This window comes from Odocoileus virginianus, chromosome 9, assembly GCF_023699985.2.
Source record: "Odocoileus virginianus isolate 20LAN1187 ecotype Illinois chromosome 9, Ovbor_1.2, whole genome shotgun sequence".
In the NCBI taxonomy this organism is placed as follows: Eukaryota; Metazoa; Chordata; class Mammalia; order Artiodactyla; family Cervidae; genus Odocoileus; species Odocoileus virginianus.
In genome coordinates this window covers 61,965,009-62,067,111 of record NC_069682.1, presented here as the reverse complement: position 1 = coordinate 62,067,111, position 102,103 = coordinate 61,965,009, and the positions used below count along the sequence as shown (strand labels likewise).

Genomic DNA, 102,103 nt, shown 5'->3' with positions numbered 1-102,103 from the left:
CATAACCACCAGCGTTAAGGGAACTGGATTTGGCAAGTAGAGATCAGATGAGTCTAGTCATAGAGTAAGTTTGGGGTGAGTGTAGAGGCTTCCACGGAGGCAAAAAAAAAAATTAAATGATGACCATAGCAACAACCAGAACTGGTATGAAATAGTGAGTACTTATTATACACCCTGCACGGTCCAAAGCAGCCCTTTCTGTGTATTACTTTATTTTATTGTCAAAGTCCTATGGTATGAGTTTTCTCCTCCCCAGGAACCGAATCTCACAGGCATTAACTGAGACATTAATGTCACAACTTGTCCAAGGTCACAGAGTGAGGAAGCATTTAGCTGGGACTTGCCTTGGCTCTGTCTGACTGCAAAGCCTGCACCTTAATCCCTCCCAGGCCCGAGCAGTGAAGACAACCACTTGCCTTGGCAACCTTTTATCCTCTTGTATCAGTCAGAGTGCTTTGGGCTGCAAAAATGGAACCACCAATTTAGTTGATTAACAATGAGAAAAATGTATCAACTCAAAGATTAAGTTTTAAGGTTTAATGGCTGCAGGAGTCATTAATTCAGCAGCTCAGTGATGTCCCTTCCAACTTCCCATGATGTCATCATTAATGTGTTGGTTCACCTTCCTGGTCACAAGATGGCTGCTACATCTCCAGATATCATGCACAAAACACGACCACACCCTGCAAAAGAAGAGGGATTTCTTTTGAGCAAGAAAACCTTTTCCAGAAGTACTTGAGAAAATATTCCTTTTACTTTATTGGCTGTAATTGTTCTCATTCCTGTTCCCTAACCAATCAGCCACAGGGAAAATGGAAAGTTCGTGAATAGTTGAACTTTAGATCGTGCCCATTTGTAGGAGGATGGATTACCCCCCAAATCAAGTTTCTATTAGAAAGGAGAAAGAGGGCAATGACTGCTTTTGAGTAAACAAACAAAAATGTACACTACGCCTCTCTTTTCTCTTCCCAACCCCCAATATCCTCTTTCTCTATCAGTTAACATTTTATTCACCCTTCAAGAATCAACTCAAATATTTTTTCTGGGCAGTCTTCCCTGATTTTTTCCCCATCAGATTAACTACTCTCTTTACTGTGCTTCTAAGGAGCTTGGCACATGCTACTTACATGATCTTCACCACATCCTTATGGAGAGAGCTCAGGTTTTAGAGTAACTAGAACCAACTTCGAATCCCAGGTCTGCCACTTCTTTCACAGAGGACTTTAGGTATACCACTTTCTTCCTTTAAGCCTCAGCTCTCTCGTCTGTATAGTCTTCATTCCTTTTTAGGCAGTTTTGAGGACTAAGGCAGCTAATATGTCTGGGATTATTCAATAATCTCCTTGGAACAAAGAAAGGGAGGAAGGAAAGACACTATAAGTCTGGACAAGTCAAAATGGAACTCTCAGCAAGAAAAGCAAAAGTCATTTCAAGGTGCCGACCACAAGGCCCCCTTCCCCTGAAGTTCCCCTCCCCCTGGATCTCCCAAGAAAGTCATTTTTCATCCCCAAAGCCATTTGGTTTAGAGAGAAGGGGGAGATGCAGTGGCAGGGTCCGTATTGTGCCTGCCCTGGCACCATCCATCACCCAGCCGACAGGAACTCACCTCCCACAAATAAAGTTATGACAAGCGTCCCCAACCCATTCTTTCAGCCGTTGCCTCCCTGTTTCCATCATCTCTGACATTATAAGCCATCAGCCAAGCTGTTTGTCATGCCTCTGACAGGGCCTTGGCATCATGGGCAGGAGAGGCTGTGCTAAAGTACAGCTGGATTCAAGGGTGGATGTCCCACCCCCACCCCCACCCCCACCTGCCATTGGTGATCTTGAGTTATTCCACATGGGCTCTCAGAAAGCATTTCTCCCCTGAGGGGTAGGGGTCCAGAGGTGGAGCAGAACTGGAGGGGAATATGCATTCATTTATCTACTTGGCAAACAGGAATGAATACTTCTACCGTCCTGACCCTGTGTTAGGCACAGCTGCAGCCACAGAGTGACATTAAGCACAGGCCTTGCCCTTGAGGAGTGCCCAGTATAGTGGGAAAGTGGAAAACAAGTCATTTCAACAGACAGTGCCAGCACAACTGTGGCAGAGTCAGTCTAAGGGTTATGGGAGCACAGAGAAGGGTAGGAACATAGGGAAGGCTTCCTGGAGGAGGTGACATTTGAGCTGAGATCTGCAGGAGAAAGAAAAAAAGACATGTGAGGGGACAGAGTGAGTGATACGGTGAAAGGTTCCCTTTCTCCTCTGCAGATTTGTCTACTTGTAAGCCCTGAAGGACAGAGTGGAGAGGAGATATGGGAGAGAGAATCATATTCCATGGAGGCCGAATACATCAGCAAGGTCCCTTCCCTTTCACTTCCAGTAGGGTTTGGCCAGTGGGAAGCAAGAGCAAGCAATCAGGAGGGAGGAGACAGAGGCAGATTGTTTCTCTTTCCCAGGTCCCTCCCTGTAAGCTCCTTCCACCGAAGGCTGCAGCTCCTGCCAGGCAGAAGCCTCCTGGAACCACAGCTACTCTCCCTGGATTCCAGTAACCACATCTGGCTCTTGCCCTTCAGACTAGGGGTGCCAAAGGCTCCCCACTGTCTAGCCCAGAGAAGCCTCACCATCCTGTGTTGGATTCCTGAAACACTATCGTAATTCCCTAAACACAACAGTTCCTTTATTATAGTCTCCTGAAATTACAGCTCCAGTGCCTCTGGCTCCTTCAAGGACCCTGCCTGTTACACCCTGGCAGCTCAAGGCTCTGCTTGACCCTCTTCTGGTGCTAAGTCAGTCCCATGTGGTGGCCGTGGGTGAACCACATCTGCCATTATTTGTGCCCTTGTGCGTCCCCTCCTACAGCGAACACTGGACTTGGCCATCTGACTGGCTTTGACCAATGGAATGTTAGCATGGGTGAGGCAGGAGAGGCTTCAGAAGCACTTGTGCTTGATGTTTTGGAATGTTCCCTCTTGGAATCCTGTTGCCATGCTGAAAGGGATACTGGGATATCTTGATGTAGAGGGGAAACCACGTGGAAGGATCCAGGAAGATGACCTGCCATATGATAAAAAAGGCAACATAGGGCAGAACGGATGTTCCCCAACTAATAGTCATCACAGAGATTCCAGACCCTAATCGAGAGACTTTGTAAAAGCGGGGGTGGCAGTCTGCCTTAGAAGTGGGGTGTTTAACTCAAACATTGTTTAGAATTGTCAGCATTGGGTGGTAAAAAGCAGACTGACTTTTAACCAATGTTAACTATCATTTTGGGGCTCCCCACATGGCTGAGAGGTAAAGGACCTGAATTCAATCCCTGGTTCAGAATGATTCCCCTGGAGAAGGGAATGGCAACCCACTCCAGTATTCTTGCCTGGAAAACCCCATAGACAGAGGAGCCTGGTGGGCTACAGTCCATGGGGTCAGAAACGACTCAGATACAACTTAGAAACTAAAATAGCAACAACAACAATGGCTATTGTTAAACTTTTTGCAAAAAATGCTTTTCCTTATTGTCAGCACCTAGAGTGGACCACCTCCCACCCCCAACCCATCTCCCTACTCCAACTCTATTGGTCCTGGGACTTTCTAGTCCAGTCACAACTGAATGCAGCCACATGAGTGACCCCAGCCGACATCATGTGCAGCAGAAGCACCCCTGTCAACCTACAGAATCTTGGGAAATAATAAATCATTGTTGCTTTGCTCCCAAGTTTTGGGGTGGTTTGTTACACACCAATGAATAACTGAAACATACCGGCAGCTCCAGTTCTATTGCAAGTTCAAGGGCAACAAGAACTTTTCTGGAAGCTCCCCTAAGAGTCAGAGTCCTGGAATCACTTTGATTGGTTTCCCCTGGGTCATATGCCAGCTATGAACTAATGGTCTGGCCTGCTGCTGCTGCTAAGTCGCTTCAGTCATGTCCAACTCTGTGCGACCCCATAGATGACAGCCCACCAGGCTCCCCCGTCCCTGGGATTCTCAAGGCAATTACACTGGAGTGGGTTGCCATTTCCTTCTCCAATGCATAAAAGTGAAAAGTGAAAGTGAAGTCGCTCAGTCGTGTCCGACTCTTAGCGACCCCATGGACTGCAGCCCACCAGGCTCCTCCATCCATGGGATTTTCCAGGCAAGAGTACTGGAGTGGGTTGCCATTGCCTTCTCCAGTGGTCTGGCCAGGGGAACATAATACACTGATTGGCTCAGGCTGGCTCACCTGCTTTATTCTGGTGCAGGAGGTGGAGTCCCACTTGGACCTCTGGACTGACAGTGGGGAGGGGATTCCTAAAGGAAGATGGGGAAAAGAAGGCTGGCTGCTAAGGACCCTTGATGGAGATAAAATTTGGGGAAGATTATCCTTGGTGTTCCCCATCCAGTTACTGTTTGTGCCCATAAGAAATGGATAAATTCCCTGGTGATCCAATGGTTAACATTCTGTGCTTTTTCTGCTGTGGGTCCAGGTTTCATCCCTGATTGGGAAAGAGGTCATACAAGCTGCACTGCATGGCAAAAAAAGAAAAAAACAGGAGCGTGTATATGTGTGGCGGAGTCCCTTCACTACTCACCTGAAACTACCACACCGTTGTTAATCACTATACCCCAATACAAAATGAAAAGTTTAAAGTTAAAAAAAGAAAAGGGTAAAAATGGATCCCCAATATAAAAATGTAAAAGACCCCTATGATGTGACAAGCAAAAGTGTTAATCACTCAGTCATGTCAGACTCTGTGATCCCACGGACTATAGTCCACCAGTCTCCACTGTCCATGGAATTATCCATGCAAGAATACTGGAGTGGGTTGCCACACCCTTCTCCAGGGCATCTTCCCAACCCAGGGATCGAAACCAGGTCTCCTGCATTGCACGCAGATTCTTTACCAGCTGAGCCACCAGGGAAGCCCAGGAATACTGGAGTGGGTAGCCTGTCCCTTCTCCAGGGGATCTTCAAGACCTAGGAATCGAACCAGGGTCTCCTGCACTGCAAGTGGATTCTTTACCAACTGAGCTATCAGGGAAGCCCTATTATGGCAGTGGTGGTGGACAAAGAGAGAGGCTACCCAGACACCCCTTTAAGTAAGGGCTTGCTGCCCAGTGTGGAGCATACAGCAGCCAACAGCTGTCAGCCCTTCCAGGTCTGCCTCCGCCTCAGCGAGCCACCTGGCCTGAGGTCACACCCTTCCCAGGACAGCCTGCATCTGGTCACTGGGTGAGCCAGGGTTTTAAGGCCTGACGCAGAGCCATGCTGCCAGGCGATGCTCATTCCAGAGCTCCCTGCTGGGCTGCCTGAGGCTTTGTAGAACCTGCATCAGTTGACTGATCAACTTCCATCTAACCCTGCTCTCTCCTCTTCCTTTCACAGGTGTTAATCCCTAATAAATACCTCACTTCTGGAAATCCCAATCTGTGAAGCAACACTCGTCACTGAGTATCTTCTTTTTTTAATCAGCGAATATATTTTTAAATTATTTATTTGGTTGGTTGTGCCCAGTCTTAGTTGCAGCACATGTGATCTAGTTCCCTGACCAGGGATTGAAGAAGCGTCCCCTGCATTGGGAGCCTGGAGTCTTAGCCTCTGGACTGCCACAGAAGTCCCAGGAGCCTGTTGATAAAGGGTTGCCGAGTGAAAACTGGCTCCTTGCTCAGGAGAATGAGAAATGGGAAATAGTTGGTGCGGGCGACAGAGGCTGGCATGGGGACTGCCAGGCGTTAAGCAGCTATTGTGTAGGAAGGGGCCGGGGGCTGGCAGAGGCACCTGCTTCCTCAGAGGGGAGAGGAGGGTCTCTCCAGGGACCCCCGCAGCTCCACCCGCATGCATCTGCAGCCACCCACTCATCAGGCACCTGGATCAATTATGAACGAGACCGCACACATGCTGGTAGACCTTAAGACAAGGCAAGCCAGGGCTCTCCTCTGGGCTGGGCCTGGCCTCAAGTGGTCTGTCTGGGGTCCTGCGGCCTGGGGGCCCGTGGCAAGGGAGCAGAGACTGCTCAAGTCCTAAAGCAAAAGCTTCCTCCTCTTTTTGTAGAATCTTAAGTATTCCAGAATCTTGGAAGGGGAGATTCAACATTCCAGGACCATCATCACAGAACCGGAAATGGTTCTAGACAGTCTTGGGACAAGTGACAGTCCCAACCAATGGACAGTCTTGGGACACTCAATCGTGCCTGACTCTTCGCGACTCCATGGACTGTAGCTCTCCAGGGTCCTCCATCCATAGGATTCTCCAGGCAAGAATTCTCTTCTCCAAGGGATCTTCCTGACCCAGGGATCTAACCCAGGTCTCCTGCATTGCTGGTAGATTCTTTACCAACTGAGTCACCAGGGAAATCCCTGGAACAAAAGAGTCCCTGGTTTAAAGGATCCCGGTATTTACAGGCTAGAAGGGGGCCAGGCAGGCTCTTCATCTGAGCATTGCTGTCTCTGAGCATTTCTCTGAGTGCAGACCCTAATCGCATGGTGCGGTCTGGAAGCATTTACCACATTCCTTTAAGTGCACGGGAGGGGGATTTCCCTGGTGGTCCAGTGGTCGGCTCCACACTTCCACAGCAGGGGATGCGGGTTCGATCCCTGGTTGGGGAACTAAGATCCCACATGCTGCTTGGTATGGCCAAAACATTAAAAAATAATAATAGTAAAATGCATTTAAGTGCACAGGAGAAGAAAACAGACCCTACAGGAGCGGGGTGGGGACAGGAACTGAGATCAAAAGGGGGGGGGGTGTCATAGATGGAAAAAAAACAGTGTGTAAGGATGGGATGAGGAACAGCAGTTGTGTGGGAGGGACTGTCTTTATGAAAGTGAGGGTTTCAGATGAAACAACACATGCAAAGCATCTGAATGGCACATGATAAATGTTACCTCACTTGCCTTTTTCTTCTGTTCACAGTTCTCTGTTTCCTATATTTCTGAATTATCCACATTCACAGTAAGGAGTTTGGGGAAAATGCAAGGTTATCTGGAAGGGACACTGAACTGACTCCCCCGACCCAGAATCATCCATCACAATGTATGGAGACATGTGCTCAGTACAGGCCAGGACTTTCTACAAGGGGAACAGGAGGATGGATGACTGATCACAGAGAGTAACCCAGGAAGGGATATTTGAATAGGGTTTTGAGAGTAAAAGAGGAGTTCACTATGCAGAGAAGATTGTAGTGGGGGGAGAGAGGACTTCCACATACTTTCTGTGCTTGTAAAATGAATTGCTAAGACTTCCCCCTTTCTAATCCATACCTTAGGTATGAATTCAAGCAGCTACCCACTATGACTTTACAGATGGAAAAATAGTTGAATATGGGCAGATCAAAGCAATCCTCACATTTCTCTCCTGTTTCTAAAATCCCTGAGGCGGAAATACAAAGGAAACAACAGTGTGTCCTAAAACCCAAGTTAGACCTTGAGATGGAGAGATGTTTTCAAGAGTAGGGGCCAAAATGAGGGCATTTTTGATACAACTAAGTGTATTTCACTTAAAGATCAGTCTTTATTCCAAGATCATGGCCTTCCTACTTTAAGGGTGTTTAAAATGGCTTTATACTTATGAAATTAGGGTGATAGTAAATGATCATTGTAAGTCAGATTGTGTGTGTGTGTGTGTGTGTGTGTGTGTTTACTTGTTAAAATAAAAAGTCAATAACCCTATATTGGTTCTCACAACAAAAAAAACTTCATGTCATGTCACTTTCTGAAACCTCAGAGTTTCAGAACTGCAGAGTCAGAAGCCATTGGTGGTAGGAGACTCCAACTTATCATTTGGGCTCTGCTCTGTGTCACCTCCCCAGAGGGCTCCTCCCTGGCAATCCTGCCTGAAGCGGCTTCTCTCTGCCTCCCCAGGTTTTCTCTCTGCTCCATCTCCTTGTTTCTTCCGTTCAGAACACTTCCTCTCTGAAAGCATCTTCTTGTTCATTTGCACGTACACTTATTTATAGCGTCTTCTCTATCTGAATACATGCTGTCAGGTCAGGAGCCATGTCTGTCTTTTTCACCCACTCTTCCCGGCACCTAGCACTGTTTTTAGTGTATAAAAACTGGGGAAGTATTTGTGGAAGGAATTAGAGGAAAAAGAAAGGGAGAAAGAGAGGATGAAAGGAAGGAAGGAGGAAAGAAGGGAGAAAAGGCCATGGAGCTTGGGCACTCAGGCTGGAGAACATCAGTGGCAGTAGGGGGTGGAAGAAGCTGTGGGTATCCCATGTCAGAGCCCCTCATCCCACATTTCAGCCACAGCCGTGGTGAATAGCACCCATGCACACTGGTAGTATCCTCCCACAAGTACCTACGCAGTCTCTTAATTTTTCCACCCAAGGCTTTCTTGGGAGCCCTGAGCCCTTGCTCAACCCACCCATAGCCACAGTCCAGAGGTACAAGGGGGTTCATGCCCCCTGCAGAGATGCTTAACCCTTGGGGGAATGTAAGTTGGTCGATAAGAGCCCCTGCCCCCCATCCTTGGGGTGAATGATTGTGCCTGGTACTCAGAGGGTCCTCGGGGGTCTGAGCCCCAGGTATCCACAGCAGCAACCAGCTCCTTCCCTGTCTCCCCAGTCTCTCACCCCTGCTTGCCATGCTCACCTCTCAAGGAAATTACATGCCCTAAGTCCTTATCTCAGGCTCTACTTTGGGAGAGAATCTAGTCTTAAGACAGGCTGGGTCACTCCCCTGCACCTCGAAAATTCCCTTTCTCCTCTCTGAAGCCCAAATTCCACCTGCCCTGCTGGTCCCAGGTGACTCCTAGAGAGCCACCCCCCAACCCCCACCAGGCAGGTCAGCTGGCAGGTCTTGACCATCTTCCAACCCGGTCTCCGCTCTGAGAAATTTCAGTGAAGGGACTTGGCACGGCACATGGGGGTCCAGGTGCTTTGGAGACAGGCAGGGAGGAAAAGGCCTCTCTAAATGAGCCTGTGATGATTAAATCATCGGCTGATCCTGTGCTCCGCCCCACCTCTTGTGCTTTGGTTGAGACGTTATCTCTAATCCATTATCTTTTCTTTCTTCTCTCAGCCTCCCCAGTCTGCAGCCACCTCCGCGGGAAGGCTGAGCTGCTCTGAAACAGGACAGCCAGATGTGGCGGCAGGAACTTTATAGTTGACAAAGAACTTTACAGGCTTAGAGCTATTTATAAAGCCTTTTCTATTCACAAGACAATTGATTAGTGTTATTATTGGGGTTGTTTCTCCCCCCATAAAGAGAAGCCTTTTACTTTTTTAAAAAATTTATTTTTGATTGCTTGATAATGTTGTGTTAGCTTCTGCTGTACAACAGCATGAATCAGCTATAAGAATACATATATCCTGTCCCTCTTAGCCTCCCTCCCGTTCCACCCCGCTACATCCCACCTGGCTAGGTCATCACACGGCACCAAGTTGAGCTCCCTGTGTTATATAGCAGCCTCCCACTAGCTGTCTGTTTTACACATGAAAAAAGTGAAAGTGTTAGGCACTCAGCTGTGTCTGACTCTTTGTGACCCCAGGAACTGTAGCCCATCAGGCTCCTCTGTCCATGGAATTCTCCAGGCAAAAATACTGGAGTGGATTGCCATTTCCTTCCCCAGGGGATCTTCCTGACCCAGGGATTGAACCCAGGTCCTCCTGCATTGCAGGCAGATTCTTTACCATCTGAGCCACCAGGGAAGCATATATGTCAATACCACTTTGTCAACTTGTCCCACCTTCTCCTTTCCCCACTGTGTCCACAAGTCCATTCTCTACACCTCCATCTCTACCCTTGCCCTGCAAATAGGTTCCTCGACGAAAGTCACTCATTCATTCTCCTTTTGATTGCTTCTCTGTGTCCGGGCCCTGGGGATACAAGATGGTGCCCTTCCCACCAGGAGCTTCCAGCGCTGGTAGGGGAGAATTTCAGTCTGCGTCTAAGCAGGAAACACTTGAATATTAACAAAATAGGAACTCTAATCCAGGAAATGGAAGGTGATGGAAGAGCTGAGAAGCCAACTGGACACAGTGAAGGAGCCCAAAGGGGAATAACAGCCGGTGGCTCCCACCACCCACAGACCTGAGGGGCAGACGGCAGATGAGGTGCCAAAAAATATTTGTAGAGCATCTCCCCTGTGCTGGCCATTCTAGATGCTGAGTATAAAGGATGACCAGGACAGCCATGGGACTTGCCGCCATGGAGCTAACAGTCTACTAGGAGAAACAGACCCTAAAAAACTTATTAGAATTGATTGTGTGAACACCCATAGTGGGCTAGGTGCTACGACCAAGCCCATCCTGGTTGTAAAAGGATAACCTAACTTAGCCTGGTGGGGGTAGGGGGGGAGTCAAGGAAGGCTCCCTGGAGGAGGTGACAGTTGAGCTGAGAGTGAATGATGAACAGGCATTATTTAGATCCCATGTCACAAACTCTCACTTCTACAGGGGCCTGTGATCAAGTGCTTGACAATGTTGCATGTCCAGCTTGGGCCAAACCCCCAGTATCCCCCAGAGGCCCCACCTCTGGCCAGACACGCATGGACACCCTCTTGGCTGAGATGGTAGCCTAGCCCACTACTGGACCTGGCAATACCTCTTAGACCACTGTTGATGAGAGATTCCTGCCAGGGCTAGAGCACCTGGAATGCATTCAAGCTCAGCACAAGCCAGTGCCTTGAGGAAGAGCCTGATCAGCACGGAGGCTTGTCCTCCACGCCGTACTGGCTGCCTGGAGCCTTGGCAGACAGTCAGGAGGAGGTGGCTGGGAGGGAAAGACAAAGAGAATTCGATTTCCACGTTGCTCCTGGTTCCCTGTTTTCAGTCCAGATGCCTCCAGATCTAATTCCAAATAAATAATTGTGCTGAGTTACCCGGGTCCCTTGGTGATTAAGTAAACACGCCGAGGCGGTGGAAATTGAATTAGTGCGGTGTGCTCAGCCATTATTACCCGCCCCTTCTCATGAATATTAATGAGTGGTTATTAAGAAATGTAAATGCTGCCTCAGGGGGTGGGTAAATGGGGGGGGAGGTCAGGGCGAGAGGACAGACCGTTCAGAAGGCAGCGTGATTGAAGGCATTTTAAAAATTATGTCGGATCTTTCTCTTCCGCACCGTAGCAATGTTTCCGGACCCTTCATTTTTATTAAAACAAGGATAAAGGAACAAATTTTAATTTGAGGATAAAATTAGCATTTTCCAAGCAGTGTTGGCGGCAGCAAGAACATATTTTGCCAGAAAATGGACATTCGGGGCGGGAGGTGCGGGTTTGGGGGAGCCGTGGCTGATGGACGATTACTTCTCTCAGTTCATCTCCAGGCAAGGGAGTAAACAAATTAATCTCTGAACGAGGAGCAGCCTGGAAAATGATGGAAGCCTGGAGGATCCAGCAGTGTCTTTGCTGGGAAGCCAGAAAGAGTCAAGGCCTCGGATCTTCTTTACTGCTGGTTCAGAAAGGTTAGGCACTTGGGTGAGGTCACAGAGAGGACGGTGCTCTGGCTGGGTTCTATGGGCAAGTTGGGAACGGGGCTGCATCTCTGAGACAAACTGCCTCCGAGGGTAGCCCCTCGTCCTACCCTTACCCCTTGATCTCCAGGACCCTCTCTGGTTGTCCCACCTCTATGGCTCCAGCTTCTACCCTCACCATTCCTTCCCAATCAGCGCTGCCAGGTTCATGTCCCCACTTTCACTATATTCTGTTTCTGCTCTACAACCTTCAATAGCTCACTATTGCCCTCTGGCTGAAGATTACACTCCTTCCTTTCACAGTTAAGTCCCTCCAGGATCTGACCACGAATCCACTTTTCCAATTTAAGTACCCACTGCTCCTCACAGCTACAATCAGATGCATCTAGGAAGGTGAGAAGGTGAAAGGAAAGGAGAAGAAAGGAAGATGGGAGGACAGGAAAGAAGGGAGAAGGGGAATGAGGGGAAGAGGAAGGAAGAAGAAACTAGTATCAAGTATCAAAATATTCCAGGTTTGCAGGACTTCCCTGGTGGTCCAGTGGCTAAGACTCTATGCTCCCAATGCAAGGGGCCGGGGTTCCATTCTTGGTCAGGGAACTATATCCCACATGCCTCAATGAATACTGAAGATCCCGCATGCCACAACTAACACCCACCGCAGCCAAATAAATTAAAAAGAAAAATAGTTTAAAAAATATTCTAAATTTGCTAAATATTTTACATAAGAATAATGGTGATGATGAGGATAACTGTAGTAACTGCTATCATCTATTGAGTTCTCCCTCTAAGCCAGCCCCAAGTTTAACACAACTTAATCCTCCCATTGTCACTGTGAGGTCGGTATTGTTATCTCCATTTTACAGAGGAGAAAACAGACATTCCACACTTTGTAAATGAAAGGAACAGCCTGTTGGACACTGAAATCTGAATTCTCGACTATTGCACCTCCCACCTCACATGGCAAACATTATCAGCCCCATTTTATAGATAGAGACAGGAGGCTCCGTGAAGTTAAGTGATTTGTCCTACAAATACCCGAAAGAAACAAACAGAAATGAGAGGATTCAAAAGGCTCTGAGCCAGCCTTGCTCCATCGTCATGAGCACAGTTCCCGGAGAAATCCAGGTAAAATGCACTGAATAGCCTAGCCCCCGCTTCCCACAGTTAATGGCACCAGGCACTCTGGAGGAAACTCAAAAGTTTGCAAAGACCTAGTTGAGCTGTGCCCCCAACTATGTCCACCAGGTGAGGCTGGGTCTATTGGTTCCCAGAGGTGTCCTCACCCAGGTCCGAGAACCCCAGGCCAGTGGAACGAAGCCCAGATGCTGGTTCAAGCATTCAGCCCCCTATGCTCTGCTCTACATAGAAAGGAGTGAATACCATCAAACTCATGCATTTTAACGACTTCTTCAGCATGCCTCACTCCATGCGCTCGCAGGAATAAAGGCTGACAGGTGCAGCTGAGTTAATCAGAGTGTATAATAGAGGAAAAGACAGGAATCACTGGCCAAATTGCAGTGAGAAAAATGGGGCGAAATCATAAGACACAAGTCAAAGGTATCCAATTAAAGTGTGATGATGTTTAAAGGGCAAGAACCCCATTCTCAGTCCCTTGGAAGTTCTTACCATGAAGATGTGTGGAACAGTGGCACATGAGATAATTTCTGGCAGTACACAGATGAACAGTTTTTTAATTTGAATAATTTCTGGCAGTACACAGATGAACAATTTTGTAATTTGAATAGGGATGTTTGATGTGTGTTAGAAAAAATATAACTAGCACATAAAACTCAAAACTAGCACATAAAATTTGATGTCTAGAATGAATCTAAACCTCACCCAAAAAAGTCATTTAATTGCTAGCCAATTAAAAGAAAAAATATTTTTTAAAATAGTATAGATGGAAGAAGAATATAACAAAAAATATGAAGTTGGCACTTATGGGACCAAAGTTTGGGAAGTAATGTTACAGTTCTTTATCACTCAAAGTGGAGTCCATGGGTCAGTAGCAGCACAATCCAGTTTGTGAGAAATGTAGAATCTCAAGACCCTCCCTAGACCAATGGAAGCAGCACCTGCATTTTAAGATTCCCTGATGACTTATATACCTGTTCAAGTATACTTTGTTTAAAAAGGGCTGATCTATCTTATTCATCACTGGGGACAATGAAGACCTTTTCAGATTTGGTCCCAGGGAAAGAGCACTGGACTGGGATTCCATTCCAGCCATGACACTCTTTGACTTGAAGAGTTTAAAACTTTGTAATTATATAAGAGGAGACTGAGATCTAGAAAAGGCATGTTGAAGACGGCAGTGTGTGATTTTTGTCAATTTCGGAGCCATTCCAGGTCTCCAAACATCTTGTCTTGTGCAGGAGGATGTGGTTGACAACAGAATTGCTGTCAACAATGTAATGTGACTTTTAAAAACTTGATTGTTAAAGACATCACAAGGAAAGAAAACTATAGAACAACGTATGAATGAATACTGATGTAAAAATCTCAATAAAATACTAGCAAAGCAAATGTAGCAACATATAAAAAGATTATATGATATGACCAAGTGGAATTTATCCCAGGAGTACAAGGTTGGGTTAACATGAAATCAGTTAATATAATACACCATCGCAATAGAATAAAGGACAAAAACCACATGATCATTTCAATATATGCAGGAAAAGCATTCAACAAAATCCAACACCCTTGCATTATAAAAAACACTCAACAAAATAGGAAAAGAAGAGAACTTCCTCAATCCACTAAAGGCCATCTAAAAAAAAAAAAATAGACCTAATATATTCAATGTGGCCAAACGCATTTCCTTCCTAAGATCAGTAGCAAGCAAAGATACTTGTTCTCACCCAGTCTATTCAAAATTATACTGGTCTTCAACAAAGGAGGCAAAAATATACAATGGAAAAAAGACAACCTCTTTCACAAGTGGTGCTGGGAAAACTGGTCAACCACTTGTTAAAGAATGAAACTAGAACACTTTCTAACACCACACACAAAAATAAACTCAAAATGGATTAAAGATCTAAATGTAAGACCAGAAACTATAAAACTCCTAGAGGAGAACATAGGCAAAACACTCTCCAACATAAATCACAGCAGAATCCTCTATGACCCACCTCCCAGAATATTGGAAATAAAAGCAAAAATAAACAAATGGGACCTAATGAAACTTAAAAGCTTTTGCACAACAAAGGAAACTATAAGCAAGGTGAAAAGACAGCCCTCAGATTGGGAGAAAATAATAGCAAACGAAGCAACAGACAAAGGATTAATCTCAAAAATATACAAGCAACTCCGGCAGCTCAATTCCAGAAAAATAAACAACCCAATAAAAAAATGGGCCGAAGAACTAAACAGACATTTCTCCAAAGAAGACATACAGATAGCTAACAAACACATGAAAAGATGCTCAACATCACTCATTATCAGAGAAATGCAAATCAAAACAACAATGAGGTACCATTACACACCAGTCAGGATGGCTGCTATCCAAAAGTCTACAAGCAATAAATGCTGGAGAGGGTGTGGAGAAAAGGGAACCCTCTTACACTGTTGGTGGGAATGCAAACTAGTACAGCCACTATGGAAAACAGTGTGGAGATTTCTTAAAAAACTGTAAATAGAACTGCTATATGACCCAGCAATCCCACTCCTGGGCATACACACTGAGGAAACCAGATCTGAAAGAGACACGTGCACCCCAATGTTCATTGCAGCACTGTTTATAATAGCCAGGACATGGAAGCAACCTAGATGCCCATCAGCAGACAAATGGATAAGAAAGCAGTGGTACATATATACCATGGAATATTACTCAGCTGTTAAAAAGAATTCATTTGAATCAATTCTAATGAGATGGATGAAACTGGAGCCCATTATATAGAGTGAAGTAAGCCAGAAAGATAAAGACCAATACAGTATACTAACACATATATGGTGTTTAGAAAGATGGTAACGATAACCCTATATGCAAAACAGAAAAAGAGACACAGATGTACAGAACAGACTTTTGAACTCTGTGGGAGAAGGCGAGGGTGGGATGTTTTGAGAGAACAGCATCAAAACATGTATATTATCTATAGTGAAACAGATCATCAGCCCAGGTTGGATGCATGAGACAAGTGCTCGGACCTGGTGCACTGGGAAGACCCAGAGAGATTGGGTGGAAAGGGAGGTGGAAGGGGGGATCAGGATGGGGAACACATGTAAATCCATGGCTGATTCATGTCAATGTATGACAAAAACCACTACAATATTGTAAAGTAATTAGCCTCCAACTAATAAAAATAAATGGGAAAAAAAGATCTTACCAAAAAAAATTATACTGGAGGTTCTAGCCATGGCACTTAGGCAAGAAAAAGAAACAAAACCTTCCAGACTGGGAAGGAAAAGTGAAACTGTTTCTAATTGTAGATGACATGATCTTTTTTTTATTTTTTTATTTTTTGACATGATCTTATACAGAGAAAATCCTAGGAAATCCCTATTTAAAAAAAAAAAACACCTATTAGAACTAATAAATGAATTCAGAAAGGTCATGGGATACAAGATTTTCAAAAGTTAATTGTGTTTGTATACACTGGCAATGGACAATCCAAAAATGAAATTAATAAAACAATTCCACTTACAATAGCAGCAAAAAGAATAAAATTCTTAGGAATAACTTTAACAAAAGAAGTGTAAAGCTTGTACTCTGAAAACTACAAAATACTGTTGAAGTATATTAAAGAAGATTTAAGTAAATGGAAAGACATCACATGCTCATGGATCAGAAGATTTAATATTTTTAAGACGGCAGTACTGCCTAAACTGAAATACAGATTCAATGCAAATTCTACCAGAATTACAGCTGGATTTATTTATTATTATTATTATTATTTTTTGCATAAAATGGAAGGGTGATTCTAAAAATCATACAGGATTACAGGGAGCTTCAAATAGCCAAAACAACTTTGAAAAAGAAATAAAATGAGAGGAATCACATTTTCTGATTTCAAAACTTCTGACAAAGCTGCAGTAATCAAGACAGCATGACAGTGGAAAGACATATAGATCAATGGAACAAAACTGAGAGTCCAGAAAGAAACCCTTACATTTATAGTAAATTGACATTCAACAAAGTGCCAATAGGAAGGAGTAGTCTTTCTAACAAATGGTGCTGTAACAACTGGATAACCACACCCCTAGCTCACACCATATGCAAAAACTAACTCAAAATGGATTATAGTGCTAAGTATACAAGCTAAAACTATAAAACTTTTAGAATAAGTGAACAATAAGAGCAATCTTTCATCACTTTGAGTTGGTCTCTAAGAGCACCAAAAGCACAAGTGGCTACAGAAAAGCTAGTTAAATTTCTTCAAAACCGAAAACATTTGTGCTGCACATGATACCATCAAGAAAATAAAAAGACAGCCCAAAAAATGGGAGAAAATATTTGCAAATCTTGTGTCTGATAAGGGACTTGGAACCAGACTATATCAAGAACTCTTCTAACTCAATAATAAAATGATAACTCAGGTTTTTTAAATGGACAAAAAATCTAAATAGGCATTTCACTAAAGATATATAGATGGCTCAGAGCACATAAAAAGATGCCCAACATCATTAACCACTATGAAAACACAAATGAAAACCAGGAGATAACTACTTTATACCTACTAGATAGTTACTGGAAAATAACAAGTGTTGGTGAGGATTTGGAGAAACTGGAACCCTCATTCACCACTAGTGGGAATGTCAGATGGTACAGCTGCTCTGGAAAACAGTCTGGTGATTCTTCGAATCTTAAGTACAAAGTTCTCATACGATGCATTAATTCCAACTCTATGTATATGCCTAAGAGAAATATAAACATGTTCACACAAAAATGTGCTCACAAATGTCTATAGCAGCATTATATATAGTAGTCAAAAAAGTGGAAACAACCCATATGCCCATTACATAATGGAATGATGAATGGATAAATAAAATGTGATATAATGCCTGCAATGGAATATCATTTGACAGTGAAAAGGAATAAAATACTGATGCATGTACAATACTATGCTAAGTGAAAGAAGCCAGTCTCCAAGTACTGCATATTATTTGATTCCATTTATATGAAATGTTCAGAATTGGCAAATCTATCATGGCAGAAAATAGACTAATGGTTGCCTGGGGCCAGAGAAGGGGAGGATCTGTGTGGAACTAGGAGGAAATGGGGTGATTGTTAATAGGTTTAGTTTGTCTTTTGGGGGTTATGAAAAATGTTCTAAAATTGAAGTGGTGATGGTTTCCAATTACTCTATGAATATACTAAAAAACTATTGAGTTGTATACTTTAAATGGTGAATTGTATGGTACAGGACCCCTAAAAGATGTCTGTGCCCTAATCCCTGAAACCTCTGAATATGGTAGGTTATGTGGCAAACAAGAATTAAGAATGCAGGTGGGGGAATTCCTTGGCCATCCAGTGGTTGGGACTGTGCCTTCCAATTCAGGGGGTGCAGGTTCCATCCCTGGTCAGGAAGCTAAGGTCCCACATGCCCCACAGCCAAGGGAGGAAAGCATAAAACAGAAGCAACATTGTAACAAATGCAATTAAGGGTTTTAAAATGACCCACATCAAAAAAAAAAGAAGAATGCGAGTGGGATTAAAGTTGTTGATCACTTGACTTTAAAGTAGAATAGAATAAAATAAAAATAAACCAGGGAGATTATCCTAGATTATCCAGTGGGCCCAATGTAACCTCAAGGGACTTTAAACAATGGAAGAGGGACTCTGAGAAGAGAACCAGAGAGATGGTATTGTGAGAAGGAGTCATCCCAACATTGCTGGCTTTGAAGATGGAAGAAGGGAACCACAATTCAAGGAACGCAGGCAAGCTCCAGAAGGTAGAAAAGGTAAGAAAACGGATTCTCCCCTAGTGAGTTTAGGAAACACAGCCTTGCTGACACTTTAATCCTAGTCTAGTGAGATCTACATCAGATTTCTGATCTACAGAGGTATAAGATAATGCATTTTTGTTATTTAAATTTGTGACAAAGTGTTGCAGCAGCAGTGCAAAATGAATACATATGGTATATCAGTTATATCTCAATAAAACAGTTTTTAGAATGATTACTGTCTTAGGCTACGTAAATAGAAGCATGGTGTCCAGAGGGAGGAAGGTGATGGTCTGCTTACAATCTGAGTGAGACCAACTGGAGCTCAGCACTCAATGTCACTCTGGAAGAGGGATGTGGGAAAAGCAGGGTGTGTCCAGAGAAAGGTCACTGTGTTAGTGAAAAGACTCAAGATGATGTTGGATGAGGAATTCCCTAAGGTGGGATGAGGATGGTGGGGATGAGAAGACAGATCTGGGAGCAATGAGGTATGTGACCTACAGGCAGGGTTCAGCTTGAGAAGATGAGTTTTCTTCTTCTTTGCTTTTATCCTCTGTTTGTCTTTTTGTTTGTTTGTTCTTTTGGCTACACCATGTGGCATGCAGGATCTTATTTCCCCGACCAGGGATGTAACCCACACCCTTGGCATTAGAAGCATGGAGTCTTAACCACTGGACCACCAGGGAAGTCCATTCTCTTTTGTTTTAAAAAAATATTTAACCCCAATACATGTTTGGGCTTCCCTGGCTCAGGCCATAAAGAATCTGCCTGCAATCCAGGAGACCCTGGTTTGATCCCTGAATTGGGAAGATCCCCTAGAGAAGGAAATGGCTACCCACTCCAGTATTCTTGCCTGGAGAATTCCATGGACAGAGGAACCTGGCAGGCTATAGTTCATGGAGGCAAAAAGAGTCAGATACGACTGAACGACTAACACTTTCAATACGTTTTACTTAGAAAAATTAGAAAATACAGTTAAACAAGAAGGAAAAGTGAATAACCAAATAGTCACATGCCATTTTGTTGCAAGTTATTAATGCTTCCAGCTGACCTGCACTGGGAAAGTGAAACCATGTCTTTTATTGTTATGTTCCCAGAGTCTGGCTCAAGGTAGATGATCATGAAATGCTTATTGAATGAATACATAATGCACACACACATTTTTAACTTACAAAAATAGGACCCTACTGTATATATTGCTTTATAACCTTCTTTTCCTCCATTACCAATATATTATGGGCTTCTTTCCAGTTCAATAAATATACATTTACATTAGGGATGTAATAGATATTGCCAGACTGCAAATAGAATTCAGGGGGTCTGTGAATTTGAATGGGGAAAAAATTATGTCCTTATTTTCACTAACCTCTAACTGAAATTTCTCATTTCCTTCAACTTGAACGTAGGCAACAAGCCAGAGTAGTATTAGGAGTATTCCTGCCATCAGAAGTGATCATAGATGTTTTCATAGTAAATTACCATTGTTGCTTGAAATATTGTTTATACTCATCATTCTTTCGAAACGCCAGTGGCTATTATACTGGCTGCTAGCACTTTTTAGTGAATATAATAAAGAAGCATGAATCCTCCTATATCAGAAATTTTAAAATATTTAAATAACTATTTTAATATAATTAGTCTTCTTGGAAAGCTTCAACATCTTATTTTACAGGTTTAAAGTCATTATTCCTGCAAAAGTGGCCATGGACCTCACCTTAAAGGTCTATGGCACAGCAAAGGTTAAGAAGGAACTCTGATCTACACTCACATTTTTTCTTAATTTTTATTCTGGAATAATTTTAAATTTACAGAAACATTGGAAAAATAGTACACGTACTCCTCACCCAGCTTTCCCTAATGTCAACACATTAGGGACTTCCCTATTGGTCCAATGGTTAAGACTTCACCTTCCAGTGTAGGGGGTGTGGGTTCGACTCCTGGTCAGGGAGCTAAGATGCCACATGCCTTGCAGCCAAAAAACCAAAACAGAAACAATATTGTAACAAATTCAATAAAGACTTTAATAATCGTTCACATTAAAAAAATATTAAATGAAACAAGTTATATAATCATAAAATAATTGTTGAAAGCAGGAAATTAACATTCATAACACTATTATAAAGTAATCTTCAAACTGAATTTGGATTTTTGCCTGTATTTCCACTAATGTTTTTTTTCTGTTCCAAGATCTTCCATTGTATATAGTTGTCAGGCCGCCTTGGTCTCCTCCAATCTGTCGTAATTTCTCAGTCTTTCCTTGTCTTTCATGATCTTAACACTTTCTAAAAACTGTTGGTCAGTTAATTTGCAGACTGTCCATCAATTTTGATTTGTCTGGTGGCTTCTCACGATTAGATGGAGAGCATGCATTTTTTGTAAGAATTGCACAGGAGTGATGCTGTGACCTCTGCCAGCATCACATCAGAGGAGCATGATGTAGACATGTGTTATTTCTGTACATAGTGGCTGCAGCATATTCATTATATATTTAATTGTATATAACATGCAATTTACTTAATTGATCCCCTTCCAACGGACTTTTAGCATATTTTCAATTTAGGGCAGCTACAAACAGCACCATGATGAAAAAAGAAGTACAGGGCAGGGCAGCCTGAAGGGGCAACCAGCAGCCAGGAGTGGAGATGAGTATCTGTCCCTGGAGGCATGCAACAGCAGAGTGGCACCAGACACCATTTCCACTTCCCCAGAAAGAGCATCTGGCAGCCCAGAAGACTAGCAAAATGCACAGGGGTAATAACAAAGGATGCTCCCCTCCCCTGAATCTCCATTCATTAGCAAGGTGAGGCCTCAGCCCAGGTGGAGAGTAAGAAATGCTCCCCACAATAGACGACGACTAGTTAGTATTCTGAGCTCCCTGCTCCAGTGACGGCTAATTGCCCCTAAGAGCTGAGATCATTGGAGGGGAAAATGCAAGGCGGCCTAAACTTTGCTGGGCTCAGAGAGCCAGCCAGCCTCCCAGCAGAAAGGTCTGCCCTGCCACTCAGCTCAGTACCTCCCTTCTCTGCCATGACTGCTAATGGTGGAGGGTGGCTGCCACAGGGTAGCTCTGGGGCCCAGCCCCCAGCAGAGGAGTAGCTTTGTGACGTAACCAATCTCAGGAGGTTTGGAGGCAGCAAGGGAGACAGTGTTGAAACTTCCAGCTGCTGGGTTCCTAAAATGTATGAGTTACAACTGTTTTGGAAGTGTTTGTCAGTATCTGGGAAAGCTAACTGCATACGCAGTCTGCTCCTAGGTATGTGCTGTGCTAAGCCACTTTAGTCATGTCCCACTCTTTGTGACCCTATAGACCGCAGCCTGCCAGGCTCCTCTGTCCATGCAGATTCTACAGGCAAGAATACTAGAGTGGGTTGCCATGACCTCCTCTAGGGGATCTTTTCGACCCAGGGATCGAACCCTTGTCTCTTATGTCTCCTGCATTGGCAGGTAGGTTCTTTACCACTAGGGCCACCTGGGACGCTCCTAGGTATACGCCCAACAAAATTAATGCTTACATCTACCAAAGAATGTTCATATAAGCTTTACGCACAATCGCCAAAACCTGGAAACAACTCAAACACCTATCAGCAGTTCAGTTCAGTTCAGTTCAGTCACTCAGTCATGTCTGACTCTTTGTGACCCCATGGACTGTAGCATGCCAGGCTTCCCTGCCCATCACCAACTCCCGGAGCTTTCTCAAACTCTTGCCCATCGAGTCAGTGATGCCATCTAACCATCTCATCCTCTATTGTCCCCTTGTCCTCCCACCTTCAATCTTTCCCAGCAGAACAAATAAACAAATCATGGTCTAGCCATATAATGGAACTGTACATGGCAATAAAGTCAAAAAACAAGCTACTGTTACATGCAACAGCATGGATGAATTGCCAGATATTGTGTTGAGTGAGACAAATGAGGTCATAGTGTATGAGTCCTTTACATGAAGTTCAAAACCATGCAAACTATGGTGATAGAATTGAGACTAATGTTTCCCCTTGGAAGGAGGGTGGTGTTGACTAGAAGGGGTCCACTGTGAGGAGGCTTCTAGTATGCTGTTCTATATCTCAGTAGGGGTAGGGGTTCTGTGAGTGTGAAAGAAAGTGAAAGTGAAGTCGCTCAGTCATGTCCGACTCTTTGTGACCCCATGTACTATAGCCTAGAAGGCTCCTCTGTCCATGGGATTTTCCAGGCAAGAGTACTGGAGTGGGTTGCCATTTCCTTTTCCAGGGGATCTTCCCAACCCAGGGATTGCATCCGGGTCTCCCACATTGCAGGCAGATGCTTTACCGTCTGAACCACCAAGGGAAGCCCTCTGTGAATGTATACCTAAGTAAAAATTCATCAAGAGTACACTTAAATTTTTATGGCATGTAAATTATGCTTTAATTTAACAACAACATCAACAAAGAAGTGGGTGCAGGCCAGGGCAGGCTCTGCTGGCCCAGGGAGGTAGGAAAGGGGGCAAAAAGGAGGCAACAGATCCCAGCCCTCTTGGGACTTGCTACATGACCTGAGCCACCAGACTAAGTGCTTCAGGTTCTTCTGCTGGGGAGATGCTGATACTGCCTGCTGCCCTTGCCATGTTATTGGGAAGAGAATTTGGGGAGTCGTATCAGAAACCAGCTTCTAAATAAAAAACTGATGCACAAGGACTTCCCTGGTGGTCCAGGGGCTACAATTCCACGCTCCCAATGTAGGGGGCCCAAGTTCAACCCCTGTTCAGCAAAGTAGATCCCATGTGCCACAGCTAAAGATTCTGAATGCCAGAATTAAGACCTTGCACAGCCAAATAAAAACATAAATATATATGTTTTAAAGTGATGTCTGTATTGACTCCTGCAATATGTATTAAGCACCTTGGTCATGCAGGCAGATTAGACTCAGTCCCGGCTTTGGCAGGAAGTCTCAGACTAAGCAGCGATAAAGGCCAGCAACCCCTAAACAAACAATTATAAGCCATAATGAGAGTTACAGAAAGGCCAGTGGGTACGGAGATGGTAAATAACCGAGCAGTGGGATAAGGAATTCATTAGTGTGGGGAGATGGGGACAACCTCTCTGAAGAGATGACTCAGAAGCAGAGACTTAAATGACAAGAAGGAGCCAGGCCTGCAGGAGGACATTTCAGGCAGAAGAATCCAAGAGGGCAGAGATCTCACAGCCCGAAAGTGTCATGTGTGGCCAGAGAGGGCAAGCCAGAGACAGGTTCCTGAAAGGGCAGAACATGCACAGCCTGGTGGTCAGGGTAAGGGTTTGAAGTTTTTATCAGAAGCTTATTAGAAATGGGTCAGGGGTCTTTTAATCAAGAAATGACGTGATCTGATTTGTGACTTTAAAAGATGACTTCAATAACTAATGATTCTTTGTGACCCCATGGACTGTAGTTCACCAGACTCCTCTATTCGTGGAATTCTCCAGGCAAGAGTACTGGAGTGGGTAGCCATTCCCTTCACCAGGGGACATTCCTGACCCAGGGAGCAAACCTGAGTCTCCTGCAAAGCAGGCAGATTCTTTACCATCTGAACCACCAGGAAAGCCCAACCAGCGAGGAGCCAAACACTAAAGATTATATACTTGATAATTCTATTTATGTGAAATTCAGAGATCTCCCCAAACTAACCAGTAGTGATGGAAATCAAAATAGTGGTCAGCTTTGAGAACTGTGGTCTTGGAGCTGAAGAGTTGGAAATGTCCCTTATCCTGATGTATCAATAGATGGGAGATACAAAAATGCAAAAAGTTGTCACAATATATACATAAGATTGGTACACTTCATGGAGTAACTAGACTATTTGTGCACCGCACACCTCAATGAAAAAGCAAAATAAAATTTAAAATCACTAACATTTTTTATTGCTTAACATAATTTTTTAAAGTAAGGATTATCGAGATATAATTTTCATGCAATCACACCTCCCCCTTTAAAGTATGTAGTTGGATGAGTTTTGACAGATGCATACACCAGCTTCACCACCACAAACAAGATGTGGGAGATTTCCAGCCCCCTCCTAAAGGTGCTCTGTGCCCCTCTGCAATTGATTCCCACCTGTCCTCCCCATCCCTGAGCTCTAGCTCCTGGCAACCATTCATTTCTGTGCTTAGAGTCTGGCCTTTTCCAGACTGTCATTAAATGGAATCATTTAGCATTTAACCTTTTGAGTCATCTGCTTCTTTCACGAAGCAGAATACCTTTGAGATTTAACATGTCGTTGGGGACAAGTTATTTCTTTATTATTATTTATTTATTTTTGGCTGTACTGGGTCTTTGTTGCTGCACACGGGCTTTCTCTAGTCGGCAAGCAGGGGCTACCCTCTAATTGCAGTGCACAGGCTTCTCACTGCGGTGGCTTTTCTTGTTGGAGAGCATGGGCTCCAGGGGCGTGGACTTCAGTAGTTGTGACATGCAGGCTCTAGAGCTCGGGCTCAGTGGTTGTGGCGCATGGGCCTAGCTGCCCCACAGCACATGAAATCTTCCCAGACCAGGGATTGTACCCGCGTTCTGTGTATTGGCAGGTGGATTCATAACCACTGGACCATCAGGGAAGTCCAATAGTTTGTTTCTTTTTATGGCCGAGGCATTTGCCTAGTATGGATGTACTGCAATTTATTTATCCATTTGCCAACTGATGAACCTTTAGGTTGTTTCCAGTTTGTGACAGTTTCCCAGTTTGACAAACACTTGCAGATAGGTCTTTGGTATACCAGGGTTTTCATTTCTCTTGAAAAAATACATTAGTATTGGGATGATCAGGATCTATGATAAGTACACTTTAATGTTGTAAGACACTGCCACAGTGGTTTTCAAAGTCGTTTCCAGGTACTAAATACATTATCTCATTTTCTTCTCAGAATAGGTGAGGAAAGTGAGGTTCAGAGAGGTGGAGCTATTGCCTAAGGCTTCCCTGGTTTTTCAGATGGTAAGGAATCTGACTGCAGTGCAGGAGACAAGGGTTCGATCCCCGGGTCGAGAAGATCGCAGGAAGAAGGGAATGGCAACCCACTCCCGTATTCTTGCCTGGAGAATTCCACGGGAAAAGGAGCCTGGCATGGTACAGTCCAGACTGAGAGATTAATGTTTCCTTTTTCATTTTTCATTTCCCAGGAAGCGCTAATGGTAAAGAACCCACTTCCCAATGCAGGAGACTAAGAGACCCAGGGTTTGATCCCTGGGTGGGGAAGATCCCCTGGAGGAGGAAATGGTAATCCACTCCAGCATTCTTGCCTAGAGAATCCCACGGACAGAGGAGCCTGGCAAGCTACAGTCCATAGGTCACAAAGAGTCAGACACGACTGAAGTGACTCTGGACGCATGCACGTAAGCTATTTGCCCAAGGCCCCACAGTAAGGAGGCAACAGTGCTGGATCCCCAGGTCCCCACAGGGAAACCCTGCTCTCAAGCTCCTCCAAAGGGGCTGCTCTCACGAGAAGGGCTGGTGGGTGAGGGCTGGTTCACCCAGAGCCAAACTCAGACAAGGTCCAGACTAAAACTTAAAGCGTGACAGAGGAGACGGCAGCAGACCGTGTAACCCCTCCAAGTAAGAAAATAATGAAAGGAGAAAGAAGAGCCAGGCGACATGAAAGCAGAGAAAATTGTCAGCTACAAGCCAAGCATTAATTCATTTGAAGTCAGCCGTTTGCCTCTGCTCCCAAGTCCCTTGGTCCTCTGGCAAGTTTTCAAATTAAAGCGCCGAAGATTCCCTCCCTCCCCTGATCCCCCAGATGATGAGGGCTGGCAGGGCAGGGGGTTGGGGCCAGAATATTGTCTGGAACTAGCAAACCAGAACCCCCACCTTACCCCCAACCTCAGATAAAACCTGGACCCCCGCTGGCTGGGAGGTGGCCTCCCCCAGCCTGAGACAGCTCTGACCCCCGCAGGGCCACAGAGGGAATGGAGGTTAATGAGATTTTGATGAACCTGCAGTTTCCATTCTGCGAGGGAAAAGGCTCAGACCCTCACTAATTAAAGGGAACTGACCTGTAAAATGAGTCTGGGGATGAATGACAGGGCAGGAGGGCCAGCTGAGGGAGGAAGGGAGGAGAAGGGAGACACCAACAGCCTTGTCAACACAATCCAGTCTGATGGGGGGAGCAGGCCCAGAGACTGGAAGGGATTTGCCCAAAGACACACAGCAAATCAGACTAGACTTGGATCCTGAAAGAGGTAAGGAGAATGGAGGGGGAAAAACTAAAAACATGTAGATAGACAAAGAAACAGACTGAAAGAGACATAAGAGAATTCAACTGGCTAAACCTTCAATAATGTTTAACCATCCCTGCAAACTATGCTAAATATTAACACCTGTCAACCCATCATCTCATTTAATTCTTACAACTCCAAGTTGTGCTCAGTCGCTCAGTTGTGTCCAACTCTTTGCAACCCCAAGGACTGTAGCCTGCAGGCACCTCTATCCATGGGATTCTCCAGGCAAGCATGCTGGAGTGGGTTGCCATCTCCTTCTCCAGGGGATCTTCCCAACCCAGGGTTCAAACCCATGTCTCTTGTGTCTCCTGCCCTGGCAGATGGGTTCTTTACCACTAGATCCACTTGGGACTTCAGAGGTAGGTATTACCATGCCCATATGTGGAAACTGAGGTTCAGAGAAGTTAAGCAACTTGCCCAAGAGCACACAGCCAGCCAGGTCTACCCAACCCCATGCCCTTAGTCACATCCCCTACGCTTGGGGTGGCCCTGGGTCCCAGCTTACACATGCTGTTCCAGTTTTAGTATTAAAAACCCCCTTTCACTGTCCAAAGTGATTCAGTTTAAGCCAAATATTATATAACCTTTCTACCTAGGCTGCATCTTATAAATTGCTTCCTGTGAGACCTACATAGCCCAGGATCCAACACACAAATAGTCAAACCTAGACACATAGTCTATTTTGCCATGTCTCAGAAATGAGGCCAAGAGCACAGTGGTAAGAAACTTTAGCTCTGGAGCTAGCCAAACTGAGGCTCAACCGAGTAGTATGACTTTGGGTTAGTCACTTGCGCTCTCTGGGCCTCAGTTTGTTCTTCTAGAAAGTGGGGATAACCATGGTTGCTCCCCCAAGTTATGGAGATGATATGAAGAGTGGTATAAAGTACCAGTGCATGTTTGCTATAACTTCATGATACATCTACAATTTTAGCCTACCCCCTTTCTACTGCACCCTGTGCATATAGCATATATCCATAGCATATAATCGGTTTGTGTTTGCTGAACTTGTTGACAGACTTTCTCTCATGACTCCCCTGGCAGTTCCCTGCCCCAGGACCTTTGCACATACTGCGGCTTTTCATTTGCCTATTTAACCTAAAATCGTGTGCTGGCCATCATGCTAAGCATATTGCATATGTTAACTTACTTCATCCTCACAATAATCCTGTGTTTATAAATGAGGAATCTGAGGCATGGAGGGGTCAGTCACCTTGTCCACAATCACAAAGCTGGTTAGCAGCAGAACTGGGATTTGAACCCAGTCAGCCTGACTTAAGGATCAACCCTATATAGTACCTCCCTCTGTCCAGAAGGTGCTCCCCTACTCCTACCACTGACCCCTCCACTGCCTGTGCCTGAATAACTCCTACCCACCCTGCCTTTGCTGGAATATCACTTCTTCCAGGAGGCACACTGATTGCTCAGCCTAAATCACATTTCCCACCCCTGCCCGCAGAATAGTCACTCATCCCACTCTTTCCCTTCTTTCAGAGCTGAATTCAGTTTGTTATTCTCTATTTATGTGCTCATTTGTCTTCCTCACTAGACAGCTGCATTCCAGGAGGGCAAGGACCATTTTTGTGCCCCAAGCATCGAGCAACAGACATATGGTAGGTCTTCAATAAATATCTGTTGAAGGGAGGAATAAAGGAAAGGAAGAAGGAAGGAGGAATTAGAAACCCCCTAAGGACAGGAGCTGTCCCTGACAGTGTTTTATTGTCCCCGGAGCCTGGCCCAGGGTCTCCAAGCACACAGGAGTGCTCTCAGTGGCTGTTGACCCCAACTATATCGGCCACCGTGGCCAACCCCCCCACCCCCTTGGGCCCTGGGGCTGTGGGCGGCCAGTCCTCTTCAGCCACCAGCATTTCCCCTCTGGCTTCACCCGCCTCCCCCCACACCCGACCCCCTCCCTTCCCCTTCTCCCTTCTTCTTCGCCTCTCTGAGATGAAGCGGTGAAATGATTTTTCTACTTGAGCAGTTTTCAATTTAGATTAAGAAAAATGTGGTCTGCAGTCACTCGGCAAAAGGCCATGGCAGCCCCGTCCCTTCCGGGACTAGGGGTTTCTCAGCCATTGACAGCAGAGATGGTTCTGGGGAGGGGGGTATATGGAGGGGACTTCCCAGCCTCTCTGTGTCCCCTCAACACTCATCCTCGTCACTTGGCCTCCTCCTGCCTTCTTGGGTAAGAGACCAGTGTCCAGAATCAAATAGAACTGGGTGGGTTCAGGCTCTAACCCATGCATACTGTGTGACCTTAGGCAGGTTCTGTACCTCTCTGAGTCTTCTTGTTTCATCCAGAAAGTGGGTCAATGGTAAACCCTCTAATTTGGTCCCTACCTCCTATTAGATCAAAAGGCTCCCTCTTAGCCTTCCAGACTGTGGAAGAATAAATAGCAAGGACAACATGAGGACGTTTAGCTGGGCTATGCCAAGGTGGACAGAGCCTCAGAAACCCCAGGGCCAGAGCAGACAGCAGGAGAAACATGCTGATGGCAAGGGAGGCTTGAACAGCACAAGAATAGATGGAAGTTTCTAAAGAGGCCTCCAAGGAGCCAGAGGTAAACTAGGGCCAAAGACAAGGGTGGGTCAGCCGGCAGAGGAGGAAGGAGGCAGAACTCTGGGACCACTTAACTCCCTCCTAATTCTGAAATCTTTATGCCTGGGATAAATTTTGTACTGCTTGTTAATGTCGCCTTTTGAAATGGAAGTGATTTTGTTCATCTGTGTAAATAAAGGGCATATGTTAACCCTAGTTACTGGCACCAATTCTGGAGTGAAGAATACCTGGGTCTCATTGCCTGGTCCTCCCTTCAGTAGCTGTGTGATCTTAGGCAAGTTGCTGAACCTTCTCTGAACCTCTCCAAAATATATAATTTTCACTGCTCTGTTTCTTAGGTTTGGTTTTTTGGTAAATCAACTTTACAAAAATGGTGTAACTTACAAATGATAAAATGTACGCATTTTAAGTGTACATTTCCATGAGTTTTGACAAATGAATATCCATGTATTACACCTAGGTAACTGCCACTCTGATCAAGAAACTGAACATCTTGATTATACTAAAAAGTAATTCTCTTGTGCCTCCTTCTGAGTCCTTTTAATGTAAAAATAATAGGTTCTGCAGGCCCCAAGATAACACATCTTGGCATCAAAGTAAGCATCCTAGGACGTCCCTGGTGGTCCAGTGGTAAAGAATCCGCTTGCCAATGCAGGGGACACATGTTCCATCCCTGGCCCAGGAAGATCCCACATGCCACGAGGCAACTAAAGCCTGTGCACCAGAACTGCTGAAGCCTCCCCGCCTAGAGCTTGTGCTCGGCAACAGGGAAAGCCATTGCAATGAGAAGCCCGTGCACGCAACTAGAGAGTAGCCCCCGCTCCACAAAACTAGAGAAAGCTCAAGCGCAGCCATAAACAGAGAAATAAATTTTAAAGAAGAGAAACATCCCAGCAAGGTGTGTGGTGTTTACACTGTGATTCTGCCTCTCTGCTCCCCACCCCCGCCTTCACACACACACACACACATACACGCACACACACACACACACACACACTGTCGGGGAGACCCAGAAGCGCTTGATTCAAGCACAGCATCACAGGATTCAAGGTGGACTCCCCCATGCCAACTGCCAGTGGTGAGCCACTAGACAGCCCAGCCCTCCCTCCACAGACGGCCAGCTGACAACTGGCCTCCCCAGGGCCACTTGCCACGTGTCTTTGTATCTGACACCTCCAGGAGCTGGGAGCTGCTCCAGGGAGGGCACCTGGCTGTCACCTGTCATCGACCACTGTGCCTTCCGTGCCCCGAAGGGGCCTGGCGCACAGTAGGTGCTCCATAACTAGGAGTAGAATGAATGAATGAGGACAGGAATGGCCAGCCTGAGGACCCCTGACAAACAGTGAGGATCTTCGTACACCCACCCGAGTGTTGCCCAAACATCTGCCCTTCAAGTCTGACTTTCACAAGAACCAGGCGCTATTATTTAATATTCTTTAAATTGGCTCAATTAGTTTTTACTCTCTCTGTGTTTGCTTTGCCTTAAGCAACCATGAAATCGTGGTTTGATTTGATTTGTATATATAACTTTCCATTTTAATGTAATTTTTTTTTTGACTGTGCTTTGGGACTTGTGGGATCTTAGTTACCTGACCAAGGATGGAACCCCAGGCCCTCAGCAGTGATAGCATAGTCTTAACCACTGGACTGCCAGGGCATTCCCTAATACGATTTTAAACTTCACAGAAAAGTTGCAAAGAACATCCATACAGATGTTTTTTCACCAAGATTCACCAGTAATACACACTTTTCCCCATTTGATTTATCTTTGTCTCTCTCTCTAACTTAATGTCTGCATCACGTGTGTTAGTTGTTCAGTCGTGTCCAACTCTTTGCAACCCCATGGACTGCAGCCCACTAGGCTCCTCTGCCCATAGAGTTCTCCAGGCAAGAATACTGGAGTGGGTTGCCATTTCCTTCTCCAGGGGATCTTCCCACCCAGGGATCAAACCTGGGTCTCCTGCATTGCAAGCAGATTCTTTACTGTCTGAACCACCAGGAAAGCCCTACATCTGCACTGTTCTATTTTTTTCTAGTACACCTTAACATAAACACTATACAACACTGCTATTTAAAAAAAATAAAATAAAACTTATGGGACTTCCCTGCTGGTCCAGTGGTTCAGAATTCTCCTTGCAATGCATGACATGTGGGTTCGATCCCTGGTCAGGGAACTAAGATGCCACATGCTGTGGGGCAGCTAAGCCTGTGAGCCACAACTAGGGAAGCCTCCACGTCACAACAAAGACCCAGTGCAGCCAAAGGATAAATAAACAAAATTTTAAAAAACAATAAAAATTTTTAAAAGAACAATACTTGTTGCCCTCCTTACCAGGTCCCTCCCTGCAAAGGATTGTAGCTCCTACCCCATGGCCACCATCTTTGGCCACGTGGCCTGCTTTGCCTCCTGAATTATAAGCAGAAATATCTGTGTCACCTCTGCATGGAAGCTCTCACGCCCTCACGTGGTTCCACCATTGTTCCTCTCCGGCTGCCACGTAACCAGCAGCATTGTGGGCAGGGGCTGCCGCTTTAGCTTCATCCTCAGAATGGTATGGAGTAGAATCAGAGCAGGCCCGTGGCTGACACACAGTGTGAACTAAAAATAAAACCTCATTGTTGAAAGCTATTGAGGTTTGGGGGAGGGTCATTTGTCACCACAGTATCACATTATTTAAGCTGACTGATATAAATGCATCACTATTAAAATGAAAAATGTTTCTACACAACGTGCAAATACACAGCAAAGTTGAAAAACGTGGAGTTGGCCACAGTGGCCCCGAAAGGTATGGCTTAATAACCCACGTAATGAAGAAGGAAACCGAGGCTCGCAGTGGCTAAGTTGTTTGCCCAAAGCCTCTCAGTCAGGGAAGACAGCAGAGACGATTCTGGGTACTGCTGTCTGGCCTCGGTTGAGGGAGAGGCAATGGAATTGTCCTTTGGCAAATCAGTTCTGTCAGGGATCTTTCCCCGGCACAATCATCTCTCCTTTCAGAGCCCCTTTCTTCTGCCCATGGTTCCCCAAGACCAGCAGGAACCATTCCTGATCCCATCTTCTTGAAGCCAAATGCCAGGTGAGCCCCTTGAAGGAGTTAGCTGCTAACTAAAGGTGTTAACTGCTAATGAAAGTGCCAGCACTAACTAAGGTATTAGCTAATAAGCATTAACACCTCTCAAGGTGTTGGCATATTAATAAGGAACTTCAGGAGAATCCAAACAATTTCAAGAATCAGAGGAACAGAGCTCAAAATGTGGCAGAATAATTCAGTTCCACAATTCTTCTTGCCCCTATTACAAGCTGGGCCCTGAGCTAAGACCTGCATCTAATACAGTGTATATATATAAAGCTTTGCAGTATGCATGATGTTCAACAGTCTGCGAAGCACTTCAGTTTACAAGCCACTTTCTTATTCATCATCTCCCTTATTCTTCCCATCAGCCCAGTGAGGGAAGTTTTGCTATCTCCAACCTGCCAATGCGGGAGATGAGGTTCAGACAGTGGGAGTGACTTATTCAAGGTTACAGGCTAGTGAGTAAGGGACTGGGGTCGTGTCCTGCTCTGTCAAACTCTCAGCCTGGTGTTCCTCCCATGGACCCCCAAACCCCTAACACAGGACCAGAGCATTTCAGTTCACATCTGCCTTCCTCCTGGGCCTAAAGTGGACTGTGACCCCCCCCCAGGGAATCAGAGCCAAGGCCAAGTTCTTGGGAGACTCATGCCTGTAGGGTCCCTCCTTTCTGCTAACTCTTGTTCATTTTTCCAAGCTCAACTCCTTTCTCAGGCATCACCTCCTCCTGGACACCTTCCCAAATGGTCATGGGCCATCTCTCTTTGAGCTCCCAACATACAGGGCATATCTTGATCCTACAGATTGCATTGGAATGATCCCTTTTCAGGTTGGAGAAATCTGTGTCCCTGTGCCAGGTATGCAGCACAGAATGGAGGAAGCTGCCTTAAATGCTTGTTGAGTGAATAAATGAACAACGCCCATGGTTGGAACAGAGAACTCATGAAAGTGAACCACATTGCCAGCCCTCCCAGGAAAAGATTTGCACAAACTGTAGCCATTTAAAAGTAAGAGATGAGCTATTTCAATTTCTTAAAGCCTGATTAATATTTTACTATCTAGCAGTAGTAATTTGTATCTTTTTTTATCTCTCTCTGTGTGTGAACATGTATACAGGCCATAGGGGGAAAAAAGAGGTAGGTTTCAAGACCAAATAAGTTTGGAAAGCTCTGGGTTTAAGAGGGGTCTACTGGAGGACTTTTCAGAGCCTTTAAGAGTAATATTTATGGAGCATTTACTATATGCCAGGCACTATGCTAAGTGCTTTACATTTATTGCCATATTCCTTTATAGTTCAATCAACCCATTAACTTATATTCTACTAGACTGTAAGTTCCTTGAGGACAGAAGCTTATTATTTAATTAGTATGCCCAATTGATAGATGAAGGAACTGATTATAACCTTGCTAGTGGTCTTCAATATAGTAACTAGTAAGCCTGGCAGATCTGCAGGGCAGAGTGCTTCACTTAGCATTTCTAGTCTTTATTTGGCTCTGAGCATCTTTTTCAAGAAGGATCTGGAAGGACAGTACCTTGAGGAACATACTCTATGAAATGATACTCTAGGTTTTGCTGGCTTTAAGGGCAGACCCTGTCTTCTTTTGTCTCCTCAGACCATAGCACATGGAGACTGGAGGGTAGGAAGGAGGGAGAAGTCAGGGTATTCTTTCTGTTCTCTGTACTTTTTTCAGGAAGTAAGGGGAGAGAGAGCGGGTGAGGAAGAAAAAGAAAGAAAGGAATGAGGGAGGAAGGAAGTGAAAGAAAAGAGAGAAAGACGGAAAGGGGGAAGGAAAGAAAGAAGATAAATGGATGAGGAGGAGCAGGGATAGGCATATAGACGGATGAAGAATGGGAGGATGAGAAGACGGATAGATGTATGGATGGATGGATGAAAGGATGGATGGATGGGTGGATGATGGAAGGATGGATGGATGGATAGTAAACAAATAAGGGGCTGGATGAACGGATGTGTAGATAGAGTATACAGGGACAATGAGATACTGATGCCCAGCAATTTCTATGTGGGTGCAATCAACTGGTTGGAAGTGGGGCTTGACATTATATTTGCAGAACATTTTACAAAAGATTCAGAAACTATCAGCTGTCCATGCAAAAGAAACAACGAAGAGGTGGCAGAAATTAGAGAGCTAAAATTAAAGCCCCCTAAGCCACCCCTTCGTACTCCCTCTGCAGGAGTGACTTTAATAGTCTGTAATAGTGAGCTGAAAATCCATGTCCTTTAGAAGATTCAAAGGTTTCAAGGTTCTATGTCTCTAAGACCGAAAATGTAAGACTCTGTGTCCTTATGGGCTCTTTATCTCTGCTCACAAAGTGAGAGAAGTACTCTATGCCAGGGAGTGTTCTAAGTACTCTACAAAGAGTAGCTCCGTTCATCTGCCACCCATGGAGCAGACGTTACTATCGTCCTCAAAATGAGGCACAGTGATATGAAGTAATCTGCCTTCGATCACACAGCTGGTAAGCATCAGGACTGGGACTGGAACCCAAGAAGGCTAGGCAGCATCCACAGTCCATGCTTTCAACCACCACATGGTCTTGCCTCAAGGAACCAAGGATTCTGTGTGCATCTAATTTTCAAATATTCCGTGCTCAAAGCTTGAGGAGTCTGCAGTTCTAGGACTGAGTGTCTCTGTGCTTAGGCAAGAAGGAGCCTTCAAAGGCAGAGGGAAAAAGGAGGCGGGGGCGGGGACGGGTGCCTGGCTGACACCAGCCCTGCTGATGTCAGGCGCCTGGCTGTCACTCTTCCTGTTAACCTTGGGGGGAAAACACATTTGTGGCAGATAACAGGCACGAGGGTGTGTCGGCCCTCCGCCCGCTCCTGGGCCTGATGGATGGGCTACATGGGGCCCCCCTGACCTGTGTGTGTACCGTTATCTGCTCGGCCAAGGGAGGCTGTTCATCATGCCGACAGCTTGGCAAGGCACACCTGCTGGGCCTGCGTCAGCCAGAGCTGCCAGCCTCCCAGGAGGAGAGAGGAGGGCTAACGGGAGGGGTGGGGCAGGAGAGACACAGAGGAGAACCAAGGACCCCACGACGGCAGCATCCCTAGGCCCAGGATTGGCCCAGGGGGTGGCAGTGTGACGCCGCCATGACTGCCCAGTGTGATGTTCTTTCTGGTGGTACCGTGGATATTCTGTGCGACTCTGGGCTGGTCACTTAACCTCTCTGGGCTGCAAAATAAGATTAAGATTTGTCAGAGGAGGGGAGAAAGGAGAGGGTGGGATGTATGGAGAGAGTAACATGGAAACATACATTAACATGTAAAATAGATAGCCAATGGGAATTTGCTCTATGACTCAGGGAACTCAAACCAGGGCTCTGTAAACCTAGAGGGGTGGGATGGGGAGGGAGGTGGGAAGGAGGTTCAAGAGGGAGGAGACGTGGGTATACCTATGGCTGATTCATGTTGATATTTGGCAGAGGCCAACACAATACTGTAAAGCAATTATCCTTCAATTAAAAATAAATTTTTAAAAATAGGTAACAAGGAAAGAAATAGGCAGTACTTAAAAAATTATTTCAAAAGTAAAAAACAAAAAGATTTGTCAGAAACCAGAGGGCCTTCTTTTCTTCTCCTTCCCTTGATCTTCCACATCCAATCACTAGGTCTTGGTTTTACCTCTGAGTCTGTCATGATCCTGTCCATTTCTCAGCATCATCTCCACTGGGACCACCTTGGTCCAGGCCACCACCGTCATCTCTTGGGCTCCCTGCTTCCCTTCCTGCCCCTGAACACCATTGTCCACCCAGCAGCCAGAGGATCTTTATTACAGAATCAGGTCATATCACTCTCCTGTTCCAGACCCACCAATGATGCCCTTCACACTTAGAAATAAACCCAAGCTCCTGGCCAGGGCTCTGCAAAAGCTGGCCTCCCGTCCCTGCCCATCATCACATTGTACCTTCTTGCCCATTTGCTTACCACGTTCCAACTACACTGCCAAGTCCTTTGCCATCTCCTGGTCTTTGCATATGCTGTTCCTTCTGATGCAAAAGCTCTCTTCTCAGTTCCATGCATGACCAACCAATTCTTTCTCAACCACAACTTTCAGCTCAATTGTCACTTCCTCAAAGAGTTCTTCCCAGCCTGAAATAATACCCCACCCTCCCTCTAAGCTCACTTTATCAAAGCACCAATGTCCCTTTCCCAGCCCTTATTACAACCCCCAATTAGGCTGTTTATTTATTTGTGCATTTATTTATTGTCTGTCTTCTCCACTAGAAAGTAAACTCCAAAAAGTCATGGGTGTGGAGGTCTTCCTGGTCATCAAATCATTAAGACTCAGCTCCCAATGCAGGGGCACAGATTTGATCCCTGGTCAGGAAGCTAAGATCCTGCATGCCACGTGGTGTGGCCAAAACAAACAAACAAATAATAAAAAATAACAACCAAAAAGGTCATAGGTTTTTGTCTTATTCACCACTGTGTCCCTGAAAGTTTCCTCAGTGCCAGGTCAGATGGTCCTCTCCACCCCAGGGTCTTTGCACCAACCATCCCTCTGCTTAGAACCCTCTTCCCTCTCTTCTTCCCCTATTTAATGCCTACTCATCCTTCAGATCTATGGAAGATTGCGTTTTCCAAGGATGGTGGCATCCTACATGTTGATCATCAAATATAACCTTGCCACCCTCCCCCTCCCCTTGGGGATGGGCTCACGACTTGATTATAACCAATAGGATACAACAGAGGTGACAATGGAACACTCCTGAGTTGAGGTTGAGGACACTGACTCTGGAGCCCTGAGCTAACAACTAAGCAGCATGACTGTCTGGAGGATACCATGTGGGAAAACCCAAGCCAACCACACAGAGAAGCCCTGAGATCACACACAGAGAAGGAAAGACACACTCGGAAGCCCCCTCTGCACCAACCCCAGCCACCACCTGACTGAAACTTCTTAAAAAAAAAAAATTTACTTCTTTGTTTGGCTATACTAGGTCTTAGTCTTGGCCTGTGGAATTCTTAGTGGTGGCATGCGAGATCTTTATTTGTGGCATGGGAACTCTTAGTTGTGGTATGTGGGATCTAGTTTCCTGACCAGTGATCGAACCTGGGCCCCTTGCATTTGGAGTGCAGAGTCTTAGCCATTGGACCACCAGGGAAGTCCTGTATAAGGTATTCTCATTACTGCCTTTCACGAGAGAAAACAGGCTCAGAGAGGTAGGACTTACCCAAGGTCAGCAAGCTTGCAAGTGGCAGGATCAGGATTTGAATCCAGATCCATCCATATCAGAACTCCTTCCAGGATGGCTTCCTGCCTCGACAAGAGTTAAGGGAAATTTGAGGTCCCATTTAAAAGGGAAATCAAGGCAGGCTGCATGGAGGAGGAAGCACCCAAGTTGGGCCTTGAAGGAAGCTGTGGGATTTCTAAAGACTGAGCTGAGGAGAGCATTCCGGAGAACATGGGAAAGGGTGGAAGTGGGAGAGGCAGGCCCGTGTGCTGGCTGAGGTTGAAGGGGTGGGCTGTGCCGGGCCTTGGCAGCCACAGCTAGGATAGGATCCTGCTGTTCCTACCCCTCACTGCCTCTGCCGCCCCCGGTCACCTTCTCCGACACCCACCCTCCAGCCCCCCACCTCAGCCAGAGAGAGGGCTGGAAAATAAATGAGTCTGTTTATGAAGCCCATAATGTTGCCAGCAAAACAAGGCACTCAGCAGAGCAGCTCGGGGCCTCTAATGGGATATTATTTATGTCATTTTCCTCCTGGCGCTGGAGCCATTACCGCCCAGAATGGCGCTCCGTCACCCTCCACTCCCTCAGCGATGTTCCAATGTCACACTGAAGGATGTAAGCTGCAGTCATCTCTGCTGGATCTGGGGGAGGGGGATGCTGAGGGCGATGGGGCAGCCCCCCACTCCCTGCCAATGGGATCTAGCTTGTCCTGAGCTGCTCTTGGTGCCAGCCAGCTGGCCAGGCATTAAGGATGCTCCCATGTCTCCCCACTGCCCTGCAGATCAAGCCCCATTTCTCCCGTCAACCAGTAAGGTTTCTGGGCTTTGGCCGCTACCCAGTTCCCCAGCCTCACCTCCAACCATTTGTGCATCAGTTCTAGAATCAGGCAGACCTGGTACCCCAGACCCAGTTTATGCATCTTCTCTGATTGACTCGGTCCCACCTGGTCCCCTCTTGCTCTGTGGTGAGCCCGGCCTCTGCCTTTGCTTCATCATCTAACCCAGCTGCCTCAGTCTCCTCTGGGTTGAGGACCAGCCTTCAGCATCGCCTCCATCAAGTTTGCCAGGGTCCAACATTTGGGTTCAACCCCGTCTGAGGGAGACTCTGGCTCTTTCATGCTCAGATAAAACACCCTGTGCAAGGCATGGGGTCTGGTTCCCCAGCTGGCTTCCCGGAGATGCCAAATAACAGTGCCCCGTGGCGTGAATGAACTAATGACCAGGAGAGGGGACAAAGCCGCAGACAATGAACTGTTTCAAAGAATGGAGGCTCATGTGGCTTATGGATGTGCCGCCCCACATGACCGAGCCCTCTGCTGCGTTTGGCTCCAAGCTGGGGCCAGCTCGGAAACACACCATCATGTATTTCCTGCCTTCTCTACCTCACTTCCCCTTCCCCCTCATTCTTACTGCCCTAGAATCACATCCCTATAAATGATGGAAGCTTTGTCTCAGCCTTCAAGTTCAACCCCAACATCATCACTTCCTGCTGAAGAATCTGGGCGATGTTAAGGAACCTCTCTGAGCCTTAATCCCCTCGACTACAAATGGAGATAATAATAGTCTCTCCCTCCTGGGTTGTTGTAAGTACTCAGTGAATGTCACAGATGCTTGTTTTTCCTTCTGGGGCATAACTTGTCTTGCATCAACCCTGGTACATGCTATTTTCATTGCCAGAAACAACTCTTATGGACAACCCCATTTATCCATCTCAGATATCAGCTCCTGGGAGAATACTTCCTGCTCCTCTGGAGGCCACCCAGCCACCTGTGCTTCCTCCCTGATTCCACTGGACATCATACTGCTTTTGCCTCTTTCACTAGACTGAAGACTCCCCAAGGGCAGGGCTGTGTGTTTTGCTTCCCTTTGTCCCCCTGGTACTGAGCACAGTGCCTGGAATATAGGATGTGCTGGACACCCAGGGTGTGCCACTCATTTTTCTTGAGTGAATGAATGAATGATCTTATTTCAGTCTTGCCACAGCTCTATTTTGTAAGGGTTATCGTCTCCATCTCATTTTCTGATTCATCCATTTCTTCTTTGATCTTTTAAAATTCCTTCCATTTTCTTTTCTTAAAATTTTTATTTATTTTTGGCTATGCTGGATCTTCGTTGCTGTGTGCAGGCTTTTTCTAGTTGCAGCAACAGGGGGCTGGCTACTCTCTAGTTGCAGCGTATGGGCTTCTCATTGCAGTGGCTTCTCCCGTTGAAAAGCATGGGCTTTAGGCACATGGGTTTCTGTAGTTGTGGCAGGTTTAATTGCCTTGAGACATGTGGAATCCTCCAGGACCAGGGATCGAACCTGTGTCCATGCATTGGCAGGCAGATTCTTAACTACTGGACCACCAAGGAAGTCCCCTTCTATTTCCTTTGGACTTCTTTTGTTGTATTTCTACTATCTTCAGTGTAAGAAAATTAAAGTTTTCAATCTTACTTTCTAATAAATGTATTACCTGCTAAAAATCTCCCTCTGAATATTTTCTTGTCTGCATGCCACCAGTGGGGATATGACACACTCTCATTGCCCTTCAGTTCTGAATGGCTTGCATTTTATTTCCATTTTAAATAAGGAAACTGAGAGTCAAAGGGGTGAAGAGGCCACAAAATGAGAAAGGGTCAGAGCTGGGATTCAAACCCAGGACACTCTAGACCCCATCCTCTGTCTCTGTATATGTAGGTGGTATGCATGTGTCTGTCTCTTTGTCCCTCTATTTTCAAGTAAACCTTTATTTTGAGATAATTGTACATTCAAATGCAGTTGGAAGACATAGTCCATTGAGATAACATGCACCCTTTACAAGTTTTCCCCAATGATGACATCTTACAAAACTATTGTACAATATCCCAACCAGGACATGGACATACAATCTATTAATCTTATCCAGATTTCTCCAGTTTTACTTGTATTCACATGTGTATGTGTTTCTATACAATTCGATTACCAATGCTCTTTGCATTTTAAGAGCAATGTATTAATACCAATGGTCTTTGTATTGTAAGATGGTACCTCCTAGTATATCAGGTTTCTAAGCATCTTTCTGCCAAGCTAGGGCTTTCACATTCTGTCCCAGGAACAAGTCACACTCTGTGAACTGTGTCCTTTCCTTTTCCCCTGGGTCTGAACCTCAGCTGAGCATCCCTTCGGGGGCCCCAGCCCTCTACACTCAACTGTACTTGGAGCCCCACCCTATACTCAGGGAGTTGGCAGCTGACAGTCAGTATCTCTAAGGTCTCCTCACTCACCTGTCCACCTCTCATCATCCCCTCCTGCACACCACCCCTAAGCCGATCCTTCCCTTTCCAGGTCACTGGTTCACGGAGGGATGAAGCTGGGAGCCTGCCCAGGGTGGTTTGGGAAGATCTAAACAGCCCCTCCCACATCAAGAGCTGTTCTGGGAGCTGAGGGTCAGACTTGACCTTCCAGTGACAGATCTTCCAGTGCCGTCTTCCTGTTTTATGGGGGGCGGGGGGGAGAAACAGCAGCTGAAGTTATTTTCTAGTTAGTCACTCAGTCGTGTATGACTCTTTGTGATCCAAGACTTTAGCTCACCAGACTCCTCTGTCCTTGGAATTCTCTAGGCAAGAATACTGGGGTGAGTTGCCATTTCCTTCTCCAGGGATCTTCCTCACCCAGGAACTGAATCCTGGTCTCTTGCACTGCAGGCAGATTCTTTATGGTCTGAGTCAGCAGGGAAGCCCAGTTATTTTGCTGTGCACCTATTATGTACCTAGCACTTTCAAACTTGGTGCCATTTATTTTCATTGTTTTTCAGTGATGCACAATTTATGGGTGAGGAACTAAGGTTCAGAGAGGGAGACTGACTTGCCCTGGACCATAAAACTAATATATTGTGAAGATGAGATGAAAACACAAAGTTGGTGCAACTCCACAGGCCATGAGGTTTCTACTATACTTCATTTTAAAACAGGAGTCAAGAGCATCTCAGACCCTGGAACCAGACTGTTTGGTTCCATCACTTCAATTCTCTTCTCTGAGCCTCAGCGTCCCAGTCTGTAAAATAGGAATAAGACGCCGTCAACAAGGATTAGCCCCATATAAATCTTCATGTGAAATTCCTATAACTACCCAGGAGAAGAGGCATTTCCTCTGTGAGTGGCAGACCTGATATAGAGTAGGGACTCATGGTTTATTCCCTTCTCAACCTTCCCCCACAATCCGGGTAAAAGGGCAAACCCAGAAGGCTGAAGTGACTCGGCCAAGGTCAGGCCATTAGTAGGTAGTGGAGCTGGGGTTTCCATCCATGGAGCTGAGTGGGTGATTGAGATCTCTGAAGGTCAGAGACATTTTAGGAGGGGACTAGGAACATACATCCCAGGTTCTTCTCCTCTTTCTTTCCCTGGTACCCTCTTGGGGATCAGGAGTGGGTGTCAGGGTGGATATCCCAGTGGCCTATGCCCATCAGCAGGGCACCTGGGTCTGGGTACCACTGCTAGCCCCTGCCTAATCTTTAGCATCTCCCACCTGGAATACCAGCTCTCTTCTGGCAGCCCTCTCTGCTTCTTGTCCCCCAACCCCATCCAGACCACCTCAAATAGAGGTTTTAAATCCCGGGGTTGGCCATGCCCACTGCTGTTCAAATGCTTTCAGTGGCTCCCGCATCCCTACGACGGGGTCCAAACTCCTCCTCTCAGGATTGGAGGATTCCTTGATCTCAGCCCCTCCACCTCCTCTTCCTCTTCATCTCCCACCCTACGCATGTGCACGCGCGTGCACACACACACATACACACACACACACACACACACACTCACTCACTCACCAGGAGCCTGTAGCTCCTCTCACGCCTCTACTCCTTTGTTCCTTCTGTTTCCTCCACCAGGAACTCAGGGCTTCTGGATGATCTGATCACGTGCTGCTTCCTTAGAAACTATACCCTTGACTTTCCACATCACAATTACTTGCTCCTTCCCAGCAGACTTTTAGCACGTGGATTCCTCCTCACGGGGTAAGAACTGATGGGGTTAAGAGCTCACGGGGTAAGAACCATAGATCAATGGCCATTGTTCACTGAGCACTCCTAGCACCTGCCTCTATGCTAAATTAGGCTTCCCTCATAGTTCAGCTGGTAAACAATCTGCCTGCAATGCAGGACACCCTGGTTCAATCCCTGGGTTGGGAAGACACCCTGGAGAAGGGATAGGCTACCCACTCCAGTATTCTTGGGCTTCTCTGGTAGCTCAAACAGTAAAGAATCTGCCCTCAATGCAGGAGACCTGGGTTTGATCCCTGGGTTGGGAAGATCCCCTGGAGAAGGGAATGGCAACCCACTCCAGTATTCTTGCCTGGAGAATTCCATGGACAGAGGAGCCTGACAGGCTACAGTCCATGGGCTTGCAAAGAGTCAGATATGATTGAGCAACTTTCACACACACTATGCTAAATCATATTTGAATGCATGCCCTCACTGACTCCTTCTAACACCTTTGACCATCCCCACTTTACAGATGAAGAAACCGAGGCTCAGAGGTACAGGAAATTCTCCCAAGGTCACACACCAAGTAAGGTCAAGCATCCTGACTCCAGTCAGTAATCACAGCTCCTTTGTTGTGCCACTTTGCTGAGTCCCCCTACTTGAAGGGCAGAGATGGGGGCTGGGTGGTTCATTTAGATGCCACTAGCACTTCACCCCCATGCCTGCAACTGACATGTTCACTTATGAGCATCAATATGCTTCGAATGAAGTATGAGATAGCCAAGAGTGGTGGAGTGCATACATAGATTCTGTGCTTTACTGAGCACCTACTAAGTGCTGGGTGCTGTTCTAGGTGCTAGGAATAGGGCAGTAAGCAAAAGACAAAACCTCTGCCCTCAGGGAGTCTGGTGAGAGGAGACCGTGTGCTGGGGAGAAGCAGGCAACAAAAAAATAAGTAAATAAAGGATCAGGATGTCAGACGGTGAAAACGGCTGTGGAGGGGAAGTTGGAGAGGGGGTGACAGCAGGCACAGGGGTGCATCTATAGCGGAGGACAAGGGTCCCTCTTCTGAGGTGCAGGGAGACGATCCAAGAGGAGACAGGTCTCCACTGGGGGGTGAAGGGCAGCCTGGCGGGGCAGGGTGAGAGAGCAGCACTGGGTGGGGAGGGGAGGGGGAGCAGGGAGGGGGAAGGGGGGAGGGTGGTGAGTAGAGAGGGAGGCCCCCCCCAAGGTCCTGATCTGTCTTCCCCCACGTGCCCTGGCCCTCGCTCCCCTCACCGCCCCGCCTGGCATCTAACAGGCTCAGAACAAAGCGGCCCATGGGAGGAGCCACCCAACGTCCCTCTAGAGCCTCGGCTGTGACAGCGGTGGTACTAAAAGTAGCAGCGTGACGGGAAATGGCCGTCGAATTACTGCCTCCTCGTTGGCCTTATTTATGGCCCGTGCTGTCTCCACTCCTGCCTGCTAGCGTGGAGGGTGGAGGGTGTTGGAGGGAGGCGGGATTTGGAGGGAAGGAGAGGGGGTTGGAGTGGGGAGGGTGCCGCCTGGCACGAGATGACCTTGGGAACGGTGTCCTCCAGGGTGCCCAGAGGAGGGGTGGGTGCGGGAACCTGGGTCACTGCCTTTCCTGTGGCAGCCCCAATACGAAGGGCGCCTCCTCTATCTCGAAAGCCTCAGACAGCTCAGTCTCACTAAAGGCGAGCGTGAGAGGAGGCTGACCTTCATTGAGACCTCCACGCCAGACATTTGTTAAAAGATAATTTGTATTTATTTAGTTTCGGCTGTGCTGGGTCTTCGATGCTGCGAGTGCTTTTCTCTAGTTGCGGCGAGCAGGGGGCTGCTTTCTAATTGTGGTGGGGCTTCTTGTTGCAGTAGCTTCTCGTCTTGTGGAACACGGGCTCGAGGACTTGCAGGCTTCAGTAGTTGCAGCTCCTGAACTCTAGAGCACAAGCTCAATAGCCGTGGTATACGGGCTTAGTTGCTTTGCTGTGTGGGGTCTTCCTGACCCAGGGATGGAACCCCTGTCTCCTGCATTGGCAGGTGGATTCTTCACCATTGAGCCACCAAAGAAGCCCTGTGCTGGATGCTTCACGCACAGTTTCCTTCAGCCCTCACGATCATCCTATTGCTCCCTCTTAGGAGAGGAAATTGAGGCTCAGGGAGGTTCATTAATGGGCCCAAGGTCACACAGCTAGTCAAAGGTAGATCAGGATTTGAACTCAGGTTGGTCTGACTCAAAGGCCTTCATTTTTCCCTCTAGAACTCTGGTCCTCAAGGTCACCTCTTGTTTCTCTGGCACCTCTTGGCCAAGCCCACTGCAAATCATTAGCAGGCTGCAGACAGGGCAGAGTAAGGTCTCATAGCAGCGTGGACTCTGAAACCACAGAAGTCTTGATTTCTAGTCCCGACTGTGCCATGTCATAACTCTGAGACTCCAAGCAAGTCCCTTTCCCTCTCTGGGCCTTGGTTTCCCCATCTGTAAAATGGACATAATAATAGCCTTCCTCTTGACCTATTGTTTAAGGGTGGATGAGATGCCAGTCAAGATCGTCTTTGGAGAAGGCGCCATTTGGAGACAGTGCAGTCATGGTGAGAGCAAAATCCAGGAGAGGGTTAATGAGAAAGGAGCTTTTATTGTTCTGGCAGTGGTGGCGGCATCTTTGCAGCAAACTTCACCTGTTTACAGTCCATTAGAAGCCATTATTGCTGTGGCTGGGGTAGATGCACACCTCTGACCTTGACGCGTGTCTGACAGCTGCAGGCAGCAATCTGGAGAGCAGGAGTCATTTTGGCCGCATTTAAAGGGCCACGAGAGGCTGAAGGCCTCTTCCAGTGCCCTTCTCCCTCCCACTCCTGAGCCACAACCTCTGAGAACCAGAGGGCTGAGAAAGGGGCCCAGCCTGGATTCCAGACCTCTCAAGGGTCCCACCCCCCCGCCACCCCGATTACCACCTTGAGTTTGCAACCTTAATAAAGCAGTGGTGAGCAAATAAGAAACAAATAGACAGCTAGGGCTGCAGGGACTCAGAGAAATTGAGTCCAGGCCTTCCATTGTGTGTAGGAAAGGAAAGGACCTGCCCAAGGTCAGAAAAAGAGAGTCAGAATGAGAACTGAGCTCCTGGGACTAGCCTCAGCTTTGAGATACTAATAGTAGGAATTTCAGGCAGTGACCAGTGACATGTGGGCAGCAGGACTAAGTAAAGCGGAGGATTTTATATCATGTTACATAGGCAGCTGCCAACCCTGGCTTCAAGAAAGGCAGACCCTGGGCAAGGGTGGCTCCAAGTCAAGTTTTTACTCCCAGCTTCCAAAGTTTGCTTGAGAGAGAGAGAGGAGCCATAGAGAAGATGGGGCAGCTACTGCAGATGCAAAATCAAGTTTTTCTCAAAGCTCTTGTTTTCGTTTTCTGCCCAATTCCCTTCTCTGGTTTTTTGTTTGTTTGTTTTTTACAAATAACTTTTCTCCTTCAAAATATTTATTGCCCCCAGACTTTTTCATTCCCCTTCTCTCAAAAAAGGATTAAAATCTCATTCATACTCAAGTGTAAATGACTGACAACAGCTCTAAGGCAGTGGCACTCCCTTTAGCGGGACTGTAAGAAAGGGGTAGAAACAAAACTACACATCCTCGCTTCCCCGCCTAATTACTCTTAATCTTCAGACTTGTACTCAAAAGGCTCTCTTCCAGGAAGTCTTCTTCACCTCCAGGGACCTGATTCCCTCTATTATACCCCCTCACAGAACTGAGTTCCTTCTATTCAGAGACCTTTGTCTTTTGGTGTGGTTATTTGATACCATCTGTCACTCACACTTGATTATGAGGTCCCTGAGGGCATCTTTTTCTCTCCAGTGGTTTCTCCAGAGCCTAGTAAAGTCTCTGAAACATAGGAGATGCTCATTAAACACTTTCAGAGTGAATATATTGAGTGAGTGAAACTCGAGGCAACTATAAAGTCTGGACTCTGCCTTCATTCCATGAAGAAGAACCTCCCAGTCCCCTGAAAGCAGTGAGTCTCTCCTAAGATGTTGAGATGGGTCTTGTTGGCACGCCTATCCAGACCCCCTTTCCCAGGCAAGCTTTCTCATCCCCCTGTCACTGGGGGCGGGGGGGCACCTCTTCTGGGAGGTTACACCCCACCCCCATCTGGGAGGTTACAACCCCCCGCCAACCCTGTCTTCTACCTAGGGGCAGCTCAGAACCAGTGATGACTGACACTGTATGCTCCGGAGCCCCCCGTGGAAAACCTGAGATGACATCTGTGTTCATCCCCTCTCCCACTTCCCGCCCTCCTTTACTGATTTTGCTTAAAAGTACTTCTTCAACAAATCCCATGAGCCAAACCCCTCTCATGCTCTGCTTCTAGGACTCCAACCAGAAGTAGGCACTTCCCATCTTCCCTAGGCTCTAGCTTAACAACATCACCCTAGGAACTAACATTTATTAAGCATCTTCTGTGTGCCAGAGTCCATGCTAGATGCTTTACGTCTAGCATCTAATCCTCACCACCACATTTTGAGATGGGTCCTGTTATTATTCCCATGTTATAGAGGAAAAAACTGAGGTTCAGAGAGAGTGTATGACTTGTTCAAGATCACACAGTTGATAAATGGTGGACCAGGGATTTGAACCCAATTCTAGCAAGTGAGGTGACGACGGTTACCTACCACTGTAATACAGGATGACTATAGTGGGGCTTCCCTGGTGGCTCAGATGGTAAAGAATCTGCCTGCAATGCAGGAGACCCGGGTTGATCCCTGCGTTGGGAAGATCCTCTGTAGAAGGGAATGGCTACCCACTCCAGTATTCTTGCCTGGAGAATTCCATGGACAGAAGATCCTAGCTATAGTCCATGCAGTCGCAAAAGAGTCAGACACTAGTAAGTGACTAACACTTTCACTTTCACTTTTTTCATAGTTATAATAGCAAACAAAAAAGAGAAATCAACATTGCAGGGAGTTATGGAGGATGGTAGAGAAAACTTTCTCTAAGTAGAAAATATTTGTGTCTTGAAGAAGATGAAGAGGAGGGAAGGCCTCCAAGGCAGAGGGAACAGCATGGGTAAAGGCAAGGAGGCAGAAATCCACATGCATTTCATGTAGATCCAACAAAAGAGTGTGAGGTACATTGAGGGATGTGCTGCAGATATGGGTCAGGACCAGATCTTAAATGGCTTGGGTACTAAGATAAGGAAACAGGACTTTGTCCTAGAGGAAGTTAGATGCCACTGTTGGGTTTTAAGAAGAGGGATAATAACATGGTATGTTTCTACTTAGGAAGATCACTCATGTTCAGGATGGAAGATGGATGGGAGAGAAAAACTGGAGCCCAGGAGGATATTTAGGGGAAAGAAGGTGAGAGCAAGATTGTGTTTTAAGGCCATGAGGATACAGAAAAGCAGGTGAATTCAAAAGAGAGTGATTTGTGAGATAAAAATAGCAGGATTAAGGGTCTGGACAGGGGAGATGAGGAAGAAGAAGTCTGGGATAACGCCCATGTGTCTGTCATAGGTAGTACCACTTTGCCAAAGTGAGAAAAAAGGGGTAGATTTGGATACAAGCATGATGAGCCCAGTTTTTGACATGCCGAATCAGAGGTTTCTCAGGGGCAGTGTTCAGGAGGTAGCAGATAAATGGCCAACCTCTCCTGAAGCTCAGGGCTTCCCCTGTGGCTCAGATGGTTAAGAATCCACCTGCAATGCAGGAGACCTGGGTTCAATCCCTGGGTCGGGAAGATCCCCTGGAGAAGGGAATGGTTTACCCACTCCAGTATTCTTGGGCTTCCCTGGTGGCTCAGAATCCACCTGCAGTGCAGGAGACCTGGGTTCAATCCCTGGGTTGGGAAGATCCCCTGGAGAAGGGAATGGCTACCCACTCCAGTATTCTTGCCTAAGGAGAATCCCACGGACAGAGAGGCCTGGTGGGCTACAGTCAACAGGATCACAAAGAGCCGGATAACACACTCCTGTAGCTCAAGGGAGAGGTGGGAGATAAAGTTCTGTATCAGAAACTCTGATTGGCTCTTTGTGACATCATAGAAATGGAGAAGGGGTGGTAAAAGAAGCCCTTGACCATGAAAATAGAGTAACTGGTCTAACCCGGTCTTCCATGTTGAACTTCCTGTCCCAGGTGAGCTTGCCAGAATTGAATTCTTTCAACTAAGCTCTTGGACTTTTTCAAATTCTTTAGGATCACAAGCTTCCTGATGCCAGGTCCCCATCCCCCGCCCCCCGCCACCCCATCGTCTATCCACCCCTTCTCCACACTGCCTTTCCAAAAAAAGAAAGGAAAAAACGGTGGAATGGATGATTTGGGAGCTGCAAACCTCCAAATGGGGAGGTTATATCCTCGAGACAGCAGCATCAATCACCACATTTTCATTATTAAGTAACATCGAGGTATGCAGAGCCGATTCGGCACCTTATCTGAACCTAGCAGCTGTGCCCTAAATTCCAGCCGTGGCGCCTGTCTGCAGGAATTCAGTTGCCTGTGTTTAAAATGAGTGTTAGCATCTATCATTTCCCCACACCAAATGGTTTTGTGTCGGTGGTTGGCAGCACTAATCCGTCACCAGGGTTCTCCACTGCCCGGCTCGATACCCTCTTTGTCACTGTTGGGGGGAGAGGAATGAGAGGCCCCCAGGATGGGGGAAATGTCACTGTGAGGACAACTGCAACATCTGGGACTCTTTCACCAAAAAAAAAAAAAAGAAAAGAAAGGAAGGAGGGGGAGGAAAAAACTGTCCGTATCTATTGCAGGCTCTGCAATAGACTTCTTATCTCACTGATTCTGGGTAGTCAAGGGTCTTCCATCATCCATTCTTTCATTGCTATTTAGTCCCTAAGTCGTGTCTGACTCTTTTCGACCCCGTGGACTGTAGCCCGCTGGGGTCCTCTGTCCATGGGATTTCCCAAGCAACAATACTGGAGTGGATTGTCTTTTCCTTCTCCAGGGGATCTTCCCAACATAGGGATCAAACCCAAGTCTCCTGCACTGCAGGCAGATTCTTTACCACTGAGCTACCTAGGAAGCAGTATACCTATGGCTGATCCATGGTGATCTTTAACAGAAAACAAAAAAAACTCTGTACAGTAATTATCCTTCAATTAAAAAATAAAAAGTTGGTGGGACCTTGCCACAGAGGATGGAAGGCTTTGGCTCTGTGATCTTTCTGCTCTCAAGGATACAGAAATGCAGCATATGTGAGCTGAAGAGGACCTTAAACCACGCCGTCTGGTTTGTATCAACCTCCTTGGGGATTAAAAAAAACCTTTTAGGATCCTCTACCCAGAAATATGGGCTTCCCTGGTGGCTCAAATGGTAAAGAATCTGCCTGCAATGCAGGAGACCTGGGTTCAATCCCTGGGTCAGGAAGATCCCCTGGAGAGGGGAATGGTTACCCACTCCAGTATTCTTGCCTGGAGAATCCCATGAACAGAGGAACCTGGCGGGCTACAGTCCATGGGGTTGCAAAGAGTCGGACATGACTGAGAGACTAACACACACACCCAGAAATATACAGGAATCCAAGATTTTTCCTCATACATATCAAACTTAGACTATTATTTTATGGGATATGTGAACCCCTGGTTAAGAATCTTAGATACAGTTTGAATCCCTCATTTGACAGATGGAGAGGCTGAGTCCCCATGGATAGAAGGCTATCTGTCAGAGTCTTCAGAGTAAACAGAATTTTGGGTGGGGTGAATGAATCTCAAGCCCGTGAGATATAGTTGAAAAAAGAAGGACTTAAGAGCCAAAAAGACCTGGGTTTGAATCAGCTCCACAACTTGTCTTTACTAGTTGTGTGGCTTGGGAAAAGTCCAGTAGATACACTCTCCAAAGTTCACTTTTCATATATATCTGTGAAATCACATAATAATATCTAGTTTGCAAGACTGCAGGAAGGATTAGTGTTAATGAAAGTAGGTAGCATGCTGTGATACACATCCAGGTCCCTCATTCAGAACCAAAGGATTTTCCCACCAATGGGGGTGCCATCATCAGAAAGATACCAGTTATCAGTCCCCTTACAGGGATTGCATCAGCTGAAGAGAACAGCTTCACTCAACCTAACACCTTTTCCTAGGGCAGGCTGGATCCCATAACTGACTTATATGGCAGTGTAAAGGCCCGTCCCAACTCAGGACAACTTAAATGTCATCTGATCTTCAAAACCATCCATAGGGTTGGCTGAGGCCTCTGTGGAGTCTGTATCACAACGCTGCTTTCCCTCTGCTCAGTCCAAACCCCATTCCTTCTCATCCACAGGTGTTGACCCTAAAAAGCACCCCCTAATTGTTAGGAGAAGCACACTGACTGGAAGCACACTGACTGAAACCACCCACCTTAGCCAGGCACCATAGTCACCATTTGCGTGAGTTATTTTTACAACAGGAGGTCCTGCTAAGGAACACCAAACTAACAAGCCACCACTAACCAGAAGAGTTTGGGAAACATCAAAAAGAGACACCATGTGTCCTATCACCTCCCAGAAGCCTTCTCACTGGCATCCATCTTGGCAGAGCAATGCGTGTGCCACCAGGAAGGATCCTAAGTCAGAATGATTGACCAAGACAACCCAGAAACTAATCCCATCACCATAAAGCCCAAGACTGTGAACCACGTGGCAGAGCAGACCTCCTGGGTTCCCCCACCCTCCTCCCCCCTGCCCCAGGCGCCCCTTCCCAATAAAGTCTCTTGTTTTGTCAACACATATGTCTCCTTGGACAATTCATTTCCTAGTGTTAGACAAGAGCCCACTTTCGGGCCTTGGAAGGGGTCTCCCCTTCCTGCAAGAAATAAGCACCCTGCATCCTGAGCTCCATTCATCTCAGTTTGCCTTCCAGTAAACCCAGCCTGTGATACAGGACTAGATCAGATCCTGCTGGTTAGCAGGCTCTGGGGTATTTCCCTGATGTTCTTGTTGTGATCTGAGTTTGGAAGCCAGGGCTCCTGACTCCCAGTCAAGAGCCAAAAAGCTATCAGTTCCTGTGTTTCCACTGTCCCATCCTTCTTCTCTGCACGGGCTTGGTGCCCCTTGGAGGGAGAGGATACTCAGGCTGCTATCATTCTTTCAATCTAACCCTCTGCCTCCCGTTATCAAAATGCCTCAAATAACCAGGTAGAGATGCCTGGGCTGCTTGACAAAGTGATACTCAGGTGCCCTCACTTCTTGGGGACAGTGAAAGTCATTTGGCTTCGAGTTTGTTTGGATTCAGAATCTGAGGCCCAAGGGATAGGGATGAGGTGGGGTGGGGGCTGGGGGCCTGCACATCAGGCTGGAAACTAGAGTGGGGGGATACCTGTGTTATCAGGCTCCCCGACTTCTGTTCAAACCATACTGTACCCTGCACTGTCAGCTGTGAAGCCCTGGGTGAGGGGGCTGATGGACAGGCTAGAGTCATGAATCCCCTGGGATTCCATTATTCAATGTCCTGAAGATGGTGTCTGAACTGGATCTTGACACTTACGGCAAACTGAGGGTCAGAGTGACCAAAATTGATGATGCCCCCCTTCCCCTCTCATATCCATTTGGTCTTAAAGAGATACCTGGGGAGAACAACAAATCGGCAACCAGAAAACCCACATATTCGACACTCTAGGCTGATGGACAAGCTAGTCATGGGTGATGAGTACATGCTATGTGTGAGGCTCTGTGCTCTGGGGAGAATGATGTCTAGTTGCATCTTAGGGGGCTCCAGGAATAGATACACTCACTCATTAAGTAGGTTGTTCAGCAAATATTTACAAAGCCAAGCCCTCTGCTGTGTCCTGGGGAGATATGGTCAACAAGAAAAGATGTGATCCTGCCCTAAAAAGACCAGAGCCTAGGGCCTCCCACTCCAATAGGGTCTTCCTGGGGCCTTGTTTCCCTTCAGTTGTGGAGGACATTTCCTTCTAATCACGATGCTTCTGACTTTCATTTAAACTTGTTGGGGGCTTCGTCTTGCGGTCATTGTGCCATTCGCTGTGGCTCTTATCTCACCTTTGAGGAGCCTCCTTCTCAGTAGGCCTTACATTTCGCACACCCTCTCCTTTGCTTACAACCAGAATCATCTTCTTAGGATAGCTCTAGACTGAATCAGACTGGCAGGAAAGAGGCCAAGGTCAAAAGACCATTCACCACAGTGATGCACTGGCATCACTTGGTGACCAGATGGTGCTTGTTTCTAATCTCTGCCCACCCTCCAGGCCCAAACCCAGAGAGTGGGTGAGACTGCCCATCACTGGTTGGAAGCATCATTTTCCTTCATGAAGGTCTGTCTTGCTATGCTTAGAGTCCCTCTGCAAGGAGCAATTATACTTCCCATCATGAAGACTGGAAAACTGAAGCACAAAGCTGAAAAATGACTTCACCAAGGTCATACCACTCTCCCGAGGTTGAAATTCTGCACTGAATTTAAAATGAGAAATTGACACATGCAAACACACAGTCAAGAAGAGCAAGTGAAGGTAGGAGGAGAGGCAAAGACAGGGGCTAAAAAGAAATGTAGACAGGGGACAGAATGAAGGAGAGGCAGAGGAAGTAAGAGTGAGAATTCAGTCCAAATGATGACTTCTTTGCTTTCCAGAGGCATATATCTTTCATTTGACCTTATAAGAGTCTATTTGTGTTGAGATTTTAAATTGAGGACTTTTTCCTTTTAAAAAACATCCCTGCGCAGTTAGCATGGTTCTATATTAATTTTTATTCATGCCAGTGGCTTCGGTATTTATTCTCCTCCAAAATCACTGAGATGGAAGGGACAGAGTGAAAGTCATTTGGTTTCATGTTTGTTTGGATTCAGAACCTGAGGCCCAAGGGGTAGGAATGAGGTGAGGTGGGGGCTGGGGGTCTGTACATCAGGCTGGAAACTAGAGGGGGGGCCCTGACAGTGCTATCAGGCTCCCGATTTCTGTTCAAACCATACTGTACCCTGCACTGTCAGCTGTGAAGCCCTGGGTGAGGGGGCTGATGGACAGGCTAGAGTCATGAATCCCCTGGGATTCCACTATTCAATGTCCTGAAGATGGTGTCTGAACTGGATCTTGAATCTTATGGCAAACTGACAATCAGAGTGACCAAGAGGTCAAGTCCGGGCCTGGACATCTGACTACCTGGGTATGCACCCCAGCTTCACCACTTACAGACTGCATGAACTTCACTTCACCTCTCTGGACCTCAGTTGTTCTCATCTGCAAAATGGGATCAGTAAAAGTGATGACTGCCTAAGGCAAGTGTGAGGATTAAAGAAATGACTACCCTTAAAGAACTTGGCTTTAGTGTTTGGCACCCAGTAGGTGCTCAAAAAGTGTGAGTTGAATGAATATAGTTCACGCACTTGCATAGGAATTCTGCAGGCAAAGGAGGCATGAAAAAGTGACTAAATACATAGGCTCTGGAAAACAGTGTGTGCTGTGCTAAGTCGCTTCAGTCATGTCTGACTCTGAGACCCAATGGACTGTAACCTACAAGGCTCCTCTGCCCATGGCATTCTCCAGGCAAGAATATTAGAGTGGGTTGCCGTGCTCTCCTCCAGGGGATCTTCCGGACCCAGGGATTGAACTTGCGTTTCTGATGTCTCCTGTATTGGCTGGCAGGTTCTTTATCACTAGCGCCACCTCGGAAAACTGGAAACAGACCTGGGTTCAAATCTGTTGTCTATTTCCCTGTTACCTAGGGGTCAGATTGCCTGGATTTGTGCCCTGGCCCTCACCCCTTAATAGCTATATAACTTTGAACCAGTCCATTTACTGCTCTGAGCCTCTGTTTATCCATAACTAAAATGGAGTTGATAATAATACCTACTTCATTGTATTGCTTGAAAACTAAATTGGAACACACACATAAAGGGCTTAGCATGGTACCTGGCACATAATAAGAACTCGATGAATGTTAGTTACAAACAAAACACGCCCCATAGATGGGAATTCACAAAGCAGAGAAATGCAGTGGCAGACTGAAAATAAATGGAACTGCAGGTGCAAAGGCCCAGAGGCATAGACAAGCACAGTGTGATAAGCAGGCTGACTGGGACCCCTAAGGCATGCCTGGAGCAAAGAGTGAGGGGTTGGGGGAGGCACGCTGTGTTTGTGCAGGGCCTTGAATACCCGTCTAGGGAGATTTTCTTTTTTCTTTCTTTTTATTCTTGGCTGTGCTAGGTCTTCACTGCTGTACATGGGCTTTCTCTAGTTGCAGTGAGAGGGGGCTACTCCCTAGCTGTGGTGCACAGGCTTCTCATTGCCATGGCTTCTCTTGTCACAGAGCACAGGCTTAGTTGCCCCCATGGCACATGGGATCTTTCTGGACCAGGGATCAAACCCCCGTCCCCCACACTGGCAGGTGGATTCTTAACCACTGGGCCACCAGGTAAGTTCCATCTAGGGAGTTTTGACTTCTCTCTGAAGGCCACAGGGAGCCACTGAGGGTTTTAATCAGGGGAGAGACATGGTTATATTTGGACAGACTAAGCTCCTATTCCCTGAGGTTGTAATCCATGAAGGCCTTTGCAATCAAGGTGAGATGTCTCATTCCATGGATATGGAAGGCCCCACATAGGGAAGGGTTTGCCCAGTGTGTAGAGTGAGGCTTTGGCAGATTCAAGACCAGAATTCTGGGCTTCAGCCCATTGATTTCTTCCTATCTCCTGGGCTTGGGTAAAGACAGAAAAGTCCTAGCATCCAGGGATACCACTGAAACAAGGAACTGGATGTTGCATAACAAACAGCGGGGAAAATCTCAGTGGTAAACAACAAGAAGCATTTAATTAGCTAGCAAATCTCTGGGTCAGCAGGGGTGGCTCTGCTTGGCCCCCATCTCCTCCCAGGACCAGCAGGCCAGGCTGGGCACGCTACTGTGGCGATGGCAGAAGCACCACCACGCATGTGCCGTTCAAGCCTCTGCTCACTGCATCTCTGCTGACATCCCCCTGGCCAAAGCAAGTCCCACAGCTGAGCAATGTTAAGTCAGAATCGCAGTGGCAAGTCATGGCAAAGTAACATGTCAGAGAGCACAGACCTAAAACTGGGAAAGCAGTGAGCGATGCAGACTTGGAGCCATAGTCCAGGTTACTGCAGATGCTTCTGGGGGCTGTCCAGGGTTCCAGGCTTCCCTCCTGTCCTCAGATGTCCACTTGTTACCCCAGCTACTCCCCCAAAAAGAGGTGGAGCCACTTCCCTGGTGGCTCAGTGGTTAAGAATCCTCCTGCCAATACAGGGGTCACGGGTTCCATCCCTGGTCCAGGAAGACCCCACATGCTGCAGAGCCACTAAGCCCATGTGCCACCACTAGTGAGCCCACGCTCTAGAACCCAAGAGTCACAACTACTGAAGCGCTCTCCCTAGAGCCTGGGCTCTGCAACAAGAGAAGCCACCGCAATGAAAACCCCATGCACTGCAACTAGAGAGTGGCCTGGTGGCCACAACTAGAGAAAGCCCTCGTGGAGCAACGGAGACCCAGGGCCGCCATAAATAAAGAAAATGCATTTGTTTTAATAAAAAGGAAGAGATGGCGGACGGCCAACGCCTTTCCTGAGCACACATACAGAGAGTCCTGCCACGTGCTCTGCAAGCCCGTCCTTCATCATGCAGCTCACCCTCCCCAGTCTGTCAAGTCACGCCGTCTCCCCCGTGACCCCTCATTCTCCAGCTCGCTCCAGCTTCACTCTAACTCCAGTACCCCAGCTCTCTAGGTGCTCCCCCACCCCAGGATCCCTTGGCCACATTTCTCGCTCTTCCCACCCCCACACCTTCAGGTCTCTTAAGAAACCGCGCTGATCCCTCCATCTGAGTCTCCAGTGATTCCCTATGACCAAAGCCTGTTTATTTTCTTTCCAAGCTCTTATCATTGTTTAAAATTGTGTCAATGTATTGGTCTGATACATGTCTGTCTCTCTCAAGACTGTAAGTAAGCACCTTGAGGGACCTTACCACCTGTACCTTGTACAGGAAGGACCTGCTTCACAGTAGACGTCCAATAAATATCCATTGAAAGCAAGGAAGGAAGGAGGGAGGGAGTGGGGAGGAAAGAGAGACCGTGAGGTAAGAATTCTTTATGCCCATTTTACAGATCTAAAAAGACTCAAATAAGTGAAGTTCCTTGCCCATAGGCCCATAGCCACACCTCTAGGAAACTGTGATATAAACCCAGCCCCAAGGGATTCCTTAAGTCTGCTCTTCCCACTAGACCACTGATGATCTTAACCTACAAAACAAAGAGTCAGTTATGAAGCAAATACCCCTGTGCCCAGTATGCAGCTTAAAAAAATAGAACATTATGGAGACATTTGAGGTCCCCTGAGTTTTTCTTCTGAACTCTATCCCTCTCTTCCTGCCTCCCCAGAGGTGACCATCATGTAAAACCGTTTGTTTAGCATTTTTAGGCATGTTCCTTAAAATACTTTTACTCTGGTGTGTATGCTTAAACATTGTCTTGCATATGCATTTATATTGTTTTATATGCATTTAGAGTTCTATGATGACATAGCGTCATCATCTGTGTATCCTTCTGCAACCTGTTTTTTTTCACTTGATATTATGTTGTGAGCTTCATCCCTGCAGTTCTAGTTCATTCATTTTTGCTGCTGCCTATCGGTCCCGGTATGAATAGTCCATGGTTTATTTATCTATTCCCCACATTGACGGACATTTAAGTTGTTCCCAGGTTTATGCAATGTGTAAACCTTCCTTCAAAAGAAATATTTTGCAGAACCTCAACATAAAAAGCAGATAAAAGCAGAATTACTTCGTTTGAGTTGAGGAAGGGGCTGTCGCAAGGGCCTTGGATGGGGTTCTACTGCCAGGAAGGCAGCAAATATTCCTGGGGCTTCCCCCAGGCAGTAGGTAGGCGAGAAGGCAAGAGGAGACAAGACAGAAAGGATGGTATTTTAAAAACAAAATGAGTGAAAGTCATTGCTTACAAGCCCTCTCAAAAGAGCTAGGAAATATTATGCTACATACATATAGATGCTTAAATGCACACTTGTGCATGTATACTTATAGTTACATCTATATCTATCTGTAACCATCAGTTCAAGTCAATACCTCCAATTCCAACATAATAGGTCAGGTTTCTTTCTAGCCTGGGACCCCGGTTCCCATCGACCTCAATATATTTATGGGTTTGCTCAGCCCCTGGATGTAAACAAGACTTCAACCACGCCAACCCTGTCCTTGGCCCTGTGGCCTCCTTGATCCCGCTGTCTTCTTAGCCCCTGGCCAAGCTGTCACTTCTAAGAGCAGGGAAGGAAAGGAAGTGGGGGAAAGGAGAAGGAGGGAGAAAAGAGACAAAGGAGAATCTCCGAGTCTCTCTTAAACTGCTCCAGTCAAGCTGAATCTCCCATCGTTCCTCCAAAACTGCTTTGATCAAAGTCACCCATGGTCCCCAGGCTGCTAACCCTAATGGTTAATTCTTAGTCCTCATTTTATTTGCTCTAAAAGTCATGATAGATACAATCGATTACGGTCTCTTCTGGAAACACTTTCTTCACTTGGCTTTGCCTGGTCGATTACGGTCTCTTCTGGAAACACTTTCTTCACTTGGCTTTGCCTGGTCCCCCTCCCACCTCACTGGCTGCTGCTTTTCTGTATCCTTTGCTGGCCCCTCCTCAAATCCCCATCTATTCAACCTGGGAACCCCAGGCCTCAGCCCTTGGTCCTCTTCATAGACCTTCACTTGGTAATCTCATTCAGTCTCATGACTTTAAATATCTGGGATTTCCTTAGCGGTCCAGTGGTTAAGAATGCCTTCCAGTACAGGGAACACTGTTTCGATCCCTGGACGGGGTACTAGGACCCAACACGCTGCAGAGCAACCAAGCCCGTGCTCCCCAGCTACTGGGCTCACACACTCTGGAGCCCGTGTGCCACAACCGGAGTGTCTGTGTGCTGCAATGAAAGATCTGGCATGATTCGGTGAAGATCCCTCAACCCAATGCAGCTGAATAAATAAAAACAACAGTAAGTAAGTATCATCCTGATGTCTCCCAAGTCCTATCTCTACGCAGGACCTCTCCTCCAGATCTCTAGATCTGTATTAATTTCTTGCAGCTGTCATAACAAATTACCACCAACTGGTTATTCTTACAACTCTGGAGGCTAGAAGTTCAAGATCAAAGGGTTGGCAGGGCTGTTTCCTTCTGGGGCACCTGAGGGAGAACATGTTTCCTGCCTCCCTCCTAGCTTCCGGTGGTTGGTGGTTGCCAGCACCCTGGCATTCCTTGGCTTGCCGATGTATCACTCTGATCCCAGTGTCCATCTTCCCCTGTGTCCTCACATCACCTTCACTATCTGTGTTCCTCTGCATCCAAATTTCTATCTTCTTATAGCACACCAGTCGTTGGATTAAAGGCTCCATCCACATTCCAATCCATCATGATTTTATCTCAACTCAATTATATCTGCCAAGACCCTGTTTCCAAATAAGGTCACATTCACAGTTCCCGGGTAAACATGAATTTAGGGGAGGGAAACATTATTCAATCCTGTACAAGATACCACTCAAAATCTCACTAAGGGATGCCTCAATGCATTTCGAACTTAAGATGTCCAACCTGAGCCCCAATCTCCCCTTTCTGCCCCCAAACCTGCTTCTTCTTTAGCCTTCTCCATCTCAGTAAGTGACTACTTCATCCTTTCAGTCACGCTGGCTAAAACCCTCTGAGTCATCTGTGATTCTTCTTTCTTTCACACCCCACATTTAATCCAATAGGAAACCCCGCTTGCTCTACTTCTAACGTGTCTAGAATCTGACCCTTTCTCACCACCTCCCCCACCATCACCCTGGTCCAAGCCTCCATCATCTCTCACCTGAACCAGCTGTAATGACCTTTTCATGAGTCTCCCAGCTTTCAGTATTACTCCCTTTGGCCCATGCTCCCCACACTAGCCAGAGAGATCCACTTGAAACACAAGTCAGGTCATGTCACTCCGCTGTGACACTCTCCAATGTTAGGATGCCAGATAAAACATGGGATGCCCAGTGACATCTGAACTCCAGGTAAACAGAAAGTAACTTTTATTAGAAGTATGTTTCATGCACTATGTGGAACATACTTACAATAGAAAAAGAAAGAAAGAAAAAGCTGTTCATTATCTGAATTCACAGTTTAAATTTTTACTATTATTATTTTTTACTTTGTTTGACTGCCCCAGGTCTTAGCTGCAGCACCTGATATCTTCACTGTAGCGTGAGGGCTCTTAGTTGCAGCATGCAGGATCTGGTTCCCTGCCCAGGGATCAAACCCAGTCCCCTTGTATTGGGAGCAAGGAGTCTTAACCACTGGACCATCAGGGGAAGTCCCCTGAAGTTCACATTTAACCAGATATCCTGTATTTTTATTTGGTAAATTAAATGGTCATATTCCCATTGGTCCCATCTCATTCAGAGAAATACCCAGAGTCCCTATACTGGCCTACAAGGGCCCTACATAACCTGACCACACCACCTCACTTCCCATCTTCCTACTTTCCTCCTTTCTCACCCACTGAAGCCACACTGGACTCCTTACCAAACCTGATAAACCCCAATTTTACCCCCACCTCAGGATTTTTGCCTGGTACATACTTCCTCTGAATATTTACATGGCTTGCTCCTCACTTCCCTGAAATCTTTGTTCAATGGCCTCTCAGTACAGCCTTTTCTGACCACTCCAATGATTCACTTCCCCCAGATCACCTATGCCCTGTCCTGCTTTACTTTCCCCCAGAGCCCTTATCATCAGCTGATATATTTTACTTGTTTATTATCTATCCCCTAGATTAGAATGGCAGCTTCAAGAGGGCAGAGATATTTGTTCTCCTCACTGTTCTATATATAGAGCCTGAACAGGGCCTGGCCCACAGGAGGAGCTCAATTAATATTTGTTCAATGAATGGCTTTCAGTTTCTTCATCTGTAAAATGAAAATACTTTCCTAAGTTATGGAGCTTTTTATGACAATCAGATGAGTTTAAAAAGAAAAAGTAAAGTGGTGCTTAATAAATGTCCCCTGCACCCCCTACCCTCGTCTAGGTTCGCTGCCAGTTCAGGAATTCTATAAAACAGGGGGCCACAGGACTTCCCTGGTGGTCCAGTGGCTAAAACTCCACGTTCCCAATGCAGGGGCCCCAAATTCATTCCCTGATCAGGGAACTGGATCCCACATGCTGCAACTAAGGGTTTGCATGCTGCAATGCAGAGTTCATCACCTCAACTAAGACCTAGCAGTCAAATCAAAACAAACAAACAGGGGTCGCCAACCTCCAGGATCTAATGCCTGATGATCTGAGGTGGAGCTGATATAATAATAACAGAAATAAAGTGCACAATAAATGTACTGCTCTTGAATCAACCTGAAACCATCCCCTCCTGATGTGTGGAAAAACTGTCTTCCATGAAACCAGTCGCTGGTGCCAAAAAGGTTGGGGACCACTGCATAAAAGATCTAAGTTCTGACCACTGCGCTGGAGTCGCTGCTGTCCTCCTAGTGGCCACCGCTGGAATTACAGGCACCATGCCCTGGAAGGCCTAACCTGTCATTAGGGACCAAGCTCTGCAAATCCCCTTTATAGGTTAGCAAACATGCCCAGAACTCTTGATCAAGGCTCCCAGAAACAGGGCAGCCAGCAAGTGTCTCAGACCCCTCGCACATCCCCAGGCCCACATATACCTGCGGCAGGCTCCCACTTTCCCCAGCACCTGCCTCTGCTCTTTCGCGGGTCAGGTTTTTAATTCCGTCTCGCCGTCTGCCTTTGCCTTCATTATCCTCTGCCTGCCGTGGAGGGGTTAGTTAAAGTGTCGGAGCGATGTCATTTACAGCCTCCTGTTGCTAAGCAACGGACCCAGGTGAGCCCTTGAACTTGTTTCTCAGCTGCTGAAATGTATCTGGTAGAGTGATGGGGGCCCGAGTTGAAGTATTTCATCACTGGGATGAGTTGCTGGCCTGGTGGCCCTGTCCCTCTTGAGCCTGGACAGGACTGACCCAGGCCTCAGGGCCCTACTGCCCTCAGTTCAGTTCAGTTCAGTTGCTCAGTCGTGTCTGACTCTGCAACACCATGGACTGTAGCACGCCAGGCTTCCCTGTCCGTCATCAACTCCCAGAGCTTGCTCAAACTCATGTCCATCGAGTCAGTGATGCCATCCAACCATCTCATCCTCTGTTGTCCCCTTCTCCCCCCGCCTTCAATCTTTCCCAGCATCAGTGTCTTTTCCAATAAATCAGTTCTTCGCATCAGATGGCCAAAGTATTGGAGCTTCAGCTTCAGCATCAGTCCTTCCAATGAATATTCAGGACTGATTTCCTTTAGGATTGCCTGGTTGGATCTCCTTGCAGTCCAAGGGACTCACAAGAGTCTTCTCCAACACCACAGTTCAAAAGCATCAATTCTACAGCACTCAGCTTCCTATTGCCCTCAGCCTCCCCTAATTAACCAGCGCTGCTCAGGGACTCCTGGGTGTCCAGCCCCAGGGTACCCATTCCCAGTAGAAATAAACCAGACATGGCCCTACCTTGGAGGACACCCCTGGCTCAGTGCAAAGACAGGGCCTCCCAAGGAGGCCACTGCAATCTGGGCTTACAAGTGAGTCAGATTCACTCTGCCTGCCAAGGATGCTCCAGAGAAAGTGACTGAACCTCAAAGGATGAACAGGAGTTGGCCTGGGACAGCTGAAGGAAGAAGACTTTCCAGGACAGGGCACGGGCTGTGCAAATGCCTAGAAGCAGGAAAAGCCCTGGCTCCTTTGGACAGCGTCTTCTGCCCGAGTGGTGGCGACACTGGCAGAGTCTGCACTCAGCCTGCACACTCGCTCTGGGTAACTTCAGCTGCATCCCTGCTTCTTTCTGGACCTTGCTTTACACCCCTCAGGATGCAGGGGGTGCGGATTAGATGAACTCAGAGTTTTGCAAAGTACTATGTGCATGCTGCTGGGGGTATATACTAGGTTTTGGCAGGGGGGCTGTTTCAGGGTTAAACCTTTATTTGAATAGTTTTGAACTTACTTTAAAAAATAATATTATGTCTCTCTCTTTTAAAAAATATTATTTGTTTTTTCTATTTTTCGCTGTGCTGGGTCTTCACTGCTGCCTGGGTTTTCTCTCGTTGCAGTGAGCAGGGGGGCTACTCTTCCTTGCGGTGTGCGGGCTTCGCAGTGCGGTGGCTTCTCTTGTTGCGGAGCACAGGCTCTAGGCAGTTGCAGCACACGGGCTCGGTAGTTGTGGCGTGCAGGCTCCCGGGCAGGCGGGCTTAGTCGCTCTGTGGCACGTGGAATCTTCCCAGACCAGGGATCGAATCTGTTCCCCCTGTACTGGCAGGTGGATTCTTATCCACTATACCATCAGGGAAGTCATGAACTTACTTTAAATAGGATGAGAAAGGTACGCAACTGATGTATCAAATAAGTGATGTGACATAGTCCCTTAAAATACTTTAATTTACGTTTTTGACTTGCCAATTATTTTAAAGAACAATATTAACTAATAGTACAGGTGTGATCTGGAGATGTCCATGATTTCAGAAAAACTAAAGCAGTCTTCCAATCCAATATACACAAGGACCAATACTGCCCAGAGCTCTCAGTCACTCCTAAGCCACAGTGCCTGGGGCACTCCAGGTGAGATTATCACCTTTTTTTTTCACAGATGGGTCACTCAGGCCCAGGGAGGTTACTGAGCAAGACTGTGGCCTTGAGAACTGGGCTCTGAAGCTGTGCCCATCCTCCACCACACTGACATCACTCATCTGTATCTCCCAGCTCTCACCCCAGCATAGGTGTAAACTGAATTTTCACCAAAAGCATCCGGGAGCCCACCTGTAAAGTCAGACAAACTGAAGACAGCCCACCACGAGATGCTGGGCCAGTTGTTTCCCCATCTCTGGACCTTGGTTTTGCCATCTGTACAATGGGAGTGTGCCCAGTGAGATGGGGTAAGGGTTGGGGTCTTTTCCATCTACATGTTCGTGGAGTCAGAGTTTCTGAGAGCCCCTGAATGTTCTGGAAATTAGGAGAGAGGATCAGTGAGAAAAGCAGAAAGCTGCAGCATCTCAGCCCACCTAACCGTGCTAGTGGCTCTGAAATGTAAAGGCTGGGATGCTTCCCAGCATCACTTTGGGAGAGACTCCTCCATTGTTCTGGGCCATCTGGCTTGCTTGAGCCTGATCTCTGCGGTCTTCTGAGGACACCTTTTACTCCCTGCTGCCAGATGTGGGTACCTGCCTGATAGGGTGACCAACCATCTACTTTTCCTGGGATGGAGTGGTTCCTGAATCGCGAGACTTTAACACAAGGATGGTCCCAGACAAAGATGGATGAGTTTTCTCCCTGCGCCCTTGTGCCAGGCCTTGTGCTGTGAGCTTTACTTTCATCTCCCAGAATCCTTGACACAACCCAGAAGGGCAGGGCTCATTGTTACTATTATTTTCTCATTTTCCAAATGAAAAGAATAGAGGCTCAGAGAGGAAATGACTTGCCAGGGTCAGCAGTGCCAGTGGTAGAGCTGATTTTCAAATCCAGGTCTGGGTATCTGAGGTACAGATGCTTGACACGAATCTTTTCAGTGGCCCAAGAGTCTCAGCATTGGACGAGCCAGGGGGAAGTCAGAGAGGAGGCGGATGGCTCGGAATCAATATTGAGGCCCTCTCTGGTGTTTTCTGTGTCCAAAATGACACTGTCCTCTTTTCCATGAAGGTCAGAGACTTGGACTATGGTTCCAACTCCATACCTAACTTGAATAACCTTGAACAAATCACTTGCTTCTCTGGGCCTCAGTTTTTCTAACTAGAAACTGGAAACATTATCTGGGATTCCCTTGAAGACTATATGAAAGAGGCTTAGAAGTCATCAGATTGAGTCACCTCTTCATTTGACAGATGAGGGAAATTGAGGCCCAAGGAGAGAAAAAACTAAATTCTTCTGATTGCACTTGCCTATGGTAGTAGAGAATATCAACACTCAAAGAGAAGTGGGGTCAACATGAAGAGAAATACACAGAGAGGAAAGGAGGAAGATACGGAGAAGATAAGGGGAGGAGGTGGAGAAGGAGAGAAAGAGACAGAGAGAGAGAGACAGAGAGAAACTCAGAGAAGAAATGAGTAAGAATTTGCAGCTGGCCTTATTCGGTTTCTGGATCTAGCCATGCCTGAAGTCCACTTGGGCATCCAAGTGATTGAGCCAATAAAGTCCCTCTTTTACTTAAGCCAGCTTGAGATGTGCTTCTCCCACTTACAACCCAGAGAGTCCTAAGTCATTTACACCAGTTCCTTTATCCTTCCTTTCAGGGATCTGGGGATATGTGTATTGAGTAATTAATTCATTCATCCATTCAACAAACATTTATTAGCACCCACTACGTAATAGGTACCGTGCAAGGGGCACAGTGTGGATACAGCGATAAACAAGATACACGGGAGGCCTCAAAGGACTCACAATCCAGTTGGAGAGGCAGATAGGAAAATAAATTAGTGCACTGAAGTGTGATGGAAGTCGCAGAGAGATACTGCATGCGAGAGAGGTGAGGCACCGCGGGGAAAGTGGGGGTGCCCAAGCAGGCAGACTAAGAGATAGAAAGATGGCCTGCCCCTGGGAAACGATGTTAAATGGTTGGGGGGCGGGGGCAGGTGGAGAAGAGTAGAGAGGCAGAGGGTGGAGGAGGAGTTTGAGTGCAGAGCTGCAGTTGATTTGAACATGGACCAGGGCCTCCTCTGCTACTGAAGTCCCGTTCATGAGCGGGCAGCTGCTGTGGGCAACTGGAGCCCAGTCCTGCTGGGGACGCTCGAGAGCACGTGCCTAACAGCCTGCAGAACTGTCCTGAGGTGATGGAAAGGGGTTTGTAGAATGAGGAGGCTGGAATCCTGCCCTCATTTTTTTGACCTGTCTGCCCCTGTGGGCTCAACATGCCCCCACAGGCCAGAGATACCCTTGATGTGTCCAAGGTCTGGCTACAGATGCCCCCTGGGGCAGGTTGATGGTGAGGCAGGGAATCAAGAGCATCTGTCTCCATCACTCGCCAACTGTGTGACTTTAGCCCTTCTGTGCCTTGGTTTTCTGATCTGTAAAACGGGGCTGATAATGGTACCTGCTGCACAGAAATCGTGAGGATGTAAAATGCTTAGCACAGGGCCTCGGAAGTGGCCCTGACAATAGTTATCATCTTTAGGGAACTGTGAATAGCTCAAAAGGATGGAGAGGGAGGTGTGGGGGAAGCAAGAAATGAAAGGGGAGGACAAAACAGGGATGGAACAGGAAGGGCCTTGACCATCAGCACAGGTGGTGAAGTCTGAACCAGAGATGAGGAGGGGAAGGAGCAGGACCTGGAGACACACATGGCAGAAGGAGGTCAGGACGGTTCCCTGAGCATAACCTAGGTCGTGTGTTCATTCACATTCATCCATGAAGAATGGCTACACAGCTCCTCTGTACTAAGCACTCTCCTGGAAGGTGAGTCCCATCCTGCAAAGATCTCTTAGTGCGGGCAGGGAGATAATATTTGAGCAGAAATAATAAGCTGGGTAAAAGCCATGAGAACAGCCATTAGAATGGGACACATGGAGCCAAGGGAGCTTGGGGGAAGGAAGTGTCACTTCCGGAAGGAGAGGTTAGAAGATGCTTCTTGCAGGGAGGTGGGGTGGTAAATAGGATATGGACCTTATGGGAAGGACAGAGATTTGGACAAATGACGTGAGCAAAGGCTCAGCCTATGCAAGGGCAGAGAGGTGGGATTTTACAGGGAGTGCTGAAGAAGGGGCACGTGGGTCACAGAGCCTCGTTCGGGAATCCTCTTTGGAATCAAGAATCCTCTTGTTATGCCCAATTCATGACTCCATTTGAGTTTAAAAGTTTGATAGCACATGATGTTGTGAGGCGGTGAGGGAATAGCTCCTCTCCCCTCCACATGTAGGCAGTGAACACTGCATAAATCCTATCGGGTGGGTGGGTTGGTTTCCTGGAAGGGGATGAGGATTCCTGTGCACATGAGTTATGACAGGAATGCTCCCTGGGAAGACTGGGAAGGGTGTGGGGGAAGCAAGATAGGGAAGGGAGGAAGCCAAGCAAGATATATGTATCAGTTAGCTGTTGCTGCATAACAGATTCCCCCAAATTAGAATCTAAAACCACCAACATTTATTATCTCATGGTGTCTATGAGTCAGGAATCCAGGAATGCCTTAGCTAGATGGGGTCTCTTAAGGTCTCTCAGGGTCTCTCAAGAGGATGCAGTCAAGGTCTTGGCCAGGGCTGCAGGCTTCTCAAGGTTGGACTGAGAGAGGATCCACTTCTAAACTCATTCCTGTAAGTGCTGACAGGCCTTAGGTCCTCCCTGGATGCTGGCCAGGGAGCATCAGCTCCTGGCACATGGACCACTCTGTAAGGTTTCTTAGAACAGGGCAGAATAAGAAATCTGAAAGAGAGAGGGGACAAAAGAGAGTTCCCAAAACAGAAGCCTCAGTCTTCTTATAGCCTACTCTTGGAAGCGATGTCACATCACAGTCTAGATTCAAAAGGTGGGGATGACTACCAGGAGGTGAGCATCCTGGGGCCATCTTGGAGGCTGCCTGCCACAGTGAGATTTTAGGCAAAGTTCCAGCCTCAACCTGGTCCCACGGGGAGTTCTGGAGTATAAATTACACATCAGAGTTTGTCTAGCCTCGAGACACGAGAACTGGGCTTTCATTCTCCTGGGCCAGTCATTGATAGTCCCCCTAGGCAGGACTTATATTCAGACATTTCAGCTGTTTTATGGGCAAAGCAGCTCCAATAGCCTATGGACAGGCTGCTGAAGAAGGTGAACTATCAGGAGCAAAGCACAGAACACCCGCACACTTACAGCAAACCCAAGGAGATCACAGTGGAGCGTCAATAGTGTTCCCTACAGGGGCATCATTTGGAAACATTTATCAACGTAAAGAAGGTCTTTCCATGGGACTTCCTTAGTGGTCCAGGGACTAAGGCTCTGTGCTCGAAATGCAGGGGGTCCGGGTTTGATCCCTAATCAGGAAACTAGATCCTACATGCCGCAACAAAAGATTCCACATGTTGAAATGAAGATCAAAGATCCTGCATGGTGTGACTAAAACCCAGTGTAGCCAAATAAACAAATATTTAAAAAAAGAACATCTGTCCCCTTTAACTATCAATCTCATTTCTCCTATACACACACTGAAAAAACAGCCAAAATATTTTCTAGTAGTATCTGGTTAAATAATGGTCCATTTACACACTGGATTATTATATAGCTGTTATAAGAATTAATCTCCCAAACACATCGTTAACTGAAAAAAGCAGGGTGTAAGATATTGACTGCGTTGGAGAGAAAGGAATTACTTGTACATATCCATACTTGCGAGGCTTCCCAGGTGGCATTAGTGGTAAAGAACCCACCTACTAATGCAAGAGACATAAGACATGGATTAGATCCCTGGGTCAGGAAGATTCTCTGGAGGAGGAAATGGCAACCCACTCCAGTAGAATCCCAAGGACAGAATCCCTGGAGAATCTCATGGACAGAGGAGCCTGGCGGGCTACATAGGGTCCATTTCCTCATCAAATGGTTTACGATGATCCCTGCCTCGCTGGGTCTTCGTGACAACTCAAAGAGACAATCCAGGTAAAGCCAGCCTTGGGCCATGATCAGTGCTCTGTCCATGGATACCCTTGTTATTATTAGTTATTCTGAGGGCAGTGGGGAGTCCTGGGGGAGATTCCAGCACCCGTGGGAGTCATGGGATTGGATTTGCTCCTTAGAGCTCTGGGGTGGCTAGGGGGAGGATGACCTGGATGGAGCCAGACAGGAACAGGCTAGTGCGGGCAGGTAATTTACAAAGCTGTCAAGTTCAGATCTTTCACACTTTTAGCCAATGGCTATTATAAAATTTCTAGAGTGAAATATAAAATACAATCTAATCTTCAGAGTAAATTATAAAACACGAAGCAGAAAGAAATCAGATAGATGATACAATCTCGTTGAACCAGAGCAGACATGTCCCAGTGATGATGCTGGGTTGGGTGAAAACCACTTCTGACAGATCCTCAGAGCATCAGGGTCAAGTGACTGGAAGACATACACATACATGTGGCTTCCAGGGATTTGGGTTTCCAGGTTCACTTGCTTTTGTTTGGAAACTAGTTTAAAAATTATTATAAAAGTATTAAAGGCACACATTTAAATATTCAGTTATTACCAGTGATACAGATTGTCTGTCTCTTACCCCAGGCTCCCAGTCTTTCCTCTCACTTGATAATAATTTATTGTTTATTTTACCTAAAAATTTCCATCTCTTTGCAAGTATGGATATGTGTGCTAAGTCACTCAGTTGTGTCCGACTCTCTGCGACCCCATGAAGTGTAACCCACCAGGCTCCTCTGTCCCTGGGATTCTCCAAGCAAGAATACTGGAGTGGGTTGCCATGCCTTCCTCCAACCACCTGACATGTGAGATCGTAATTCCTCAACCAGGGATGGGACCAGCATCCCCTGCATCTGAAGCTCTGAGCCTGAACCACCAGGGAAGTCCTACCTGGTACATTTGGTACCCTTTCCTCCCCATGCCGGCCTTCTGCACTGAGGCTCCAACTCTGTCAGCTCCTTGTCCCTCTCCAAACAAGAGTCCTGCTGGGCAGCAGATGAGAAATCACCTCCGCAGGGGTGGCTTCGGTATCAACATGCCTCCATCTCAGGAGGATGTGAGCCCAAACAAGCAAGTTGTAGTGACCTGCACAATATGGGACCCCAGTTCATCAGGCCTTTTCTTCCCACCTCTCCTGGAGAGGTGGTCTTCCTTTGCCCCTTAACACACACACACACACACACACACACACACACACACACCACTCCCACTGTGTTCTCACCCCTCAGACTTCAGCTGTAATGTCCCTTCTACAGAAAGGCCCCCTTACGCCCTTTGATCACCATGTGAATAATTTCTGCAGGTAAGGCCTCTCCCAGCACCTCTGTTTGTAATAATAAATATTAGTTGGTAGGTTTGTCTCCCACTGGTATTTAGCGTCCAGAAGATGGGACCATGTCTTCGGATTTCAACTTTTTCAGTGCGCAAAACACATAAGGCACTCAATAAAAGTCTTGAGTGAATGAAGGAATGAGTGAGTGAGTGAGTGTTTGAGATAGAGGCTGGAATAGGGGAAATTATTTGACATGCGCCCCCAGCTGCTGGATGAGGCAAAGATAGATTCTGGGCTATTTCTCCTGCCCCTCCCTCCCTAGGAGAGCAGGGATCAGGGAGGGGATTCAACCTGGGTTGGGGGCTCCCTGTCCCCACTGCTCCCCTGCCTGAAATCTCCCGTCCCGTTGAAATCAGACAGCCCAGGAATCCTCAGGATACCGATCGGCGGTAGTTCAGCATCTCCCCTCCACCGGGAACGGAGGGGCGGGGCCCCGCGCCACCCCCTCACCCCAACACTGGGCCCAGCAAGGGGAGGGAGAGCGCGCAGCCCCCGCGCCCACCGCTGCAGCAATTTGCAGCCCGACCTCAATTAGCCCGGTGCCTACGCGCGCCAATTACCGCGTCAATCACTGTGCCCGAGGCAGCGGAGGGGGAAGAGGGAGGGGAGAGGGCCCGGCTGGAGCAGCCCGGGCGCCCTGGACCGGCTGAAACCGGTCCAGGCTCCCGGGGAAGCAGTTGCTGAGTCCCCATCCCCTCCCAGCCCAGCTCAGAGCTCGGGTGACCTCTCTCATCCCTGTTTTGGACCCCTCCCAGATGGAGATGGGAAGAGGCTCCCCCTCCCAGACCCCACCCACCTCCCCAGGCCCCACTCCGCGCGCTCTCTCTGCCAGCTTCAGTTTCCCCATCCTCTAGACTGTAAGCTTCGTGAAACAGAACCAGTATGTTGCCTGTCTTGCACCCCCTAGACACTCGGTAGCAAATATATAGTGACATAAATAAAAGAGCAAATCTGTTATATGGAAATCAAAATACTACCACAGAAGACAGTTGTGCGGGTAAAGCAAGATGTCTAGAAAATTATGGAGAATTGGCACACCTCAAATGCTCGAGGAGTGCTGTCACCATCTCCATCCATTTAGTCAAACAACATCTGAAGGCACCGCCTTGGTGCCAGGCTCTGGGCTGGGTGCCGGGTGAGGATCCAGCCGGGAGGCCGGCCCGGCGTACACAGGAGCTCAGAGTCGGGTAGTTTTGACTAGATGGTTAAGGTTTGTCTTCTCCGCAGAATGGCTCATTTTTTTAAGCCCCAAAGCTCTTTTAGGCTTTGGGGAAAGAAAAAAATGAGGTGGAGACACAGAAGGCGAAGAGAAGACTAAACAGCTGAGTAAGAGAGCACAAAGGCGGGGAAGCCACGCCAGCCCCCTCCTTGAAGGACTTCCTGCCCCACAGAGAGGACAGACATGGGGTCCCCTAGTTTAGCGACCCCAGCACTCTTTTCCAGCCTACCTTCTTCGGGTGCTCTTGGAGGAACACTTCCCCCTTCACCCCTCTGCTCCTGGAGGGGTTGAAGTAGTCACCAGCCGCTCTAGCAGTGACTCAGGCTGGCCAATCAAAAGTCCTTCGTTAGCATAGCCAGAGTGATTGGTCCAAGGATGATCATGTGACCCCAGCAAAGCCAATCAGAGTTTGCCCTGGGATTGCCTATAAAAACCGTGGGTTGTTCCCTCTCCGCTAGTGTTGCTGAAATGGAGACTTGAATCTGAGGTTGTTGGTAGCTATTTTATCGGCCATAGAAGAAACTTTTTGCTTCAGTGAAGCCACGGCAGGGAAGGATGGGGAGAAAAAGAGACACCCTGTTCCAATTCCTGGTTCCACTGGTTAGGGGAATATGGGTCTTTTATTAAGTTACATGAGCCAACAAATTGAATCTTGCTCAAGCTAGTTGAAGTTGAGTTTCTGTCCATTGCAACCAGAGGTCTTTCATTTTCCAAAATCTCAACCATGGACATGCCTAATTAGTCTAATTTTTTAATATAGGTAGATGCTCTTAGAAGTACTCAAGTATAAGGGTGATGTCCGTTGGTTTCTTTTCTAGTCATTTGCACTTTACGTCATTTATACAAGGACAAGTGTTGCTTTTGTGATAAGGCAAAAAGCAGAAAAAATTATTTAAGAACAAATAACTCACTTATGATAGAGAAACATAATAATGAGCAAAAGAAGCCAGACACAGAACTTCGTGTTGTATGATTCAATTTGTGTGAAGTTCAAGAACAAGCAGACTGTCTATGGTAGTAGAAATGGAAAAAGTTGTTACCTGGTTAGTCTAGCACAAGGGAGACCTCTGGGGTAATGGAAACATTATCTCAATCTAGGTAGTGGTGGTGGTTGTTCTTGTTCAATCACTAAGTTGTCTCTGAATCTTTGCAACCCCATGGACTGTGGCACGCTAGACTCCTCTGTCTATCATTATCTCCTGGAGTTTGCTCACATTCATGTAGTGATAAACATATGTAAAAGTCACTGAGATTTACACTTCCAGACTTGTGTGTTTTATTGGGTGTATGTTAGACCTCAATAAAAATTTTTTAATAGAAAAGTAACATATTGGATTTGCCCGGAAGTCTAGTGGTTAAGAATCTGCACTTTCACTTCAGGGGGCACAGGTTCCATTCCTGGTTGAGGAACGGTGACCCCACCTGCCCAGTGGCATGGGCAAAAAAAACAAAAACAAAAAAAAAGGAAAGTAACACATTTGAATTTCTGGGTACAGCTCTACAAGCCCCCTTCATTTAGCCCATGATCCCACATGAATTTTATATGAAAAATAAGAAGTCTTTTCTTATTGGGATTCTGAAACACAGTAACTTAAAATTACAAAAGTTAAACATTAAACTAATTAAAGACAAGATCATGGGGACCCCAACCTTCTTTCACTGCCTCTGAAAAGTCTTTTCTTCCTGACTGAGCCCTCTGGGTATTCTCACCACCCCCAGTTACTATCTCAGAATAAGATGTGAATCAAGAGGCTGGTAGATTCAACAGAACTGTATCCTCTCAGAACAAAGAACAGTCTGACATTTGGAACAGAAAAGCCTTGCTTTCCCAGCAACTTTGCAAAAGTGATTTCTTGTATTAATGGGCGGAATCTTCTCCTGGATTGATCCCCCTTTTCACAGGACTAATTATAGATTTATTAATATTTATGGACCTCTCGTCACAGCCAATAGCTCTTGTTTGAGAACATTAAGCCTTATCTCACTGCCTCCAGGAAGGGGCATTTGACGCCAGCCCTAATTGGGTGACCCGCAATCAAGATAGAAGGGAAAAAATGACAATAGCTTGCCTGTTGCCATATATTAAAATACCATCCGCCCAGCTTAATGATTATCTTTAGAATTAATAATCTTGCTATCCCAGGTTTGGGGCCTAATAGTGGGAAATCGTATTAAATACTTTGCTAAGAGCAATCAGCTTTTTGATAAGGCTAATGGCCCTGCCCCTGGCTGTTTTTCATTGCTGAGCTCTCTGTTTCCCTTCTCCAGCAGAAGGCCATTTTGTCCATATCACTTGTCATCTAACATCAGCATCACCTGGTGGGGTTCCTGCTCCATCTCTTGCCCCCATCCAATCCATCTTAGGTGCTGCAGTGAGATTTATCTGTGGAAGATGTGGCTCTGACCCCACCATGCCCCTACTCTATAAACTTTCATGGCTCCCCATTGCCTGCCATATGAACTGCATGAACAGACATCTGATAACTTTCTGCAATCCAGCCCCAATTGCTCCATCCTCTATTCCCTTTAAAGACTCTTAAATATTTCAGTTCAGTTCACTTCAGCCACTCAGTCATGTCTGACTCCGTGCGACCCCATGAATCACAGCAAGACAGGCCTCCCTGTCCATCACCAACTCCCGGAGTTTATGCAAACTCATGCCCATCGAGTCGGTGATGCCATCCAGCCATCTCATCCTGTGCCGTCCCCTTCTCCTCCTGCCCCCACCTCCCAGCATCAGGGTCTTTTCCAATGAGTCAACTCTTCGCATGAGAGAGTTGGACAATTACTTCTTTATTCCCAGGACATATGCCTGATGTCAGAGACATAACACCTGGGACTGAGATTTGAGGCAAAACATGGATTGGGGATTTGGAAAACCTAGAGTCAGATCCTAGTGCTACCACTTTCTAGTTTGATCTTGTGTAAAGCGCTCAACCACTTCAAGCCTCAGTTGCCACATCTGTAGAATGGGAATGAATTGTTGTCTACCTCATATGGCTTGTTATAAGGATTGCATGTGATAAAGCAGGCCAAGGGCCTAGCTCAGGGTCTGGCATACTTCCAGAACAGGTGTGCAGTTAATGCTTGTACCCATCCTTTTTCTAATTCTGCAAATTCCATCTCTCTACCTGGTGAATGAAAGAGTGTGGGGCTTCAGAGTGTAAGTAACTGGGAATTTAAATTCAGGCTTGAGTGATCTTGGCAAATGTCTTAGTCTCTCTAAGCCTCAGTTTCTTCATCCATGAAATGGGTATGATATCCTAACTAATTATCACTATTATGAGCCTTAAGTAACATAATACAAGCAAAACACAATATTACTGGCGCAGAGCACATGTTTGATAAACATTAATTACATTGTCATTACACTCCCAGACATGAAAACACTAGTCAAAGGCCTTCTCATCTAGGAAGCCCTCCCACATCTCACCTTTTTATGACTCTGTTTTGTACTGTTTGGTACTTTCCACACATTTGGATGTCTCTATATTTCCCCTCTGCCACCTCTTAACTGGACTGAGTGCTCAGGGACCAAACCAAGCCGAGTTCTGCACTCTCTCCCAAGACCCTTGAGGCCTCGCATGAAGTTTGGCACAGAGTAGGTGCTCAAATGTTGACGCAAGAATGACAGTAATTATAGCTAATTAATGCTGAGTCTCACTATGTGTCAGGCACTGTGATGGGTACTTTAAAGCAATGAATTCTTGTAGCAGTTAATTTTTAACATTCATAGTAATTAACAAGTCGTTCACTCCTAGAGCAACTAATAGCAATTTATTCTTACAAGCAAACTCTGTATTCTATTACTATCTCCAGTTTATAGGGCAGGAAACTGAGGTGTGAAGAGGTCATACAGTTAGGAAGTGAAGGGCTGAGGGGTCAAGTGCACCCTGAGAGCTGCTCTGAGTCCTCATCCACCAACAGTAGGGAGCTAGAGTTGCCAGTATTTCCTAAGCTTTTCTCAGATAATCCCAGTAGGCAGAGCTGTGGGTTTCTTTTCCTAAGGTGGATAGCAGTGCTTGCACTATGCCCATCTCTAAGTGAGGCCCTCCCCAACATTATCTCCTTATATTGAGCACTGTTATCTTCATGTTATAATAGTAGCAACTGAGGCTCAGAGAGGTGAAGCTGTTCACCTGAGGTCACACAGCTGGTAACTGGAGGAGCTAGGATTTGAACTGGCGTCCAGGGGGCGCCAGTCTCCTTCACAATTGGTAGGCTCAATTAGAAGCATGAGGTTTTTCCCTCCAATTTTTCCTGGACCTCAGCCCTGTCTTGATCTCTATGCCTCTGTCCTGGAATCCTGACACCCTGCTCTGTGGTCTGCAGGCCCTACTCTTGAGAGTTAGGAGGGCTCTAGGGCCCTTCTCTTCGCCTTCTCCTCCCCACTAACTGGTGGTCTCATTTTAACACCAACAGAGTTGCTTCCAGGGGTCCCTATGCTGCCTGGCCTCTGGTCCTTGTCCTTTTTGGCTATGGGCAGCTGAGCCCACCTGGTCTCCCTCTTCAAGCCTCAAACACTGGGATCGGGATGTTAGAGGCAGGAGCCCAACTTGTCCTTCCTGGGAACTTCTTCCAGGCAGAAGAGGGAAGTCAAAGCCTTGAAGGCAGAGGGAGTGGGAGTGGGAAACATAGGGAGACCTAACATTAACGCTTCCTCCAAAAAGAGATGAGTAGGGGCTGTCAGTGGCAGAGGCCAGAGTCAAAGCCAGTGAGGTCAGTCCTTTGGGGGCAGGGGTGAGCTCTGTGATTCCAGACGAGGTGCAGGAACTGGGGCTCACCCTCCCATGTAGAGGGGACAAAGAGCAGTGAAGTGAAGAGTACCCAGACTCCAAGAATAGCTGCTCTGTGTCACCTTTTCCCTCCCTCCCAGGAGCCATCACCAGGACAGTGATTAGGAGCTGCCGACAGGTGCCAGGCAGACTGCTTGCTATCACCGGCGAGGCTCCTGACAGCCGCTCCAGCTGCCTCCCGTCAGAGAACACACATCTAGGACCAGCCTGATGAGGCTGTCTCCAGACAGGTGGCCGCGGAGAGAGAGAAGCGGAGACAGGTGGCTATTACAGCGCACACCCTGGCCACCCCCCACGCCACCCAACCAGTGGTTCCTAATCACCAGAGGGCCTTGGGGGGCCTTTCTCGAGCTCCTTTGACCTCGCCAGCACATGCATGTGTACAAGCACACCCTTAAATAGGAGTAAGAGTCCATTCACGCACCATATGACAGACACCTACCTTTGCCCAGACACAGGTATGCAGAGCCAGCAGTGGAAGCGTCTGCACTGGAGTGTAAGTGTGTACAAACATGAATATGTGCACACACACAGACATCACACCTGTTCTCAAAGAGAAAAGCTGCCATAGGTGCACACATGCCCTCATTCATGCCTTGATTCCTATGCACTCATGAACACGAACATGTGTGCACTGTATTCACACATGTACACTCAGAGTCTAAATCTGGCTTCTCTACAAAAAAGATGCTAGGATAGGGATTTGAATACAAGTAGTGGACTTGGGGTGGCAGGAAGCACAGGGCGGAAGACAAGAGACAAGGAGGGTATGTTAATGAACAATTTGCCCATGGAGGTCCCTGGGGCTCGGTCCTGATGAGTTACACATTCGCAGGAATTGTGGACACACTCTGGAGTGCACTTTGGATCTGTGCAAGGAAGTTGGAGTGTTTGTCTGAAACTCCTGTCCCTCAGTGGCTGAGTGTTGCTTCTGGGCATTAATTCTCCTGAATTTCTAAGCTGAGTGCACCCGGGAAACACCCTTAGAAGGAGACCCAGGAAGCCATTAGCATAAGCAAGAGCTGTTCCCTGGGGCCCACAAAGTAGGCCAAGAATATGAGTGGGACACTGGAAATGTCCACTACACACAGGGGACATCCCAACACAGGTACTCTCAAAAATATATTAAAAAGGGAGTAAAGATACACTAAAGACACAGATGGTGACTGCAGCCATGAAATTAAAAGACGCTTGCTCCTTGGAAGATAAGTTATGACCAACCTAGACAGCGTATTAAAAAGCAGAGGCATTACTTTGCCAACAAAGTTCCGTCTAATCAAAGCTATGGTTTTTTCAGTAGTCACCTATGGATGGAGAAAGCAATGGCAATGCAGTACTCTTGCCTGGAAAATCCCATGGAAGGAGGAGCCTGGTAGGCTGCAGTCCACAGGGTCGCTAAGAGTCGGACACTACTGAACGACTTCATTCTCACTTTTCACTTTCAAACATTGGAAAAGGAAACAGCAACCCACTCTAGTGTTCTTGCCTGGAGAATCCCAGGGACGGGGGGAGCCTGGTGGGCTGCCGTCTATGGGGTCGCACAGAGTCAGACACGACTGAAGCGACTTAGCAGCAGCAGCAGCATGTATGGATGTCAGAGTTGGACTACAAAGAAAGCTGAGAGCCAAAGAATTGATGCTTTTGAACTGTGGCATTGGAGAAGACTTTTGAGAGTCCCTTGGACTGCAAGGAGATCCAACCAGTCCATCCTAAAGGAAATCAGTCCTGAATGTTCATTGGAAGGACTGATGTTGAAGCTGAAACTCTAGTATTTTGATTACCTGATGCAAAGAACTGACTCAATGGAAAAAGCCCCTGATGCTGGAAAAGATTGAAGGTGGGAGGAGAAGGGGACGACAGAGGATGAGATGGTTGGATGGCATCACTGACTCAATGGACATGAGTTTGAGTAAACTCCGGGCATTGGTAATGGACAGGGAGGCCTGGTGTGCCGCAGTCCATGGGGTCGGAAAGACTGAGCAACTGAACTGACTAAACTGAAAGATATACTATCTGCTTTGATGCCAAAAGCTACATTTTAAAGACACTAACGAGCCTGAAATTGGCATGCTGGTGCTGCTGCTAAGTCGCTTCAGTTGTGTCCGACCCTGTGCGACCCCATAGACGGCAACCAAGCAGGCTCCTCTGTCCCTGGGATTCTCCAGGCAAGAATACTGGAGTGGGTTGCCATTTCCTTCTCCAATACATGCATGCATGCATGCAAAGCCGCTTCAGTCATGTCTGACCCCATGCAACCCTATGGACAGCAGCCTACCAGGCTCCTCTGCCCAAAGGATTCTCTAGGCAAGAATACTGGAGTGGGTTGCCATTTCCTTCTCCAGAAATTGGCATATGCCTTACAATTAAAGTAAGCAGTGATTTTTTTTCATTTCTTTTCTTTTTAGTTTGTAAAATGATGGTACATATTATCATTGATAGAGTCTCTTTTTTTGGCCACACCCTCAGCAGGTGGGATCTTAGTTCCCCCACCAAGGATTGAACCCCAGCCTCCTGCATTGGAAGCATGGACTCTCAGCTGCCAAAACTCTTTTTGAAGTATAGTTTTCCTGGATAGTGAGCTCTGAAAATCAGTTACGTGTCTTCAGGGTTTGTTCTGTTGCTGTTTGCTGTAATTGCTGCTGCCGTTTGTTTTCTTAGTGACTTTCCTGAACTAATTCTGTAAACTCTGTATTCTTCATCAAGTGTGGCCATTGAAGTCTCTGCTCAGTTAACTTAGGGGTCAGCTAATGACTAGACATTTAAGGTTTTCTTAAATGCTGTGAACCTGTAAGTCTCAGTCTTTCCCATAGGACTGAGTGTATGTATTGGGGAATTTAAAACTCTGTCTTCATTTTCTGCTTACATAGAGCCTCAGGTCAGCCACAGGGGACACATTATGGCCTTCTCACATCTTTCCTAGGCATGCACATGGCCTTCTAGAATCCCAGGATATGTTAAGGATTTTCAAAGTCCCTCATTCATTCCCTCAATTTTCTTTTAAGATTTCTGGTTACTCTTTTCTTAGCTCTAACTAAGGTATTACTACCTCAGGGAGCTGTGATGTTAAACAATTGCTTCTGATTGTTGTCACAAAAAGCCCTGGGACATAGACCTTTTGCACAGAGAGAGCTCTGATTCAGGACAAACAAAGACCAGTTCTAAAAATGAAATTTTTGAGCAAGTTGCCAAACAGCTCAAGTAATGACAGTTCTATGGGAATGAAACTTCTGGGGATTTCCAAACCTTCTCTGTCTGCTCTGGCGGCTGCTAGGCTGATGGTTTGCACAGTTACTGTGGTTGCAAAGCTGTCAGTTTTACTGTGGAGCTGGGGAGAGGGGATAAGATTAAAGTAAATTGAAACATCACAAAACTCACTGTTCTTACCAAGATTTGGCCATTTTTCTTGAATTAACACCCCTCATGTTGTTGTATGCCTTTAGTTAATTTCCAGCTTTCAAAGCAAATGTATTTGAGAGTTTTTCCAGTGTTCTCATTGCTTTTATGGAGGATTAGATTTTTGGAAGTCCTTCCTCCATCATTCCGGAAGTCAGCCACTAAGATGCTGACCTTTCCTCTGTATCTTTTTCATTGTATCAAGTTTTTACTATGTCTAATTATTACCCAATCAAAAAGAAAATATATATGAAAGCAAACTATGGAATTTACACACATGTTCACACACTGATGCAGGAGCCCACGTGCGTAAACACATTAATTTGTCTGTGACACGTATTTGTTCATCCACATGGGGGCGTGACAGGGTCAGCTTTGTGCTTCAGAAAGATCTGCCCCAGGACCTCCCTGGTGGTCCAGTGACTAAAACTCTATACTCCCCATGCAAGGGGCCCAGGTTCTATCTCTGGTTAGGGAACTAAATCCCACATGCCCCAACAAAGATCGAAGATCCCACACACTACGCCTAAGACCTGGTGCAGCCAAATAAATAAATGTTTTTTTTAAAAAAGAGTCAAGCTGGATTCTAAAAAAAAGATCTCCTCCACTCTTGGCTCAATGTGGAGCTGAGAGAGGATGAGATGGGAGGCAGAGAAGCAAAGAAGCTGGGAGTCATCTGGCAATAATGATGATGTGTTAGGGACTTGGTCCAGGGGGAGTTAAAATTACCCTGGGCACCCCATGTGCATACAAGCCCAGGCACATACATAGGCAGGGACATGATCCACATGTTCAGGCACACATGCATCCTGAAACATGCTGCTGAAGTTAGAGAAGGGCTCGATTGTAAGCCATAAGGGAACTTGGTGAGAAGGACTGGGTTCTACAGGACAGGGAGGAGGGAGGTGTGGTTTTCCAGGACTGATTTCCTGGGCCCACCAGCCTCCACTCTGTCCAGCTGGACCCATACACTGCATTCTGCTCTGGAACATCCCTTTCCAGCTATGCAGACGCCATCCTGGTTTTCTCAGCAACCCATCTCTAGGGCACAGCTTTAACAGTGACTGGGACCCCTCCTTGGTCCCCCTGATGTATTATCCACTCCTCTTGTATCACCCTAGGTCACTTCTCTTCCCTGTGAGCAGTTTCTACAGATGAGGGTTATGTTTGTTTCCCGACCTCATCCACCCTAGAGTTCATCTCATCTTTACTCTGGGCCATTCCACGGTAGGGAGCACACACACAGAGGATGGAACCTAGCTAAGTAAGACCCTGGATGCTTCAGACACACGGTGTGTGTGTGTGCTCAGTCATGTCCGACCTTCTGTGACCCCATGGGCTGTAGCCCACCAAGCTTCTCTGTCCACGGAATTTCCCAGGCAAGAATACTGGAGTGGGTTGCCATTTCCTTCTCCAGGGGATCTTCCCAACCCAGGGATCAAACCCATGTTTTCTGCATTGGCAGGCAGTTTCTTTACCACTGAGCCACCTGGGAAGCCGAATCCCTGACAACACCCAAGATTACAGGTCTCCTTCATCCAAGATTCAGGATTTTAAAAATATGATTTCTTTTATTATGACTTATTTCAAATATCTAAAGAACAATGTAATGAAGACCAATGTACTCACTACCCAGTTTTAACTTAGAATGATGCCTGACTTGCTCCAGTTCTTGGTGGTTTAATCACTAAGTCATGTCCAACTCTTGCGACCCCATGGACTATAGCCTGCCAGGCTTCTCTGTCCATGGAATTCTCTGTCCAGGCAAGAATACTGGAGTGGGTTGCCATTTCCTTCTCCAGGGGATCTTCCCAATCCAGGAATCGAACCCAGGTCTCCTGCATTGCAGGCAGATTCTTTACCGACTGAGCTACAAGGGAAGCCCAAAAACCTGGTGGTGGTTTAGTCACTGAAATTTGTATATTTATACTACAAATTTGTATATTTATAAATACACATGAGTTATGACCTTTTTTTTTTTACCTATTTTTCTGCATTTTTCTTTCTCTTTTATTTATTTATTATTTTTTTTTATTAATTTTTATTAGTTGGAGGCTAATTACTTTACATCATTACAGTAGTTTTTGTTATACATTGAAATGAATTAGCCATGGATTTACATGTACTCCCCATCCCATTCCCCCCTCCCACCTCCCTCTCCACCCGATCCCTCTGGGTCTTCCCAGTGCACTAGGCCCGAGCACTAGTTATGACCTTTTAAAAGAAATAAAATGAAATGTTAAAGCTACACTTGAAGACCCCTGTATACACCCCTCCTCAATTCAATCCCCTTCTCTTTCTCCCTAGCCCAAGGAAACACTCTCTAGGAAACCTACTGTGTTGTATTTTAACAGTTTATGAATGTATCCATACTGCTGGTGTGGTTTTGATCTTTGCCTACATGATATTAAATCATACTTAGCCTTCTGCGACTTGCTTTTTATTTTTTTCCGCTCACCATTATAGTTTTAAGATTTATTCATGTCAATACATGTTGCTGAAGTTCATTACCTATAACTGGTATGCTCAGTTTACTAATTTGCCTCATTTTATATATCTATCTTCCAATGGAAGATTGTAATGGGAATTAAGTAATCCTGTTTTTTGTGATTTTGAGATTCCAATATCCCCAAATTATATTGTTCTAATATCTCAGTGTTGAGAGCAGGAGAAGGAGGTGACAGAGGATGAAATGGTTGAATGGCATCATCGACTCAATGAACACGAGTCTGAGAAAACTCTGGGAGATAGTGAAGGACAGGGAATACTGGCATCCTGTAGTCCATGGGGTCGCAGAGTTGGACAATGGACTGAGCAACTGAACAAGTGTTTCAGTGTAGTCAAATGAGCCTTTTGAAGTATGTATCCTTTTTCTTATTTCCAGTTGGTGTCCTCCTGGTCTTAAGTTTGCAAAGCCACAGCCCTGAAAGGAAGAGGAGGGTTTAGGGGCACAAATAGCAGAGCTAGGAGGCAGGCTGATGGTCTGGAGAGTGCCCAGGCTCTCAGGCACCCCTGAGACCCCAAGACAGTTCCCTCAGCTGGGCTTGAGATGGGGAATCAGAAGGAGCCTTGAAAGCTGAGGCCTCTCAGAAAGGAGTCCTACCCGAATTCCAGGCCTGAGGATGGTAACAGAACTCACAATCAGGTCTGGAGGACCTGAGAGCAGGGGTGTTGTTATTGTTTAGTCTCTAAGTTGTGTTCGATGCTTTGTGATCCCAAAGACTGTAGCTCATCAGGCTTCTCTGTCCACGGGATTCTCCAGGGAGGAATACTGGAGTGGGCTGCCATTTCCTCCTCCAAGGGATCTTCCCGACCCAGGGATTGAACCTGCACCTCTGGCGTTGGCAGGCAGACTCTTTACCACTGAACCGCCAGGGAAGCCTGAGAGCAGGGGTGACCTGTGCCCTACTCCAGACTGAATCCCAGAGAAGAAAAGTCTGGGTACACAGGCCTGAGATGACCTCTCGGAGGCCCCCAAGCCTGGCATGGTGCATCAGGGAGACTCCCCAGCCCCAGAGGGGCCTCTGGACAGCAGGACCCCAGGGTGACCAGCAACAGAGAGGGGGGCAGTATGTCTTGATGGCGGACAGCAACTGAGGGTCAACTGTCCTTCCTCAAGACACACGTCAGTCCCTAAAATGTCCTCCGGCCACATGAAAGAGAAGACCCCCACCTCCCTGGGTTTCTCCCATGGCCCCCACACGTAAATGACATTGCCCCACAGGAAAGCCAAGGAAGTGACATTCCTCGTACGCCTGGGGTGAGTGGAGAATTACACCCTCCGTACTTGGCACTGAGGGATCTGGGTCTCCAGGGAGATAAATGTCCCAGGTTCTAAGATTCCAAGCTTCCCAAACCCCATAGCTCAAGGTCAATGTGGAAGTAGGGAAAGTCTAGTACTGGGGTTCCTGAGGCCTCTGCCGGGATCGTGTCCATTTTTCTGACTCTCCAGGCCACCTCGGAGGGCAGCTAAGGAATAGGGGGGAAGCTGTATGGGGGGAAGCCAGTGATCTTCTTGGCCCCAGGTCCTGCCAGGCCTAGATGAGGCAGGGCTCAGAGACCCCCATCAGTCGAAGCTGTAACGGCTTCCTTTGCGGAGTTCCCAGTCCAGTCACGGGGCCAGACGGGGAAGCTGAGGCCCAGAGAGGACCTGATTTGCCCTGGTCACACAGCCAGCTGCACAAACCCCGGCCCCCTGACACACAGCCTCCCGCCCCTCTCCTGTCCTGGCGCCTACCCCAGTCCAGGCTGCCTCCGACCCTGTGCGGATGCGAGCAGCCTGGGTTGGGAGTCAGAGGTCGCCTGGAAATGTGTTCCCCACCGCTTGGGCAGTCATGGTCCACTCCCCACCCGGCCCCAGGCCTCTCATAGCCCGCAGGTTGCCATCCATTTTCTGTCCACCTCATTTGTCTGCAAACCATGAAGAAAAATCACCCCCGTCTCTCTGTGTCAGCTACTGCTATGATAGATGGCCTCCATCAGACCCCTTACCCCAAAGGCACCCTTCTTCTCCCCCAAACTCCCCAAGGCCGGCATTCGAGGGTTTGGATGCTACTGACTCAGCTACCGGGGAGCATTTTCAGAGATCATTCAGCACCTGCTCTCCCTGCCTTATCTTTGTGGAGGGAAGACATTACCAATCTTTGCTGTGCAGGCTCGGGCAATGCATGTGACCTCTCTGCATAATAATCCCTTCCCACTTCTCCCCCTAGAAGCCACACAAGGTCTGTTTGCAACTTTTACTTCACTTATTCTTTCCATCATTGCTGCAGGGTACCTGACCTGATGAGAATAATCCTAATTTCTATTTACCTTTTGTGCCAAGGCCTACGCTGAGCACAGGAACCCACAGCCACTGCCCTTGATAAGCCTTGGCATCTTGGGAGAGAGTCGGACATGCTAAAAAATAAGAGCATCACCCCAGTGTTGAAGTGCAATAATCAAAAACTTCCTAGATACATAGGTGTCAAAGAAGGGGGTCCCTCTGCTGGGATGGAGGTGAGTGTGTGTAGCTGAGGGGGTGCTCTCAGGAGGTGGTCTCTGAACTGGGTTCTGAACCTCTGAGGTTGGGAGCATGGGCTCTGAGTGGAAATGACTGCACTGGTATCCTGCTGTGTGACCTTGGGCAACTTGCTTGGCTTCTCTGAGCCGCTCCACTGAATTCCAAAGAGCTGGTAACAGGAATCCTTCTTAGGGGGCTGTGAGTGCCAAGTGAGGAAGGCATAAAAAGTGCTAAGTGTAGCGCCTGTTACAGAAGGTTAACTGATGTTCTCACAATTTGTGGAAATGGCAACTCACTGCAGTATTCTTTTCTGGAGAATCCCATGGAAGGAGGAGCCTGGTGGGCTACAGTCCACGGGGTCACAGAGAGTCGGACATGACTGAGCAACTTCACTCACTCACTCACTCACTCAAGAGTGCCTAAAGGCTCCCCAAGTGATAAAGAACCTGCCTGCCAATGCAGGTTGATATGGGTTCGATCCCTGGGTCAGGAAGATCCCCTGAAGGAGGGCATGGCAACCCACTCCAGTATTCTTGCCTGGAGAGTCCCCATGGACAGAGGAGTCTGGTGGTTTACAGTCCATAGGGTCCCAAAGAATTGGACATGACTGAAGCGACTTAGCACGCATGCACCAGAGTTCTTAGAGGACAAGATGGAGGCAGATGGTCCGGGCAGAGGAAAGAGTCTAAGCACAGGTGTGGACACTGGGGAATATGAGCTGCTGGGAGATGCTAGAGCTTAGGGTGTGTGGTGAGAAGAGGCTGATGCGGACAGGGCTTGGAAAGCCAGGAACTTGTACCCAAGCCTGAGGGCAATGGGGAGCCACGGGAAGGTCTTGAGTGGGAAAGGGGTAAAGTCAGACTGAATGTTAGAAAGTCATGCTGATGGTGACTGGGGAAGAGAGGTTGGCGGGGTCAAGCTGGGGTTCAAATCTGGTCTCCCTTCTCAAATGCCCCTGAACATTTCCAGCAGGATTTCAAATTCTTTGTGAAAAACCACAGCCTGGTTTTTCTAAAGGCCTCAGGTACCAGCGAGGTTCTCATCGCAGGTGTATGCAGACCGGGGAGGGGGGAATGGACGAGACCAGCTCCCAAGCAGGAGGCCCCTCAGCTAGATCTGGCTGGGGTGAGGGGGGCGGGTATGTGGGGAGCAGGGCAGCCTCAGCTCATGGGCCCTTCCACTGTGGAGTCGGTCCAGTGATTCCCCCTCCGAGGAGCAGGAGCAGTGGCTGTCAGGCGTGTCCAAGCTGCGCTCCCGGCTGCCTCAATTTCACATCCCCCAGGCAGCGCAGACAGTGTGAATGGCCCGGAAATTGAATGCAAAATCAAAATGCAGCAAATACATGGATGCAAAAGTCATTTGGAGCCAATAATAAGAACCACCTCCAGACTCTGCAGCCGGGAGAGTCCCATGGAGGCTGAGCTGGTGGGGCACCCCTCTTCCCCAACCTCCACTGACCCCCAGCTCTCCTTCCACTGACCCACATTACTGGACGAGCTCCAAGGTCACCCCGTTCACCTCCTTGGTATACAGACAGAGAAGCCAAGTGGAACCCAAGGTCCCCAGAGGATTAGGGCCCTGGCATCAGCCAGTTATGAGTTTTGATCCGGGTCCTCCACTTTCTAGCACACATGACTTTGGGTGGGTGGCCCGATGCTCAGTTTCTTCATCAAACAAATGGGGAGGAGAGGTCCCTCTTCACAGTTCGAATGGGCAAAAGAAAGGTAATTCTGAGCGTGGAAGGACTCCCAGCCCTGAGCAGAGAGACAGAAGGGTGGGAGAGGAGCGTGGTCATGCCAGGCTTTTTCACGGCTTCTCTCCGAGTCTGCACAGTGCCCAGCATACAGCAGGTGGTCAGTGCGCATCTGCCAGATGCACGGATGGTGGAATGACCTCATGGGAAACCAGGAACAGGGTTCAGCTTTGTTTGCTCACAGAGCCTAAGTCTTGACCGGTGATAGGCACACAGTAGGCACTCAGTAATTCACACAGGAAAGAACTCTTTTACACTTAGATTTCCTTCTCCCCCTATTCCCCTCACCAAAGAGCTCCAGCACCCCAAGTTCCTCCCACTATGGGTTCCCCGAAGGTGGTTGTTCAATCACTCAGCCGTGCCCAACTCTTTTCACGGACTGCACCTTGCCAGGTTTCCCTGTCCTTTGCCATCTCCCACAGCTTGCTCAAACTCAAGTCCATTGAATCAGTGATGCCATCCAACCATCTCATCCTCTGTCATGCCCTTCTCCTCCTGCCTTCAATCTTTCCCAGAATCAGAGTCTTTCCCAATGAGTCGGCTCTTAGCATCAGGTGGCCAAAGTATTGGAGCTTCAGCATCAGTCCTTCCACTGGATATTCAGGGTTGATTTCCTTTAGGATTGACTGGTTTGATCTCCTTGCTGTCCAAGGGACTCTCAAGCATCTTCCGCAACACCACAGTTCAAAAGCAGCAGTTCTTCAGTGTTCAGCCCTCTTTATGATCCAACTCTCACATCTGCACATAACTACTGGAAAAAACATACATTTGGCTATACAGATCTTTGTTGGCAAAGTGATATCTCTGCTTTTCAACCGGAGGTGGGGGGAACAAATCGGCTTTATCTCCTCATTGCTCAGATATCAGAAGAAAATGTGCCAACATCTGCTGGTCACAGACACCAACCAGGCACTTTATGGCTTATAGTGCAGGCACCCATCAAATGCCTTTGCTCTCCACCCCTCACCCCAACTCCGTCAACTTCACAGATGGAGTAAGAAACTCAGAGTATTGTCATGACTTGCCCAAGGTCAAGTGGCGCCAAGCAGGGATGGCAGGAATACTGAATTTTCTTCTCTTTGTGACACTCATTCCTCCAACAAAAGTACAGTGAGCACCCACTGGCTGGATCAGGCTTAGGAGTCTGGGGTCTCCATTCAGGGCTTGGAGGGTCCCAGATGAGAAGGCTGAGAGCCAAGGCCCACTCTGGGCCACTGGGAGCTGTGGGGACCAGGGGGCCTGAGGTTAAATGAAAGACAAGAGGGGCCTCAGGCTGGGGCAGGTGGGCAGCCAGTAGAGCAGAGAGGAGGAAGGGCAGAGAGAAAGGCCATACACCAAACACATCCACTAAGCACCTCCTGAGCCTCCGGTGCGGGCTTCCCAGGTGGCGCGAATGGTAAAGAACCCGCCTGCCAATGCAGGAGACCTAAGAGAAACGGATTCAACCCCTGGGTTAGGAAGAGATCCCCTGGAGGAAGGCATGGCAACACACTCCAGTATTCTTGCCTGGAGAATTTCATGGACAGAGGAGCCTGACGGGCTATAGTCCCTAGGGTCGCAAAGAGTCGGACACAACTGAGGCAACTTAGCACGCACACCCGCATACACACCTCCTGTATACCAGGCATTGAGGATACAATACTGATTAAGGCAAAAGCAGGCATGAAACCTACAATCTGGTGGAAGATGGAGACAGACATTGAACCATCACCCTGATCTGTAATCATTCATTAGAAACAGAGGTAAGGGACTTCCCTGGTGGTCCAGTGGTTGGGAGTCTGCCTGCCAGTGCAGGGGACATAGGCTCCTGGTGCAGGACAATTCCACAAGTCGAGGGCCAACAAAGCCCATGCACTCAAGCTACTGAAGCCCATGTGCCCTAGAGCCCGTACTCTGCAACAAGAGATGCTTCTCCAACGAGAAGACTGAGTACCTCAACTAGAGTAGCACTGCTCCCTCTCCCCACCCCCCACCCCTGCCGCTGCAACTAAAGAAAGCCTGAAAGCAGCAACGAAGACCCAGCACAGCCAAAAATAAAAATAAATTAATTAACTACATTTAAAAAAAAAAGAAATAGAGGTGAGGACTCTGAAGGGAAGGAACACAGTTCTAGGAGCCTGGGCCTTAAGAACATAAGCTGGGTCTGGAGGAGGGGTCAGGGAGGGCTTTCTGGAGGAGGTGGTGCTGGGGCTGAGATCTGGAAGAAGAGGAGGGAGGGAGGAAGGGAGAGAGAGAAGCAGTGACAAAAGGAGTGAGAGAGGAGTAGAGACAGAGAAATGGGGAGGGAGAAAGACAGAGTTAAGAGTTTAAGATTCTGGATTAAGAGAAGGAGCCAGAAATGAGAGACAGTTGGAGGGCAAGGTAGACCGAAGTGATCCAGACTCAGCAAGCTGGACGCATTGACAGAGAGAGAGAGAGAGGGCTGGGGAGAGAGGGGGCGAAAAGAGAGACAAAGAGCCAGGGAGGGCGGGAGGGTGAGAGAAATAGAAAGACTGCAAGTGACTCCCAGCTCCCCACCCTCCGCGCCTGGACTTTCATCTCTGACACGGGTAGAACCTGAGTTCCCCTCGAGGATGCGAGGATGCGAGGGGCGTTTAGGCTGGAGCTGAATAATGCATTTCACGTTCCAGGGCTGTTTTATCTTTCCCTTTGTAAACCTGGGTTCTGGAGTGGAGGCTGGCGGCAACCCATGGAGATACAGAGGCAGAGTGGGCAGGTGGGCGCTGCTGCAGGGAGACAGGGCCAGGCCAGGCCCCCCACATTCCCACACCCCCCACCCCCACCCCCTACACTCCCACACCCCCAAACCCCCACCCCCACCGCACCCCAGTGTCTCATCCTGGTTTTCAGCTGGAATGTAGTTCCTGCTTAAAGAATCAGCTGTCAGTGAAGGTGCTTGTTGTTGAGCATTAACTGTTAATGAAGGTGTTAATAGGATGCTTTCCTAGGATGCTCACTGTGGACTAGTGTGTTCATTGTCAACCAAGGTTTCTGTTAAATAGCATGTTTGCAGTTTACTAGGGTGTTAACTGTTAATCAGGATGTTTACTGTTCCCTAGGGTGCTAACTAGGATGTTCAACAACAAGAAAGGTTTCTGGTAAGAAGAGTGTATTAACTAGGGTGTTAATAACGAAGGTACTGGCTATTAAGTAGGGTGTTAAATAGGAGGCCTTGGGTCTAATCTCTGGGCAGTCACTGACTTGCTGAGCAACACTTACCAAGCATTGCCCTCTGTGGGCCTCAAATGTAAAGTAGGGTTTGTAAAGCAGGTGTGTGAGGGTCCAGTTACCTTCATCCGTTGAGGCTGTGCCCGTCAAGGTCTATTTCCCAGTCACAGAGGCCCAAGAGGGTGGCTCTGTCCGAGGTGTGCACCCAGCCTCCTCCAGACCCATCCATCTCCACTCATCCCCATCCATCTCCACTCATCCCCATCCCTGTCTCCTCCAGCCAGACCCCTCCCCGGATCCTGAGAGCATCCTCCAGCCCCAGGTCGTGGACTCTGCAGTCAGCAGCCCTTTTCCTCTCAGGTGACTAAGCACCAGGTGGGGGTGTTGGAGAGGATGCCAAGACCGTCCCACCAGGCCTCTGCTCAGGGCCTCCGGCACCTTTGCCACCCCAGAAAGCTGCTTTGGGGCCAGACATACACACACACACACACAGATCTGCAAACACACATTTGCTCTTAGGGCAAAGACCACACCCAGACAGGCCCACTGCCCCCCTCAGCTCACCGCACCCCAGCCCCCTCTGGCTGCACCAGCCCCCACACTGAGCCTCCTGAGGCTCACACTTCTCCAGGCCCGGGCCTTGGCACAGGCTGCTCGTGTGCTTGGGTATGTGCCCCTCACCCCCTCCTTGCCAGCTGACCAACTCATGCTCAGCTCAAACACCATCTCTCTGGGAAGCCCTCCCTGAGCCCCGGGCCACCTCAGAGCTCCCTGGTTTATGCACTCCTTAGAAGCACCGGGCACAAAAAAATTTTAAAACAGGAAAGAAGCACCAGGCAGAGTTGCAGTGACCAGGTTTGTCAGGATGTGATGCTTTTCTCTCCTGTCTCCCTTAGGCTGGGGGCTCCCTGAGACCATGTCTATTTTGGCCTCCTTCACACACATCCCCAGTGTCTGTCATAGAGCATGGTACCCAGAACACTTCATATGCATTTATACAATGAAGGAATGAGTAAGTAGATAAGGAAATGAATGAGTAATGGTCAAATCTTCACACATACACAGCCAGAGAGAGAGAGAAATATGAAAGCACACACACATAGGATTTAGAATTAGGAGACCCAAAATCAAATCCCGCTTGCTCCTTTCTGAATAGGTGACCCAGAGAAGTGTCTTGCCCACTGAGCTTCTGTTTCCCCATTTGCGTAAGATCAGGATAAATAAACAACCCCTGGCGCGACGTGGGGAATGAAATGCACTAGTAAGTGGCAAGTGCCCCAAGCTGGTCCCTTTTGTAGGGAGGCTGCCCAGTCCACACACACATACACTAAGCCTGGCCAGAGGCAGAGCTCACATCTGGGGCCCTGGCTGGTGCCTCTTGGCCAAGCAGAGAGCACAGCTGTGGCTGTCGGTCCACACAGTGGGCCACCCTGACCAAATGCTTGATGGGCATTTTCTTATTTAATTCTTTCCACAGGTACCTCTACTAACCCATTTTATAGAAAAAGCAAAAAAACAAAACTGAGGCTCTGAAAACATGTTGAGGATGATTGTGGGAAAGAAAAGGGGACCCTGTATGAGCAACCCCACCTCTGTACCTTCTTTGCGGGTCCCCTCCTCTCTCTCCCATCTGATGCTGGCGTCTTCCTCTATCTCTTTCAATCCTTCTAGTCCCCCACCAGCTGCCCCCTTCCCCTCCTCTCAGGAGAGGACAAAGAGAGCTGGGGACAGGTCTGGGCTTGGCCTGGGTTCTGCCTGCCTCTGCCGCTCACTAGCTGTGTGATCTTGATTGAGTTGTGCCTCATTTTCTCCATCTGCAAAGTAGAGGTAATAATAATACCACCTAGATCTGTTGCAAGGAAATAAATAAGCTAATAGAAGTGGATGCCCCAAACCGCGTTCCCTGTTGTGTGTGTCCATAGCTTACCTCCTATGGGTTTGCACACTGTATTGAGACCTGAACTTGGGCTGAAGCGTTTGGGTCTAGGCACCCCTCGAGGGGCCCACAACCAATGACTGACAGTTCCAGGAATGTGAAAGCCCAGTTCATTTGCTTCCAGGTAGGACAAACCCTGAGGCACCCTCCCCCTCCAGAGCTCCCCGTGGGATTAGGCTACTCCCTTACCTGACCCCTCACCTGTACACACTCTCTTAATACATCTCTTGCACAGGAGTCTTGATCTCTAGGCCAAGACTTCTGGGGACCCTGGCCTAAGAAACAAGTCAAGCTGTTCAACATGGGCCTGGCTCAGAGGAAAGGCTCAATCCATTTTGGCTATTACCATTATATGTTTTTTTAGGCTGTGCCCTATGGCATGTGAGATCTTAGTTCCCCAACTAGGGATCGAACCCATGACCCCCTGCATTGGGAGCATGGAATCTTAACCACTGGACCACCAGGGAAGTCCCTAGCTACTATCATTTTAATTTTTGGCAACCCCAAAATAAATACCTTTGTCTCTTGAAGCTTTAATTTCCTCATCTGTAAAATGGGCACATTCATACCTGCTCTTCATAAATCTACAATAAATAGCTGAGTGAGAAATAAACACAAGTCCCACCTTCACCAAGGAGTGGCCCTGGGTGAAAGGGTAGTTCCTGCCCTTCTTTGTCACTCCCACCTCCCAGCTCTCCCCCTAGTCCCAGCAGTTAGGAATCCCCACCGCAGCTTGACCCAGAGGAAGAAGCCCCTGCTTCCCTCCCCTAGAAGCAGGAAGACTTCCCATCAGACCGCAGATACACTGAAATCAGCACAGCCCTCCTCCCCTCTGAACAACTGCCCTCATAGCTATAATATACCCTCCCAACCCTTCTGGATGCAACTACAGCTGCCTGGGCAGTCACCCCATCCCATGACATACTACAGCCAGCTTTTGCTAGTTTCACCAGAAGCAACTGGTACATTTTTAGAAATTTTGAGAACTGGCTGTTAAACTGTTTGCAACTTGAATAAGCCACAGTGGGAATGTTTACACCATGGAAATTGGCAAATGGTACCAAAACAAAAAACAGACTTTTTTTTTTGAGAATGAGTTTACCAGCATGCAATTAATTCTATCCCTTTAGCAGACCCACATCTGAGCTCCTGTCCTGCCCAAACATATAAAATACTTCGTATTTTTCTAAGTCTTAAAAGCTACATTACTTTGATTTCTGCATGGGGTCTTTTCACAGATTTCTTTTCTGTGGGTACATGGTTCACCTTAGGAAACAAACAAACAAAATAAAACAGATTTCATATTCCCCTCTCAGCACCTCTAACTTTCAATATATATCCCTCATAGAAAGGCCCATTGTGACCTCTTTTTAAAGATTTCTTGACTCAAAGGGTCTTAGAAATGTTGACTCCCAGAAACCCCAAGTTATAGAAACTTTAGATTCTGAAATCCTGAAACCTTTGACTCCTGATCTTAGACTTGGAACATCCCAATTTGGGGATTTGTTTCAGAGTTAGCAGGTGAGAAAATACTCCACCCCAGGGTAGTCAAACTAACCCTGTCTCCCTGGGAGTTCTTCAGGAGACCCCATGCTGGAGCCATCCACTGCTCACTGGGTCCAGGGATAGAAGGAAGCCTTGCCTTTTCAGCTGAGCCAAGTGAAAGTTGCTCAGTCATATCCAACTCTTTGCAACCCAATGCACTATACAGTTCATGGAATTCTCCAGGCCGGAATACTGGAGTGGGCAGCCATTCCCTTCTCCAAGGGATCTTCCTAACCCAGGGATGGAACCCAGGTCTCCCGCATTGCAGGCAGATTCTTTACCAGCTAAGCCACCAGGGAAGCCCAAGAATACTGGAATGGGTAACCTATCCTTGCTCCAGCGAATCTTCCCAACCCAGGAATCAAACCGGGGTCTCCTGCATTGCAAGTGGATTCTTTACCAGTTGAACCAAAGATCAAGGATTTGGTGTGAGCTTAGAATCGTGTGTGTGTGTGTGTGTGTGTGTGTGCCCCATGGACTATAGCCCACCAGGCTCCTCTGTCCATGGGATTTCCCAGGCAAGAACACTGGAGTGGGTTGCCATTTCCTCCTCCAGGGGATCTTCCCAGCCCAGGGATCAAACCTGAGTCTCTTGTGTCTCCTGCATTGGCAGGCAGATTCTTTACACTGTGCCACATGAGAAGCCACGGTGCCTTAAAATACATATATTTAAACCCTGGAATTTCACTCAAGGTGGCAAGATGCCCACAACCCTCATGAGAGGTATCTAGGAGGCAAAGCCACACTCCTGCCATTTTACCTGCTCATGATGTTCACAGAAACCCCACATGGCTCTCTCCCTCCTCAGTCATACTTGAAGCTCTACAGAGTCCTCAATCAAAGAAAATTAAAATCACAGACATTTGGGGGTGGAAGGAACCTCACAGTCAGGCCCTGTCAAATGCTGAAATCTGTCGTACAGCATCGCCCCCCCACCAGAGAGATCATGCAGCATCTGTTTGAATTCCTTCAGTGGCAGGGAGCTCACCACCTTGCAAGACAGCTCTTGTCACTGTGGTTCATCTTTAATTATACTGTTGGAACAAGATGTCCCTTCCCATAGCGCCGATCCTTAATAAACATCTCCAAGCTCCTCCCCTACAGCAGCTGGGACATGGAAGAAATCAGGCCCTGCCTGACTGGGGAGCCCTAAAGCACCAGTTTGGGGATAGAAATGATGCTCTGGGCGCTCGGAGAAGGACCAGTCACTCTAATGAGCCTGACGACTCCCTTGAAACCAACCGCCGCCGCCCCCACCCCACCAATTCAGCATGTAATTTCTGAATATTCATGGACCCCTAAAGTCCCATGATCCAGTCCAAATCTCTTATCACATAGATGAGAAAATTGCAGCCCAGAGACCGAAGAGACTTTCCCAAGGTCAAGGTCACACAGTACTTAAGAGGCAGAGTCTGGATCCAAACCTACATCTTCTACCTCAAATCTGGCCAAGTTCCCCCCAGCCCACCCCAGCCCCATCAGGCCCCATTTCCCAGCCCAGCCTAGACAAGCCCAGAATCTGAGATCTGAAGCAGAGCCTCCTCCCTGCTTTCCCTGCCTCCCGCTCCCCATCCCTGGAGTTGGGGAGAGGTTCGATCTGCCTAGCAACCCTCACCCACGGCTGCCACGGGAGACCGTGGTGTGTACACAGGCCACTGAAGGGGGCGGACAGCTGGGCCCGGTGATGGGTGGTTTTAATATTTAAACACAGTTTGCTGCTACACAGCCAAAGGCAAAAGCCAGCTGCCTCCTTTTTCTTCTCCTTCCTCTCCTTCCTTCTTCCTTTTTTTTAAATCTTTAATGTCTCCCGCCAGCCCGCCAGTGGGGGAGGTGTTGCTGGAGTGTCATATTTCAAAGGGTTGCCACAGCTGGAGGGATATTCAGAGCGTTTCCAGCCAATCCATTGTGTATAAATATATAGATATATATATATAGGTTTCATTATCCCCTTCAGGGCTGCCAGAGAATATATTCTTTTAATATGTATAATATATTTGAGCTGCTACATGACTCGCAGAGGGGGGAGGGAGGGTGGGTGGCCCACAATTGATATTTCAGAGGCATTTCTAGGGAAGAGAAACAGCTGACTTTGAGAAAGGGGAGGACTGCGTTAAGTTGAGATTGGCATCTGGGGTCCTGTCGCTAGGAGGGCATGGGATTCCCATCTTCTGCCTGAGCCCAGCGTGGAGATTTATCTGGTCCCTTGAGATGCTTCATCTGATCCTTCTGGGTATCTGTAGCTTTCCACTGTTCGGTGGTGTTCAGCTATAACAAAAGATTTGGGGGCCACATTACCCAGATCTGCCACAGCTGCAGAAGTTCAAGGCTGTATGCCTGCTGTGTGACTTTGGGCAAGCAGCTTCAACTCTCTGAACCTTAGTGCTTTTGTCTGTAAAAGGAGATGGCAGGCCTGCCTTAAAGGGTGAAATCAGATCGTGTTGGTGAACATGGAAACAGATTGCCAAGTGGGTGCTCACAGTGGGGGACGTGACCCACTTATGGGAGTGAGGTTGGGGTGAGGGAGGGCTTACCTGGAGAAGCGCCAGAGACCTCAGAGATAACTCCAGAAGAGGGTCAGGGCAAGGGAATAGTCCCTTCTTTCCCAAGCCAATATTCCCTACCTCCCAGGCCAGCAAGGCTAAGGGACCTTTAGGCCATTTAAGACCCCCCAATGGGATGAGTCCAGAATGAACTGGGCTGCCCTCAATGGGCAGGCTCAGCTTGGAGTGAGCCCAGGGCCCGGGTGCCCCTCACTTCCACCTCCGCAAGTGCATGGTGCAAGGCCTGAACCTCTGTGTTCTGTGTCACTTGCCAATTCCTCTGGGTGATTCCCCCAGCTACTTCCCAGGAAGCAAAGGAGTATCTTTCTTAGTAGCTGGGATTATTTAGAAATGAGGTCAAAATTAAAAGGAGGCTTGTTTTCCCCTGGCATCTCTCAGCATCTCGAAATCTCCAGCGGCCCGTGCCCATTTGTCTCTCTTGGGGTTCCTTCCTCATTCTCTTGCCACTGTCTCTTCCCTCACTTGGGTAGGGCCACCTGGGAGAGGAGGACAGAGGTCACCAGGGTCCCAGTGGAAACAGACATCCTGACCTCTGGGGTAGGGGTTCCCACACACAGACCCAGACTGGTTGAATCAGCACCCCTAGGAAACTTCTGAGTGGATAGACTGGGGGCCTGGGGAACATATTTCCCAACACTCCAGGGTGATGCTGAGGCCAAGTTTAGCAGCCACAGTGCTTGAGTTCAGAACCACAATCCACCCCCAAAGGCAGGGGAATAGAGGCAGGCTGGAGTCCGTTCTGGAATCCCTAAGTGTCTGCCAGCGGTCTTCAATTCTGTGACCCTCCCTCTCCACTTGCTTTCCTCACACCCTTCCCCATCTCAACACAGGGCACTTCCAACCACCTAACTTTTTAAGGCATCATCTTGGATTCTCCCCTGTCCCTTATCTCTCATCTAACAGAATCCACCACCCGCCTGGCCACCCTGATCTGAGGCACCAGCATTTCTTCCCTGAATTATTATTATAGCTTCCTCTCTGGCTGTCCGGCTTTCACGCCCTGCCCTAGCTGGTTCTCCTCCCAACAGCCAGAAGGATCATTTAAAAATATGAATCTGATCATTTTCCTGGCCCTATTTCCCCCCTTTTCACATGCCTTGCCTTTGCATGACTGGCTCCATCTCATCTTTCAGCTCCTGGTTTAAATGTTGCCTCATTAGAGTCCCTCCCCTGACAGTTCTGGCCAAGAGCAGCCTCCCCCTCCTTGGTTTCCCTTTATCTCTGCCATTTCCTGGTTTCCTTCACAGCACTGATCCCAATTTGTAGTTATTTGATTGTTGTTTACTTGTTTGACAATCTGTCTCCCCACTCAGGAGGGTAAGGTCCTAGGGGAAAGGCCTCATTTTCCTGTTTATTGTTCCCTTCCTGGGACCCAGCACAAAGACTGCTGCCCTGCACGGGCTTCCATATCAAATTCTGGAAGAGCAGGTATCTGATTGGCCAAATTCATCATTTCGAGTCAGGCTGCTTAGGTAATAAAAATGCACACCCTCAGGTCAGATGACAATCCCATCTTCCAAGTGAGCAGGGTCCAGGAATGAGCAGGGTGGTCTCGTCTAGAAGTGGTTGTCTGGCTAGGACAAGGATGGAGTCCCCAGGACACTGGTCCAGCCACCTCTTAAGCCACGGATGAAGCAGAAAGGACAGGAGAGAACTGGAGGAGATGGTTCCCTACACACGCGTTTTACAGATGAGTAAACATCTTTGGGCTTTTCTCTGTGACTCAGTGATAAAGAATCCACCTGCCAGTGCAGGAGATGCAAGTACGATCCCTAGGTCGGGAAGATCCCATGGAGGAGGACATGGCAACCCACTCCAGTATTCTTGCCTGGGAAATCCTATGGCCAGAGGAGCCTGGGGAGCTACAGCTGGACACGACTTAGTGACTAAACAACAACAATAGGGACCTTCAGCCCCTCCCTTACACTGGGTGACTTCCAGAGGGGCAAGTCTCCCCAGCCTTGACCTCCAGACCACACCCCTGGGCTCACAGACCTCGCGGCAGCTAATGAAGTTCTCTGAGGGGATTGAGAGGTCGAGTCTATCCCCCTGCCTCCGAGCAAGTCTGAGTGGCCCGGTGAGAAGACAGTCCTCCCGCCCTCCCTCCCAGGGACGCCCTCCCTTCCCACGCCACGTCTAGAGAAGGGTGTGGTGCGGTGGGAAACTGGGCCTGGGGTTTGGGAGATCTCAGTTATCCTCCCACCCGCTTTCTGAGCCTCAATTCCCCTTTCTGGACGAGATGAAGTATTTTGAGACTGCGGAAGGCTCGCAGCCAGCCCAGCGCGGTCTCTCGAAGTCCCCAGTCCGCCCTCCGCCCGCAGCAGGACTGCCCCGCAGCTTCTCCGTGGAGCGCCGGCGCCCCCTGCTGGAGCGAGATGGAAGGACAGCCCTGGCCTCGGCGGTCTCCGGAGGTGGCTTCCGCGGGGGGGACGGGGAGCAGTACCAGGCTGGCACAGAGACATCGTGCTGGCAAGAGATTCAGACACGCAGGGACACAGATACATTCCAGTCCCACCCTAAAACATGGGCCCAATACCGCCCGGGCCCTCCCCATGGTTCCAGGAGCACAGAAAAGCAAGGGGCAGAGGATGGCAGAAGGTGTGCACAGAGTTTGGACACGTGGACCACAGTAGTGACTGGTATGTGTGTCCTGGAGGCCCTTCATGGTGTGTGAGGAAGCGGAAGAGTGTGGACTGCATAAACACCTGGTGAGGGACAGGCACCCAGGGCCCAAACGCTGCGAAAAATGCCACATGCAGTGGGCGGCAGGCTGAGACCTAAGGGACTCGAGAGGAGGCAAGAGGCCTCTGCCACCTCTCAGGGTCACAGGAGACCCTCGGGCATCCCAGGTGTGAGGATCGAGACCCCTGGAGCCACCATGTCATGATTTCTCCTCTCCTGTGTGCGTTGCTCCCCTCCAGGGCTCAGAAAGTGTCAGGTTTCCCCGGGAACCACAGCAGAACTGGCCACTGGGGAGCGAGTGCCCCCAAGCCCAGCGGATCCCTAGCTCAGAGCCCTAACATTTGGAAATCAGCCCTCGCAACTTTTTATTCATTCACTGGGGACATGCCACGTGCCTGCTGGACACTGCCTGCATCCAGTGGTGAGCCAAGTCCAGCCCTGATGATGCAGAGTAGGGAAGAGGGACTGTATACAAAAAGCAAACAAATAGGTAATGTAATCCCGTTGATTATCCAGCAGGTTCACGGTGCAGTATACCCAAGAGAATTGAAAACATACCACCATATGTCCACCCGCAGACGTACATGTGACTGTTCATAGCAGCTTTAGTTCTGACACTTGAGAAATGGACACAGCCCAGGTGTCCATCAACAGGAAAGTGAACACACCACCTGAGGTCATCCATATGGTGGAATACAGCTCAGCCACAGGACTGCATGAACCCCTCGTGGCAAGTGTGTGCGTGCGTGATTAGGTGTGTGTCCTACTCTTTGCAACCCTAAGGACTGTAACCCGCCAGGCTCCTCTCTGTCCATGGGATTTCCCAGGCAAAAATACTGGAGTGGGTTGCCATTTCCTTCTCCAGGGGATCTTCCTGGACCTAGGGATCAAACCCGGGTCTCCTGCATTGCAGACGGATTTTTTTAATGTCTGAGCCACCACGGAAGCCCCAAAATGATGAGAGAGAATCTCAGAAACAATATCCTGAGCAAAGGAAATCAAACACAAAAGAATACATGGCAAATTATTCCATGTATGTGGAATTCTAGAAAAGAAACAGCTGAGTTATAGTTACAAAAAGTGGATGGGTGAGTGTATGGGGCAGGGAAAAAGCTACCTGACTGAACTTTGGAGAGTGATGGAAATGTTGATATTAGTGCATACGTATTTGTCAAAATTTGGCAGACTGCACATGCTAAATGAATGTCTTGTAAGTTATACCACAATAAAGTGGTTTTTTAAAAGATGCAATGCCAAGAGCTATAAAGACAATAGAATGAAAGGAAAAGTAGTGTGTTGAGGATGATGTGATCAGAGATGCCTCTCTGGGGAGTCAATATTTAAACTAAGAACTAAAATACATGAGTTGGATTTGGGTGTGTCTTAGGGGAAACATTTCAGGGGCAGGACAAGCAAGTGTAAAGACCCTGAGGCAGGAAGGCCCCTCCCTCCATGCTCCTAACACCTGAAACAAAGCTTATGCCAGCAGATACCCAAGGGCTGCCAATCACTGGCCTAAATGAAACAATAAAAAGGAGGCTTTCTACTCTTTCCACAGTCTTGGCATTCTGGTTGTGCCTACAGACTGCTGTAACTGGTGGGCTATTAGGGTGCACACTAGCTCTGGGTTTCATTTGGGTGGATGAAACCTACATCTCCAGGGCAGGAGGGAGACATAGGTGTATCCCTAGCATTTCTTGCTTCTCTGTCTCCCCTGGGGTCCCCTGAAAGCAGACCCTGAGCAAAGGACGCAGGTGCTTTTGCAGGGAAGTGGTCCCAGGAGACACAATCTAAGAGCAATAAGTGAACCTGGGAAGGGAAGAAAGCTTAATACAGGGCTGTTAATGTGGGGTTCCTGCTGTGTGTAATGGGGGCTGGATCTGGATGGGGGCCTCTGGGACACTGCATGAAGCACATGGATGAGGTCCAGTCCTGGGACATGAATTTGGCTCATCCAGTTGCCTGGTGTAGGCTAAGCCAGTTCTGGCCAGAGAATGCCCTCTGGCAGAGAGACACCCAGAAAGATGTCAGCGAGGGTGGTACAGTCTGCAAGCCACCTGCTGCATGGGCTGAGGGAGGGGAATGAGCAGGGCACCAACCGCATCTGCTGCAGCATCTGACTGGGAACACAGGGCAGGAACTATAGAGTTCTGCAAATTATATTTCACTGCAGGATATAAGAATCCAAACCTCATAAGGTGTAGCTGCTTTAACATGACTGACTCTGGCATCACCTTAGAAGTAGCCTGGTCCCTTCAAGCCAAAAACCAGGGCTTCCCCCAACTCCTCATTTTTTTACTCCCATATCCAATCAAACTCCAAGACCTATGGATTCTTGCTTCCTTCCTGCTCTCTAGGACCTGGACTCATGTCCTCCTACCACTCCCCAGTCAAGCCAGGTGGCCAATGAGCCAGCAGAGTGAGCCTTAACATTCCAGCCTTGCCTTGCTCCCCCTCGCTCCATCCCTGCTGTGGCTCCCACCAGCCTCAGCAGTATTCATCAGTCGTCTATCACTGATCTACCTGCTTTTGTGATTTACTTAACATTTTCCTTCAAGTTGACTCGTGATTTATGTACATTTATCTTCAAAACAAAACTATTAAAATCCCATACTATTTAAAAATCCTTGTGAAATCATGAATTTGACATCCTATCTAAAATCATTCAGCCTCTTTCCTCTTTCCCTCCTTGGTACCCTCTTGAGGATCAGAAGTGGATGTTAGGGTGGGCATCCTAGGGGGGCTATGCTCGTCAGCAGGGAGCCTGAGTCTGGGTACCACTGCCAGCCCCCAGCTACTCCCTCGACATTCTATCTAAGCTTTAGCATCTCTCCCCCGGAATACCAGCTCTCTTCTGGCAGTCCTCTCTGCCTCCTATCCCCCTTACCCCATCCAGACCACCTCAAACAGATGCTTTATAACCCATGCTTGGCCACACTACACCCCTGCTCAACCCCCTTCAATGGCTCCCATACCCCTGAGACAGGGTCCAAACTCCTTTCAGCATTGGAGGATTTCTTTTTTTTTTTTTTTTTTTTGGAGGATTTCTTGACCTCACCCCCTCCACCTCCTCTGCCTCCTCAACTCCCACCCTACACACACACACACACACACACACACACACAATTAGAGTAGCACTCACTTGCTTCCAGACTTTTAGCCACGCTGTTCTCTCTGCCTGACATTTTCTTCCCACATCTTTATGTACCTGATGCTCTCCTCTTCATCCTTCAAAACCCATTTCAAATAGCAATTGCTTTCTAGATTGTATTCACTTTCTGGGCTCCCAGAAGAATTAATTTCTCTCTCATCTGGCTTCCCACAATCCTCTGCCCCCCTGTCTGTTACAGTACAAATCATCTGGTGTCATAGACGCTTGTTTAGATGCTTCTCTTCCTATGTGGCTGGGGGTGTTTCTTTTAAGGAAAAGGGTCTGAGGTGTGTCTTATTCATAAAGCATTCAAAAACACTTATTTAGTACCTTCTGTATACCAGGCACAGTGAAGGATATGGTAGATACAGTCATGAGCAAGATGGACCCAGTATTTCTCTTCTGAATCTCACAGCCTACAAGGGACTAAACAGACAGACAAACAAATGAGTATATAACTTCCAAATTGTGGTAAATGCTATTAAGAAAGCACCCTCGGTGTTTGGAGAGAGAATGATGAGGAATCCATTTGGATAGGGCGGAATAGAAGGCCTTTTGTCAGGTGACATTTGAGCTGCATCCTGAAGAAGAGAGCAAGAAGACAGGCTGAGGGCAGTGTTCCAGGCAAAGAAAACAGCCATGCAAAGGCTCTGAGTTGGGAAAGTGATATATTTCCTGATAAGCATGGAGGTCAAGGTGTCTGGAGTAAGAAGGAGAGCAAGATGAGAATACAAGGGTGATGGTGTCTAGGGACTTCCCTGGTGGTCCAGTGGCTAAGAATCCGCCTTCCAAGGCAGGGGATGTGGGTTTGATTCCTGGTAGGGCTTCCCTGGTGGCTCAGAGGTTAAAGCATCTGCCTGCAATGTGGGATACCTGGGTTCGATCCCTGGGTCGGGAAGATCCCCTGGAGAAGGAAATGGCAACCCACTCCAGTATTCTTGCCTGGAGAATCCCATGGACGGAGGAGCCTGGTGGGCTACAGTTCAAGGGGTCACAAAGAGTTGGACTCGACTGAGCAACTTCACTTTCACTTTCAGGGGAACTAAGGTCCCACATGCCACAGGGCAACTACTGAGCCCACACACTCCAGAGCCTACAGCAAAGAAGATCTAGCACAGTCAAAATTAAAAAAAAAAAAAAAGAGAGAGTGGTGGTGGGCAGATGACACAGAACAGAGCAGACATCACTGATGGTGCTTCAGTCATCAACACACACACCCCCTGCTGACTTCCTGTGTCTTGATGCCTGAGAGTCACTTACCCACAGCCTTGAGCTTGGCTGAATTCCGAGGACAAGTCAGGAGAGTTAAAGCCCAGGGTGACCCTGGATCAATGAGGATCAGAATTTAGAGGATAAACACCCCCATCTTCCCTCCGGGCCAAGATGAGCCCAGGATGTGCCCTGGGAAGGGAGACACCTGGGGCATGAAACTTGAGACTCTCACTCTCAGAGTTGTGCAAGAGTCGAGTCAGCATCTGAGAGCAAGCATCTCCTTAACTGGTTTTATAACCGCTTTTTGAGATGTAATTTAAATACTATAAAGTTCACCCTCTTAAAGTGCACCATTCAGCGGTTTTTAGTATACTCACAAAATTGGACAACCGTCACCACTCTTTAATTCCAGAACATCTTCATCACCCTGAAAGGAACCCTGAACCCGTTAGTCACTTCCTGTCTCACTCCCATCTAACCCCAGCCCTAGGCAGCATCTCATCTCCTTTCTGTCTCCATGGATATGCCTGCTGTGGACATTTCACAGAAATGGAATCATACACTACTTGACCATTTGTGACT

The 102,103-nt window shown here is 47.6% G+C and overlaps 1 long non-coding RNA gene across 4 annotated transcripts; it reads right to left on the bottom strand.

The window, feature by feature from the left end:
• Window positions 1-340: 340 nt before the first annotated feature.
• LOC110136425 (uncharacterized) lies at window positions 341-70,621 on the bottom strand. Of its 4 annotated transcripts, none has more exons than XR_011489271.1 (3): window positions 70,552-70,621; window positions 1,128-1,342; window positions 341-683 (listed from the first exon to the last, which is right to left on the bottom strand). It is a non-coding gene; the product is annotated as an uncharacterized lncRNA (long non-coding RNA). The 4 variants fall into 4 exon arrangements; XR_011489272.1 differs by lacking the exon at window positions 70,552-70,621 and adding an exon at window positions 69,900-69,970; XR_011489270.1 differs by lacking the exon at window positions 70,552-70,621 and adding an exon at window positions 5,824-5,986.
• Between the last annotated feature and the right edge of the window lie 31,482 nt (window positions 70,622-102,103).